The sequence below is a fragment of the Moschus berezovskii genome, chromosome 8 (assembly GCF_049115385.1).
Source record: "Moschus berezovskii isolate FMDL1 chromosome 8, NW_MosBer_1.0, whole genome shotgun sequence".
Classification (NCBI taxonomy): domain Eukaryota; kingdom Metazoa; phylum Chordata; class Mammalia; order Artiodactyla; family Moschidae; genus Moschus; species Moschus berezovskii.
The window spans coordinates 101,699,154-101,823,222 of NC_142467.1; the positions used below are offsets into that span (position 1 = coordinate 101,699,154).

The 124,069-nt window shown below is 49.6% G+C and overlaps 2 protein-coding genes and 1 long non-coding RNA gene across 11 annotated transcripts; 1 reads left to right on the forward strand and 2 right to left on the reverse strand.

Annotated features, from left to right (window-relative positions):
* Window positions 1-26,538: 26,538 nt before the first annotated feature.
* Window positions 26,539-72,163, reverse strand: LOC129559243 (uncharacterized). 4 transcript variants are annotated; one of them, XR_008686497.2, is made up of 5 exons: window positions 63,562-63,734; window positions 62,884-62,938; window positions 31,784-31,862; window positions 31,140-31,344; window positions 26,539-26,877 (listed from the first exon to the last, which is right to left on the reverse strand). It is a non-coding gene; the product is annotated as an uncharacterized LOC129559243 (long non-coding RNA). The 4 variants fall into 4 exon arrangements; XR_016037969.1 differs by lacking the exons at window positions 31,140-31,344; window positions 63,562-63,734 and adding an exon at window positions 72,092-72,163; XR_008686498.2 differs by lacking the exon at window positions 31,140-31,344.
* Window positions 72,164-86,132: 13,969 nt separating this feature from the next.
* ADGRE5 (adhesion G protein-coupled receptor E5) lies at window positions 86,133-104,107 on the forward strand. 4 transcript variants are annotated; one of them, XM_055429480.2, is made up of 20 exons: window positions 86,133-86,288; window positions 90,671-90,721; window positions 90,938-91,057; window positions 91,606-91,761; window positions 94,985-95,116; window positions 95,662-95,808; window positions 96,674-96,820; window positions 96,903-96,949; window positions 97,080-97,157; window positions 99,276-99,453; window positions 99,539-99,646; window positions 100,048-100,262; window positions 100,811-100,993; window positions 101,967-102,158; window positions 102,372-102,598; window positions 102,703-102,769; window positions 102,906-102,997; window positions 103,086-103,254; window positions 103,339-103,443; window positions 103,533-104,107. In XM_055429480.2, the coding sequence occupies exons 1-20, from the start codon at window positions 86,249-86,251 to the stop codon at window positions 103,560-103,562; spliced, it is 2,484 nt and encodes an 827-aa protein (XP_055285455.2). In that variant the 5' UTR covers window positions 86,133-86,248; the 3' UTR covers window positions 103,563-104,107. The 4 variants fall into 4 exon arrangements, with proteins under 4 accessions (XP_055285455.2, XP_055285457.2, XP_055285456.2 ...); XM_055429482.2 differs by lacking the exon at window positions 95,662-95,808; XM_055429481.2 differs by lacking the exon at window positions 94,985-95,116.
* Window positions 104,108-104,223: 116 nt separating this feature from the next.
* Window positions 104,224-112,869, reverse strand: DDX39A (DExD-box helicase 39A). 3 transcript variants are annotated; one of them, XM_055429484.2, is made up of 11 exons: window positions 112,711-112,869; window positions 108,504-108,715; window positions 108,246-108,373; window positions 106,987-107,079; window positions 106,447-106,630; window positions 105,664-105,782; window positions 105,200-105,331; window positions 104,995-105,104; window positions 104,746-104,890; window positions 104,488-104,635; window positions 104,224-104,374 (listed from the first exon to the last, which is right to left on the reverse strand). In XM_055429484.2, exons 2-11 carry the CDS (start codon window positions 108,709-108,711, stop codon window positions 104,358-104,360), a joined length of 1,284 nt encoding a protein of 427 aa, XP_055285459.1. In that variant the 5' UTR covers window positions 108,712-108,715; window positions 112,711-112,869; the 3' UTR covers window positions 104,224-104,357. The 3 variants fall into 3 exon arrangements, with proteins under 3 accessions (XP_055285459.1, XP_088695222.1, XP_088695223.1); XM_088839096.1 differs by having other exon boundaries at window positions 112,647-112,800; XM_088839097.1 differs by lacking the exon at window positions 104,224-104,374 and having other exon boundaries at window positions 104,471-104,635.
* Window positions 112,870-124,069: the final 11,200 nt, after the last annotated feature.

Below are 124,069 nucleotides of genomic sequence, written 5' to 3' on the forward strand. Positions count from 1 at the left end.
AACCTTGACGTACACCTTTTCCTATTTGGAACCAGTCGGTTGTTCCATGTCCAGGTTTTATTGGGTTGACCTAAAAGGTCATTTGCATTTTTCCATGAGATGTTATGGAATGTTTCTCTCTGCAGCAATATTTTTCTTTATAGCACGCACCACCACCTCAGGTACTGTAGGCTGTGTTTGTTGGGTCTGTCTGTCTGCCCCACTGGAGGGTCAGCCCCAGGGCACAGGTTCATTCATTCACTGCTCAGCATAGCACCTGGCATGAAATAATTCAGTAAATATTTGTGGAGTGAGTGAATGAATGAATTCCACTTAGCCATCCCCAGAGGGCCCCCAAGGCTTGCTTGGGCCTGTCAAAAATCCTGGGTTTTCTAGGGGTGAGGGGTGGGTGTGATCAGTCATGCGTCCTCCATCTTTGCATGGATACTTCTTTTTTGGGGGGGGGGTAAATTCATCTAACATAAAATCAACCATTTTATTTTTTTTAAGCTTTATCATCCTTGAAAGTGAAAGTGAAGTCGCTCAGCCATGTCTGACTCTTTGCTACCCCCTGACTGTAGCCTACCAGGTTCCTCTGTCCATGGGATTTTCCAGGCAAGAGTACTGGAGTGGGTTGCCATTTCCTTCTCCAGAGGATCTTCCCAACCCAGGGATCGAAGCCAGGTTTCCCGCATTGTAAGCAAGATGCTTTACCATCTGAACCACCAACCATTTTATTTTTTTTTAAGCTTTATCATCCTTACACCTGTTTTAAAAACATAATTTAAAAAAAATATTCATTTGGCTGCACTAGGCCTTAGTTGCAGCATGTGGGATCTTAGTTCCCTGACTTAGAAATGACTTAGAAACCATTACCTCTACCTAGTTCCAGGATTTTTCATCACCGCTAAAGGAAACTTGTATCCGTGAAAGCAGTCATTCCCCAATCTTCCCCTCCCCCATCCCTAGTCCCAGGAAACCACCAATCTGCTTTCTGTCTCCATAGATTTCCTTATTCTGGACATTGCATACAAATAGAAGCAGATAACATTCAATCTTCCATGCCTGGCTCTTTTCACTCAGTGTGATGTTTTCAAGTTTTACCCACATTGTAGCATGTGTCAGAACATTGTTCCTTTTTATGGCTGAATAATATTCCACTGTATGGATGGACCACATTAACTTATCAGTTCATCTGCTAATGGATGTTTGGGTTATTTCCACCTTTATTGTGTGGATCTTAAAAGGCACCCCTTTCTCTGGGGACATAAAGGGAACAGATGGTATCAGCCCTTGCTCAGCCTTCTGTGAGACACTCTTTTAAACAAAAAGATTTATCTATTTGGCTGTGCTGGATCTTAGTTGTGGTACATGGGGTAGTTGGTCTTCTTTGCAGCATCTAGGATCTTTAATTGCAGGATGTGGGATCTAGTTTTCTGACCAGGGATTGAACCCTGGGCCCCTGCATTGGGAGCACGGAGTCTTAGCTATTGGACCACCAGGGAAGTCCCTATCAGGCACTCTTGTGCAGTGCACAGTCTGCACAGCTGTTCATGGCAACCCGTCTGTGTGGCACCTCAGCTGAACAGTGGGGGCGGTAAGGGGCACTGTGAAGACCAAGTAATCAGGAGCTGTGCCCCCTTGCCTAGGCTTTCAGATGACCAGTCCCCAATCTCTGTGCCCAGCTAACCCTGGGGAAAATCTGCCAGGGAACGGGGCCACTCTGGGCGCCCCAAACTCTCCTTTCCTGTTGCCTTCAGCTATGCCTTCCTTGCCCCTCCAGACTCCGGGGCCCCTCACTGCCCCCAACCTCTCATTCCTTCTCCCCTCTGCATGTGTCTCCACCTAGCCTGGAGTCCCACATCCGCCTACTCCTTCCAACCCTCTCTCTGTCTCTCCAGCACAGTGGCTATTTTTATTTTTCCTTCTTATTAAATTTCCAACTTCTGCAAACACTATGGCCCCTACTTCGCTGCTCCCCTCCCCCTTTCCCTCGGAGCTGATTTGATTCACTTGCGTTTTATTAACAGATTAAAAAAAAAAAAAAAACACCACTGCTGCCACCACACTGTTTTCTTGGAGGTTTAGGGAAACTAGAAGAAGGGAGAAGTAGGTTGCAGGTTCCCTCTGGGGGTTTAAAAATTCTCCCTCCTCCCTACATCCGAGGATGTCTGGACCTTTCCATCATAACCTGAAGGGGGAGGGGAGGGGCTGGGGAGAGAGGTTGGGGCCCCTTGCCGGATTTGGGGGAATTTGATGGATATCAGGCTTGTGCAGTCCCCTAGTCAGTACCCGGTCCCAAGGCGGAATTGCAAATTAAAAAAGAAAGAAATCTGTATGGAGGTCCCGCCCTTGCCCCGCTCCCGGGAGGAGGCGTGGATTGTAGAAGGCTTAGGGTCGGGGGAATGCGGCTACCTTGGTGAGTCTCGGAAGTGAGAGCTTAGATTCAAAATCCTCCACGCCAGAGCCGAAGCAGCCCCGGCCCTCTGTCCCTTGGGTGGCTGGTGGCGGAAGCCACGGAAGGTTCCAGGCTTCTGGACACCACGTATCCTGGTCCGGTTCTTTCTCATCGCGTTTTCCTCCTCAGGAAATGCTGATCCTTATTCCCTCCCCACCAATCCCCTGCCTCCCAGAGCTGAGAGCAAATTGCTTCTTCATGCCCCCGGGGTGTTTTCCCCCAAAATTCTTTGTGTCAGTCTCCATGGCAACCAAGAACCCAGCTGCACTTTATTTCCTTGGGATACAGGATGGGGTGGGGGTGTGGGACGATGCGAAACAGACGAGGTTCCTTTTAGCTGGGACCTTTCTACCCTACTCCTTCCTCCCCTTGGTCCCCCGCCCCTCCCCAAAGGGCTTGATCCAGCCTTGTTCCATGGAGGCCAGGCAGCCTATCTGGATGGGTTGCTGGGTTGTGTCTCCCCCGAGGTCCCTCGTGGTCCCTTATCAGTTTGAGGAAGGTCCTTTATTTGGCCAGAAGGCTAAAGTTAAATAGTGCCCCGGGTTCCCAGTGAAATTTCCATTTCTTGTCCCTTCTTTTTCTCTTCTCTTTACCTCCTCAATACCCTAATCAGGGTGGGTTGGTATGGTCGTGCAGGTTGGGCACTGCACAAGAGGACATTGTGTGAGCTCAAGCTATGCTACAAATGCCCATTTCTCTTTTGCTCGGGAGCACCCTATGAACTAACCTCTGCCCTGCCCTAGGTGACACCCACTCTAGAGTTCACTATTAAGAGAGTCTACTATGTCAATAAAAAGTTCCGGGCTTCCCTGACGGTCCAGTGGCTAAGATTCCATGCCCCAGTGCAGGAGACCAGGGTTCGATCCCTGGTCAGGGAACTAGATCCCACATGCTGCAACTAAGACCCAGCACAGCCAAATAAATAAATATTTTTTTAAAATTCCGTTTCTGGTCATACCAAAAACTGAGGAGGAAAAGAAGACTTGACAGAATTGGGGTTTTGAACGACACCAGCTACAGATCCTTCAGGATCTTAGTGAGCAAACACATGCAGGAGTAACTTCTTAAAGGGCCAAGGTTGGTGTCAAGGACTGTAGACTGACTTAGGCTGAAGAAGGAAGGACAGGGAGTGAATATCAAAAGCCCCCAGAGACATAACAGAGCTGGTGTGGATTGACAGCTTAAGGCACCCAGTTTTACGCTCCCAACAATCCTCACTCTCTGCCTCCTCATTGGGTAATTCCTCCCATCGGGAGGAATCTCCAATTGGTATCTCCACAGCCCTGGAATCTGAGCTGGTCTTGTGACCCGCTTTGACCAATCAAATGCCACCGAAGTACAAGGGCTGTCCTGAATCTGGGTCTCAAGTGATGCTACATGTTTCTACTAGCTGCTTAGAAACAAAACAAACAAAAATGTTGTCTCTGCCACATGACCAAAGCTGGAGTTAGCTTGCTGGTGGATGAGGGACATGGTAGAGAAACCCGTTACACCAGCTGAGCCATTAGAGACCAGCCAAACCCCAAACATGTGGAGAGCTCAACATGGGTAAACAGAATGTGCCTCCCTGGCTCACAGCTGACCAAAGACTCATGATGGAGCCCAGCCAAGACCAGAGAAATGGTCCAACTGACCCATGGACTAAGGAACCATAATTAACGTTGATTATCTAAGCCACTGAATTTGGGGATTGTTTGTTACACAGCACAGTGTACAATAGGAAACTGACAGGTTCATTGGGCACAACTTGTCCCTCCTCAGGAAAGAGCTGGACTCACATCCTGGGGAACTCTTGTTTTGGTTAACATTATCTTCATACCCTCTAGAGATTCTTCCCCATTTCTTCATTACTTGACATCTCTCCGACTGCATCCCCTCCCTCTCTCACTTCCATTCAGACACATCAACCTTCTCATACTTGACAAACTTGTTTCCATCCCAGGGGCCTTTGCACCTGCTGCTTCCCTGCCTGGAACCCTCTTTCTTCAGAGTTTCACATGGGTCCCTCCTGTGTCCACTCCACTGAGAGGTCCTGCCTCACTCAGAAAAGTATGCTGTCTTCTGATCCTTCCCCAGTTCTTTCCTTAAAAAAAAAAAAAAATCATTTGGCTGCCCTGGGTCTTAGTTGCAGCACATGAGATCTTCCATCTTTGCTGCAGCATGCAGGATCTTAATTTGTAGCAGGCAGGATCTTTTAGTTGTGACGTACAGGGTTGAGTTCCCTGACCAGGGATCGAACCCAGACCCCGTGTATAAGGAGCATCTTAGTCACTGAACCACCAGGGAAATTCCTCTTGCTTCTGTTACATCCGACTCTTTGTGACCCATGAACTATAGCCCCCCAGGTTCCTCTGTCCATAGGATTCTCCAGGAAGGAATACTGGAGTGGGTTGCCATGCCCTCCTCCAGGGGATCTTCCCAAAGACTCACGAAGAATCAAAGCCGTGTCTCTTATGTCTCCTGCATTGGCAGGCGGGTTCTTTGCCACCTGAGAAATCCAGCACCTCACACTACCTGAGATTATTTTCTTCCCCTGCCTGTCTCACTTCCCCATGCACTTTCTGGTCAATTCCCAAATAAAATACTTGCCCTCAAATCCTTCTCTCAAGGTCATCATAACCAATCTAATCCTAACAATCTAAGATTCTAGATTTGGGTCAAGGACACCCAGTGGTGCTGGGTACCATCTGCTGATCCCACTGGAAGCCAGTTCACCTCCAGTTATATCATACTTAGGGATGCTATGGTCAACCCTGGACTTCCCATGGCGGCAAAAGAGCCCACCGGGAATATGTTCTTCATCTGCCTTTCCCCTGATGATGTCACCATCCATGGATGATCATGTCCCAGCCCCATGATTTTATTTTCAGTTGCAAAACTGCTCTTTCCAGTCTATGAGTGCATTTCCCCTTGGATGCTTCTGTCTTCTTCATTAGACTGGAAACCTCACATTGCCAGAGATGGAGCCACCAGATACCAAGGAAACACTGGCTGAAAGAATTTGAATTCAGAAGATGGAGCCCATTGGAAAAAATAAAATAGATATTCATTGTTTAAGGCAAAGAAACGTGGTGCCACTGCTGCTTCTGGGATCCAAGGCTACCCAACTCTAGCCTCCTCTGAACCCCAGGCTTGGCCTAAAGTCCCAGGACACAGCCTGACCCTTGGCGCACCTCCATCACCAGTGCCATCCATAGACTCGGGAAATGAAGGGGGCTTTTGGGAGAAAAAATATCATCTGCTATAGGTATCAACACTGTGTGTGTTCATGCTAAGTCGCTTGGTCGTGTCCGACTCTTTGTGACCCTATGGACTGTAGCCCACCAGGCTCCTCTGTCCATGACATTTTCTAGGCAAGAATACTGGAGTGAGTTGCTATTTCCTACTCCAGGGGATCTTCCCGACCCAGGGGTTGAAACCAAGTCTCCCATGTCTCCAGCATTGGCAGATGGATTCTTTACCACTGTGCCACCTGGGAAGCCCAGGTATCAACATTGCTTTCCTTTAAACATTTAAAAAAAAATTTTAAACCTCCCCACAATTCAAATGTTTCGCTTATTATCTTCTGCCGAGGGAAAAAATTAATAACACAGCACAATATAAAATACTAAATTAAAGGCATTTTGGAACCAGCAATTATTTCATAAGCTTCTCTTTTATTGCTGTGCTAATGTGCCTAATTGCTGTCTTAATGAGGACATTAATTTCTTGCTAATGTGATGTTATTATAGAAATTGCAGTCAATCTCTTAAAAGGGGGAAAGTGCTGGAAAGCTGTCCCACGAGGCAGGGGTTCTGGTCACCCCGAGGCTGAGGGGCAAATGAGAGGGGAGGAGATGGTGCTGGAACCTAGGCTGGGGGCAGGGGTGCCCAGGAGCCAAGGAAGGAGGGCGGCAGGGGTCTGGGAGTGGGCGGTCTGGGGAGGCTCTGGTCACTGAACCAGCTGTCGCCATGCCTGGGGACCTGGGAGATGAGACTGAAGAGGGGAAGTGTTAGAATGATAGTAAAACCTAAAATATCAGTGGCAGGCGCTGCTGGAGCATTTTATATCTGAATCCTTGCCACAACCTGTGAAACAGAAAACATCATCGTCTCCATTTCCAAAACGGAAGCACAGAGAGGTTGAGTGACTTACTCCAGGTCACACAGCTAGCAAACGATGGACACGGGATTTGAATCCAGTTCCTCCTGCTGAAGCACTGAGTTACCCTGGTCAATGCCCCGCCACCGTCGATGGTATTAATAATCTCAGGTATTTATTGAGAGTTTATTGTCCACCAGCACTGCACCAGGGCCACACACATCAGATCAAGGTGAGTTCCTTTTAGAGAAGAGTAGGTCAAAGCACTTTTGCACATTGATACAACAGGAAGGACAAGGCTGGGGGCTAGGGCTGCACCCCTACAGAAACAGGACATCCACTATAAGGGGAGAGACCGCAGGGACCAGGGAGGACAAGTTTCTTTGTTCTGAGTTGTACCGTCTGGTTACTGCGGTGGGTCAGTGAGTCCAGGTTAGGATCCTAGCTTTCTCACCTCCTGTATGACCTCAAGTATACAGCTGACCTTCTCTGGGCCTCAATTTCTTGCCTATTGGCCAGGGATTACCATGGAATTTACCTTGGAGGGCTGTTTTGAGGATTAAGCAAGTTCAAATACTGCATTAGTTAGAATAAGTACACCCCAGTGGCTGTAACAAGTAATCCCCAAATCCCAGCCACTTACACTCCAGGCTTATTTCTCACTCACATGGCAGGTGACTCTGTCCACTTGCAAACCTTGCCTTCCTGTGGACTGTGGTACCACCTCCTTCTTACACCTCAGAACCTTCCATGTGGGGACTTCCCTGGCAGTCCAGTGGTTAGGATACTGTATTTCTAATGCAGGGGATGTGGGTTTGATCCCTGGCCAAGGAACCAAGATCCCACATGCTTTGAAGTGTGATAAAGACAACAACAACCTTCCGTGTGACCCTTTCTGTACAGCCTGGAGGTAACAAAGGAGAAGAGAATATGTAGAGAGAGGAAGGGGTGGGAAATTCTGGAAGTCTGAATGCAGAGCATTTAAAGGCCATGTCCACCCACACTGGACAGAAACAGATTGGGATAAAGAGAAGGAGTGGGTGTGAGGTGAGGTTAAAGCAGCCCAGGTGGGCACCCCAGTGTCCCCCAAAGTTCAGCCACTCGCCTCCATTTTCTACACACCACCTTGTCAAGCACCCAACGGGCACAACCTGATGGATTCACCTGGTAAAAACACAAGAAGTCATTTTAAAATTCTGAGCTTATTGTTTACATGAATAGTGAAAGGAGAAGTCCCCTGATAGCCCGTCCCACACTTCAGAATAAAAGAAGAATGAAACAGAGGGCTGATTCATAGATTCAAGCTTTTGCTAGCGTGGTCTGTGGAAATATGTGCAAAGTCACCCACATGCCATGGTGGAGACGCGCTGCTCTTTATGGATCGGTGTGGTTGGGCCAAGGCGCCCAGATATTTTGTCAGACATTATTGGGGATGCTTCTGTGAGGGTGCATCTTGAACCAGGTTAACATTTATTTAAATTGGTGGACTTTGAGGAAAGAGGTATACCCTTCATAATGTAAGTGGGCCTTATCCAATCAGTTGAAGGCCTTAAGCAAACAAAGATGATGTTTCCTGGGCAAGAAGGACTGCCTCTTCATCCTTTTTAAATTTTATTTACAAAATCGACTTTACTCTGTTTTAAGTTTAAACTAACTCACTCATGAAAGGGACTTTCAGGGCCATGAATAGAAAACCACCATGGAGACTTCCCTGGTGGTCCAGGGGTTAAGAATCTGCCTTGCAGTACAGGGGACACCTGTCTGATCCCTGGGTCCACATGCCCTAGAGCCTGTGCTCTGCAACAAGAAAAGCCACTGCAATGATAAGCCCATGCACTGCAATGAGAGAGCAGCTCCCACTCTCCACAACTAGAGAAAGCATATGTGGAGCAGTGAACACCTAGCACAGTCACAAATAAATACGTATTTTTTTAAAAACGAAAGAACCACCACGAGTAGTCATGAGTACATTATAAGTGTAAAATAAATATAATGAAAGCTAGACTGTTGTCAAACTCTTCCTAGGAACTGACAGTGTCTCTGGAAGCCTTGAGCTATCATTCCCTTCTATGGGCCTCAATTTTCTCATCCATAAAGTAGGGGTAATGGGTAGATGCAGACCAGAGAGACAATTTATAAAGTTCTGCTATATTATGGTTCCCCAGAGAAACAGAACCAACAGGATGTGTGTGTGTGTGTGTGCAGAGAGAGAGGCTGATTTTAAGAAACTGGCTCATGCAATTGTGGAGGCTGTCAAGTCCAAACTCCCTAGGGTAGGCCAGTAGGCTGGAGATGCAGGGAGAGTTGCAGCTCAAGTCCAAAGGCAGAATGCTGGCAGAATTCCTTCTTGTTCAGGGAATATCAGTCTTTGGTCTGTTAAGGCCTTCAACTGATTGGACAAGGCCCATCCACATTATGGTGGGAAATTTGATTTCCACAAAGTCCACTGATTTAAATGTTAATCGGTGTATTAAAAAGCAGAAGCATTACTTTGCCCACAAAGGTCCATATAGTCAAAGGTATGGTTTTTCCAGTAGTCATGTATGGATGTGAGAGTTGGACCATGAAGAAGGCTGAACACTGAAGAATCGATGCTCTCAAACTGCAGTGTTGGAGAGGACTCTCAAGAGTCCCTTGGACTGCAAGGAGATCAAATCAGTCAATTCTAAAGGAAATCAACCCTGAATATTCATTGGAACCAGAGATTAAATTGCCAACATCTGCTGGATCATCGAAAAAGCAAGAGAGTTCCAGAAAAACCTCTATTTCTGCTTTATTGACTATGCCAAAGCCTTTGACTGTGGATCACAATAAACTGTGGAAAATTTTGAAAGAGATGGGAATACCAGACCACCTGACTTGCCTCTTGAGAAATCTGTATGCAGGTCAGGAAGCAACAGTTAGAACTGGACATGGAACAACAGACTTGTTCCAAATAGGAAAATGAGTATGTCAAGGCTGTATATTGTCACCCTGCTTATTTAACTTATATGCAGAGTACATCATGAGAAATGCTGGGCTTGATGAAGCACAAACTGGAATCAAGATTGCTAGGAGGAATATCAATAAACTCAGATATGCAGATGACACCACCCTTGTGGCAGAAAGTGAAGAAGCACTAACGAACCTCTTGATGAAAGTGAAAGAGGAGACTGGAAAAGTTGGCTTAAAGCTCAACATTCATAAAACTAAGATCATGGTGTCCGGTCCCATCACTTCATGGCAGATAGATGGGGAAACAGTGGAAACAGTGGCTGACTTTATTTTTGGGGGCTCCAAAATTACTGAGGATGCTGATTGCAGCCATGAAATTTAAAGATGCTTGCTCCTTGGAAGGAAAGTTATAACCAACCTGTGCTGTGCTTAGTCTGTGCTTAGTCGCTCAGTCGTGTCCGACTCTTTGCGACCCCATGGACTATAGACAACCAGGTTCCTCTGTCCATGGGATTCTCCAGGCAAGAATACTAGAGTGGGTTGCCAACCTAGACAGCATATTAAAAAGCAGAGAAATTACTTTGCCAACAAAGCTCTGTCTAGTCAAGGCTATGGTTTTTCCGGTAGTCATGTATGGATGTGAGAGTTGGACTATAAAGAAAGCTGAGCGCTGAAGAATTGATGCTTTTGAACTGTGGTGTTGGAGAAGACTCTTGAGAGTCCCTTGGACTGCAAGGAGATCCAACCAGTCCATCCTAAAGGAGATCAGTCCTGGGTGTTCATTGAAAGGATTGATGTTGAAGCTGAAACTCCAATACTTTGGCCACCTGATGCGAAGAGCTCACTCATTTGAAAAGACCCTGATGCTGGGAAAGATTGAAGGCAGGAGGAGAAGGGGACGACAGAGGATGAGACGGTTGGATGGCATCACCGACTCAATGGACATGACTTTGAGTGAACTCTGGGAGTTGGTGATGGACAGGGAGGCCTGGTGTGCTGCAGTCCACGGGGTCGCAAAGAGTCAGACATGACTGAACGACTGAACTGAACTGATTCATTGGAAGGACTGATGCTGAAGCTCCAATACTTTGGCCACCTGATACAAAGAGCTAACTCAGTTGAAAAGACCCTGATGCTGGGAACGATTGAAGGCAGGAGGAGAAGAGGATGACAGAGGATGAAACGGTTGGATGGCATCACCGACTGAGTGGACATGAGTTTGACCAAGCTCCAGGAGATGATGAAGGACAGGGAAGCCTGGTGTGCTGCAGTCCATGGGGTCACAAAGACTCAGACGCGACTGAGCAACTGAACAACAACTCATTCTAAATAAACACCCTCACAGAAACATCCCAAAAAATGTTTGATGAAATATCTGGGCATCATGGCCCAGCCAAGCTGACACATAAAATTAACCATCAGCTACTAACTTTGTTTTCTGTTACGGTGTGTTTCTCTACCTGAGGGTTTTTATGGGTCTTGAAGGCAGGAAGTGCTTGGAGCTGTCATTCACATATATGACTATTACCAACAAGAGACAGAATTTTGGAGGATAAATACCGCAGTTCCTTCTCGTATGGGTGGGATGACCTTGCAGTATGTGCTCTCTGCTGCTTCCCAGAGGTCCCCGGTGGAACTGCATCCGCTCAACAACATACCCTGTACTGACTGCCTTCCCCTCCCCTCTCTCCTAATGGCGCGTTTCTTGGAATCACCTTGCAGATTAAACTTCTTGCATCTAAGTGGCTGCCTCAGGGTCTGCTTTAGGGGAACTTAGCCTAAGAGGCAATGGCAAGCCACTTCAGTACTATTGCCTAGAAAATCCCATGGATGGAGGAGCCTGGTAGGCTGCAGTCCGTGGGGTTGCTAAGGGTCAGACAAGACTGAGCGACTTCACTTTCACCTTTACTTTCACACATTGGAGAAGGAAATGGCAACCCACTCCAGTGTTCTTGCCTGGAGAATCCCAGGGACGGGGGAGCCTGGTGGGCTTCCGTCTATGGGGTCACACAGATTCGGACACGACTGAAGTGACTTAGCAGCAGCAGTAGCAGCAGCCTAAAATCTACGGGATTCCCACTTTAACTTCTTTCTTACTCTTGTAGCAACAAAGCATAAGTGAGAGAATGAACAGAATTTTTCTCAGAAAGGCAATGCACGCTCATGATAAAATGAAAAGGTACTCGATTCCGATTGAATTAAGGGGGCATGCTGAGTCTCCCTCTATGCTGCTCCCTTCACCTTGATATAGCCCTGCTAAGTCCCGCCCGTTGTATCCACTCAGACGTCTTGTATTCACATGCCAGCATCTGTATGAAAATGTTCTCTTTTCCTTTCACAAATGGGGATCGTTGCAGATGCACTGTTCCTCACTTGCTTTTTCTCCAGTTAATTACATACCTTGGACACCCTCCCCAAATTAGCACATCCATACCCGCCTCATTCTTCTTAACGGCTGCAGAGCATTGGAAGGTGTGCTTTAAAAGAAGAAGAAGAAGAAAAAAGACTTTTCTGGAATGTTCCACCTTAAAGTCCCAGACCTGAACTAAGGAGATGGGAGACTACACTCCAGTTCCTCTTGTTTCCAGTTCCTGGAAACCTGCATGGTCTTTGGCCAGTCAGACCAGAGCGGGGACACACAGGCTGTGTCTGGGTCAGAGTGAGAGGATTTCAGGCTCTTGCTCCAGCCGCTGACAGTCTGTAGAGGAAAAAAAGCCAAACCAAATCCCAGAGCCAAGTGCCGGCTCTGTGGACATGATCATTACCATGGGCAGTTGGTTTCTTTCCCCGGCCTTGCACACCCCTGACTCAGAACAACCTAGGGAGGTGCTGGGAGGTCGATCCATTTCCGTTTTGAGTAGTCAGGTGATTTAGAGGGGGCTTCGCTCATACCTCAGTTGGTAAAGAATCTGCCTGCAATGCAGGAGACCCCAGTTTGATTCCTGGGTCGGGAAGATTCCTGGTCTGGGAGAAGGGATAGGCTACCCACTCCAGTATGCTTGATCTTCCCTTGTGGCTCAGCTGGTAAAGAATCCGCCTGCAATGCAGGAGACCTGGGTTCGATCCCTGGGTTGGGAAGATCCCCTGGAGAAGGGAAAGGCTACCCACTCCAGTATTCTGGCCTAGAGAATTCCATGGACTATACAATCCATGGGGTAGCAAAGAGTCCAACACGACTGATTTAGAGGGCTGGTCCTGATTGGTACAGATCCATCCAGCATTCTCTCGCCTTGGCTGATGATTGGTCAGGCACAGCAGCGGGGAGCTGTGGGCTCTACTCAGCACTGTTCTAGCACAAGGCTGAGCAAAGTATCGTTAAACCGCCTGTCTTTGCAAATAAAGTTTTATTGGCACTCATGTGTGCAAAACATGTTTCAAACATGAACATACGTTCTTTTTAAAATTGTCTATGGTTGCTTTTGCCCTACCTGTTGCCACTACATAGCAGAGTCGAACAGTAGCAACAGAGACTGTCCAACCTTAGAAGAGCTGAAAATCTTTACTGTCTGGACCTTTATAGAGTCTGCTCACCACTGGGCAAGTTTATGCTGACAGCATTCTTTTAAAAAGACACTTCTCTGGCCTCATCGGATCCTCATTGCAGCACGAAGAATCCCCCTCACATCTTGTGCATCTTTTGGTTGCGGTGCGCAGACCCTAGTTGTGGCGCTTGGGTTAACTTGCTGGGAGGCATGTGGAATGATAGTTTCCTGACCAGGGATCAAACCTGTGTTCCCTGCATTGCAAGGCAGAGTCTTAACCGCTGGACCGCCAGGGAAGTCTTCGAGACAGGACTTTTGATGACCTGTAACTCTCCACCTGGGAGCATTCTTCTGACTCACAGGTGGGATAGGTCGGAAATGGCCCTGCAAACAGCCTTTTGTTTATAATGGATGGGAGCAGAAGGATACATTCCCCAGCTCCCTCTCCACTTGGGCGGAGCACTCCTGAGCTGTGTGTCCTGCCTGTTCTCGGCAGCACTGAGCCATCACTGCCCTCAGCGGTATATCCACATTCACGCTTTGCATTCACTGCCCTCCCTCTTTGATCTCACTTCCCTTCCCTCCGTTAGTGTTTCCTGGAGATACTTCCCAGATAAACTGCTAGCACTCAAATTCATACCTCCAAGTGTACTTCTGGAGGACTCCAAACCCAGACAGAATGTGACAGATTTCAGGCTAGAGAGAACCAGGAAAGGGTCCCTTGAAAAAAGACGTATGTAAGAGATGATCTCTTCTTCCACTGGAATCTGTTATTTCTGCATGTGTTGCTGGAGTTTGGGACGCTGTCTTGGCACCATGAGGAGAGCTAACCTTAGGACAAAGTTGAGATGAAGAGAAGGCAGAAAGAACCTGAGTTGATGATGTCATCAGGTGACTGAATAACCAACCCGGGAGCTGCCCTGACTCTGAATTTGTTGTTCAACTAGATAGTGACTATTATTGTTTATGTTGGCTTGAGCAGTGGGTTTTCATCTTCCTTTCTGAGAGAGGGTGAGGTCTGGAGTGGGAGGGGCATGATCACTCTATTGGGGTAAACATTGGGCCATCACCCTTCTGGTTAGGCGAGGTTCGAGGAGAAATCTTTGTGGTAGCCAAAAGTGCAGTTTGCACATGACAGAACCCTTAATCGTCATAATTTTAAAAGGAGAAGGCATTGGTTCATACAGCTGAAAAGCACAACAGTAGTGTAACTTCAGGCATGGCTGGATGCAGGTGCTTAGATGATGTCACCAGGAGTCCAGTTCTGTCCATCTCTCAACTCAGATTTCCCACGTTAGCCTCTCTCTCAGACAAGCTTTCAACAAGTGGTGGCAGGATAGGCCCACTTGTCCTGACTAGAGACTGTAACTTGCAAACCTTAGCAGACAGAAAACATTTCCTTCCCAACAGTTGCAGCAAAAAGTGTAAGGGCTGACTCTCATCCACCCTTCTTGGGTCACAGGCCCATCCTTGAAGCAATCAAGAGGGAGAGGATGTTATGACTGACCCATCTTGGACCACACATTTGCTAATAGAAGTGAAGGGAATCCAACGCTGCCATGGTGTTCCACGTTGACCAAAAGTAATTTTAGAGGTGGTTCATCAAAGGAAAACTGTAGAAAAGGAAAGAGATCCCAGGGAGGCAAAAGCATCAGACTTCTATGAGCCTAGATTCAGTGTAGGTTGGTAATTGAAACTGAAAGTGCAATCAGCCCAGAGCATTGTGACCTTGAACAAATGAAGTTTGGACATAACCTCTCTGTCTGACTCTTGTGTCTTCCATAATGATATTTACACAGAACATGGTCTAGGAAGATTTGTGCATTATTGTTCAGGACATCAGAGTCAGAGACAGGGAGTTAGATACTGTGGGGCTAGGATTGTAGGACCCAGGGGACTAGCCTGGAGGGGAGGACTGATGTCACATTAGTCTGGCACAAGCCGAGATGCTGTAACAAAGAGGCCCCAAAATTCAGTGACTGCAACAAGATAAAAGTTTCTTTCAAAAAAAATTATTGGACCATAGTTGATTTACACTATTGTGTTATTTTCTATTGTACAGCAAAGTGAATCAGTTGTACATATATCTATTTTTTTTTAGAGCTTTTCCCACACAGGTCATTACAGAGTGTTGAGGAGAGTTCCCTGTGCTGTACAGTAGGTCCTTATTAGTTATCTGTTAGCTATGGCAGTACGTATATGTCAATCCCAGTCTCCCAACTTATCCTTCCCATCACTCCCTGCTTTCCCCCCGGCAACCATAAGTTTGCTTGTTACATCTGTGACTCAATTTCTGTTTTGTAAATATAGAAATGATCTCTGAGAGTACAGCGTTTGAGAGTTTATTTCTTACTCATGTAAGTATTAGGCGTTGTGGGACAGCTTTGCCACTCACATCACTTGTGGATTCCCTCTGGGGATCCCAGAGGAACCAGGAAAAAGGAAATGGAGGTCAAAGCTTCCTTTGAAGGCCATACCTGGAAGTGGTACAAATCACTTATGCTCACACTCCATAAGCTAGAACTTAGTCACATGAGCAAACCTAGCTTTAAGGGATACTTGGAAATATAGTCTCTAGCAAGGAAGCCATGTGCCCAGTTAAAACTCAGAACACTCTAATACCAAAAGGAAAGAGGAGAATGAATGCTGGGGGCAACTATTAATAGTATTCACATTGCTGGGTGAATCTCTTCCATCTGGGACTGGGATCTGCCATCTGGGACCATTGGCCCCATGTAGAGGGACGGGATCATCCCCAATCCATAACCCCATATGCTCCACACATGCAAGTTATATAATTACTTTATTATAATTTATTTCAAAATTTACTTATATTTTTATTTTTAAATGACTTATTATTATGTATTTGCTTATTTGTCACTTTATTTATTCATGTAATGACCATCACTGAACAGGATAACATGGATAAAATGCCTGGCACTTCGTAGGTTCTCATGAAATATGGCAACCACAAAATGATGGTTTCACCAAACCTGTTTCCTCTTCCTATACATATAGGGAGACTATATTTCCCAACTTCCTTTGTGGCTAAGCAGGTCATATGGCTGAGTTCTGGCCAATAAGATACAGAGGAAGTGACTGCTCTGTGTCTGGGATAGGACCCTCTCATCATGAGCTAGCCAATCAGATGTGAAGGATGCAGGAGAGGACACTGAGCCTCTGGGGTTGGGAAGAAGATACTGTCTCTGTACCTCTATATCCTTATCTATGAAATAGGATAATAGATTCTACTTCATAAGGCTATTTCAAAGATCCAGTGAAATGCATTATTATTTGAAAATTGAAATTAATTCATTCATCTCACTAATAATTGAAAAGTGAAATGAATTCACCTAAACTAAAGGGATTCATATTTGAAACTGATTAGATTAACAGAGAGTTAAGGGCTATATATGTGTTCAACATATTTTAAAATGTATAATTTGATAGACAAGCACTTACATACCTGCAACCCCGGTTAAGAAATAGAACATGACTGATAACTAGACATTGATGGAATAAATACCTAAATTACACAAATTTGTCGCTACTAAATTGTGATAAATGCCTCAGAGAAAAAGGACAGGGAGCTAGGAGAATAACCCCAGGGGCTAATTTAGTTTGGAAGGGAAGTTGGGAATATCTTCAATACTGTGCATTTGAGCTGAGTGAGGGGGAGGTAGAAGTTAGCTGGTGAAGAATGGAGGGTGTAAGGGCTTCCCTGGTGACTCAGTGGTAAAGAATCCGCCTGCCAATGCAGGAGACATGGATTCGATCCCTGGTCCAGGAAGATCCCTCGTGCTGTGGAGCAACAAGTAAGCTCATGAGCCACAACTCCTGAGCCTGTGCTCTAGAACCCGGGAGCTGCAACTAGTGCTGCGAGAGTAGCCCTCACTCGCTGAAACTAGAGAAAAAGCCGGCGAAGCAACGAAGATCCAGCACAACCAAAAGTAAATAAATAAATAAAGTTATTTTAAAAAACAGAATGGAGGGTGTAGGCTTCAAGGGAGTGACACTAAGTGGAAGGCCTGGAGGTGGGCTAACACGTGGCCCCAGCAAGGAAAATGGCCTGAGAGCCGTGGAGAAGGGAGAGTGGCGAAGAGCTGAGATGGAAAAGGCCAACAGGGGCCAAAAGGCATGTTGGTTTGGACTTTATTCTAAAAGCCACAGGGAGTCAGTCATAAAGGCCTCTGGTTCGATTTACACTTTAAGAGGCCTCTTCCACTAGTGTCACAGAGATGGCCACCACAGAGCTCACACATTGCTGGGGGCAAGAGACAAATAAATCTCCTCAGCGAAATAAAATACTCAATAGAAGTTCCAGAAGAGTTCTTGCTTTGGGTAATTTCTTTTTTTAAAAAATATATAATTTATTTATTTGTTCGTTTGTTTTATTTTTGGTTGTGCTGGGTCTTCGTTGATGCCCGGGCTTTCTCCAGCTGTGGCGAGTGGTGGTCTCTTTCCAGTTGCAATGTGCAGGCTTCCCACTGTGGCTGCCCCCTTGCTGCAGAACCCGGGCTCTAGGGCGTGCAGGCTTCAGCAGGCATGGCACGAGGGCTCCAGAGCACAGGCTCAGTAGCTGTGGCACACAGGCTTAGCTGGGCATGTGGGATCCTCCTGGACCAGGGATCAAACCAGTGACCCCTGGATTGGCAGGCGGACTCTTCATCACTGAGCCACCAGTGATGCCCTGGGTAATTTCTGAGTAGAGTTTTGCAGGATGAATAGGGGTTTACTGTGAGAGTAGGAAGGCAGACCAGGCAGAGGGAACAGCACATATAAAGACGTGGAGTTTTTACAGGGTATGTCAGGTTTCAATGGCAAGCCACTCCAGTACTCTTGCCTAAAAAGTCCCATGGATGGAGGAGCCTGGTAGGCTGCAGTCCATGGGGTCGCTATGGGTCGGACACGACTGAGCGACTTCACTTTCCCTTTTCACTTTCACACATTGGAGAAGGAAATGGCAACCCACTCCAGTGTTCTTGCCTGGAGAATCCCAGGGATGGGGGAGCCTGGTGGGCTTCCGTCTATGGGGTCACACAGAGTCGGACACGACTGAAGTGACTTAGCAGCAGCAGCAGCATGTCAGGTTTCCAAACTGTAAAATAGGTTTAGTGTAGAGGATATGAACTGGTCAAAACCAGCCCATGAATGTTCTTTGTTTTAAGAAACACATTGATTGCCAAGATCTAAACATTTAATGATTTTGTATAAAAATCTAGATTCCTGGTTTTTCTACGAAAATCAGAAAATATGGTAACTCTAGGCCTTCATTCCCACAAGGCATGATGAAAATGAGTTTTCCAATTTCCCATGTCCCCACCACTCCTACTTGCCTCCCAACATTGTGGTGAAGATCCCATTACCATTCACAGCACTGGCTGCTTTCCCTAGAGCAAGGCTAGCTATACTCCTGTCTCCATTTAAAAAGGGAGGGCTTCCCTAGTGGTTCAGTGGTTGAGAGTCTGCCTGCCAATGCAGGGGACATGGGTTCGATCCCTTGTCTGGGAAGATTCCACATGCCATGGGACAACTGAGTCCATGAGCCATGACTAATGAAGCCTGTACGCCTAGAGCCTGTGCTCTGCAACCAGAGAAGCCACGGCAATGCGAAGCCTGCACACAGCAATTAGAGAATGTAACAAAGACCCCACACAGCCTAAATAAACATACAAATTTAAAAGGGGAAATTTTTTAAAATCCAGAAGAACTAGATGTTTCTCAGGAAATGGCAACCCACTCCAGTATTCTTGCCTGGAGAATTCCACGGACAGAGGAGCCTGGAGGGCTACAGTCTCTAGGGTCACGAAGAATCAGACACTACAGAGCAACTTGCGCATGTGCTTCTCCCCCTCAACTGGCTTTCTCCTTTGTCTTTCCTGCCCAGTGGCTTCTGCAGATGTTTGAGTTTGTCATCCCTGATGCAGCATTGGGACAGAAAGCTGGGTCACAGTGGCTTTATGTGCCAGCTCAGAAGTGTGGATTTTGTCCTTTAGGCTATGGGGAACAACTGAGAAATTTTTATTCAATTATTCAACTAATAGTTTGTAGCAGAAGCTATTGATGCCCAATTCACATCCCTCTGGCCTCACCATTTCAACAGGCTCCTGCTGCGGTCCAGCTGCCGCTGTCGGCAGCAGTTTTTGGCTGGAGGGCTCTCTCCAAAGCTTTTGAAGACTTCTCTGCCCTGAGCACGGCAGGCTGAAAGCGCCAGGCGGGGATCTCCCTACCTCAGGAGCGCCTCTCCACAGGATGGGAGTTGGCGGTCAGATGGACCACCCTGCTCCGCTCTGGGCAGGGCCCTTCGCTGCCTCCCGGAGGGCTCTGTCACAGCGATAACTGGCTTGAGGACACACCCATCACCAGCTCTTTCCTCCCCTTCTCCCCTACGGATGTTTCCTGGGGTTACCGCCCAGATAAACTACTTGCCTCTGAACCATTATCTCAGACTCTGCTCTGAGAAATCCGGATTAAAACCTGGTTATTAAGCAGGTGTTCTGTGCTGGAGAACAAAGAGGACGGTTTCTGCTCTTGGGGACCTTACATTGCAGCTGCAGACGAGAGAGCCCACGAATAAGGAAATGAGTGCTAGCTAGCTATCATCTAGCTATCTTTATGTATCTGTATGTATTGATAAAATTTTATATATAGGTAAAATTTTAGGTGGCTATATGAAAAGAGAATTAAAATACAATAGCATGTGGTGGGCTTTTTATTTTTTATTTTTTGGCAGTACCCTGTGGCTCGTGGGATTTTAGTTCCCCGAACTTGATCAAACCTAGGTCATCAGCTATGAGAGCACAGGGTCCTAATCACTGAACTACCAACAGATTTCTGGGTGTGGGGTTTTGCTTTCTTAAAAAGTATTCATTTATGTATTTGTCTGTATCTGGTCTTAGCTGCAGCACTCAGGACCTAGTTGTGTCCTACCATCTTAGTAGTTGTGGAGCACGGGCTTCGTTGCTCCGAGGCATGAGGGATCTTAGTTCCCCAACCAGGGACTGAACCCACATCCCCTGCATTGAAAGACATTCTTTCAAACACTGGATCACCAGGAAAGTCCTGGTGGGTTTTTGGGGGTTTTTGTATTTTTTTTTTAATGTATTTGCTTTTAATTGAGGGATAATTACAATATTGTGTTGGTTTCTGTCATACATCCACATGAATCAACCGTAGACATACATTGTGTCCCCTCCTTCTTGAGTCTCCCTCCCACCTCCTTCCTCCCGCCCCTCGAGGTTGTCACAGAGTTGCAGTTTGAGCTCCGTGAGTCACGCAGCAAATTCCTGCTGGCTATCTATTTTGCATATGTTAGTGTATATGCTTCCACGCTACTCTCTTCATTCATCCCACTCTTTCCTTCCTACCCTACCCCCTTGTCCATAAGTCTGTTCTCTACGTCTGTGTCTAAAATATGTCCCCCTGCATCCATTTCACCCATGAGTGAAGGTAGTCAGAAGGTACAAACTTCTAGTTATAAGATAAATAAGGCCCGAGGATAGAGTGTCCAGCATGGTGACCACAGTCAACAATCACATACCGTATATTTGCAAGTGGCTGAGAGTAGATTCTAAAAGTTTCCTCTCACACATAAACACAAAATTGTAACTCGTGTGGTAATGGATGTTAACTAAGTTATTGTGGTGGTCATTTTGTAGAATACACATATATCAAACCATTAAGTTGTATGTATCAGGCATTTCAGTCACTCAGTCATGTCCAACTCTTTTCAACCCAATGGACTGCAGCACACCAGGCTTCCCTGTCCATCACCAACTCCCAGAGCTTGCTTAAACTCATGTCCATTGAGTCAGTGATGCCACCCAACCATCTCATCCTCTGTGGTCCCCTTCTCCCCTGTCTTCAGTCTTTCCCAGCATCAGGGTCTTTTCCAATGAGTTGGTTCTTCGAATCAGGTGGCCAAAGTACTGGAGTTTCAGCTTCAATATCAATCAGTTCTTCCAATAAATATTCAGGACTGGTTTCCTTTAGGATTGACTGGCTTTATCTCCTTGCAGTCCAAGGGACTCTCAAGAGTCTTCTCCAACACCACAGTTCAAAAGCATCAATTCTTCAGCCCTCAGCTTTCTTTATGGTCCAACTCTCACATCCATACATGACTACTGGAAAAAAGTTGTATGTATACCTGAAGCTATTATAATGTTACATGTAATTATATATTAATTCAAAAATTTTAAAACAAATAAGTAAATAAAATATACCCACAAATTCTCTGATACTCTTCCTTTCAAAAACTGGAACCCCTGGGAAGTCCCTGTTGGGCCAGTGGTTAGGACTTGGCATTTTCACTGCCATGGGCCTGGGTTCAACCGCTGGGAGGAGAACTAAGATCCCTCAAGCCACAGGGAGAAGCCAAAATGACAAAACACAAACAGGACTTCCCTGGTGGTCCAGTGGTTAAGAATCTGCATGCCAGTGCAGGGGACATGGGTTCAATCCCTGGTCCAGGAAGATCCCACATGCCAATGGCCAACTAAGCCTGTGTGCCACAGCTACAGAAGCCTGTGAGCTTAGAGCCTGTGCTCTGAGACAAGAGAAGCCACTGCAGTGAGAGCCCACTCACCTCAGTGAAGAATAGCCACAGCAACCACGGAGAGCCTGAGCACAGCAGTGAAGACTCAGAGCAGTCAGAAATTAACTAGTTAATTAAACAAACAAACAAATGAAGCCTCATCCAAGCCCTCCAATCCCGTCTTGAGTATTGGCTGGACTGAGTGACCGTCTTCTAATGAACAGAGTGACACAAGTGACACATGTGACAGTTTCAGCCTCTCTCTTGGATCACTAGGGAAAGCCACTGGCCACGCTGTGATGACACTCAAGCAGCCCTTGGGAGATGCCCACATGGTGAGGAACGGAGGCCTCCTACCAACAGCCATGTGGGTGCGCTATCTTGGAAAAGGACCCTCCAACTTCACTCCAGCCTTCGGATGACTCGTCCCTACCACATCCTGACAGCAACCTCATAAGAAACCCTGAGCTAAGTCACTCTCACATCCCTGGCCCTCAGAGACGGTGAGATAATAACTGTTTTAAGCCGCTATGTTTGGGGGTAATTCATTCCAGTAGTGATAGTCAATGATGTGTGAATTTGATGGAGAGACACATACATACAGTCCAGCCCAAAGCACCTACCTAGAAGCAGATCCTGAATGGAGACTCAGACGCCTGTGATTGTGTGGGGGCAGGACTCTCAGGAGAGAGAGAGAGGGTGAGAGGAGAAGGAAGGATGTGGTCCCGCTCCATGGGGTAGAGGGAGCAGCCTGGTGTGAACTGCACCATATAGTTGGTTCAACTTGAGGCAAGGCACTGGCCCTTAGCACCCCTCAATCAGACAGCCATTGGTGGTGGTGTGGGTTGCACCGCACCTCTAGAGAAGGGGGCTTTCACAAGCACAAGACAGTCCCCAGAAAAGGGGCAGGTGACAGCCATTCGCAGCCAGCACCAAAGCAGGAAGGAGAGGGGTGTGCTGACCCAGAAAAGGGAATATAGTTTGGGTGGGGACACCAGCAATGTCTCCGGAAGTGGCTGTCAGCCATTTATAGCCAGCGGAGGGAGTAAGCAGCTTAGCCTCATCATTTATCTCATTTTTGTTTATCAAATACTTATCTCTCATCTTTTAGCATGCCAGGCACCCATCTAAGATATGTACACATTTAAATCTTCACAGCGACTTACAAAACGAGCACTGTTTTCACCACCACTCAAGACGACAGTCTCAGGGACCCTCCCCTCACCACCTGGGGCCCACTGAGCCCCCCACCCCCACCCCTGCCAGTCACCCCATCCATCTTGCGGCCCAGAGCCCCCAGCTCTCACCGCCCACCTCCGCCTGGCAAATCCTCCTTCCCGCTCTTAATTGATTCTTAATCTGCAGCCTTGGGGCAGCACTGCTGAGAAGGCAGGTGGAAATCATTTCCTTCAGCGCCAGCCGGCGCTCAGGGCATCTGAGGGGGAGCTCCCACCCTCCATTTCTCGCAGTCCTGGGCCCACAGCCCCTGCCTAGCCGGGTCCCACTTATTCTCTGTTCACCCACTTACTCTCCTGACCCAGGGGCTTTGGGAAAGGATGTGGCAAGAAGAATCCTTTCCCCCCAGCTTTTCCCCCTCCCTCCATCCCCACACCAACAAGGACCAGAGTTTTCTGGGGGAACTGTTTGGGCACCATCCGAGACCTTCCTGTCCCCCCAGCCCAGAGGGGCTCACAGGGGTCAATTCTGCCCCTCTGGGGACAACTTGGCTGTGTCTGGAGCCTATTTGCTTTCTCAGTTCAAGGAGGAGGGTGTTGCTACCCACAGCTAGTGGCGGAGGCCAAGATGCTGCTAAACACGTTCCAGGGCAAAGGATCCCAGCAAAGAACAATCTGGTCCCAAATGTCAGCAGTTCCCAGCGTGAGACTCTCCTCCCAGACTCGGGGTGCAGCCTTCCCACTGGGGCGCAGCCGGGTGGAGGGCCGACACTACACCAGCGGCATTCCGAAAGCCCCCCTGATGCTGCTAATGTGCAGCTAAGAGCCACATGGGGAGGGTTGGCTCTCAGGCCTCTTTCCGTCTTTCCTCCACAGGGCCCTCAGGTCTGTTAACAAAGGACCAGGAAGAATCTGTGTGGGGAAACAGCCCCACACAGACCCTGGCCTGGTTCCACCCCCCTGGTCCCCAGACCTCCCTGGGTGCAGGTCCCTGGCCTGCTGACCCTCCTGAGGGGCCTGGAGGTGGCGGGCGGGGCAGACAAGCCCTAACTGTGAAGTGTGGGTGCTGAAAGTATAAGACGGGAATAGAGGCTGAGGAAGGAGGAACTCAGCCCAAGGAGAAAGGGATGAATGTGATGAGAGAGGGGTGGAAACGGAGGGAGCCCTGTGGGTCCGTCCAGGGAGGCCCAGGCTCAGTGTCCCTGTGCGTCCAGGGCAAGCGGGCCACCTTGACCCCCAAACACACACCCTCTACCACCACCCAGTCACGTGCTCACGCCCCCACACCCCCGCCTTCAAGTTCCCACACAGCCCCACACACTTACACAGTACACACCCTCCCACACTTCGAATTCTCATACGTCACACACGATCAGTGCTACACTCACACACGTTCACACACACTCACATAGGTTCACCTCCCCACACCCTCGCGAGCTCACAGCCACTCTCACAGTTACTCACATTCACGCAGACACACCCTCACATAAATTCTCACACACACAATCACACTCTCAGATTCTCACGCACTGCCACACGGCCACACACACCTTCACACAGACTCACACACATTCCCATACGCACTCTCACACCTCAAATTCTCAGTCACACATTCTTATGTACTCACACACACATACTCTGACACAATCCCACTCACACAGTCCGCTTATGTCAACGTCACACACACACACACACACACACACACACGCACAATTGTACGGTTCATGTCTGTCTCTGGACATCAGCCCAATGCAAGCAGGGATGTTTACTTATTTATTTTTGGCTGCACTGGTTCTTTGTTGCTCAGATAGTCTTCCTCTAGTTGTGGCAAGCAGGGGCCACTCTTTGCTGCGGTGTGCAGGCTTCTCTGCAGTGATTTCTCTTGCTGCGGGGCACAGGCTCTAGGCATGTGGGCTTCAGCAGTTGTGGTGTACCGGCTTAGTTGCCCCGTAGCATGCGGGATCTTCCCAGACCAGGAATCGAACCTGTTGTCCCCTGTAGGGGCAGGTGTATTCCTATCCACTGCGCTACCAGCAAAGCCCCAGGCAGGGATTTATCTTGTTCAGTCTCATTCCCAGAACTGGGTCAGATACACAGTAAGGGCTCAGCCAAATATGCAAAAGCTCACACACCCTCAAATTCTCACACCTCATGTTCATGCAATCACACGCAGTCACAACAGTCACGCAGTCACAACAGTCACACACTCACACATCCTCGCAGGCTCATGTGTATACACACACACACACACACACACGGAGGCTCTACAAACACTCATATTTTCCCCTGCCTGAGCCCCCCTCCCCTCCCCAAAAGCCACCCTAAGACTCTGTAAATGTCACCGGCTGTGATGCTCTGGCCCAGGCAGGCTGGGAGGAGGCCAGGGTGGGAGGTGAACAGTGAGCTGTTTAGTGCCCTCAGCTCCCCACCAGACCCCTCTGCTTAAGGACTGGGCAGATTTAGAGAGAGAAAGCCGCCTTTCTGTAACCAGAACTGGCCAATCCCGTACCTCACGGGCCTCAGGCTACAGCTGGAAGAAGGACCAGCCCCGTGGGCTGGAGGGGGCGGGCCATGATGAGGACGACTGAGTTCCTTTGTCATTGTTCTTCCCGGATTCACTTTGCATATTTGATTGAGCGTCTCCTCTGTCTGACCCTGCGCTGTGCTCTGGGGGCACCCGGGTGAACAAGATAAAAATCCCTGCCCGACTGGGGCCGACGTCCTGGAGAGGTAGACACTAAACAAACACGTGTGTGTGTGTGAGGTCGTGATAAGGATCGTTAGAGAAAAATAAAGCTGGAATGGACCGTGGTGGAGGGAAGGCCAGATCTGCAGGCTGAGAGTTGAGTGAGGAGGGCCAGGAAGAGCTGCCGGCAGGGGAAGCAGCACAAGCAAAGGCCAAAAGGAGGGGCTCCAAGGCCAGCAGGGAAACCCGCCTGTCTGGAGCAGAGGAGTGACAGGCAGAGACGGGGACGAGGAGGCCAACAGAAGGCAGAAGCCACCTGCTTCAGGATGGGTCTGGGACCCACTGCTGGGGGTCAGCGTTTAATTCCAAATGATCTGGGTCCATGGAGGGTTTTAGGGTTCCAGCTGGGTTTTTATGGCCTGCGGCTGCTGTAACAAATAACCACAAACCGTGTGGTTTACAACAACGGAAATGTATCCTCTCACAGTTCTGAAAGGCGGAAGTCCACGTTCAAGGTGTGGGCAGGGTCATGCTCCCTCTGAAGGTTCTAGGGGAGGGTCCTTCCTGGCCTCTTCAGTGGCTGCAGATGCCTTTGGTTTGTGGCCGCACTGCTCAAGTCTCTGGGTCCTCACACGGCCTCCTCTCTGTGTCTCTCTATGTCCAAATATTTCTCGTTTCTATAAATACACCTGTCATTGGAATTAGGGCCCATTGATCAAGAATGGATCATCTCTAGATCCTTAACTGATTTTATCTGCAAAAACCCTGTTTCTGGGACTTCCCTGGCAGTCCAGTGGTTAATAATCTGCCTTCCAGGGACTTCCCTGGTGGTCCAGTGGCTAAGACTCCACACTCCCAATGCAGAGGGCCCAGGTTCAATCCCTGGACAGGGAACTAGATACCACATGCAGCACAATTAAGAGTTCACAGGCCACAACTAAAGATCCTGCATGCCGAAACTAACACCTGGCACAGCCAAATAAATGAATAAAAGCATTTCAAAAAACAAAACAAAAAAAGAATCTGCCCTTCACTGAAGGGAATGTGGGTTCAATCCCTGCTCAGGGAACTGAGATCCCCTATGCGGTGGAGCAACTAAGCCTGAGCACAGCAACTATGGAGCCTCCTGCTGAAACGAAGACCAAACGCAGCCAAAAAAAAAAGACCCTGTTTCCAAATAAAATCACATTCTTTTCCTTTTTTATTTTAAAAATGTATTTATTTATTTTGGGCTGTTCTGGGTCTTCGTTGCTCTATGGGCTTTTCGCTAGTTGTGGTGAGCAGGGACCACTCCCTAGTTGTGTGCAGGCTTCTCATTGCGGCGGCTTCTTGTTGCAGAGCACAGGCTCTAGGTGCATGGGTTTCTGTAGCTTCAGCTTCTGGGCTCTAGAGCACAGATTCAGTAGCTGTGGGGTACCTGCTTCATTGTTCTGCGACATGTGGGATCTTCCCGGATCAGGGATCGAACCTGAGTCTCCGGCATTGGCAGGTGGATTCTTCACCACTGAGCCAACAAGGAAGCCCCCACATAAGGTCGCATTCTGAGGTTCCTGTTGGATGGGAATTTGGGCAGGAGAGAAACCAGATTCAATCCGATACCCTGGAGTTTAAACAGTGGGGTCCCTTGGCCTCTCAGGTTAGATGCACCCCTGGGTGATCTGCATCTCTGACAGTCTCCTTTCCTTTTGCACCCAATCTGGCCTCTCCTGTCCCCTGAGGCCCCAACTCAAACCACATCCAGCCTGGTGGGATCCAGCACCTTGATCTTTCTTCCTTTCGGCCCTGATGCCTTCCGAGTGGGCTACACTCCATCCCTTGGCCCCCTGGGCATTTCCACCCCATTCTCCACTCCCAGAGACTTTGCTGGAAAACAGCTAATTATGTCCCTCTCCTGAAGCCAGTCTGCTGGGGCTAGGGTGGCACTGGGTGACTGTGCCCTGCGTCTGTGGCTGGCGGCCCGCAAGCCAACACACAGAGATTTCTATATGTTTTTAATTCCACAGCAATACTTTGATTAGAGAGCTGATGTGTTGTGTATGACCTCAGGGACCTCATTATTTTTCTAACTCAAATAAATACGGCGTTTGGAAGGGTGGGAGGGGCGGAGTGGGGGGAGGAGGAAAGGAAAGGCGCAGGAAACCTCATCTATAAAAAGAACTCAGGCCTTAATGAGCTTTTAAAGCTTGCCAGCGCCCCCTCCCCCCTCACTGATCTATAAACAGAAGATCTGGCTTCTGGCTTCAGCTGCGAGATTTTGGGGGTTCAGGGTGGGCACAGCCAGAGAGGGGGGCTCAGCTGGGCATCTAAGATTTTGGAGGATTCCCAGCTGCTGGGAAAATGGGAGCAGTCAGGTCCAAGCTCAGCAGGAGTTGACACCATTTGGGTGCCCAGATTGATAACAGTGGATCTGAGAAAAACCTAGAATTCCCTAATTCAGGAATTCCCTGGTAGTCTAGTGATTAAGACTCCATGCTCTCACTGGCAAGGGCTGGAGTTCAATCCCTGGTCAGGGAACTAAGATTCTGCAAGTCAAAGGGTACAAGAAAAAAAAAACCTAAACGTAGAATTCTCCGATCTCCTAGGCCGTCTTGAGCTGGGCCCGCACTGTCATGAGGAGGAACAATGGAGAGGTGGCATTGCCTTATCCGTATGCGTCTGGGAATTCTTCTGCAAAGCCTCCCCCAAGAGAGGCTGGGATGAGCAGATCGGTAACAGGCTGGCAAAGGCGAGGAAAACAGGATCATAGAGTGCGTACTTGATGCTCTCCCTAAACTACTCTCATTCACAAATCATCCTTCAGTCTGCCCAGTGGCTGTTGGAAAAAGGGGGCTACCACCAGTTTAAGGAGCCCCTTCAGTGGCTACGATGTTGTGATGGAGTAAGGCAATGACCATGGAGCTCGCAAAAGGGCAGGGTGACCTTCTCATCACTGCCATGTTCGTCCATTCAAATAGGAGCAGAGAGGCTTCCCAGAGCAGGCTACAAAGCCAATTTCGGGTGAAGATGAGTTCTTTGGGCAGAAATGGACTTGGGCCTGACAAATTTCTGTGTGATGAAAATTCCAGGGAGCAGGACAGACTCAGGGCATCTGGGTAAGGGCTTTAAGAAGGACCCAGGATGGGGAGAGGGTGGAAGGGCTAAAAGGAAAGATTCAGGGCATGCAAAGTCATGTGTGGTACCCAAGCGGCTGATGGAGGAGGGGTGGGTGCTGGAAGATGCGAGACTGGGAGGTGGGGGAGCTACATAAAGGGCAGAGATAGTGCTTAGTCACTCAATCCTGTCCGACTCTGTGCTACCCCATAGACTGTAGCCCTCAGGCTCCTCTGTCCATGAGGATTCTCCAGGCAAGAATACTGGAGTGGGTTGCCATGCCCTCCTCCAGGGGATCTTCCCAACCCAGGAATTAAGCCAGGGTCTCCTGCGTTGCAGGCGGATTCTTTACCATCTGAGCCACCAGGGAAACCCAAGAATACTGGAGTGGGTAGCCTATCCCTTCTCCAGGGGATCTTCCCAACCCAGGAATCAAACCAGGGTCTCCTGCGTTGCAGGTGGATTCTTTAACAGCTGAGCTACAAGGGAAGCCCAAAGGGGCAGAGAAGGGTGCCCAATCTAAAACAGCAGCCCCTGGGACCTCCCTGGTGGTCCAACGGTTAAGACTCCAGGCTCCTAACACAGAAGGCACAGGTTCCAACCCTGGTCAGGGGATAAGATCCTGCATGCTGCATGGGCAGGAGAAAAAACAACATAGCAGCTCCTGTCCCTCACTTTCTCTCTACCCATCGTAGTTGGGTTCATGTCCTTTCTTTTGTCACTCTCTGACATGATACTTAGTGTGCCATCTGCTCCCTCCACCAGGCTGGCCTGCCTTGCCCCACCTGAGAGTACAGGGTTTCACCTGTCTTGAAGGGTGGGTGGGAAGGTATTAGCTGGGGCAGTTGTCCTCAGGATGTAAGCAATGGTGCACTAGTAACCAGTTGGGAGTTACAATATTTGCCAGTTTCCATGGTGGAGATTTTCCCACCTTGGTCAGTTTCAAGCTGTGAAAGTGCTGTCTCTGAGGAGAAGAGGGAGGTGCTATTCACTTCACTTCAGTCACTCAGTCATGTCTGACTCTTTGTGAACCCATGGACTGCATCATGCCAGGCTTCCCTGTCCATCACCAACTCCCGGAGCTTGCTCAAACTTATGTCCGTCGAGTTGGTGATGCCAGCCAACCATCTCATCCTCTGTCGTCCCCTTCTCCTTCCACCTTCAATCTTTCCCAGCATCAGGATCTTTTCCACCTCTTCACATCAGGTGGCCAAAGTATTGGAGCTTCAGCTTCAGCATCAGTCCTTCCAACGAATATTCAGGACTGATTTCTTTTCAGATTGAGTGGTTTGATCGCCTTGCAGTCCAGGGGCCTCTCAAGAGTCTTCTCTAACACCACAGTTCAAAAGCATCAATTCTTTGGCGCTCAGCTTTCTTTATAGTCCAACTCTCACATTCATACATGACCACTGGAAAAACCATAGCTTTGACTAGACGGAGAGAAAGTGAGGGACAGGAACTGCTATGTTGTTTTTTTCCTGCCCATGCAGCATGCAGGATCTCATCCCCGGACCGGGGTTGGAACCTGTGCCTTCTGTGTTTATACCCCCCCAAATTCACATGCTGAGGGATTTCCCTGGCAGTCCAGTGGTTAAGACTTCACCTTTCAATGTAGGGGGTGTGGGTTCAATCCCTGGTTGGGGAATTAAGGTCCTAACAGGATGTGGTCAAAAATTGAAAAAAAAAAACAATATTTCATATATTGAAATCTTAATCCCCAAGTTGATCATATTCAGAGGTAAGACCTTTGGGAGAGGATGGGGCCATGAGGGCAGAGTCCCCATGAATGGGATTAGTGCCCTTATAAAAGGACACAGAGAGCTACCCCTTCCACCATGTAAGGACACAGGAAGAAAATGCCATTTATGAAAAATAAAGAGTGCTCTCACCAGACATGAATCTGCCTGGGTCTTGATCTCCGACTTTCAGCCTCCAGAACTGTAGGAAATCAGTGTTTACTGTTTATAAGCCACCCAGTCCATGGCATTTTGTTTTAGCAGCCCCAATGGACTGAGAAGGAGTATGAGGGGGTCTCTAGATGGGCATAAGCTCCAGTGTGCTTGTAAACCAGCTGGGGGGAAGGCACATGCCTTATAGTGTTTGCCTGTGGCCAAACCTGGCAGATTTCAAGCTGTGAATATGATATCCCTGAGCCACGAGCTAGGAAGAGATAGACACAAATGTCTCTTGTGAGTCAGTTTGATCCAACTGGGCTGCACCGCTGGGCATCATCTCCTGCCCTGGAATTAGCCCTTTTGCAATTCTGGCTCAAGAAAAAGAGAGGAAAAGGAGGAAGGTGAAGCAGGTTTCCTGCCTTCCTTCCATTCCAGGGCCATTGCACTCACTGTTCCCTGGTCTGGCATAATTTTTCTCCAAAGAGTAACTGAGTCCTCCCTCCATAGCTTCCCCACAGTCAAAGCTGTGTTTTTTTCCAGTGGTCATGTACAGATGTGAGAGTTGCACTGTAATGAAAGTTGAATGCTTTCAAATTGTGGTGCTAGAGAAGACTCTTGAGAGTCCCTTGGACTGCAAGGAGGTTAAACCAGTCAATGCTAAGGGAAATCAACCCTGAATATTCATTGGAAGGACTGATGCTGAAGCTCCAATACTTTGGCCACCTGATGCAAAGAACTGACTCATTGGAAAAGCCCCTGATGCTGGGAAAGATTGAAGGCAAAAGGAGAAGGAGGCGACAGAGGATGAGATAGTTACATAGCATTACCAAGAAGGAAATGTCAAGCCATTCTAGTATTCTTGCTGGGAAAATCCCATGGATGGAGGAGCCTGGCGGGCTACAGTCAATAGGGTCTCAAAGAGTCAGACACGACTGAGTGACTTCACTTCACTTCACTTCACCAACTCAATGGACATGAATTTGAGCGACTCCGGGAGATAGTGGAGAACAGAGGAGCCTGGCGTGCTGCAGTCTGTGGGGTCACAAAGAGTTAGACATGACTTAATGACTGAACAACTTCACTCTGAGCAAACCCCATCCCATCCTCCTGCCAGCCCTGCCCCCTAAGCACTCCAGTACCTTCTGAGCCCCTGTGGTGGCTAACCATGCAGACGTCATTACTGCCATATCCGTATTGATGAGTGGGATCACAAGACACTGGGAGGTAAAGCATTGAGCTGGAGGCACAGGACCAGAGAGTAATAGACTGGCTGCTGAATCTGTTCACGCAACCATTGGGTTTTATTACTGCCCAGCTTAATCTCCTCCGCAGTACATTGTGGGCCTGTTTTCCTGCTTTGTCTGCTAGAGGCCAATGTGAGCACCAGCTCTGCTCTCTGAGCATGGCCAAGTCACTTCCTTTTTCTGAGCCTGTTTTCCCTTCTGCAAAATGGGTATATAATAGAACTTACCCCTTACGTGGTGTCATGCGCCTTCATGAAGGGAATACTTGAGTGGTTTCCCTGGTAGTCCAGTGGTTAAGAATCCTCCCTGAAATGCAACGGGGGATGTAGCTTCAATCCCTGCTCCAGGAAGATCCCACATGCCACAGAGCAACTAAGCCCATCCACCACAACCACTAAGCCAGCACTCTAGAACCCTCGAGCTTCATCCACTGAAGACTGCATAGCTAGAGCCTGTGGACTACAACCAGAGAAGTCACTGCAGTGAGAAGACTGCGCACCACAATGAAGAATAGCCCCCACTTGCTGCAACTAGAGGAAGCCTTCGTGAAGCAGCAAAGACCTGTGCGTGCATGAGTGCTTAGTCCCTCAACTGTGTCCAAATCTTTGCAACCCATAGCCCGCCAGGCTCCTCTCTCCATGGGATTCTCCAGGCAAGAATACTGGAGTTGGTTGCCATTCCCTTCTCCAAGGGATCTTCCCAACCCAGGGATTAAACCCAGGTCTCCCGCATTGCAAGCAGACGCTTTACTGTCTGAGCCACCAGGGAAGCTGCAGCATAGTAAAGAACCCGCTTCCCAATGCAGGAGATGTAAAAGACATGGGTTTGATGCCTGGGTCAGGAAGCAGGGCATGACAATCCACTTCAATATTCCTGCCTTGAGAATTGCATGTACAAAGTAGACTGGCAGGCTACAGTCCACAGGGTCACACAGAGTTGGACACGACTAAAGCAACTTAGCACACACACACACACACACGCACGTACACCCTAAGTGTGACAACCAAAAATGTCCCCAGATATTGTCATATGTCTCTGGTGTCGGGCGTGGGCAGAATCCCCTCTGGTTGAGAAACTCTGTTCTAGGTCAGCGATTCTTCACCTTGTCTGCATATTAGATTCACCTAAGTGTCCGAAAGCTTCCCAAAGCCATCCCCGCCCAATCGCCTTAGATTCTGTGAGGGTGGGGTCAGGGGTCAACACTGTGTATTCCATTTGTTTGGGTTTTTTGTTGATGTTGCTTTAATTTTTTTTTTTTGGCTGCATCAGGTCTCAGCTGTGGCACGAGGACTATTTTGTGGACTCACTGGGGCTTCTCTCTGGTTTTGGCATGTGGGTTCCGTAGCTGCCAGTTGTGAGGGCGTAGTTGCCCCTCAGCCTGTGGGGTCTTAGTTCCACAAGTAGGGCTCAAACTTGTGGCCCCTGCATTGGAGGGCAGATACTTAACAAATGGACCACCAGGGGAGTCCCACGAGCATTGTTAAAGCTCCACAGGTGAACCCAGTGGGCGTCTAAGGTTGAGGCCAGCAGCAGGAGACAGGTGATGCACCCAAAATGGGCCATGGAGGAAGCCTCAGTGAAGGTGTGGGCCACATCCAGGGAAGCCAACAGGAGGTGGTGATGCACCCAGGGCTGCCAGGAGCCGGGAGCTGTTATCACCCTGTCCTAGGCTCCGGCTACCATAACACAGTGGAGAAGGCAATGGCACCCCGCTCCAGTACTCTTGCCTGGAAAATCCCATGGACAGAGGAGCCTGGTAGGCTACAGTCCATGGGGTCACAAAGAGTCAGACACGACTGAGCGACTTCACTTTCACCCTAGCACACAGCAGATAGTTTAAGTGATAGACATTTATTTTCTCAGATCTGGAGGCTGAAAGTCCAAGAGCATGGTGCCAGCATGGTTGGTTTCTTTCTCTTTCTTTCTTTTGGTTTTTCAATATTTTTAAACTTATTTATTTGGCTGTGTCATGCTTTCAAACTGTGGTGCTAGAGAAGACTCTTAAGAGTCCCTTGGACTGCAAAGAGACCAAACCAGTCAATCCTAAAGGAAATCAACTCTGAATATTCATTGGAAGAACTGATGCTGAAGCTGAAGCTCCAATACTTTGGCCACCTGATGCGAAGAGCTGACTCACTGGAAGAGACCCTGATGCTGGGAAAGATTGAAGGCAAGAGGAGAAGGGGATGAGATGGTAGGATGGCATCACCAACTCAGTGGACGTGAGTTTGAGCAAGCTCTGGGAGATAGTGAAGGGCAGGGGAGCCTGGCGGGCTACAGTCCATGGGGTCACAGAGAGTTGGACACGACTGAGTGACCGAACACAACAAAGGTCTTAGTTGTGGCCCATGAATCTTCATCTGCAACACGCACAATCTTCAGCTGAGGCATGGGGACCACGCTCCCTGACCAGAGACTGAACCCAGGCCCTGCGTTGGGCATGCAGAATCTTAGCCGCTGGACCACCAGCGAAGTCCCAGGGCTAGTTTCTGATGAGGTCTCTCTTCTTGGCTTGCAGACAGCTGCATTCTCACGGTGTCCTCATGTGGCCTTTCCTCTGTGTGTGCGTTGAGAGAGAAAGGTCTCTGCAACCTCTTCTTCTTCTTATGAGGACACCAGGCATATCAGATCATCAGGCTTTACCCTTATGACCTCCAGTAATCTTGCCCGGAAGATTCCATGGACAGAGGAGGAGGAGGAGCCTGGTGGGTTATACAGTCCTTGGTGTCCCAAAGAGTCGAACATGACTGAGTGACTAAACAACAGCTATGACCTTATTTAACCTTTTTTTTCCCCCACACTGCACAGCTTGTGGGATCTGTTTCCTGATCAGGGATTGAACCCAGGGCCTTGGCAGTGAAAGCACCAAATCCTAACCACTAGACCACCAGGGAACTCCCTCATTTAAAATTATGTTGTTGTTGTTTAGTCACCAAGTCGTGTCCAACTCTTTGCAATCCCGTGAACTGTAGCCTGCCAGGCTCCTCTGTCCATGGGATTTCCCAGGTGGAGTGGATAACTATTTCCTTTACCAGGGCTTCTTCCTGAACCAGGGATGAAACCCGCGTGTCCAGCATTTACAGGCAGATTCTTTACCACTGAGCCACTGGGGAAGCCCTCATTTAACCCCAATTTACCTCCTTAAAGGCTCTGTCTCCTCATACAGTCACAGTGAGGGGATAGGGCTCCAACATATGATTTTGGGGGGACATAATCCAGTCCCTAAGAAGACAAATGGAGGAGCATTCAGCATGGAGCCAGACTGTGAGCTCCCAGGGATTTAGGTGCTGGGCTTGCAACCACTCTGTGAATCTGAGCTGTTGATAAAGAGCAGGAAGGCTGAGTGGGGCTTGCTGGGACCTGCAGTGGCTGATGCATCCACAGATGGGGCATGAGGGGAGGCTGTCAAAGCCCCCTCCAAAGTGTGATCCATGCAGGACAGTGTCCCCAGAGCTGACGACCCCGCAGATACACACACATGGGTTCTCAGACCCCTCTGCCCATCAAGGCTGGTTGGAGGCAGCTGCAGAGCAGACAAAACATGGAGCCCAAGCCAAGGTCTCTCCAAGTTCACATTCAGTAGACGTAGATGGATGCTTTCTGGTTCTATATTTGGGCAGGAAGGGAATTTCCCACCCCTAAAACATTCCAGAGAAGCTGGGAAGACATAAAAGGCAAGCAGAGCTGATGGGAGGCAGGAAAGATACACACACTGCTCAGCTCAACAGAGGGAGGAGGGGAGACCCAGCACCCCAACCCATGACACCTGACTATAAAACCTGAACCTGGTAACCAAGCCCCCCCCCCCAGGGGGACAGAATAAGTGTATCTGTGTGTGTGTGCATGCTCAGTCCTGGCCAACACTTCGCCACCCCACGGACTCTAGCCTGCCAGACTCCTCTGTCCATGGAATTTTTCAGGCAAGAATACTGATGTGGTTGTCATTTCCTTCTCCAGCGGATCTTCCTGACCCAGGGATTGAACCCACGTCTCCTGCATCTCCTGCATTGGCAGGCAGGTTGTTTACCCCTGCACCACCTGGGAAGCCTGTGTGTATGTGTGTTAAGATACACATAACATAGCATGTACCAGGATTTTTGGCCGTGTTGCAAAGCATGTGGGATCTTAGTTCCCCAGCCAGGGAATCCTCCCACACCCCCTACATTTGAAGCATGGAGTCTACTGAACCACCAGGGAAGTCCTACACTTACCATTTTTAATCTTAACTGTTTTTAAGCATACAGTTCAGTGGTATGAAGTACGTTCACACTCTGGTACAACCATCGCCACCATCCATCCCCATAAGTCTTTTTATCTTATAAATCTGAAATTGTATACCCATTTAATAATAACTCCCCATTCCCTCTTTCCCAGACCTTGGCAACAAGCATTCCACCTTCTGTCTTTCTGATGGTGACTAATCGAAGATCCTCACCTAAGTGGAATCATACAGTATTTGTGTGGCTGGATTATCCCTGAGCATAATGTCCTCAAGTTTTATCCATGTTGTAGCATATTGCAAAGCTTCCTTTTTAAGGATGAATAAAATCCCATTGTATGAATACATCACACTTGGTATATTTATCCATTCATCAGTCGATGGACACTTGGGTTGCTTTCATGGTTTAGCTACTATGGCTTCCCTAGTGTCTCAGATGGTAAAGAATCTGCCTGCAAGGCAGGAGACCCGGGTTTGATCCCTGGGTCAGGAAGATCCTCTCATCCCCTGGAGAAAGGAATGGCTGCCCACTTCAGTATTCTTGCCTGAAAAATTCCATAGACAGAGGAGCCTGGCGGGCTAAAACCCATGGGGTCACAAAGAGTCGGATATGACTGAGGGATTAACACTTTTACTATGAATAATGCTGCTAGGAACATGGGTACACAAATATCTCTTTGGGACCCTGCTTTCTGTTCTTTTGGGTATACACCCAGAAGTGGGTTTGCTGGGTCAGTAGGATGTCTTTAGATCCAACAAGACCTACTATGTGCCCAGCAGTATTCTAGGACTGGAGATGCAGCAATGAACAAAACAAATAGATGCCCCTGTCCTCCCAGAGCCAATGTTCCAACAGAGAGGGAGGCAATGAATTAGTCAAATAAAATAGAAGGTGATGGGACTTCCTTGGTGGTCTAATGGCTAAGACTCCATGCTTCCAGTTCAGGGAACCCAGGTTCATTTCTTGGTCAGGGAACTGGATCCCACATGCTGCAACTAAGAATTCATATGTGGAAGCTAAAGATCTTGCATGCTGCAACAAAGATCAAAGATCCTGCGTGCTACAACTAAGACTCAGTACAGCCAAATAAATAAATAAAAATATAGAAGGTGACAAATTCTAGAAGGAAAGTAAAGCAGAGAAGAGGAATGAGGAATGCCAGGAGTGAGTTACGATTTTAAATAGGTGGCCAGGGAAGATCTCATGGAGAAATTGACTTTTGAGCAAAGAATTGAAGGAGGTGAGAGAGTCATTTAAGTTATATAGTACTACATAACAAATCACTCCAAAATCTAATGGCTCTAGACAACACAGGACTTCCCTGGTGGTCCAGGGGTTATGAATCTGCCTGCCAATGGAGGGGATTTGGTTTCGATCCCTGGGTCAGGAAGATTCCACATGCCACCAAACAACAAAGCCGAGTGCCACAACTACTGAGCCCATGAGCCCTAGAGCCCCTGCTCTGCGACAAGAGAAGCCACCACAATGAGAAGTCTGTGCACTGCAACTTAGACAGTAGCCTCCAACCACTGCAGCTAGAGAAAGCCTGTATGTAGCAACAAAGACTCAGCACAACCCAAAAAAACCAAAAAACCTGCATTCAACCATTTAAAAAAAAAAAACATGGATGATCGTGATTTGAGAGTCAGGAATCTGGGTACCACTTAGATGGTCCTCTGGCTCATGAGGCTGCAGTCAAGGCAGCCACTGATGTTATATGGTATGGTCATCTTAAGGTTCATGTGGGAAGAAGCACACACAAGACTGTTGGCAGAGTTCAGGTCCCCACTGGTGACTGGTTGAAGGCTACTCTCCATTCTTTGTCAGCAGATCTCTCCATAGGATGGCGCACAGCCTGGTCATTGGTTTCATCAGAGAGAGACAGGAGCACTAGCAAGAGGGGGAGTCAGCAGAACAGAAGTCACAACCTTAAAACCTAGTCATGGATGTGACACTCCGTCCCTTTGGCCATCTTCTACTGATTAGAAGTGAGCAGTTCAGTTGACACGAAAGATGAAAAAAATTATAGAAGGGCAGGGACCATGGAAGACCATCTTATTGACACTGCCTACTATAGGATTCATGTGGATATCTAGGAATAATATACAAGGCAGAAGGAACAGCATGTGCAAAGGTCCTGAGGCAGGAACAAGCTTGGACTGTGGTTTGGGGAAAAAGGACAATGTGCCTGGAGCAGGGACTAAATAAGGGGAAAGGACACAGCATGAAGGCAGAGAGGCCAGCAGCCATCCTGGGGGCCATGGGAAGAAATCTGAAGTTCTGAAAGCAATGAGAAACCACCAGTCAATTCCAAGGCAAGGCATGGGTCATCTAATTCATAGTTTGAGGAGATTCCTGTGATACTTGTGGAAGTAATATGGTACCTGGGGTTTGCTTTAAAGTTCTCCCTTAATTAGCAGATGCAAATCGGCATACAGAAACTGGATAAACAACAATGTCTTACTGTGTATCACAGGGAACTATGTTCAATATCCAGTGGTAAACCATACTGGAAAAGAAAATGAAAAAGAATGTATACATATATGCATAAACTGAATCACTTAGCTATACGGCAGTTATTAACACAACATTGTAAATCAGCTATACTTCAGTTTTAAAAAACAGATTTTGAAAGACTCCCTTAAAAACACGTGGAGGGGAGTGAGAAATGAAACAAGATGTGCAAAATGTAGATTATCATAAAAGCCAGGTGACAGGACCACACGGGCTCTTCATACTCGTCTCTCTACTTTAGCACATGTGTGAAATTTTTCTATAATAAAAAGGAAAATATTAACAACAACCCTTGTATCAGGTTTCTGAGGGGTGAACAAACTGTGGGGGAGTGAGGGCAGAAGCAGAGGTTTGAGACAGAGGTGACTACAATGGTCCAGGCTACAAGCCATCAACACGTTGGCCAGTATTAGAGGCTGATGACACCAAGTGTTGATAAGATGGGGAGGAACTGGAACGCTCATCCTCAGCCAGTGTGTCAAAGCAGATGCCAGGTTACTGTGTTTGTTTATAAAGTTACACAGTTACCATACAGCCCAGAAATTCAGTTCATAGGTATTTACCCAACAGAAGTGAAAACATATGTTGGTGCAAAGATCTGATGGCAAATGTTCACAGCAGCTTTTTTTGTTATTGCCAAAAAACTGGAAACAACCCAGATGTCTAGGACAAGAGAATGGATAAACAAATTGAGGTCCGGGGACTTTCCTGGTGGTCCAGGGGCTAAGACTCTGAGATCCCAGTATAGGGGGTGTGGGTTCCCTGATTAGGGAACTAGATCCCACATGCCACAACTAAGAGTTTGCATGCCACAACTAAAAAGATACTTACTGCATGTTGCAACTAAGAGTCAAATAAATAAATAAAAATTAAACTTTAAGAAAAACAAAAACAAATTGAGGTCCATTCACAGCATGGAATGTCATTGTTGTTTAGTTGTTAAGTTGGGTCTGATTCTTTTGGGACCCCATGAACTATAGCCTGCCAGATTCCTCTGTCCATGGGATTTCCCAGGCAAGAATACTGGAGTGGGTTGCCATTTCCCCCTCCAGGGGATCTTCCCAACCCAAGAATGGAACCCATGTCTTCTGCATTACAAGTGGATTCTTTACCACCAAGCCACCTGGGAAGCCCGCCATGGAATACTCTGCTGCAATAAAAAGGAACAAACTACTTATAACTTGTAAGGGAAGTAGATAAAGACCTCAGGATGTTAGCTACTGAGGAGAAGCAACGAGACCAAAGAGGCCTCCCCGTGTGGTTCCATTTGTATGAAATTCTCCAAAAGCCCAGGTTAACTCATGTTGACAGAAACCAGAATAGTGATTAGGATTGGGGATAAGAGGGATGCGAAACTTCTGGGACCATCTGGATGAGAATGTTCCATACTTCCATGCAGTGGGGGCCCAGGGGCCAGAGGCACGTGAGATGCACGCAGTCATCCGACCTTACAGGATGCATGTAACCTCTCGATAAAGGGCCAAGGGTGGGACGGGTGGGTGGGGAATGATTGCAACCCTGGCGTGATAGCAAAGGGGTGAGAAGCAAATGGGATTTCCTACTCAGTCCCAAGGCAAGGCCTGCAAGCCTTGCTGGTGGGCAGGATCGGGGGTGAAAGGAGCCCCTTGGGCTCCTCTGCCTTAGAGGAGATGGGGAAGCCCAGGCCTCCCTTCCCCCACCCCACTTCCTGGGTGGGATGCGCTGGCGGGTCTAAAAGCTTCTCTGCAGAGGCCCAGGCGGTCGATAGCAGACACCCCGGCTCCTTCCCGCCTGCCTGGCAGCCCAACCCCTTCCCGCCAGCCCAGCTCTGGGGAAGGGACCTGGGCTGGGGTGGAGCCTGATCTGCCCAGCCCCGCGTCCAACTCAGGTCCCCCTCCTCACACTCCCCTCCTTCTCTAGCCCCAGAAGTCCCAGCCACTGTGACTTGATTTCGTCCAGTTACTGGAGAGGGGCACCCAGGCAGCCTCCCCTGCTAGCTGCACTGTGATGAGCCTGCCTGCGCCCTTGCGCCCCCCCACCCCCCGCTCCACTCACTAGAGGCACAGAGAGCCCGGGTGGCCCCGTGAAAGGTGAAAGGTAAGGTCTTCCTTATTGGAGCCACCAATAACCCTTGACATAGACCCACCTCTTTTATGTCATTCAGGCTCCTGTTCTTTCCTTCATGCCTGTATTCATTCATTCAACAAGTATTTACTGAGTGTCTAAGAACTCTAAAGATCAAAGCCAGCACCACCTCCTCTCCTGGAGCCCACAACGGGAATCAGTTCAGTTCAGTCACTCAGTCGTGTCCAACTCTGCGACCCGTGGACTGCAGCATGCCAGGCTTCCCTGTCCATCATCAACTCCCAGAGCTTGCTGGAATAGCATATGATGAAGCCACAAATGAGGAAGACACATATGTAATTTAAAATTTTCCAACAGCCACATTCTTTAAAATGTCAGCAAGAAATAGATGAAATGAACTGTCATCATATATCTTATTTAACCCAATATAGCCAAAATATTATCATTTCAACATAGTTCAGTTCAGCTCAGTCGCTCAGTCGTGTCCGACTCTTTGCGACCCCATGAATCACAGCACACCAGGCCTCCCTGTCCATCACCAACTCCTGGAGTTCACTCAAACTCATGTCCACAGAGTCGGTGATGCCATCCAGCCATCCCATTCTCTGTCGTCCCCGTCTCCTCCCACCCCCAATCCCTCCTAGCATCAGACTCTTCTCCAGTGAGTCAACTCTTCACATGAGGTGGTCAAAGTATTGGAGTTTCAGCTTTAGCATCAGTCCTTCCAATGAACACCCAGGACTGATCTCCTTTAGAATGAATGGACTGGTTGGATCTCCTTGCAGTCCAAGGGACTCTCAAGAGTCTTCTCCAGCACCACAGTTCAAAAGCATCAATTCTTCGGCGATCAGCTTTCTTCACAGTCCAACTCTCACATCCATACATGACCACGGGAAAAACCATAGCCTTGACTAGATGACCTTGGTTGGCAAAGTAATGTCTCTGCTTTTTAATATACTCTCTAGGTTGGTCATAACTTTCCTTCCAAGGAGTAAGCGTCTTTTAATTTCCTGGCTGCAATCAGCATCTGCACTGATTTTGGAGCCCAAAGAAATAAAAGTCTGACACTGTTTCCACTGTTTCCCCATCTATTTCCCATGAAGTGATGGGACCAGATGCCATGATCTTCGTTTTCTGAATGTTGAGCTTCAAGCCAAACTTTTTACTCTCCTCTTTCACTTTCATCAAGAGGCCTTTGAGTTCCTCTTCACTTTCTGCCATAAGGGTGGTGTCATCTGCATATCTGAGGTTATTGATATTTCTCCCGGCAATCCTGATTCCAGCTTGTGCTTCCTCCAGCCCAGCATTCCTCATGATGTACTCTGCATATAAATTAAATAAGCAGGGTGACAATATACAACCTTGACGTACTCCTTTTCCTATTTGGAACCAGTCTGTTGTTCCATGTCCAGTTCTAACTGTTGCTTCCTGACCTGCATAAAAGTTTCTCAAGAGGCAGGTCAGGTGGTCTGGTATTCCCATTTCTTTCAGAGTTCTCCACAGTTTATTGTGATCCACACAGTCAAAGGCTTTGGCATAATCAATGAAGCAGAAATAGATGTTTTTCTGGAACTCTCTTGCTTTCTCCATGATCCAGCGGATATTGGCAATTTGATCTCTGGTGCCTCTGCCTTTTCTAAAACCTGCTTGAACATCTGGAAGTTCATGGTTCACATATTGCTGAAGCCTGGTTTGGAGAATTTTGAGCATGATTTTACTAGCGTGTGAGATGAGTGCAATTGTGCGGTAGTTTGAGCATTCTTTGGCATTGCCTTTCTTTAGGATTGGAATGAAGACTGACCTTTTCCAGTCCTGTGGCCACTGCTGAGTTTTCCAAATTTGCTGGCATATTGAGTGCAGAACTTTCACAGCATCATCTTTCAGGATTTGAAATAGCTCAACTGGAATTCCATCACCTCCACTAGCTTTGTTCGTAGTGATGCTCTCTAAGGCCCACTTGACTTCACATTCCAAGATGTCTGATTCCAGGTGAGTGATCACGCCATCGTGATTATCTTCGTCGTGAAGATCTTTTTTGTACAGTTCTTCTGTGTATTCTTGCCACCTCTTCTTAATATCTTCTGCTTCTGTTAGGTCCATACCATTTCTGTCCTTTATCGAGCCCATATTTGCATGAAATGTTCCCTTGATACCTCTAATTTTCTTGAAAAGATCTCTTGTTTTTCCTGTTCTGTTGTTTTCCTCTATTTCTTTGCATTGATCACTGAGGAAGGCTTTCTTATCTCTCCTTGCTATTCTTTGGAACTCTGCATTCAGATGCTTATATCTTTCCTTTTCTCCTTTGCTTTTCACTTCTCTTCTTTTCACAGCTATTTGTAAGGCCTCCTCAGACAGCCATTTTGTTTTTTTGCATTTCTTTTCCATGGGGATGGTCTTGGTCCCTGTCTCCTGTACAATGTCACGAACCTCCGTCCAGAGTTCATCAGGCACTCTATCTATCAGATCTAGTCCCTTAAATCTATTTCTTACTTCCACTGTATAATCATAAGGGATTTGATTTAGGTCATATCTGAATGGTCTAGTAGTTTTCCCTACTTTCTTCAATTTCAGTCTGAATTTGGCAATAAGGAGTTCATGATCTGAGCCACAGTCAGCTCTTGGTCTTGTTTTTGCTAACTGTATAGAGCCTCTCCATCTTTGGCTGCAAAGAATATAATCAATCTGATTTTGGACGCCGGCTCCAGCGGCACAGACGCAAGAGACGGCTTGGCGCAACCAACCACGCGCAGAAGCGTGGCCGAGAGGAGCTACCCCACGCCCAAGGTCAGGGCGGTGGCCGAGAGGAGCTGTCCCACGTCCAAGAGGCGGTGGCTAAGCGGGCACAGGAGGGCCGAGAGGAGCTACTCCACATTAAAGGTCAGGAGGGCAGCCTTGAGGAGATACCCCTCGTCCAAGGTAAGGTGCAGCGGCTGCACTTTGCTGGAGCAGCTGTGAAGAGATATTCCATGACCAAGGTAAGAGAAACCCAAATAAGACGGTAGGTATTGGAAGGGGGCATTAGAGGGCAGACACACTGAAATCATGATCACAAAATACCAGTTGATCTGATCATACGGACCACAGCCCTGTCTAACTCAATGAAACTAAGCCATGCTGTGTGGGGCCACCCAAGACGGACGGGTCATGGTGGAGAGGTCTGACAGAATGTGGTCCACTGGAGAAGGGAATGGCAAACCACTTCAGTATACTTGCCTTGAGAACCCCATGAACAGTATCAAAGGGCAAAATGATAGGATACTGAATGAGGAATTCCCCAGGTCGGTAGGTGCCCAGTATGCTACTGGAGATCAGTGGAGAAATAACTCCAGAAAGAATGAAGGGATGGAGCCAAAGCGAAACAAATACCCAGTTGTGGATGTGACCAGTGATAGAAGCAAGGTCCGATGCTGTAAAGAGCAATATTGCACAGTAACCTGGAATGTTAGGTCCATGAATCAAGGCAAATTGGAAGTGGTCAAACAGGAGATGGCAAGAGTGAAGTCGACATTCTAGGAATCAGTGAATTAAAATGGACTAGAATGGGTGAATTTAACTCAGATGTCCATTATATCTACTACTGTGGGCAAGAATCCCTTAGAAGAAATGGAGTAGCCATCATGGTCAACAAAAGAGTCCGAAATGCAGTACTTGGATGCCATCTTAAAAATGACAGAATGATTTCTGTTCGTTTCCAAGGCAAACCATTCAATATTACAGTAATCCAAGTCTATGCCCCAACCAGTAATGCTGAAGAAGCCAAAGTTGAACAGTTCTATGAAGATCTACAACGCCTTTTAGAACTAACACCCAGAAAAGATGTCCTTTTCATTATAGGGGACTGGAATGCAAAAGTAAGAAGTCAAGAAACACCTGGAGTAACAGGCAAATTTGGCCTTGGAGCACGAAATGAAGCAGGGCAAAGGCTAATAGAGTTTCGCCAAGAGAACGCACTGGTCATAGCAAACACCCTTTTCCAACAACACAAGAGAAGACTCTACACGTGGACATCACCAGATGGTCAACACCGAAATCAGATTGATTTCAACATATAAGCAATATTAAAATCATGAGATAGTTTACATCCTTTCCCCAGTAATAAGTACTTTGAAATCCTGTACGTTTTCAATTAGAGCATACCCCAATTTGAATGGTTTTGTTTGTTCATTTGCTTTTGCTGCTCCTCACTGGCATTCAGGTTCTTGGTTCCCTGACCAAAAAGTGAACTCGAGCCTTGGCCGTGCCGAATCCAACCATGACTTCCAGGGAATTTCCAGGGATTGTTTTTTGTTTTTGTTTTTTTAAAAGTACAATTGATGTACACTATTATATCATGTAAAGGTGTACAGTGTAGTGAAGGGCTTCCCTGGTGGCTCAGCTGGCAAAGAATCCACCTGCAATGCAGGAGATCCTGGTTTAATTCCTGGGTCGGGAAGATCCCCTGGAGAAGGCTACCCACTCCAGGATTCTTACCTGGAGAATCTCATGGACTATAGTCACAAAGAGTTGGACACGACTGAGCGATTAAGCACAGTCCAGCACAGTACGGTGATTCTCAGTTTTTAAAGGTTACAATCCTTTATAGTCATTATAAACTGTTGGCTATATTCCATTTGTTGTACCATATATCCTCGTGAATTGTTTCGTGCGTAATAGTTTGTACCTCTTAATCCTTTACCCCTGTACTGCCCCTCCCCCTTTCCTCTTCCCACTGATAACTTCTAGTTTGTTCTCTACATCTGTGAATCTTTTTTTTTAGTTATATTCACTAGTTTGTTGTATTTTTTAGATTCCACATATAAGTGATATCATACAGTATTTGTCTTTCTCGGACATATTTCACTTAGCCTAATACCCTTCAAATCCAAATAGCAAATAGCAAGGTTTCATTCTTTTTATGGCTGAGTAGTATTCCACTGTGTATATGGCTCAGTGAAACAATCCTCCTGCCAATGCAGGAGACGCAGGTTTGATCCCTGGGTCAGGAAGATCCCCTGGAGGAGGAAATGGCAACCCACTCCAGTATTGTTGCCTGGGAAATCCCACAAACAGAGGAGCCTGGCAGGCTACAGTCCATGGGATCCCAAAGAGTAAGACACGACTTGGCAACCGAACAACAGCATCTGTGCAGACCGCGTCTTCTTTATCTACTTAGGTGTTGATGCACACTTAGGTTGTCAGTCATTTTCAAGGGCTGAGGAAGCATATGGGGCGGATGGTGACCATGTGGGCTGATACAGCGCGAGAGGATGGTGGGGAACAGGCGAGAGGGATAAGGGGACCCTGGGAGCACAGGGAGTCGTGCAGGTTTCACTCAAGTGAGACAAGGACCCCAGGAAGATTTTGAACAGGACAGGTACTTGATTTGTTACAAGATTGATTAGGGTGCTGTGCTAAAATAAATGGGGAGGAAGTAGGGTCTTACCTGGAAATGCATTAAAAAGTGAGGTGGATAGCCTTCAGTAGATGAATGGGTAAATAAATTATGGTGCATCCACAACATGGAATATTATTCAGTGCTAGAAAGAAATGAGCTAGCAAGCTATGAAGAGACATCGAGAAAACGTAAGTGCATATTCCTAAGTAAAATAAGGCAATAGGTGATGACTACAAACAGTATAATTCCAACTACATGACTTTCTGGAAGAAGCAAAACTATGGAGACAGTGCGAAGATGAAGGAGGAGCACGGAGAATCTTCAGGGCAAGGAAACGACTCTGTATGAGACTATATGGTGGATCCACGTTATTATACATTTGTCCAAACCCACAGAAGGCACAGCACCGAGAGTGAACCCTATTGCAGCCTGAGTAATGATGGAGGTTCATCAACTGTGACACTCGTACCATGCTGGTGGGGATCTGAGAGTAGACGAGGCTATGCACGTTGGGGAGGGGGCAGGAAGTATATGAGAAATCGCTGTGCCTTCCCCACAGTGTTGCTGTGAACCTAAAATTCCTCTAAAAAATAAATTATTAATTAGAACAAAAAATTTACAGAGGTGGTTGAAGTCAGAAAGACAAATAGCATATGATATCACTTACATATGGAATCTGAATCATGACACAAATGAAATTATTTATAAAAGCAGAAACAGACTCACAGACATAGAAAACAAATTTGTGGTTACCAAAATGGAAAGGGGGTTGGGGGGTAGATAAATTAGGAGTTTGGGATTAACAGATACAAATTACTGTGTATAAAACAGATAAGCAACAATATGTATGCCTACTGCACAGCACAGGGAACTATATTCAATGTTCTGTAATAAACTGAAATGGAAAAGAAAAACAGAGGTGGGTGTATAGACGGATAGAAAGACAGATCATGACAAATGGAGCCAGACGTCCCTTGTAGAGTCTATGTGGTGGGTGTCTATTCACTGGACAAGTCTTTCAAGTTGCCTTTACATTTGACAACATTGAAGCTAAAATATAGAAAAATAGGCTTTATTTGCTTCCTGTGGCTGCTGTGACTAATGACCACAAACTGGGGTGACTTAAACAACAGGAGTTTGTTCTCGCACAGAACTAAGAGTTTGTTTCCCGAAACTAAAGATCCCGCATGACAGAACCAAGAGGTGGGGCAGCGAAATAAACAGTTTTGAAAAAGAACCCACTGCAGAGAGAAAGAACAAACATTACTTCATGAACTTTTCCTGTCAGTTCTGAACCTGGGTAGGTGACATTGCAAAGTGACAAATTAATTCCTTGACCCCTGATCAAAACGCTTGAAATCCATGGTTATATATGACATTTGGGGCTCCCCAGGTGGTGCTAGTGTAAAGAACCAGTCTGCCAATGCCGGAGACATAAGAGAGATTTGATCCCTGGGTCGGGGAGATTCCCTGGAGAAGAAAATGGCAACCCATTCCAGTATTCTTGCCTGGAGAATCCCATGGACAGAAGAGTCTGGTGCCAACAGTCCATAGGGTCACACAGAACTGGACACGACCAAAGTGACTTAGCACAGCACACACAACATTTGAAACCTGTTTTCTTGTTTGGTGAATATATTGCAGTGGTCATGTGGTGTCAATAAATACAGGTTTGATCATTTTCATTTTCTACTATGTACTGGGTTGACCAAAAATTTCATTTGGGTTTTTCCATAACATCATAGAAAAACTCAAATTTTTTGCCAACCCAATATGTGGGCAACTTTCTAGGCACAGACTCTTCCACAGTTTAATAGCTTTCCTTAAAGGTTTTGCAAGGATGATAATAATAGAAAGCACCTATCATATGCTTCGGAGAAGGCAATGGCAAGCCACTCCAGTACTCTTGCCTAGAAAATCCCATGGATGGAGGAGCCTGGTAGGCTGTAGTCCATGGGGTCGCTAAGGGTCGGACACGACTGAGCGACTTCACTTTCACTTTTTACTTTCATACATTGGAGAAGGAAATGGCAACCCACTCCAGTGTTCTTGCCTGGAGAATCCCAGGGACGGGGGAGCCTGGTGGGCTTCCGTCTATGGGGTCACACAGAGTCGGACACGACTGAAGTGACTTAGCAGCAGCAGCAGCATCATATGCTTGGTAGGAGAATTTTGCACACATTACCTCATGGAATCTTCATGATATGCTCCGTGACATCAAGTCATTTGCCTGAGGTCACACAGCTTGCAGGTGGAGGAACCAGGAATGAAACAAAGGCTGTCTGACTCTGGGGCATTTAACCACTCTGCATTCATCTTTATAGATCTTGGCATATTCCTAGACATGGACTTCCTGGGTCAAAGAGTTTTGCAGACTTAAATGGTTAATACAAATATCTGCACTGGCCTCCAGTGCATCACTTTACACTCCTGTGAGAGTGCACCAGTGTGTCTTCTCAAAATTTCACACATGCTGGTAAGCTTGACAAGTAAAAGAGATCCTTTAACTGATAAATGATCAGGTGGCACATCTTTACAGAGGTTTGTTGAATTTTTATCATTCCTTTGTGAGCCCTATGCCAATATATCTGGGACATTTGTCTTTTTCTTATTGAACCATAAGGATTCTTTATATATTAAGGCTCTTAATGCTTTGTCTGCCATCAGTTCAGTTCAGTTCAGTCGCTCAGTCGTGTCCGACTCTTTGCGACCCCATGAATCACAGCACACCAAGCCTCCCTGTCCATCACCAACTCCCGGAGTTCATTCAAACTCATGTCCATTGAGCTGGTGATGCCATCCAGCCATCTCATTCTCTTTCGCCCCCATCTCCTCCCACCTCCAATCCCTCCTAGCATCAGAGTCTTTTCCAGTGAGTCAACTCGTTGCATGAGGTGGCCAAAGTATTGGAGTTTCAGCTTTAGCATCAGTCCTTCCAGTGAACACCCAGGATTGATCTCCTCTAGAATGGACTGGTTGGATCTCCTTGCAGTCCAAGGGACTCTCAAGAGTCTTCTCCAGCACCACAGTTCAAAAGCATCAATTTTTCAGCAATCAGCTTTCTTCACAGTCCAACTCTCACATCCATACATGACCACGGGAAAAACCATAGCCTTGACTAGACGGACCTTGGTTGGCAAAGTAATGTCTCTGCTTTTTAATATACTCTCTAGGTTGGTCATAACTTTCCTTCCAAGGAGTAAGCGTCTTTTAATTTCATGGTTGCAATCAGCATCTGCAGTACATGTGGTCAAAAACCTAATTTCCCTTGACCTGGGATGACTTTGAAAAGCCACACAAGTCTGTTTGTATTGCACTTCTGGCCTCAATAAATGTTTCTGTTTTTATTTTATTTTATTTATTTTTGACTGTGCTGGGTCTTCGTCGCTACTTGGACTTTTCTCTACTTGTGGTGAGTGAGGGCTACTCTCTAGTTGCAGTGAGCGTGACCTACACTCTAGTTGCCATGCAGGGGCTTCTCATCGCGGTGGCCTCTCCTGTTGCAGAGCATAGGCTTCAGGACTCCTAGACTCCAGAGCACAGGCTCAACAGCTATAGCGTATGAGGGACCTAGCTGCTACGTGGCATGTATGATCCTCTTGGATCAAGGCTCGAACCCGTGTCTCCTGCACTGGCAGGGGGGTTCTTCACCACTGAGCCACCAGTGAGGCTCCAAGGTTTCTTTCCCGACAAGACCTCATAACAGGCAGCACTTTATTGCTGATGTCTTCAGAAGCAAAGGTGGGGACCAGTGAGATCTTAAAAACCTCAGTCTTTATTCAGACCAACATTTGAAAAACCTCTTGGCTTTTTTCATGGCAAGAAAGTTCAGGCCTAGGAGTCAGGACCCCCAGCATTTTGTCCGGATTCTACAGTGCAATTTTCAGCTTCTGCTTCTTCCGAGTTTGGAAAGTGTGAAAATCAAAGTGTTTGTTAGTCCCTGGGTCACGTCTGACTCTTTGCCACCCCATGGACTGTAGCCCACCAGGCTCCACTGTCGATGGAATTCTCCAGGCAAATATACTGGAGTGGGTTGCCATTTCCTTCTCCAGGGGATCTTCCCGACCCAAGGATCAAATCCGTGTCTCCTGCCTTGCGGGGGCACGCTTTACCCTCTGGGCTCCCAGTGATTGGTAAAGCCAGCCACACCCACCTCTCCACCAAGCCACGCCCATTGAACACAAAGTCTCCCTCCTCAGCCACGCCCATCTCCTCTAGTAGAGTCGAAGCAGCAGATAAACAGAAATGGGTGCTAGGTCTGCGACCCCATGGACTATAGCCCGCCAGGCTCCTCTGTCCATGGGATTCTCCAGGCAAGAATACTGGAGTGGGTTACCATGTCCTCCTCCAGGGGATCTTCCCCACCCAGTGATCGAACCCACTATCTCTTAAGTCTCCTATATTGGGAGTCAGGTTCTTTACCACTAGCACCACCTGGGAAGCCCAAAAATAGAAATGGCTGTCCCTCAAACATAGTTAAGGAAAAACTGTAGAAGCGGGGAGGCAGGCAGGAAGTGTCCCTTGACCTTGATGGCAGTCAGTCCCTTGGTGCCCCCAGCAAACTTCTGGTTAAGGAAGAAAGAAGGGCTTTGGCTTCTTGAACCAACCTCTCTTCAATATATTCTTATCAGGGCCTATGGTTTCTCCGTGCCTCTTTTGTTTTGTTTTTTAATATTTATTCGGCTGAACCGGGTCTTAGCTGCATCATGCGGGTCTGTCATTGTGGCGTACCCTGCGGCATGTGGGAGCCTAGTTACCTGACCAGGGATTGAACCCACCTCCCCTGCCTCGCAAGACAGGTTCTTAAACACTGGACCACTGGGGAAGTCCCTTTCTGTGCCTCAGTATTGCCACCTGTAAAATGGAGAGAATTTTAAGGATTCTATGAGTCAGCATCTGTAAAGGGATTGGAATGGTGCCTGGCACGTAGTAAGTCTTCAATAAACAATACCACTCTTTCTCAGTTCCACTGTGTTACCACTGAGGATAGTGTTAAAGTGTTAGTCGCTCAATCATGTCCGACTCTTTGAGACTCCATGGACTGTAGCCCTCCAGGCTCCTCTGTCCATGGAATTTTCCAGGCAAGAATACTGGAGTGGGTTGCCATTTCCTTCTCCAGGGGATATTCCCGACCCAGGGGTCGAACCCTGGTCTCTCGCGTTGCAGGGAGATTCTTTACTGTCTAGTCACCAGGGAAGCCCACCACTGAGGATAAGGGGCTAGATGGAAAAACAGGGCCCCAGGGCACCTGGAACCAGCCCTGGGGGCAGGTAGGGCTCTGCTTGGTGTCTTTACCTGGTGTCACCTGGGAGGACCCTCTGGGAGCGGGGAATGAGGTCCTGACTACACCCCTCCGCAGCCCCGAGTCCCCCTCATCCACATCTCTGTCTTCAGAGCCCCAGAAAGGGCCCCCTGGGAAAGTGGCACCGTGGGGACTACAGTGCTGCCCAGCACAATTACCGTTTTCATCCTCATTAAACCACATTTTCATTCTAATTAGAGTTTCGCCGCCTCCCAGAGAGAAGGGCCGATTACTTTTCACATCACTACCAGCCTCTCCCTCCCTCCCTTGCCACCCTGCCCAGGTGCCTATTCCACACCGGCTCCTCTCCCTCACCCTTTCCCCTCTCTCTCCATCTCCACGGACTAGACAGAATCACAGAACATTTATTGGTCGCCTATGGGATGCTGGGAGTTGGTGATGGACAAGGAGGCCTGACATGCTGCAGTCCGTGGGGTTGCAAGAGTCAGACACGACTGAGCGACTGAACTGAACTGATGGGAGGCCGAGCTCGGTGTCAGTAACTTACACCCACAGCATCCTCGACTTAGCTTTGCTCTACCTCATTGCACCCTCCCCCCTTTTAAATTTGATTTATTTATTTTTGGCTGTGCTGGATCTTCATTGCTGTGCCTGGTCTTTCTCTGGTTGTGTCGAGTGGGGGCTGCTCTCTAGTTGCAGTGCAGTGGCTTCTCTTGTTGCAGAGCATGGGCTCTAGGGCGCAGGCTCGGTAGCTGTGACACATGGGCTTAGTTGCTCCGTGGCATGTGGAATCTTCCCGGACCAGTGATCAAACCTGTGTGCCCTGCATTGGCAGGCGAGTTCTTAACCACTGGACCATCAGGGAAGTCCTCATTGCTCCTCTTCTCTCCAACTCGTACGCCTCCAAACATGCCCTGTGGTTTACTGGTTCTGTTTATTGTCTGTCTCTGCTCCCTTGGAACATCAGCGCCCATTTGTATCCCCAACGGACTCCACTTCTGGGCACACTGACCCCACAGCTTCCGACAACCCACTGCTGGCTGCTGCATTATTGCCAGGCAGGGCAGAAGGTGATGGAGAGCAAACACACTGCTGGACCAGTCCTTGCCCCAGCTCCCACGGCCCCCGGTGAGGAAACTCTGAGAGGCGTGTTCTACTTGGTGTCTCAGCATTTCCCTGGCAGGACTGAGCCGCAGTTGCCCATAGTGGAGATTCGGTCACAAAGACACGTTCATCCAATGCCTTCCCTCCCTTATTCGGCTTCTCCCCTAACCTTGCTTCCTGGGGTCACCTTCCAGATCAACCACAACCTGGATCTCCCAGCCTCCTTGGGATCCAGGGAAACCAGATCCCTGAGAGAATCACTTCAGTCCTCAGCACCCAGGGCATGGGTGAAGAAAGCTTCGGCAGCTCTCCCTGACACAGAAGCTCTGCTTCCACTAGAATGTGGCATCACTAGACAGTTTTAGTTTAATTTAGTTTTGTCTTTGGTGTGGGCTTCCCCAGTGGCACAGTGGTAGAGAATCCACCTGCCAATGCAGGAGACGCAGGTTCAATCCTAGGGTCGGGAAGGTTCCCTGGAGGAGGAAATGACAACCCACTCCAGAATTCTTGCCTGGAAAAATCCTCATGGACAGAGGAGCCTGGTGGGCTACAGTTCATGGTGTCGCAAAAGAGTCAAACATGACTTAGCGATTCAACAACTTGGAGCATCTTGGGACGGGTAGCCCTTTCCCACCCCAGGCTTAGAGCACCCATACCAGGGACCCAAGTCAACCTCTAGGTGTCTCAGAGCTTGGGAATCCACAGGCACCACCCTCACCCCACAAGGGGTAATTAATTAATGCTAATTACTGCAAGGAGATCCAACCAGTCCATTCTAAAGGAGATCAATCCTGGGTGTTCATTGGAAGGACTGATGCTAAAGCTGAAACTCCAATACTTTGGCCACCTCATGCGACGAGTTGACTCACTGGAAAAGACTCTGATGCTAGGAGGGATTGGGGGTGGGAGGAGGCGGGGACGACAGAGAATGAGATGGCTGGATGGCATCACCGACTCGACGGACATGAGTTTGAGTGAACTCCGGGAGTTGGTGATGGACAGGGAGGTCTGACGTGCTGTGATTCACGGGGTCACAAAGAGTTGGACACGACTGAGCGACTGAACTGAACTGAACTGAATATCTGTGTTCACAGAGCCAGCCAGGCCCCTGGGCCTGGAGCATCCAAGGAAGAGAAGTATGAGAAGGCTGGCCCCTTTTTAAGCAACGGGGATTATTCAGCCTGCCGAGGGCTGGCAGCAGGGAAGGGCTCATGGTGACCAGCAGGGAAACAGAGGTGCAGGTGAGGGGCAAGCTGCCCTGGACAGCTTCAGAAGGGATTTGCCATTTGTTTTGTTTTCTCGTTTACTTTTTGTCTGCACCCCATGGTATATGGGATCTTAGTTCCCCCACCAGCAATCAAACCCGCTCACCTCTTCATTGGAAGGCACAGTCTTAACCATTGGGCAACCGGGGAAGTCCCTTCATTTGAAAGAAAACAATCAGCCTTGGAAAGAGGCCAAGAGCCTCTGGCTTCACATGAGCTCTGGGTCCCGTCCCTGGAGGTTCAGTTTTCTCATCTGTGCATGTATGCTAAGTCACTTCAGTCATGTCCGACTGATTGTGACCCCATGGAGTGTAGCCCACCAGGCTTCTCCGTCCATGGGATTCTCCCAGCAAGAACGCTAGAGTGGGTTGCCGTTTCCTTCTCCATTTCTCATCTGTAAATGGGGCCAATAATCTTTTTATTTTCTTCTACATACAAGGAGAATCATCAAGAGTGTATGCATGTTGGACTTCCCTGGTGGTACAGTGAATGAGAATCTGCCTGCCAATGCAGAGGACACAGGTTCGATCCCTAGTCCAGGAATATTTCACATGCTCCAGAGCAACAAAGCTCCTGCGAGCTACAACTACTGAAGCCCAATGGCCTAGAGCCTGTGCTTTAGACTAAGAGAAGCCACAGTGATGAGAAGCTAACCAAGGGCAAGGAAGAGTAGCCTCCACTTGCTGCAACCAGAGAAAGCCTGTGCCGCAGCAAGGAACACTCAGTGCAGCCAAAAATAAATAAATAAAATAATTTTTAAAAAAGATTTTACGCCTGTAAAATGGTTTGCTTGCAAACTTCCTTTCCTTGGCTGCCTAGGGAGAGGGTTTCTGCAGCCACGTGCCTCAGTTTCCCCTTTTACGCACACAAAGAGCAGGGAAGATTCCCCTCTGCTGCTCCTCCCTTTAGAAGGCTTCCAGGGTAGGCCACTTCCCTGAAGACTCAGAAAGATCGCTTCCAATTGGCCTTAAATTAATATCGCCATCACAAACGTGGCGACGAGACGGTTCCCTGGCCCCTGATTAAAAACAGAATTCTCCCCCACGTTCGCGGAGACGGAGCAGAAGGGAAAACAAAGACGTCGCACACTCGCCGCCAGATAAATACAGACGCAAACACATGCACAGCAGATAAACACACACTGGCACACCAAATATACACACAGCCGGCTGCCGAACGCGGGGTGGGCTGGCACAGCCTGGCTCCAGTCAGCCCACAGCCCACACCCTCCCCCAGGAACAGCCACACGGGAAGGTAAAGAAACCCCACCCCCACCCCCACACAGATGCTGCCAAGCCTGGACCACTTCCAGGCCCCTGACCAGTGCAGTGCTTGTGGCCAGGAGCCAGACGTGCGCCAGTGCACGCCCCCAGCAATCAGGCCTCAATCCAAGAGGGAAGGGACTTGGCGCATAAATACCTCTGCTCCCTCTCCTCGCAGCTGCATGGTCCGTGGGTCTCCCAGAGCCCCTGGAGCATCTGCAAGCCCTGTCTCTCCACCCCTCCCCGCTCCATCCACCCCCTCAAGTTTCCCCCTCATCTCCTGTCTTCATCTGTTCTGGCTGCTCTAACAAAAACACCTAGACTGGCTGGCTTGTAACAGCAGAAATTTCCTTCTCACAGTTTTGGAAACTGGATGACTGAGATTATGGTGGAGTTCTGGTGCGAGCTCCCTTTGAGGTTCATAAAGGCCAACTTCATCCTCTGTCCTCACATGGCAGAAAGAGGAAGAGGGCCCTCTCTGGGTGCCTTCTTAAAAACTTTTTATTTTGTATTGGTGTCTAGCCGATGAACAATATTTTGATAGCTTCAGGTGGACAGCAAATGGACTCAGTCATGCATATACATGTCTCCATTCTCCCCCAGACTCCTCTCCCATCCAGGCTGCCCCATAGCACTGAGCAGAGTTCCATGTGCTATATGGTAGGTCTTTGCTGGTTATCCATTTTATTTTTATTTTTTAACACCAAAAATATTTTGTACTGGGGTATAGCTGATTAACAATGTTGTGATAGTTTCAGGTGAACAGAAGAGGGACCAGTCATACATATACACGTCTCCATTCTCCCCCAAACTTCCCACCCATCCAGGCTGCCACGTAACACTGAGCAGAGTTCCATGTGCTATATGGTAGGTCCTTGTTGGTTATCCATCTTAAATATAGCAGTGTGCTCATGTCCATTCTGAGTCCCTTTTATATGATGGCTCCACCCTCATGACTTAATCCCTCCCAAAGGCCACACCTCCTAATACCATCACATTGAGTGTTAGGATTTCAACATAGCAATTTGGCAGAAAGACAAGCGTCCATTTGATCTCCCAAACAAGCCCTGTGCCTTCCCCCCTTGTGTCACAGTCTGCTTCTGAGGGAAGCCCGCCCAGGGCACTCACAGAGAAGCAGAAATGCACATCTGTACACTGACCGGGTGGGTACCTACCAGAAGGGTATACAGCTGGAGGTCTCAGTGAGGGTGACTGTGCCCCTCAGGGGATGCTCAGCAGAGTCTGCAGACGTTTTCGGTTGTCACACTGAGGAGGCACTCCTGGCATCTAGTGGGTCAAGGCAGGTGAGGCCGCGGAACACCCTGCAGTGCACGGGCCAGCCCCCCCCTCCACAGCGAAGCAGGGCCTGGCCCCCTGTGTCAAGAACGCTGAGACTGAGAAATTCTAGTCCATGGAGCGCAACTGCCTCGCATACCTTGGCATCCACATAGAACCGACCTCCCTGTAGAAACAGCTGAAGGCACGCATATCCAGTGCAGACAGCACTGGGGTTCACAGGCAGCCTCAGATCACAGAGATGCACTAGGCACCAGGCCATCATAGTAGGCAAATAGCAGGAACATTCAAGAATGGTGTGTTAGCCACCAGGATGTGCAGACCACCAAAGGGGACCTGCACAGTCTGGACGCAGCCCATGTGCCAAGCACTGCTCTGAGAGCCTTTCATGGGAAAAGCTTTTCATAATCCACTGGACACTCACAGCCATCTGGGGAGAAAGGTCAGTGACCATTTAAGCTGGGACTTCCCTGATGTTCATTGTTTCAGAATCCATCTTCCAGTGCAGGGGACTCAGGTTCAATCCCTGGTCAGGGAACTAAGATCTCACGTGCTACAGGGCAATTAAACTGATGCACTGCTATGAAGACACAGCTCAGAAAAAAAAAAAGTAAAACAACCCCCCCCCAAAAAAAAAAAAACCCTGACAATTAAACCCATTTTACAGATGAGGAAACTGAGGCCCTGAGAGAGGAGTTTATGCCCGGTGCCCCAGTTAGAAATCTAGGGGCCCCTAGTGGTATGTGTAGGCACCTGTGAAGACAGAGAAAGCAAGGTGGGAGGGAACCTTCTCCATCACCATCTGGGGCCTGAGGTTCAGGGAAGGTTTTGACTTTCTAAACGGATTCCTGTATCGCTGTGGGTAACTAACAAATCCATTCTTTATTTTCTTTTTAACCGACTGATGCTGGAGTTTGGACACACCTAGGGCTCTAACCCCAGCCTCACCATTTTCCGACTCTGGAACCTGGGCCTCCTGGAGCCTCAGTTTCCCCTTCTGTAAAATGGGGATTCCTCCATTCAGTATTCCACAAGTAGGCTCTGAGGGCCCACCAAGGCCAAGCACGGAACCCAGATCCAGTTTATAAAGGGTTAAGACAGGACGTGCGCAGAGCAAGCACTTCCCCTACCCTCAAGGTACCCCTTCTCAGGCATGAGGCTGCTTAACTAGTTATGCGTGAGCAAGAGCAGGCGTGGGGCGGAGCCCTCAGCCCGTCTCAGCCCCACCATCCCCGTGCCTCCGACACCCCCAGAAGTTGAGACCCCTGGGGGCGTCCACACGGCGGCCAGGGGCTGACCCCAGGAAGATAGGGGCGGGGATTAAATAGGCAGGTGCCTCTTGACCACCAAAAGCTCAGGTTTTCCCACCTGTGCTTCCCGCCGCTAAAAGCGCGCGGAGCGAGCGCCACCTGTGGGCCACCCGAGGGAGGTGCGTGCGACTACCCGGAAAGTGGGTCGCCCCTCCCACCTCTCCCCGCCCAGGACCTGTGGGGAGGGAGGCCGCTCAGCAGTTTTGGATGCAGCCCCTGCCATCCGTCTACAAAATTCTCCTCCACGTTCTGCTTTTCCCCGCCGCTGTTTCCACACTGTAATCTTGTCGCCCATTTACTTCCCATCACCAGCAGTTATCAGCACTTACCTGTACTGGACTCTGTTCTGGGTTCAGAGGACACAGAAGGAACATAATAGGTAAATCTCCCTGCTATTCTGAAACATTCAGTCTGGGGGGACACAGGCGAGGAAAGGGAGAGCCACCCAGGAGCCCGTTCCCGGTTGAGATGAGTGTTCTGAAGGTGAAAGTGAACAGAAGGATGTCAGAGGACAGGAAGTGTGCTCTGAATAAGGAGTAGAGGGGCTCTCGGAGGCAGCAGCCTTTGCACTGAGGCCTGAGAGCGATACGGGCTTCTCAGGTGGCTGGCGCTAGTGGTAAAGAGCCCGCCTGCCAACGCGGGAGACATAAGAGACCTGGGTTCAGGCCCTGGGTAGGGAAGATCCCCTGGAAGAGGGCGTGACAACCCAGTTGAGTATTCTCATGGACAGAGGATCCTGGCAGGCTACAGCTCATAGGGTCGCAAAGAGTCGGACACGACTAAAGCAACTAAGCACGCACTGGGAGGGACAAAGCCCCAGCCACCCCAAGACCGGGGCATGGCATCCTGTGGAGGACATAGTTAGTGCAAAGGTCCTGGGGCACACAGAAAGGAGCTTGGGGTGTTGGACAAGAAAGGATCAGGGTGGCCAGAGCTGAGCGGTGGAGGGAGAGGTCAGGTGGGATGTCAGATACTCTTTTGGAAACAAATCCGACCCTGCACTCCCCATCTCACAGGTCCCCTGCTTCCGTGTCCCTCCTTGAGGTGTCATCTCCTCAGAGCTGGAGAGCAAAAGAATAAACCTCAGACTGAGCCAAAAGCCCTCTATCACCACTCAGCTCCACATAGATACCATCCTCCCAACCCACCACGAACACCTGCGGGCAAGTGTCCCCCCACCCCCCCACACACACCAGAGAAAAAACCCCAGACCATGTGACCTGCCTCCCTCTCCCAGGCGTTTGCCTCTGAGGATACTGACTCATACTACCAAAGGGCATGTGTTGTGGAGAGGAATGGGACTGACTCTACTTGGGGACCTAGAGTTGGCCTCAGAAAGCTTGCTGAGGGGGACTTCCCTGGTGGCCCAGTGGCTAAGACTCTGTGCTTCCAATGCAGGGGGCCTGAGTTCAATCCCTGGTCAGGGAACCAAGATCCTGCAAGCTACAATGAAGATCAAAGTTCCTGCATGCCACAGCTAAGACCCAAGACAGCTTAATTCATAATTATTTTTTAAAAGAAGTCTCCTTGGGGGATGCCGGGGCCTATATAGATGGGGCAGGGGCAAAGCAGGGGGTCTCTGTGGACCTGTGTGTCCCAGGGATCATTGTGCACCAGTTGCCCCACACCAGGAACTCTGCACTGGGGCATGGGGTCATCTCTGCTCCTCATCTTCTGGCCACCTCCCTGGGAGATCCAGAGAGCACACAACCAGTCTGATGCCTGAGGCCAGTGCCTCTTGGCCATGGTAAGTAGGCATCTCCTGTCCTCACTGATCCCCCTAAGACTGCCCCCATCCTCCCAGTGGCCAGCCCGTGTCCCTGGGGTCCTCACCCCTTTTGAGGTTTGGATCTCTGCTTCGCTTCCCTTGGCCAGAGAGATAAACCCTTAAGGCTTGTTGCTAGCCCCACACCCCAGGCCCCTTGCCCAGCCCCATCTCCCTGACTTCATGCCCTGCAAAAGCAGAGTCTCCTTGTGTAGCTTGACAACCCCCAAAGGAAAATGCCTGGGTTCCATGGGCTCTGGTCCCTGCATCCCTGCTTTGGGATGGGATGGGGTGGTACTGAGGGAGGCTGGGAGGCTGGGAGTAACCCTCAACCCTGCCAGGGGAAGAGAACCCTGCCCCCAGTCCCAGCTGGCCTCAGCGTTGGGGACTGTCTGCCTCTTGGGGAGGGGGGCGGAGCCTCTTGGAGCTCCTAATTACGGTTTCAGAGGCACAGACTTAATTACTGCCTTGCGAAGGGTTAATTACCCCTAATCGGTTGGGAATCAGGCAATTCTCATGCCTTCGGAGAATCCAAATATTTCCCCTCCCAGAGCCCCCACTCTACTTTGAATCTTCTCAATTTCCTTGCATGGAGGTGTGGGGCGGGCTGGGTGGATCGGAGCAGTGAGACAGGCAGGGTCTGAAACCACCAGTCTGCTGGCAGAGAATCCACTTTCTGGGCAAAAAAAAAGACCCAGTGGGCCCAGAGGGGGCTCCATCAGTGGGGGCTTACTCAGAACCTGGGGCCTCTCTGTTCCTCCCAGAGCCCTCTGCCTGGGCTCGGGAGATCAAGAACTGCCCATCTCCTTGCTTTTCTCCTGATGCCCTCCCAGGGCCCTAGACACACCCACTGCTTCCCACTTCAGGCCCTGGCAGGTCCCTCTACCTGGCTTCCTTTCCCCCACCGCACACCATGATGCTGTGTCTGGGAAGTTCTGACCCTAAAATGTCATCTCTTCCAGGAAACCCTCCCTGACCACTGTCTCCCCTGGCACCGCTCCTTTCCCTGGAGTTCTCCGGGCTAGCATGCTTTACTCCTCTGAGAAACTGCCTTGTTTTTACGCAGGCTGGGTGACCCGGGGCTCTGTTTCCTCATCTGTAAAGTAGGGTTGATGTCAGCAGTCCCATCAGAGTCTTGGACCATGACTATGGTGACCCCCAGGGCTCAGAGTGATTTGGCACATCCTTCTGCAGGGTCCCAGGAGATGAAGATTCTGAGCAATGCTCAAGGGTAGTGAGTTGAGGGCAGGCGAAGTGAAGTTTGGGTGAGCAGTTAGAAGAAGTTAGAAAGGAGGCAGACCTGAGAACAATGATCAGGCTGTTTTGCACCTGTTTTACAGGTGGGAAAACTGGGGCTTAAGGAAGTGAAGTTGCCCAAGGCACAAAGCCCTCTAGTGGAAGAGCTGGATTTCAGACCCATATTTGGCAGAGTCCCACAGGAGCTTCCCTAGTGGTTGAGATGGTAAAGAATCTGCCTGTAATGCAAGAGACCCAGGTTCGATCCCTGGGTTGGGAAGATCCCCTGGAGAAGGGAATGGCGACCCACTTCAGTATTCTTGCCTGGAGAATCCCATGAACCGAGGAGCCTGGTGGAGTGCAGACAGTCCCTGGGGATGCAAAGAACTGGACCCAACCGAGCGACTAACACACAGGCACTGAATTAGGGAGGGCTGAGGCTGGGGAGGCGGTGACGGGAGGAGGGTTGTGTGGAGGGAAGGTAAAAAGCGCAATTTGACTCAGCTGTGTTGGCTGTGTTGGGGGAGGGGTGGCAAGAATGATGGTTTAGACCAGGATGGGGTAAGGATTAAATTAGGGATAGGAGGGAAGGAGGGAGAAACAAAGAAAGAGATGGAGGGAGAGAGAGAAAGATGAAGAAGGGAAGGAAGGAAAAAGGAAAAAGGAAGTGGGGAGGAAAGGAATGGAAAGAGGGAGGCGGGGGAAGGAACTGGTCAAACCCAAATTGACTTAAGGACAAAAAATATTAATAATTTAATGGTTCATATAGGTGAAAAGTCTAAGGTATGTTGGCTTCAGGCACAGCTGGATCTGGGGGCTTAAACAAAGGAATGTTCCCCTCTCAAATGTGTGTGTGTGTGTTAGTCGATCAGTCATATCTAACTCTTTGAGACCCCATGGACCCTCTCCATGGGATTCTCCAGGCAAGAATACTGGAGTGGGTTGCCATTGCCTTCTCCAGAGGATCTTCCCAACCCAGGGATTGAACACCAGTCTCCCACATTGCAGGCGGATTCTTAACTGGCTGAGCTACCAGGGAATCCCCTCTCTCAAGTGAGCTCTCCTCTAGTGAGCTTCACACTCAGACAGCCCTTGTCCATGGGGTTTAAATGGCCTCACAATCCCTGGTTTATATCTTATCAGCCGTGAAACCTGGGGAAGACAGCTACTTTGACAATAGCTCTGGCAAAAGTCCTAGGGCTGCCTGTCCTTGGACAAACTGGAATCCACGTCATTTAGGAATCCATCACGGTAGCCAGAAAAAAGAGGAGTGTGTCCACTGACCAGGTCTGATCTTGTGATCACTCCTGGTGATGGGGATGGGCCTGGCCCCACCAGGCCTAAGTGGACAAAGGGTGAACGAGAAAGAGACGACTCACTCAACAGATTTATTGAGCACCTACGTATGCCTGGTTCTGCTTTAGGTGCTGGAAATATACCAGAAACACCCCTTGCGCTCATGGAGTTGATACTCCAGGTAAAGATGTGAATTATAATGATATTAGAAGGTGTTGTATAGAGGGACTTCCCTGGTGGTTCAGTGGTTAAGAATCCACTTCCATTTTGGACTCTGTGGGAGAGGGCGAGGGTGGGATGATTTGGGAGAATGGCATTGAAACATGTGTATTATCATATGTGAAACGAATCGCCAGTCCAGGTTCGATGCATGAGACAGGATGCTCGGGGCTGGTGCACTGGGATGACCCAGAGGGATGGGATGGGGAGGGAGGTGGGTGGGGGGTTCAAGATCGGGAACACATGTCCACATGGGGAGGATTCATGTCAATGTATGGCAAAACCAACTAATATAATATTATAAAGTAATTAGCCTCCAATAAAAGAAAAAAAGGCAAAAAAAAAAAAAGAATCCACTTCCAATGTAGAGGACGTGGGTTTGATCTCTGGTCAGGCAACTAAAATCCCACATGCCACAGCAAGAGGGCCCGTGCACCACAACAAAGACCCAACACAGCCAAAATAATAATAATATTAGGAATAAAGTGTATAGTGTAATAAAGAAAAGTAAGGTGTGGTATAGAAAAAACTAAAGCAGGGGGAAAGGGTGGAGACATTTGAGGAAAGGGAACTGAGTTGCTTTTTCATTTTTTAATATTCATTTATTTATTTGCCTGCACCAGCTTTTAGCTGAGACATGTGAATCCTTAGCTGGGGCACTTGGGACCTAGTTCCCTGACCAGGGACCAAACCTCAGCCCCCTGCCCTGGGAATGGGGGTCTTAGCCACCGGACCGCCAGAGAAGCCCCAAGGAGCTGAGATCTTTTTCACCAGGAGGTGGCATGTGGACAAAGACTTGAGGCAAAAGGAGGAAAATATTTGGGAAAGGCGGAGGGAGCAGCCCGTGCAAGGCCCCGAGGCTGGACTGTGTCGGGCGTGTTTGAGGAGCGGTGAGGAAGCCCGCGTGGCTGCAGGAAATGAGCATGGAGGAGGGTGGGAGGCAGTGGGGCCAAATGTTCAGGGCCCTGTGGGCCACGAGGACTTTGGATTTTTCCCTGAGTGAGATGGGGTCCACAGAGCGTTCTGAGCAGAAGAGAGGCGGGACCTGACCAGACTCGGGAATTCACGGAAAGAATAGATGGTCAGACCCACAAAGCAGCTGTCATAGACACACATAGAGAGGCTGGGCCTCTACTCACCATGATCTCTGCTGATCTGCCCGCTACCATCCTCTCCCCGTGTTTCCCTGAGGTTCTGAAACAGGAGGGAAGAAGGCAGGGCAGAATGTTGAAAAGAATGACGTAGCCCAAGAACTCAACATAAACTGATTGGAACCAAATAGGTCCAAGATGGCAGACAAGCGGACTTCCACTAGACCTTAAACTTCAGTACATGCTCATTGTAACACATCAGCAAGCTAAGGACACACCCACAGGTGCCATGACACTTCCAAGGCTGACCTTCAAAGACCCAAAAGTGGGAGGTGGCCCAATTCTTGGAAATCGCCACCCCTTCCTCAAAATAGATGAATAATCCTCCCACCAGGTGCTGAGAGTAAAGAATCTGCCTGCCAAGAGACTCAGGTTCGATCCCTGGGTCGGGAAGATCCCCTGGAGGAGGAAATGGCAACCCACTCCAGTATTCTTGCCTGGAGAATCTCATGGACAGAGGAGCCTGGCGAGCTACAGTTCATGGGGTCGCAAAGAGTCAGACACGACTGAGCAGCTGAAGCACACGGTCTTCCCACTCATTAGCCTGTGAAATTACGCAGCCCCTGAAAGCTAACCACACCACATGTCGAGGCTGCACTTGCCCTCTATGACATTCCACATTTTCCCTGTGGAGTGTGTTTCATTGTAAATAAATCAACTTCTTACCTATCACTTTGTCTCTCACTGAATTCTTTCTGCAATGAGACATCAAGAACCTGAGTTCCATTAGGTCCCAAAACCAGTTGTGTGATCTCAGTTGGAAGACTGTGTATTTTGGCCAGGTTTGAGCCCCAGCCATGTGGGTTCAGGCCCCAACCTGAGGTGAATGGTTTCAGTTGGGTTTGTGACCTTCTCCCACGACCCACAGGGAGAGGCACGGGTCGGGTGAAGGGCTGGGAGGACAGTATAATACCTCGGGCTTCTCATTCCCGGAAGCCCCCAGCCCCACCCTGATCCAGGGCACACTTGGGCAAGGCTTCTGGGAAAGTGTTTGCTTTCTGCCTTCTGCAGGTTGGTGGGAACAGGAGTGGCTAGGGGAACAAGGACACATGACCTAGCTTGACTGGAGCAGGGCAAGACGGAAGGAAGCTGGTCACTGAGAAACCAACATAACCCAGGAAGTCCTACGGACACAGGGTCTGCCCCCGCAGAGAAGGCACAGGGGTCCAGAGGTTATTTCAGGCTTTGCTGGCACCGGGCTCTGTTTGGATCTCAAGCCAGGGGCTGTAGGAAGGTGGCAAGCCCTGTGGTCTGGCTCGAGTAGAGCTGTTGATGGAAGGGCCGATAAGGACCCTTGAGGCTGGATTTCAGCCGAGAGGTTGGGCAACATCCTGTTTGGGCATCCTGTCTATGGTTTTCTCTCCTGCAGCCCTGCCCTGACCCTGGTGGGAGAATTACAGACAGGCAAGCAGGAGCCAAGTACCCACTCAACCAGAAACCAAAATAACCCCCGTTCGAATTTTCCAAAGAATAGGATATACACATGCAAAAGGAAGAGGAAGGAGAAGGAGAGTGGATGGGGGAAAGCTCTTACCCTCTATTTCCTGTTCTACACAAAAGTCATTCTAAATAGACCGGAGCATGCATGTGTGCTCTGTCATGTCTAGCTCTTTGCGACCCCATGGACTGTAGCCCGCCAGGCTCCTCTGTGCAGGGGATTTTTCAGGCAAGAATACTGGAGTGGGTTGCCATTTCCTCTCTACGGCATCTTCCCACCCAGGGATCAAACCCAAGTCTCCTGCATCTCCTGCATTGGCAGGCAGGTTCTTTGCCACTGAGCCACCTGGGAAATAAACATAAAACCTAAAACTATAGGGAATTCCTTGGAGATCTAGTAGGTTAGGACACTCAGTGCTTTCACTGTTGGGCCTGTTTGGGGAACTAAGATCCCACAAGCTGCACGGTGCAACCAGAACAAACAAAAATTTTTAAAAATCCAAAAGAAAACAAAAACAAAAATTCCCTTAAACTATAAAAGTTCTGGGAGAAAATAAACAGCGCAATCTTTGTGACCTTGGCTTAGGCAAAAAAAATTTAGCTCTATGTCTCCAAAAGCACGTTTTGTAAAAGAAAATATGAATAACTTGGACTTCATTTAAGTGAAATGTTTGGAAAATGAAAAGACAAGTCACAGACCAGGAGAAAATATGTGCGAATCATATATGTGATAAAGGACTTGTATCCATAATAGGTAAAAAGCTCTCAAAACTCAATAATAAGTCTCAACGTCCACTCATGTTTAAGACTCTAAACAAGGTAAAAATAGACGAGATTTTCTAAACTCTGATATAAGGTACCTACCAAAACCTCACAGCAAATATCAAACTTAATTGTGAAATGGTGAAAGATTTCCCTCTGGGATTAGAACAAGAGAAAATGGCCACTATCACCACTTGTCTTCAACACTGCAATAGGGGAACTAGCCAAGGTAATAAAGAAAGAATATAGAAGATTTAAAGATTGAAAAGTGAAAGTGTTAGTTGTGTGTGCTTCTTTGCAAACCCAAGGACTGTAGCCTGCTAGGCTCCTCTGTCCATGGTATTCTCCAGGCAAGAATACTGGAGTGGGTAGCCATTCTGCTCTCCAGGGGATCTTCCTGACCCAGGGATCGAATTTGGGTCTCCTGCATTAGCAGGAAGATTTTTTATCATCTGAGCCACCAGGGAAGTCCATAAAGACTGAAATGCAGAAACTAAAACCTTCACTGTTAGTGAATGACACTATTATGTACATTGCATATATAATAAAATCTACTGCTAGGGGCTTCCCTGGTGGTCCAGTTGCTAAGACTCTGCACTCCCAATGCAGGGGGTCCAGGTTCACTCCCTGGTCAGGGAACTAGATCCCACATGTCACCCTGGCACCATGACTAGACAAGCCTGCAGGCTGCAACAAAGACCCAGCACAGCCCAAAAAGGTAAAATAAAAATGCTTTAAAAAAAAATCTACTGCTAAACTAATAGAACTGAGTGAATTTAACAAAATCGGTCAATTTTTCTTAATAACTAATTTTTACTGGAGTAAATAAAGGTCAATACTTTAAAATAAATTATATTTGTATATATCAGCAACAAGGTATTGAAAATAACTTTTTAAAAAACTAAATAATAAGATACTGTACAACATGGGGAATAGAGGCAAGATTTTATAATAACTATAAGTGTAGTATAACCTTAAAATTATAAATCACTACATAGTATTCCTCTAACAAATAATATTGTACAGAAACTATACTTCAATAAAAAACAAAAACAGGGAACTTCCTGGTGATCCAGTGATTAGAACTCAGCACTTTCACAGCTGCAGCTTGGGTTCAATCCCTGGTTGGAGAACTAAGATTCCACAAACTGTGGAGCATGGCCAAAAAAACAAAACCACAACAAAACCCCACACACACACAAAAAGAAAAAGTTCAATAAAAGAAACTTAAAAACTCAATTTAAGGAACTTCTCTGGTGGTTGAGTGGTTGGGACTCCAAGCTTCCAATGCAGAAGACGTGGGTTCAATTCCTGGTCAGGGAACTGGGATCCTACATGCCCTGCAGCACAGTCAGAAAAGAAAAAAAAAAGTTGCAGCTCTGGGAAACTACTGGATAAAGTGACTAAGAGCAAAAAGGAGAAGAGGGCGACAGAGGCTAAGATGGCTGGGTGACATCACTGATGCAAGGAACATGAACTTGGGCAAACTCCAGGAGATGGGGAGGGAAAGGGAAGCCTGGGTGCTGCAGTCATGGGCTCATGAAGAGTCAGACACGACTGGGCAACTGAACAACGACAGGTGGTCCGATGGCTAAGACTCCATGCTCCCAATGCACAGAGCCCAGGTTCGATCCCTGGTCAGAGAACTGGATCCCACATCCTGCAACTAAGAGTTCGCATGCTACAACTGAAGATCTGGAGTGCTGCAACTAAAACACGTTACACACCACAGTCAAGATGGAAGATCCTGTGTGCTGCGGCTAAGACCGAGTGCAGCCAAATAAATACATGTTTTTAAGCAATTTTAAAAGGTTTTAAACAGATAATTCAGCAAAGAGGATATTTGGATGGCAAATAAAAATAGGAAAAGATACTCAAGATCATTAGTGGTTAGACAAATGCAAATTAAAACCACCATGAGATACCACCGCACACACCATTTGGAAGAGGTAAAATAAAAAAGACTAATAATGCCTAGTATTAGGATATGGAGGTACTGGAATCCTCAATTGCTTGTGGTGTTGAAGTAAAATAGTACCATCGCTTTGGAAAACCATCTGGCAGTGTCTTAAAAAGTTAAACATTTGTGTCCCATATGATCCAGAAATGAAAGCAAACTCCGCACAAAACTTGCATACGAGTCTCCAGAGCAGCCTTATCTGTAATAGCCCAAAGGTGGCAATGACTGAAATGTCTATGAGCTTTTGGTAGGCACCTTATATCTGAATTTAGAAGTTCCCATCTATTTTTACCTTGCTTAGAGTTTTAAATATGAGTGGATATTGGGACATTATTGAGTTTTGAGAGCTTTTTATATATTATGGATACAAGACTTTTATCAGATATTCAGTCTGCTAATGAATAAAAAGAATGTGGTAGATCCATATAATGGAATACTACTCAGCAATGAAAAAGAACAAAGAATTGATAAACACACCAACATGCATGGGTCCCCAACAATATTACCCCAAGTGAAAGAAGCCAGATACAAAATACTACATTTTGTACGATTCCATTTTTGAGAAATTTCTAGAAGAGGCAAAGCCAGAAAGACTGAACACAGACCAGTGGTTGCCTAAACCAGAGAGCAGTGGAGACAGACTATAAAAGGGGAGTGAGAGAGGGGCCTTTCCTGGTGGTCCAGTGGCTAAGACTTTGCACTCCCAATGCACGGGGCCCAGGGTCAGTCCCTGGTCTAGGAACTAAGATTTCACGTGCTCCAACTAAGACCAGGTGTGTGGCCAAATAGATAAAATTTAAGAAAACAAAACAAACCCAAAAGGGAAAGAGAGAACTTTTGAACTGTTGAAAGTGTTCCCAAACACCAGGTTGTGGTGGTGGTTGCATAACACCCTGAATTTACTAAAAATCACCTGACTGCAGATACCAGGTGAATTAAACAAAATATAAATTACACTTCAAGAAAGCTAGATAAAAACTTGCCCCAACCATCTTCAGATGGGATTGTCATCATTCAGTCAGTTAGATCAACAAGTAGCTACTCTTCACACTGGGAGCACAGCGGGGAAGAAAACAAACCAAAAAAAAAAAAAAAAAACCCTGCCTGTGTGAAACTGATGTTCTCCTGAGGAGACAGGAAGCAAGATCAGAAACGAAAATCTACAGAGTTGTCAGATGCTGATGTGTTACGAAAAATTATGCAGTTTTAAGTTGGGGGTCAGGGAAGGTTCTCTGAGGAGGTGATGTTTGAGGAAAGACCTGAAGGAGGTGAAGAGAAAGTCATGCAGAAATCAAGGGTAGAAAGGTACTAGGCAGTGGGGACGGCAGGTACAAAGGCCCTGTGGTAGGAGCATGGCAGAATCAGTGAAGAAACCAGTGGGGGGCAGAAGGAATAGCCAGGGGGAGAGTGGAGGAGGTGAGGACAGGGAGGGGATGGGGCAGAGTGTGCAGAGCCTGGTGGTCCTGGGGAAGACTTTGGCTTTTGCTGTGAGTGAAGTGGGAGCCAAGGAGGGTTCTTGAGCAGGGGAGGGTGTCCTCTGGCCACTGTTGGAGGAGCAGCCTGCAGAGAGGTGAGAGTTTGAGTTGGAAGATCCAGGCAGAGGTGATTGCACTGGTCCATGTGGGAGATGGTTGGGGCTGGGAAGGAGGTGAAAGGTGGTTGCATTATGCATAATTGGGAGCTGGTGGTCAGCAACCCCTAAACCACTGGGTTTGCTGATGCAGGAGAGAGAGAGAGAGAGAAGGGGGAGATGGGGGAAGGAGGAAGAAGGGGCGGGGTGGAGCAAGAAGAAGAAGAAAAAAGAGAAGAAGAAGATGAAAATAGCCTGGAGAGATATGGATGACTTCCAAACTTTTGACCTGAGCCTCTGGGCCACTAAGAAGAAAACTGAGGCTCAGAGAGGTAGGGGATGGGCAGGTTGCGCAGGGATCCAGGGCGGACCTCATCCCCAGGTGAGGCTGACTTGAGAGCCCTGGGGGTGTGAGTGTCACCCCGGGCAGAGCCAGGCGCCTCCCCCTGCTTCCTCTCACCTCCCCATCCTGGTACCCCTTCGAGCTCTGCTCTCCTCATTTTAGTCTTCTTTCCAGAATTTCTCCTCCCTGGGGAATCCAGTCCATGTGCTTCTGATTCCTTTGTCCTGAACTCATATGGTGCGAGCACCCTCCCCCCACCGCCCCCCCGAAAGCCTTATGTGGAAAAGTGTAGAGGCAGTGGCGGGGGAGGGGGCACATTCCTCCGGGGGGATTGGGGGATGGTCAGGGCTGTGTCCAGCAGCCCAGAGGCATCTCCCAGGCGTCCAGCAGTAAAGGAGGCATCTTCCCAGGCTGGGCCAGACCTACTGCCGCCCGGCACATGCTTTCTTTGGGGACTGGCCCACAGCCCCAGCTCCAATTGCCCAGATCTTCCCCCCAGGCCTCCCACGTATTTCCTCCTAAGAGCCATGACTATGGGATTCGGTTCTCCCTCCCTCTCCGTCTCTACGCAGCTCTACCACTTCCCTAGGCCGCCTCCCTGGTGGCCACAGTGGGCCTGGTTCCCCGGCCAGCCCCAAATAGCTGGGGCAGCGCCATTATGTGGCCAGAGCCACAAGGCAGGGATCACATCCTCCCCCATCTTCTGACCTCTGTGTTCCCTCCTCCTCCCCACCACTTGGGGATCTCTGGTCCCCTCCTTCCTCTCCACGTCAGAGGCTTTGGAGAGGTCGCTTTAATTCATTGCCCCTTTGCTGACCGCTAACCCACCAAACCAAGCTCTCATAACAGGGGAGACAGACTGGCCGACGCTTAGAAGCTAATACTTGTAGAGAGGCCTTTCTGGCCATTATTAGATCAGCCCATCCATCTCCGGACGACTCTAAGAAGGAGCAAGATGGGTTCCTGTTCCCGTTTACACACAGGGAGGAGATGTTGCTTGCCCAGGGTTACAGAGCCAGAAAGCAGCTGAGCTGGGACGGTCTCTTGACCACAGATGAGGTCTTGACCTTCCAGAAGCTCTCAATCCAGGCAAGAGAAACAGAAAATAGCAACTGAGCAAGAATATCTTTCAGTGACAAGGGCAATGAAGATCTCAAAGAGGACAGCTGGTTGGGCATGAATCGAGGCTTGGGTTGGAGATTCCCCCAAGACCACCCTCGGGGGAACTTCCCTGGTGGTCCAGTGGTTAAGAATCCACCTCTCGGGCTTCCCTGGTGGCTCAGTGGTAAAGAATCTGCCTGCCAGTTCAGGAGACACTGTTAATTGATTCCTGATCCAGGAGGATCTCATATGCTGCTGAACAACTAAGCCCGTGTGCCACAGCGATGGAGCTAACACTCTAGAGCCCAGGAGCCTCAACTACTGAGCCCAAGCTTCCTAGAGCCCCTGCTCCGCAGCAAAAGAAGCCACTGCAGTGAGAAGTCTGTGTGCCCCTGGAGAGTGGCCCTCATTCGCCACAACTAGAGAAAGCCCGCGCAGCAATGAATACCTAGCACAGCCAAAAAATTAATAAATTTAGCTTCGAAAAGAATCTGCCATGCAAAGCAAGGGATGTGAGTTTGATCCCTGGTCAGGATCCCAGATGCCCTGGAGCAACTAAGCCCCTGGGCCTTGACCAGAGAATTCACACGCTTCAACAAAAGACCCCGCATGATGCAATGAAGATACTGTGTGCGGTAACTAAAACCCAATGCAGCCGAATAAATAAATAAATATTAAAAAAAAAACCCAAAACAAAAAACAGACCTCTCTTGGAGTAAGTGATTCAGGAGGTCTCACAGAGCTCAGAAAAGTTGTTACACTCGCAGTTGCAGTTTATTGCAGGAAAAAAAGATCGAGATTAACATCAGCAAAAAACAGTGGTGCGTGGGGCAGCGTCTCGAGAGACCAGACACAAGTTTCCAGTTGTCCCCTCTGGGTCATGCCGACAGCTCTCAGTTCTGCCAGTAAGGATGTGTGACGACATGCATGGAGTATTGCCAACCAGGGAGACTCACCCCAGCCTCGGTGTCCGATTCATTGAAAAGACCCTGGTGCTGGGAAAGATTGAAGGCAGGAGGAGAAGAGGGTGACAGAGGATGGGATGGCTGGATGGCATCACTGGCTCCATGGACATGAGTTTGAGCAAGCTCTGCGAGTTGGTGATGGACAGGGAAGCCTGGCATGCTGCAGTGCCTGGGGTCGCAAAGTGTCGGACACAACTGAGCAACGGAGAAACAAGCAGCAGTTTCGGCCAGAAGTTAGGAGGGGAACAAGGAATTATAGTACTTGCCATGTTGAAAAAACACATCACTAGCCTCTCCCAGTTGCAGAGCCTGAGACAAGGATTTGAGTGCAGGTGCTTCATTAGAAGGGGATCCTGGACAGCATGAGTGGAGAAAAAGGGAAGTGAGGCAGGGAGGGGCGGACAGGAAATGCTGCAAGTCTGAATGAACACATTTTGCTGTGAACACCTGGGACTCAGTCCCTGTGGGGCACCTCTGACAGAGTGTGTAGAACACACACCTTAGTTATCCCATGTGAGGCGTGCGGGAGCTGGTGTACCGATCCACCGAAAGTGATGAAGGATTATTCCCAGGCATGTTAACGTCCTAAAAGTCCAGACCTGTGGTCCATGGAGAAAGCTCCCAGGCAGAGCATCCTGGGTGTTTGTCAGGGCTGGGACTAGAGTAAGGTGAGCGAGGTGCACAGGTTGATTCTTCCCTCTTCCTCTTCTCTGGGGGCTTCCCTGGTGGCTCAGTGATAAAGAATCCGCCTGCCAATGCAGGGGACTCTGGTTTGATCCCTGGGTCGGGAAGATCCCCTTGGAGAAGGAAATGGCAACCCACTCTAGTATTCCTGCCTGGGAAATCCCACGGACAGAGGAGCCTGGTGCGCTACCATCATGGGGTTGCAAAAGATTTAGACATGACTTAACAACTAACCAACAACAACAAGCTTCACTATGTCTTGGCATATCATTTGGACAGATCCCATCTTCATTTAAAATTTTACCTTTTTATTCATCACAAATGTTTTGCCTTCATTTCAACTATTTAGAACATTGCATTGAAGTAATATTCACCTTGGGACTTCCCGGGTGGTCCAGTGGTTAAGACTCCATGGAGAGAGCCTGGGTTTGATCCCTGGTTAATGCATGCTGCATGGCACAGCCAAAAGAAAAAAAATAGTAATAAAGTTATAAAAATATTCATCTTGACAATAGAGTTCTTTGTCATCCCCTTACATTTTGCTATCTGTGGTGAAAGCCTCACTTCTCACCATGAAATGACACGTGTCATAACTGCTCACTTTTCATTGGGCAAAGCAAGTCATATGGCCACATAAGTGGGTGGGGCAGGTCCTTCTTCCCTTCTGCCTGGAAGTAGAGAAGCTGGAATGGTAGTGACAGACATCAGTGGCCACTGCAGCAGCCCCAGGAGAGATTGAGGAGGAACTGGGTGTTTGAATCTATGTTGGAAGGTCCATATGGGAACAGAAACACATGAGGTTTCAGGATATAATTGGTATTGACTCCGTAGGGGGTCCATTATCTGTCCAAAAGCCTCATGGGCTGGCGGGTCCAGCCTCCATCCCATCTTAACCTCCCACCCTGAGTTTTTAACTAATGTGTTAAAATACACATAACAAAATTTACCATTTTAACCATTTTGGTGACCAGTTCAGGGGCATTACATACATTCACAGTGTTGTACAACCATCACCACTATCCACTCCAGAAGCCTGTGCATCATCCCAAACTGATTCGGTCCCCATGAATAACTCCGTATTCTTCACCCCCCGAGCCCCTGGCACCCACCTTTCTTCTTTCTGCCCCTATGATTTTGACTCTTCTGTGTTGCTATGTGCTTCTAGTTGCTCCACGGAGTGTGGAATCCTCTCGGACCAGGGAGCGAACCGATGGAATTGTGTAGTATTTTTCTTTTTGTGGTAGGCTTATTTGACTCAGCATAATGTCCTCAAGTTTCATCCAAATTGTACTATGTGTTTAAATATCTTTCCTTTTTAAAAAATTTTTAAGTGGTAAAAACATATAACATAAAAGTTACCATCGTAACCATTCTGTGTACAGTTCAGCAGTGTTAAGCATTCAAACATTCACTGGGGTACAATCAGCCACAAGAACTTTTACACCTTGCAAAAGTGACACTCTGTACCCACTGAACAACTCCCTTCCTCCTCCCCTCAGCCCTTAGCAAGGAGTGACGTTCTTCTACAAATCTGACCACTTCATGTGAGTAGAATCATGGGATTTTTGTCCTTTTGCGACTAGCTGATTTCACTTAGTGCTATGTCTTCACCCCTGTGTTATAACTTCCTTCCTCTTAAAGGCTGGATAATATTCCATTACGTGGAGGTACCATGTTTTGTTTATTCATTTGTCCACTTATAGAAACTGGGTTGCTTCCACTTTGGGACTATTATGAATAATGCTGTTATGAAAATGTACGGATGTCTTTTTGAGAACTTGCTTTCAGTTTGGGGAAGTTATACATCCAGAAGTGGTATGCTAATTCTGCTTAATTTTTAAAGGAACTGCCATACTGTTTTCCACAGCATCTGTGCTATTTTACATTCTCACTAATGGCACACGAGGGTTCCAATTTCCCCACATCCTTGCCAACACTTGTTATTTTCTGTTTTGATAGTAGTCATCCTAATGGGTGGGAGCTGGTATCTCACTGTGGTTTTGATTCATATTTCCTTGATGGTTAGTGATGCTGAGCATCTTTTCACGTGCCTATTGGCCCTTTATCCCACCAGATATTTTCTTTCTTTTTGATTGCACGGGGTCTTCACTGCTGCACTTGGGCTTTCTCTAGTGGAGAGCGGGGGCTGCTCTCTGATTGCAGTGCGCCCCTTTCTCATCGTGGTGGCATCTCTCCTTTCGAAGCACAGGCTCTAGGCGCGGAGGCTTACGCAGCTGCACAGGTGGGCTCAGGGGTTGTAGCCAACCGACTTAATTGCTCTGAGGCGTGATCCTCCCCGACGAGGGATGGAACCGGTGTGCCCTGCATTGGCAGGCGGATACTCATCCACTGTGCCACCAGGGAAGTCTCCCACCAGGGATTTTAATGAGTCAGTTTCAAAGAAAGCTCAGGGCATGGGTGCCAGTCTCCTTGTCAATGCCAGAGCTTCCTGGTCTCATGGGCATCAGGCAGCCTGTGGGGTGCCCAGCCAGACAGAAACTAGGGGCAAGAGGCAGACATTGTGGTGGCATATCCACAAAGGAAGTCCTGCTGAACTTTGTCACTTGGCACCCTGGAAATCCCAGGGACACCCTCGGCCCCAGACATGGGGATGCCAACAGGAAATTAGCTCAGAAAAGTCATTTCTCCGACCACTCGGAAAAGTATGCCGTCTGCCCAGAGGCGGCCCTCTGCCCCTCCCTCACCCTGTCTCCGAGCAGCATCACCTACAAGACACTTTTGGCGTAGGCAACATCACTCCTGCACACGGGATCCAGGTCTGCTGCCCCACCCTCACTTCCTGCAGCGTGCAGTTGATTGACAGCTCCGAAACCTCATTCATTCCTCTCTCCATTGCCCACAGGTTCTTCCTTGAAGCAACTTTTCCTGTTTTTAATCCTTTTTAAAAGATATTTTTCAAATTAAATTTCGCTTTGTTTATTTGGCAGTGTCGGGTCTTAGTTGTGGTGTGTGGGATCTAGTTATCAAACCTAGGCCCCCTGGATTGGGAGCTCAGAGTATTAGCCATTGGACCACCACTTTTTTAATTGTTGAAAGAATTTATCTTGAAAGGAAATTTTGCTGTATAGCAGAAGCTAACACAACATTGTAAGTCAATTATACTCCAATAAAAAATAATTTTAAAGAAAAAGAATCTTTATGCCACTGCCAGTAAAGGAAAATAAGGCCATTTTCATAGTGGAGGGCAGCAGAAAAAAGAACAACATTGGCAGGGACAGTGGAGAGGCCATATTAAATCAGCTAATGCCACTGCCTTCTTAAGACTCAGAGCTGGGAATAGGGTGAGGAGAGTGAGGCACTCAGGAGCAAAATTTAAGAGGTCGCTGGCTCTCAGGGCTGCGCCTCACTCCCAGGGGCCTGAGAGCCTTGACCTCATCCTACAGTCCAGTCATGAGTCAAAGACTGTTTCCTTTCTTTAAAAAAAAGAAAATAAAGGAAGATGGAAAGAGATTATTGAGGTGTTGAAAGATGTCAAAAACAGCTCATGCATCTCAAAATCAAAGAACCAAACAACTCAATCAAAAAATGGGTAGAAGATCTAAATAGACATTTCTCCAAAGAAGACATACAGACGGCCCACAGACATGAAAAGATGCTCAACATCACTAATTATTAGAGAAATGCAAATCAAGACAGCAGTGAGGTACCACCTCATAACAGTCACAGTGGTCATCGTCATCAAAAGCATACAAACGATAAACTCCAGAGAGGGTGTGGAGGAAATGGAACCTTCCTCCACTGCTGTGGGAATGGAGAGTGGTGCAGTCCTACAGAGAATAGAACGGAGGTGCTGCAAAAAGCTAAGAATAGTGTTACCATGTGATACAGCTCTCCCCTTTCTGGGCACACACCTGGAGAAAACCATAATTCAAAAGGATACATGCACCCCAATGTTTATCGCAGCATTATTTACAATAGCCAAGACATGGAACAACTCAAATATCCATTGACAGATGAATGAGTAAAGCAGATGTGGTGTATAAATATAGACAATGGACTATTACTCAGCCATAAAAAAGAAATAATGCCGTTTGCAGCAACATGGATGGACCTAGAGATTACCATATTAAGAGAAATAAGCCAGACAGAGAAAAACGCATACACATGATACCACTTAATAAAAAATTATACAAATGAGCTTTTTTACAAAACAAAAACAGACCCACAGACATAGAAAAACAAAATCATACTTACCTGAGGGGAAAGGGGAAGGCAGAGGGATAAATTAGGAGTTTGGGATTAACATATACACACTACTATATGTAAAACTGGTCAACAACAAGCACGTACTGTACAGCACAGAGAACTACACTCAGCATTTTATAAGAACCTGTAACGGAAAAAAGTCTGAAAAAGAATACATACATACATATGTATGTGTAACTGACTCACTTTGCTGTATACCTGAAACTAACCCAACATTGTAAATCAACTATGCTTCAATTTCTAAAAAAGAAAGGGGGAAAAGTGTCAAGATACAACCACAATAAATCCAGACGTGCACCTTCATCCAGGCAACCATTCCTGAGCACAGCTGTGGAGCGTGCGCTCTGTAAGGTACAGGGACACGGCCTCGACCGCGGCAGGTGTGCTAGAGGGACACGGACAGTGCGTGACGGATACGACCCACGGAGGGTCCCGGTGCCCCCAGGCCCTCAGAGATAAGGGGAACAGGAGAGCACCCACATGGGGCTAAGTCTGTTCTCACTGGCTGGCCGCCACACCTTGCTAGGTGTTAAAAAGTATTTTAAATGTCACCTCTGACTTTCCAGTGGCTGCACGTGATCTCAGCCCACACTTTCTCTCTGGCCTTCTCTCCTGCTTCTCTCCCCGCTGTTCACTGGGCTTCAGCCACACAGGCCTCCTTGCTCTTCCACGCCAGCCTCAGGGCCTTTGCACAGGCTATTCCCTCTGCCTGGAAGGTTCTCCCGCAGATCTCCCCTTCGTTCCGCCCCCCTCACCCCCTTCAAGTCTTTTCTCAAATAACCTCTCCGGCCTTCCCTCTCAAATAGCCTTCCCTCACGGCCCTGTTCAGTTCAGCACCCTCCCCAGCACCCAGCTCCCTCTCTTTCGCTGTTGTTGGTCAGTCGCTAAATCGTGTCAGACTCTTTGTGACCCCACGGACTGCAGCACACCAGGCCTCCCTGTCCTTCACTGTCTCCCAGAGTTGCTCAAACTCATACTCATCAAGTCAGTGATGCCATCCAGCCATCTCATCCTCTGTCACCCTCTTCTCCTGCCCTCAGTCTTTCCCAGCATCAGGGTCTTTTCCAATGAGTTGGCTCTTCGCATCAGGTGGCCAAAGTATTAGAGTTTCAGCTTCAGCATCAGTCCTTCTAATGAATATTCAGGGTTGATTTCCTTTAGGATGGACTGGTTGGATCTCCTTGCTGTCCAAGGGACTCTTAAGAGTCTTCTTCAGCAACCACCGTTCGAAAGCATCAATTCTTTGGTGCTCAGCCTCCTTACGGTCCAACTCTCACATCCGTACATGACTACTGGAAAACCTGTAGCTTTGACTATATGGACCTGTGTCAGGAAAGTAACGTCTCTGCTTTTTAATATGCTGTCTAGGTTGGTCATAGCCTTTCTTCCAAGGAGCAAGCGTCTTTTAATTTCATGGCTGCGGTCCCCATCTGCAGTGATTTTGGAGCTTAAGAAAATAAAGTCTGTCGCTGTTTCCATTTCCCCGCCATCTATTTGCCATGAAGTGATGGGACCTATTTCATTAACTTGCTTAACATTCCCATTCTTAACATTCTCCGCAATGTTCTTAATTATCATATTCACAGGCTCCACCTGTCATGAAATATCAGCCTCATAAGACAGACATTCATCTGGCTTGTTCACATCTGCACCACCACCTCATAGCTCCCCAGTGTTAGAACAGTGACTGGCATGCTGTGTTTTCTTTTTAATTAATTAATTAATTATGTCCCACCACTCGGCTTATGGAATCTTAGTTCCCTGACCAGGGATTGAACCCAGGCCCTTGGCACTGAAAGCATGGAGTCTTAACCACTGGACCCCTGGGGAATTGCTGGCATGCTATGTTTGTGGAGTGAATGTATGACGTCAAATCGGTAAAAGGAAGAAGACAATGCCTAACTCATCTCAGCGCAGTGGGAAGATGAAATGAGGGGAGACCTGTGAGCCCCGAAGGAGAGTGAAAGGAGAGATGCCCACAGTTGGGTTGGGGGACACTGCTGTGACCCACTCAGAATTTTTTAAAATTGGAGTGAGACTCACATGATATAGTTATTTGCAAATGATGCTGAAGCTGAAGCTCCAACACTTTGGCCACATGTGAAGAGCCGAGTCAATGGAAAAGACCCTGATGCTGGGAAAATTGAGGACAGGAGAAGAAGGGGGCAAGAGAGGATGAGATGGTTGGATGGCATCACAGACTCAGTGGACATGAGTTTGAGCAAACTCTGGGAGATGGTGAAGGACAGGGAAGCCTGGCGTGCTGCAGTCCATGGGGTCGCAAAGAGTCCGACGTGACTTAGAGACTGAACAACAGCAACAATTTGCAAATGAATAACCCAGTGTCATTTAGTACATTCACCAGTGCTGTTCGATCACCACCTCCAGTCATGGTGTAGACATCTCAGAAATACGTTCTTCTTTAAGGCTGAATAATATTCCAGTGTGTTGATGGGCATTTTGTTTATCCATTCATCTGTCCACGGACACTTGGGTGGTTTCCACCTCTTGGCAGTTTCTAATCACACTGTTATGAATGTGGGTGCCCAAGTGTGTGTTGGAGTTTCTGCTTTCAATTTTTTTGTGTGTATCGACCTAAAAGAAGAATTGTTTGTTCATAACACAACTCTATATTTAACTTTTTGAGGAACTGCCAGACTATTTTCCACAGCTGTTGAAAGCAGACCCATAGCTGATAGAATGGGCTTCCCTGGTGGCTCAGTGGTAAAGAACTCTGCCTATCCTGGAAATGTGGGCTTGATCATGGGTTGGAAAATCCCCTGGGGAAGGGAATGGCAACCCACTCTAGTACTCTTGCCTGGGAAATCCCATGGACAGAGGAGCCTGGCGGGCTATAGTCCATGGGATCCCAAAGAGTCAGAGATGACTTAGTGACTAAACAACAGTCTGATAGAGTCCTGGAGATGGGTTTTTTTCTCCCAAAGCCCCTGGCCCAGAATACTGCACTTCTTTCTGGCACTGGTCATGACCATCAGCAGCATCCATGGCCTGACTACCCACAACCCTGGAAACCTGTGATGTGGGCACCCAGATAGGGAAACTGAGGCTGGGGGAGAGATGGATAAGGGCCCTCAGTCTAAACCCCTTTCCTTCCCCTCCCCTGCCCCACATTCTGGGACCCCCTTGCAGAGCCCCTGGAAGGCTGGTATCCACCCTCACTGGGCATTGTCAGCCCCCAGCTCGGGTCTCCCAGAGTCCTCGCAGAATGGGGAAGAAACCGAGAGCTGAGGGCAAGAGGCGGAAACACCAGCAGGAGTCAAGCGGTGGTCCCAGCCCTGGACTGCAGAGCTTCCGCTTGGCGGCTGCCAGTTCCCCTTCCCCGATCACTGCCCGCCTCCATCAGCTGCTCCGCTTTCCCAGTTGTGTCTCCCCACCTCTGGCCACCTCTGATCGTCTCTCTTTTCTTTGCTTCCTCTGACTGCTTCTTGTGAAGTCCTCTAAATATTTTTCAATTTCATAAAACTGTTGATGGGGCCTAGTTCACAGAAGTGATGAAAGGTCATTCTCATGACCACGGGTCTACCCATGACCCGTTTTACTTTACTTTATTCATTTTTTTGCAAGGTATGCTCACAAACCCCCAACAAGAAGTAGGAGATGGTCCTGCTCCCTGCCTCCACCACTCTGAATTCTGTTTCTTATTCTCTCGCTCCTCCTTTTTTTTGTTTTATTACACATCTGAAAACTTGTTTCATTTTCTGTCTGAGTTTTATGACGTGAGTGGTTTTGTATAGGCTTTGGGGACTACTTTTTTGCTCAAGATTCAGTTCAGTTCAGTTCAGGTGCTCAGTTGTGTCCGACTCTTTGCGACCCCATGGACTGCACCACGCCAGGCCTCCCTGTCCGTCACCAGCTCCCAGTGTTTACTCAGACTCATGTCCATCAAGTTGGTGATGCCATCCAACCATCTCCTCCTCTGTCGTCCCCTTTTCCTCCTGCCCTCAATCTTATCCAGCATCAGGGACTTTTCAAATGAGTCGGTTCTTCCCAACAGGTGGCAAAAATATTGGAGTTTCAGCTTCAGCATCAGTCCTTCCAGTGAATATTCAGGACTGATTTCCTTTAGGATGGATTGGCTGGATCTCCTCACAGTCCAAGGGACCCTCAAGAGTCTTCTCCAACACCACTGTTCAAAAGCATCAGTTCTTCAGCACTCAGCTTTCTTTATAGTCCAACTCTCACATCCATACATAACTGACTACTGGAAAAACCATAGCCCTAACAGATGGACCTTTGTTGGCAAAATAATGTCTCTGTTTTTTAATATGCTTTCTAGGTTGGTGACAGCTTTTCTTCTAAACTGAAGATTCGACTAGGATCAAATAATCCAGTCACTGGCTTTAAATTTATTACAGTTTTTTCAGTCATACCTCAATAAAGCTGGGGGGTGGTGGTGGCGGGGATTAAAGATTCTACTATGAAATCTGTCCAGCTGCAAGTTAAGATTTACATTGCACTCAGTGTTCTTGCCTGGAGAATCCCAGGGATGGGGAAGTCGGGTGGGCTTCCGTCTACGGGGTCACACAGAGTCGGACACGACTGAAGTGACTTAGCAGCAGCAGCAGCAGCAGCAGATCCCTGGGGGAGGGCGTGGCAACCCACTCCAGTACTCTTGCCTGGAGAATCCCCATGGACAGAGGAGCGTGGTGGGATACAGTCTATGGGATAGCAAAGAGTCAGACATGACTGACACAGCACACATAGCATGGCACACTGCACTCAATTTTTAAAAAGGAAAGAATGTGTTGCCAGGACCCAGCCATCTGGCAATGAACCCTCTGGGGTGCTTTGTCACAGCTGTGTAATATTCCACTGTTTTTCCGGTTGCTGCTGAGTAAGCATTAATGTTCCATTACAATCTTTTCTTTCTTTCTTCTAAATCCTTTGGTCACTCTGTGAGGCAAATGGGATTTTAGTTCCCTGACTGGGGATCGAAACAGTGCCTCCTGCTGTGGAAGCACTTAAAAGCCATGGGCTGCCTTTCACAACCATTGGCGTTGTTCCTTTAAAGCAACTCCCCCCTCTGTTCCCTCTTCTTCCCCAAATCTTGGGGACTGCTGGCCGCTGGGGGTGGGGGGGTGACACTGGAGACACTTTGGGGTCTAGCTCCCCTGAAGAGCCCTCCTGGATCCATGGCCAACCCCTGCCCTTTTGTCCCTGCAGCTGCTTATAAATCAGCTATTTATAGCCCCACCTCTCCCGGCCCACGTCACCAGCCCCTGCTACCCTGGGGCCACCAGTGAGCTCAGTGCTGATGGGGAAGGGGAAGAGGGCTGCTAAACTCTGGGGTTTGTTTGGGGTTTGAACGTGCCCCTGCAGTTTCCTGTAGGCCTTCATTTCCTAGAAACTGAAAACACTGAAGCAACAGCTCAACCCACTTTTTGGTTTGGGGTGAGAGAGGAGGTGGAACAGGGCGCTGGGAACCCCATACCCGCTCCTGAGCCCCTGACGGGCCTCTCTGAGGCATCACAGCCTCTCGCTTCACCGCTCTTTGGCTTAGAGCTCCTCTACCACGTCTCTCTCTGTCGCCCACTCAAATGGGATACAACAGAGTGCCCCTGAGACCCCTCCCCCATACCCCAGTCCCAGGAGACTGAGAGGCCTGGGCAGTCCTGGCGGTCCAGGCTAAAAAGGCACTCATGCCGTGGCCCCCCCAGCCCAACTCTGCCCCAGGGCCATAGCCCCAAATAGCTCAGCTTCTATATTTAGGGGTTTGCTCAGCAGTGCCAGGGAACTATAAATACAGCCCAGCTCAGCTGCTAGCTCCCAACACCATGGGTTAGGCAGGGTGGGGGCCAGGGGTTAGGAGGATGCCAGCTGGGGCTGGGTAGGGTCTGTGCCAAGAGTCCCTGGTCAGGTGGATTCTGGAGGGCTGGCCTCAAGAGAACCCAGGTGTCCAGCCTGCAGGAGGAGAAAATGGACCCATCGTTGGGCCTTTCTTTCCCCCAGGTTGAGGGTCAGGGCTGGCCCTCAGCCTTCGGCCTCCCACCCCCTTCCCTTGCTCCCTGGGGTTTCCTGGCGCAGGGACAGCTGTCTGGCCTCACAATAGCTGTGCCGCCCTCCTGGAGCCGGCAGCTGGGCTCATCTGTGTGGGGGCTGGCCCGCCCCTTCCTCTGCCATTGTCTTCCTAGCAGGGGGCTTCCTGTTATGCCCCTCTCCGCCCAAAGACCCCATCTGACCCCCTGCCTCAGCCCAGGCTTGCAAGTGTGGCTGGGCATGGGCTGGTGACGCCAGAAGCCAGGGGGTAGGATATTGGGGTCCCCCCTCCCTCCCCACCCCAGACAGTACCAAAGAGGAGTGTATCATCCTAACAGCCCCTGATGTACTCACTAACTGTATAACCTCAGCTGCTGCTGCTGCTGCTGCTGTTTAGCCACTAAGTCGAGTCCAACTCTTTGCAACCCCATGGACTGTAGCTGGCCAGGCTCCTTTGTCCATGGGATTCTCCGGGCAAGAATACAGGAGTGGTTTACATACCCTCCCCCAGGGGATCTTCCCAACCCAGGAATGGAACCCTTATCTCCCGCATTGATAGACAGGTTCTTCACCACTGAGCCACCTGGGAAGCCCCTACTGTCAGCTACATCCCTACAATTCACTCACTCCGTGATCATTCCCATCAGCCCCACTGAGGGATTCCGACCATTTCATAGATGGGGAAACTGAGGCCCAGAATGGCCACATCACCCGCCCGAGACCACACAGTCGAAAAGTGGAAGAGAGTGGGTTTTTCCCGGACCTCCGATAGAAGATTGGGGCGCCCTGTGACTGTGCCCGTCATTTTCCTCCTCTGTCTGTGGGATTTCCCAGGCAAGAATACTAGAGTAGGTTGCCATTTCCAACTCCAGGGGATCTTCCTGACCCAGGGATAGAACCCACATCTCCTGCATTGGCAGGCGGATTCTTTACCACTGAGCCCCACCTGGGAAGCCCAGTGACGTGTTACATGGCATCTATAATACTAAAAATATAGTATATACAGCTATCATTCTGATTGGTTGACTAGTCCTGGATCAGTTCAGTTACTTCCTAGCTGGGGAATCTCAGGCCAGCAGCCCAGTCACACCCCACCCCACCTCACCCAGGCACTGGTTTTCCAGCTGATCAACAGGGACCCGTGTTCCTTCCTTGCCCCAGACAGTTGTGGACCAGAGGTCATGAGATTGTCCAGGGGCATTGGGGCGGGGACTTCAGGGCAGAGGGTGGGGGAGAATCACCGTGACACCTCAGCAGGGGCCAGATCAGGAAGGCTGCAGGGGGCTTCCTTCAGTGGAGTGTAGGATTACTTATTATGGAGCCCTACTGGGTGCAGGCTCTGCTCTGTATGTTGTTTAGCTGCTAAGTGGACCCCATGGACTGTAACCCACCAGGCTCCTCTATCCATAGGGTTTCCCAGGCAAGAATATTGGAGTGGGTTGCATTTCTTTCTCGAGGGGATCTTCCCCACCCAAGGATCAAACATGCATCCCCTGCATTGGCAGGTGGATTCTTTACCCCTGAGCCACTAGGGAAGCTCTGCTTCTGCAGAAAGGCAAATGAACCAAAGCTCTGCCCTCCAGGCTGACAGTCTAGTGGGGGGTGGGGGTGGGGGTCTCACAGTAAACAAATTAAGTAGGTAGATTTTATGATGGGGGGATGGTAAACAGTGACAGAGACTCAGAAAGCAGGGAGTATCCAGAGAATTAGATTTATGACATGGAGGCCTGGGTGGAGGTTAGGTTTGGGCGAGGAGGGAGAGGAGACAGAGAGAACCCTGAGGTTATCTGGTTCTCTGGTAAGAGTGCTCCAGGCAGAGACAACAGCCTGTGCAAAGGCCCTGCGGTCACACCACTCCCTGTGTTTTCCGAAAGAAAAACCAGTCGCCAGGTGAGAGTGGGGGAGTGGGAGGAGGCGAGGGCAGGGGGATGGCCCAGCAGGGCAGGCAGGGCCTTACTGGCTGAAAGAGGATGCGGGGTTTACTCTGAGGGAGGAGCGAGCCACGGAGTGCTCCTGAGCAGAGGAGAGAGGAGCCTGACTCAGGCACCCTTGGGCCTCTCGGAGGGGAAAGGAATGGGGGTTGGAGGGGCAGAAGCTGGAACATAGACCCAGGAGATAACATGGCTGGACCAGGGTGGGGTCCAATAAAAAGTAGAAGGATTCTGGGGCTATCTCAAGGCAGAGCGTAGGACTTGCTGATTACGCCAGATTATGGAAGGGGTGGCAGGGGAGGAGCCAGGGGAGGGGTGGGGGAGGGTAATGGCCCCCTTCAGGCCTTCCCCAAGACTTCTCTCTCATATCACTGGCTCCTCCCTCAACCTGCTCTGTGAAGCCAGTAGACAGGCATTATAGTCCCATTCTCCAGAAAGGAAAATTGAGTCCCAAGCTGGTTACACTTGCTCCAAGGGCCCAAGACACATCCCTGGGGGGGCGGTGCGGTCAGTGGCTCCCTAGGCTGGAACCCCCACCCCCACCCACCCCCCAGCTTTTGTAAGCACCAGCTGTCAGACCTGTGGGTGGGGGAGGGGAGGATGTCCAGCCTTGGCATTTCCAGTTTTAAGGGAAAAAAGCCAAAAATCCACTTTGGGCCTGGTCTGACCCCCTCCCCTCCCAGTCTCCTCCCATATCCACTCCCCTCCCCTGAGGAAACTGAGGCCCAGAGAGGCTCCAGTTTCCCTGATGGGGCCCCCTTCCCATGCCCTGTCCAGATCAAAAGGACAGCAAGGGCAGGAAGGGGTTAATTTTACAACTGGGGGTGCTCCACCACCCCTGGGATAATGTTTGTCTGTCTTTGGCCGAGGATGACCTTTTTTTTCCATGACCACAATCCTCCCCCTTTTAAACTATTATGTACTTAATGTTTTATTTAATTGTCTATGCTGTTGCATTCTTGAATCCATTCCTTTAAAAGAATCTTTAACTTGATGTACTAATTGAAAAACCCTTCTCATTGCCTCAGATAGTCTGTAAGCTTAACAAATACATAATAACACAAGGAACATAAAGCTATGGATTCTAGCTGGAAAAACTTTAGGGCTACCAGGGTGTTAAAGACACATTAGCACCCAACTGAGACTTTCTGCTGGACCTTGGGCTCCTTGCAGAGACCTGGGGACCCTGCTGCCTACCTGTGGATCTCCGTTTAGCCACTTGTGAACTGTGCCTCAACTTTCCCCTTCTGCAAAATGGGAATCATAGCAACACCTGGCTCAAAGGTATTTTGAGGAGTCACTGAATTAAAATAGATAACTCTACTTGACTCTACTAGAGAGCTTCCATGATGGCTCAGACAGTAAAGACTCTTCCTGCAATGCAGGAGACCTGGGTTCAATCCCTGGGTCAGGAAGATCCCCTGGAGAAGGGAATGGACTCTCCAGTATTCTTGCCTGGAGAATCCCTTGGACAGAGGAGGCTCTGGAGCGACTAACACTTTCTTTCACTTTCTCTAGGTGAATCTGGCCTGGCTCAGATTAAGTGCTTTACAAATAATAGTGTGTTTTTTTGTTTGTTTTAAATGATGAGACGGTTTCAGAGACAAGTCAGTCACATGACTAATTAGTAAAGGAAGCAACCCTCCTATGATGTGATTTCTCTGTTGATTAACGCAGTGTCCAAGAATCCCTGAAATATGTTTCCCACTAGGTGAAACGCTGGCCCAGAAAAGGCCAGCTCCCGGACCTTGGACCTCCAAGGCCCCGGGGCCCCGCAGTTTCGCTTTCTTGGCGCCAGCCTGGCTTCCACGAAGGGCCCTTTTGTGCCCCACCCCCCCCACAGCTCTCCTGCGGACTCTGGCCTCTCTGGGCTTCAGTTTCCTCATCTGGAAAACACAGGAGGAAGCTCTTGTTCACGCAGAAACTGGCTTTGGAGATTCAGCAAGACAAGGCAGCCAACACAAGGTGGTCCCCGCAACGTGGGAGCCCCGAGTTATTTCTGAACGCGGCTCCTCCTCCCCAGCCTACACGCCTCCGGCCAGACAAGGCAAGCAGGTCCTGGCAAGACTCCTTCCCCTCCCCCTGGGATCCGCCAGCCGCTTTACACAGGGTTCAGAAAGTGGAGAGTCTCAAAGGGCAGCTTGCACCTTAATGTGTGTGTACGCGCGCGCGGCGCCCCTGGGTCTGCGTTTTGGCTCCACTTTCCTGTTGGCTTCCAGCTGCCCCGCCAGTTCCGGGGAGGGCCCTGGGCCCGCGGCTGCTCCCCGCCCCCCTTCATAAAGGCCAGGCGGGCCTTGGGAAAGCTTGCACAGCTGCCCAGCTCAGCGACAGGAACAGCGCTGCCCCATCTTCTGCTTCCCTGCGGCAGCTCGGACCATGGGAGGCCCCCACGGTGGCTCCTTTCTTCTCTTTCCCGGTGAGCACCCTGGGGCCCTGAGGGTGGGGCAGGCGGCCAGGGAGCCCCTGGCAGCACCATGTGGTGCCCCAGCACCCTCTTTTCCCTGGAGAAATGCAAGGTGCAGCTGGCAGCTTTGGAGCCCGCCTTGAAGGGAGCCACATGGCCGGGCATGGGGGTCCTGGGTCCAGGGGCCAGGCACCCCCACACTGTGGCAGGATCCCCCGGCATTTTCTAGAGCCTGTCCCTGTCTCCCAGAGAAATCTCTGAGCTCTCTGAACTGCTCCCAAAGTGGGAGACAGGTCTGGGGAAGGAGGAGGGGCAAAAAGGGAGTGCTGAGACCCTCTCTGTCTCACACACACACACACACACACTCACACACACACACACAAACAGAGGTGGCGGCTCTTAACATGGTGGTAGGGAGATGCTGGGGGGCTGGAGGACTGGGGGGGCGGGACCTCTTCACTGCCAGGTGGGGGTACTCCCAACATGTCCCACGCTGTCTCAGTGGCAAAATCAGCCCCAGAGACCCTCATTCTTGCTTCCCCGGATCCAGCTGGGATTCAGCTGCAGGTGGGTGGAAAAGATTTTACCGGCGCTGGTGGCAGTTTTTGAACTTTTGCTGTGACTTCCCCAGGGCCTCCCTTCCCGCCCCACCCAGGGTGGCTCTAACGGTTATCTGGGCAGCTGGTTGCCTAAGCAACCAAGCAACAAAGAGAATGAAGAAATGGTGCTTGGGGTACCAACCAGGGCTTCCCAGGTCACCCTGGGACGGGATTCCCCATGTTGGCCCAGGTTGGCAGGCATGAACTCAGTGGCTCCTGGGCCAGGAAGCTAGAAAGAGGAGTCTGTGTGCAGCACCCCTGATGGAGTGGGGAGCGGTGTGTCACCAGAGCTGAATCTCACTGCCTGAGCCTCACTTTGCACATCTGTAGAATGGGGCAAGACCGGTCTTCACCTTATTGGACTGTGTTAAGTGAGTTCCAAAGCAAACTATTCCTGATTCACAGGAAGAATTAAGTAAACAATATTTTTATTGGCTCAGCGGTAAGGAATCCACCTGCAATGCGGGAGATGTGGGTTGGATCCCTGGGTCGGGAAGATTCCCTGCAGGAGGGCATGGCAACCCACTCCAGTACTCTTGCCTGGAGAATCCCATGGACAGAGGAGCCCGGTGGGCTACAGTCCATAAGGGTTGAAAAGAGTCAGACACAACTGAAGTGACTGAGCACACGCGTGTTATTATTTCACTGGCGGGTCTGGGGGAAGACTGGAGGGTCTGAGGAGGCGGAGCAAAGAGAGCATGCCTGCCCTGCCCCCACCTCAGGAATCTAACCGCTCAGGGCTCGCCAGGGGGAATGGAAACCAGATGGGACGGGGTGCAGACGACCAGCAGCTCCTCTCCCAGCTCCTGTTTGGGCGACTTCCAAGGACCCAGATGCAGAAATCGTGGCCTGGGAGCCTCCGTGGTGGGGGAGCAGAGCCCAACCCCGCCCTGGCGGAGGGCACGGGGCTCAGAAGAGCTGTCCCACCGCCCCGCCCCGCGCAGGGTCTGGGAAACTTGACCCCATTCTACCTTTTTTTTCTTTTTTGTCACTTTTTGGTTTTTATTTATTTTTGGCTCTGCTGGGTCCTCACTGCCGCGAGGACGTTTCTCTAGTTGCTGTCAGCCGGGGCTGCTCTCCCGGTGCCGTGCACGGGCTTCTCATTGCGGTGGCTGCTCCTAGAGGCGCGCGGCTCGGTCGTTGCGCCTCCCGGGGCCCCGGGGCACAAGCTCAGTAGTTTTGGCGCACTTGGTTGCTCCTCGTCATGCGGGGTCTTCCCAGATCGGCGATCCAAACCATGTCTCCTGCACTGGCAGGTGTATTCTTTATCACTGAACCACCAGGGAAGCCCCAGTTCCACTTTTCCCAAGCTCCTCTGTTCACCAGATTCTTCCTGGGCCTTTTCTGGGCTCCAGGCCTCAATCTGTCCATCTGCAGAATGGACACAAACAGGGCAGTTGTGAGCAGGAAGTTGGGAAATGGGGACGAATCAGCCCAGGCTGCCTCCTGCAGTGGGGCGGGGGAGGGGGGGCAGCAGCGGTAATTTTGGGTCTGTCCTGCAAAGAGGAACTGAGTCCCAGCCAAGGGGGCAGCTAGCCAAGCCCTGTGACCAGAGAGGAGGACGAGAGAAATCCTCAAACAAGGAAGGGGAAGGGCATTCCAACCTCAATTTACCCTTGCTGGGAGGGACTCCATGCCCAGCGCCAACTTGAGGGGTATTGAGTTTGGACCTAGGGACTGAGTGGCCAGGGGGCCCTCCGGTCTGCTGACCCCTCACAGCCCTTCAAGCCGTGCTCACAATGACAGAGGCTAGAATTCCCCTGGAAGCTCCCTCTGGGGGGCAACGAGCTGTGAGTCATCCTTTCCCTTGGCCCAGGAAGTGACTCAGGCCTGCCCTTCCTCCTGCCCCCATCCCTCCGCCCACTGCCCCTTTTTGGGTCTCCGTGGATTGCTGGGGTCTGTGCTGCCTCCTCCAGCATTCCCAGGTGGGCAGGGACTGGGTGCCTACCCCGGGCCCCCCATGCTTCCCCCTGCAGCTGAACCGTCCTCCCGCCTCCCTCCGCCTTTGTTTCCGTCCCCCGCCTCCTGATTGTTTTCCTGTCTCCCTCAATCTCCACATCTCTGGGTTTCTTTGTCCAATCTCGGCCACATCTGTTTCTCTCTTGCTGAGTTCCTTATTTCTCTGTCCGTCGCTGTCTCGTTGCACAGTCACTAAGTCGTGGCCCACGCTTTGCGACCCCATGGACTGTAGCATGCCAGGCTCCTCTGTCCTCCACAGTCTCCCAGGGTTTGCTCACATCTCTGTTCACTGAGTTGGTGATGCCATCCAACCATCTCATCCTCTGTCACCCCCTTCTCCTGCCCTCAGTCTTTCCCAGCATCAGGGTCTTTTCCGATGAGTAGGCTCTTCCCCTCAAGTGGCCGAAGTACTGGAGCTTCAGCTTCAGTCCTTCCAACGCGTATGCAGGGTTGACGTCCTTGAGGACTGACTGTCTCTTCTATCGCTGCCTCCACGTCTGCCTTTCTGCTGCCCTCCATCTGTCTCCCTCCCTCTCATCTCTACTTTCTCTCCATGTCTTCTTGTCTGTCTCTCTCTGGTGAATCGTAAGGAGATCCCCATCTCTAAAGGCCCTGATGACTTGAAGAGGCCCTGAGAGTGGGGTGCCCTTGGGTGCTGAGGACAGCCAGAGAGGACCCCCTTCCAGCAACACCCCCAGTGTGAACCCACAGCATCTTCCTCTGCACTGGGGTGCGGGGCAGGGGGAGCCCAAGGTGAAATGTCACCACTGGGTCCCGAGACAGCCGTCAGGACTGACTGATAAGGGTGTGGGGTGGGTGAACCTGTGTCCCTGAGGAAGGGTATGGGAGCTGGAGGATCTTAGGTTCAGGGTTGGGGGTGGAATCTGAGAAAACTACCTGGTCCAACCCCCTCCTTACATATAGAAACGTTACACAGGGAACTCTACCCAACATTCTGTGATAACCTCTATGGGAAAAGAATCTGAAAAAGAATGAATATATGTCCACGGATAACTGAATCATTTGCTCTTCACCTGAAATTAACCCAACACTGTAAATCAACTACACTCCAATATAACTTAAAAAAAATAAAAGAAACGTTGATGACAGTACGCTTTGATGTGCCAGGCGATATTTACAGGCTTAATCCTTATGGTACTCTAGGAAATGGGTCCTGTCATCATCCCCACTCCACAGAAGGGGCAACTGAGGCTCTGAGAGATGAGGTCGCCAGACCACAGTCCAGGATGAGGCCTGGGGCCGCCTGGCTCCAGTCTGTTTACTGAGCTGCTGCCCACACAGGTCCACGGGAGCTGGGACCCCTCGGTGCTTGGAACTCTTCCTCATCCTTCAGTTTCTTTCTTTCTTTCTGGCTGTGCTTAGTCTGTGTTGCTGGGCACAGGCTTTCTCTAGTGGTGGCCTGTGGGAACTGCTCTCTAGCTGTGGTTTGTGGGCTTCTCACTGTGGCGGCTTCTGGTTGTGGAGCACAGGCTCTAGGGTTCTCGGGCTTCTGCAGTTGAGGCACACGGGCTCAGTTGCTCTGTGGCATATGGTTTCTTCCCAGACCAGGGATTGAACCCATGTCTCCAGCATTGGCAGATGGATTCTTTATCACTGAGCCACCAGGGAAGCCTGCCATCCCTGTTTCTGAAACCCACCTCCAGGTGACAGGTGGCAGACCCCCCCGGCTGTGGGTGTTCACTCGCAGGCAGACAGAGACGGAGCCCAAGCCTGGGAGGGCCGGGAGTCCCCTCTGCCTCGTTTGCATTATTCTGGGGAATCATCTGCCCTTCCTGGCTCGGTGACCCCTCTGATGCCCCGCCCTCTCTGTTCCAGTGTTGTGCTTCTTGCTGACTCTGTCGGAAGTTGGATCCCAGAACAGCAAGGGTGAGTCTGCTGGGAGCAACTTGGTCCACAGCTAGAGCCTGGGGATGGGGCCCTAGACTTCCGCCCGCACGCCTCAGCCCAGGCAGGAGACAGACCGGTTACAGGGGGAGGCCAGGGTCACGCCTCCCAGCACCCCGTCTCCTGGAGTTGATCCTGTCCCGCTCCCCAGCCCCTGGCTCAGCCCTCACCTTCTGACCAAGGTCTCCATTCCCACAGCCTGTGCTCTGTGGTGCCCTCCGCACTCCTCCTGTGTCAATGGCACCGCCTGCCGCTGTGCTCCAGGATTCATTTCTTTTTCTGGGGAGATCTTCACCAACCCCTTGGAGAGTTGTGACGGTACAGAGGCTTGGGGGTGATGGCGTGACATGCAGAGATTGTGGGGTACAGTCCAGTGTTTCTGGGGCACATGGGTGTTGGTTGGGGGCCTCAGCCTTCGTCCTCAGGTCCATCACCAAGGACAGAAACAAGAGAAGGGAAAAAAGATATGAAGATGGAGAGGTGACACATGAATGAACATGGCTTCCTGGGGAGAGGGCAGCTGGGTCTCCAGGAGTCTGGAGTCTGCCTCAGTTTGTCCTTTCAGGACTGAGGAGGGGGACACAGGGCTTCTCCCCACACCCCAGTTCAGCACTTCCCACTGTGTCTAAATCTGGGGTGACAGCCAGAGGGCCAAGAAGAACAGAGCTGATTGCACAAGCTTCAGGAATGGCTTGCTCCAGCCACAGCCCAGTCTCGGCATTATGGCCTGAGAGTCTTAATTCTTTCTAAAAAGATACTGATTCAACTTCAGGCCCAAAGCTGGGGAGTCAGGTAGGGGTTGGGGATCTCTGCACTGACCAAACTCGTGCCTTTGGGAGGTGACCCTTTGCCCTGTTGTGTTCCAGACATCAATGAGTGTGGGCCACCCTCACTGGTGGACTGTGGAAGTTCAGCAGACTGCCAGAACACAGAAGGGGGCTACCACTGCACATGCAGCCCAGGATATGAGCCTCTTTCTGGGGCAAGGATCTTCCAGAACGAGAGTGAGAACACATGTCGAGGTAAGAGCGGTGCTGCATTTCCCGCCTCTCATTCTTGAGGTTTGGGGCCGCCCAGATGCTGAGTCCTTCCTGCAGTGTCCTGGCTACAGGTGTGGCACCCAGGTCTGAGTTGGGACAGGGGTACCTATGCCTGTGCCACTTGCACAGAGAAGCAGGATGGCATGACGAATCAGGGACCCAAGTCCTGGCTTTGCCCCCTGAGAGCTCTGGGTGTGACACTAGCCAGGATCCTGATTCAGAAATCACTGTTTGCGACTTCCCTGGTGGTCCAGTGGTTAAGAATCCACCTTGCAATACACGGGACATGGGTTCAATCCTTGGTCAGGGAACTAAGATCCCACATGCTGTGCAGCTCAGCAAAAAAAAAAAAAAGAAATTATTAGCGTGTGAGATGTGATAATATAATTGTAAGTTTATGTTTTAAATGAACAAACAAACAAAAAGAGTGTCTTTTACAGATAAAAACAAAAGTAGCTTTGCCTTTTACTGTGTGATCTTGGTCAGGTTACTTCACTGCTCTGTCCCTCAGTTTACCTGTCTGTAAAAAGGGGGTGACAGTGGTGCTTACCTCACAGAATTGCTGGGGTATAAATAATAATACGAAGAAGAATAACAAAGCACAAAACAGTGATGGCTGTTGGCGTTTTAAGTTAAGGTCATCATGATTTAACACACCCTTTCCGGGATGGCCATCCCTGGGGGCTGTGCCCCAGGGTGGGTGCTCAGGAGCAGCTGTCCTTTCCACTCCCTCACCAGGGACCCAGGAGGAGCCTGGCCTCCACACATCACCAGGCTTTGCCCCTTTCCAGTGGGAGAAGATAGGCAGGGGAAGGGGCAGAGGAGACCAGCAGTAGGCAGACAGGACTCCAGAGAGGGCTCCACGGAGATGGTTAGACCTGCATACAGAGGATGGGGAGGGAGGGAGAGGGAATGTGAGAGGTGAGAAGGGGGCTGAGCCCAGGATCCAGAGGACCCTGAGGAGGGTCCTTTGACCCACTCTGCTGCACAAAGAAGAGCCCGCAACCTTGGTCCCAGCCCCTTCCCTCCTGCCCTGCAGATAGAGGGCGGCAGAGCCTCCCTGGTGGGAGGGAAGAGGGGACCTGCATCTGTGGGATCTCTGCTGGTTCACAGGGTCCTCTGTGGGTGGATGTTGTGCTTGAAACATGTGGCCTTGCCAGAGCCTTCATGTGGAATAGGGAAAAGTTCCCTGTCCTCTCATTGAACCGTGTGTTTGGGGAATGGAGTGTGAGGTGGTTTTCACTTGCCCCCTTGTGCAGTGATCAGCCTGCACAACAGTACATGGTGGTCATGGATCCCACTCAGTATGCCTGGATTGGGTGTGCCGCCCACCCACTGTTGTGAGTTCCTCTAGAGACATGCATGAACCAGAGTGAGTTGGGAGAGGGACCTCCAAGGGCCTCAAGGAGGATGCCAGGCAGAGAGCAGCCTACTGTTTGGGACTAAAGCCTGCCGCCTGAAGACCGAGCTCTCTGACGGGCTCAGCTGGACTGTCTGTGCGCCCCCATTTCAGCATTCCAGCCCTTGCTACACCTGAGCACGTGTCCATTCGTGTCCAGGCTGTGGGGTCTGCTATGGGCAGAAGACCTGGGCTGCTCCCTGGGTTCCTCATCCTGCTTTCTCCAGGCATCAGAGGGCCATCCTGTGCATCTACCTAGTCTCCCAACCCTCTCTGAACCCCAAGGCTCAGAATCCCTGCAGAGGGTCTCTTCTGAATGTTCAGAAGATCCTACTGTCACATGGCATCTTATCTTCTAAAAAGAGGAAGTGACAAGATACTCAGTGTGGTCACAGCACCGTGTGTCCCAGAACACTGTCTGTCCTCTTCGCCATTGTTAATGACTGCTGGGAGGAGACCTGCCCCCACTGGGGCCCTCTGACACCCAGGGACTCTGGGGACCTGTCTAGAAATGCTGAAGGAGGGAGATTCAAGGAACAGTCCACTGTCCCTGGATGGCCATGCCCCTGATGCAGCAACCTGCCTGGAGAAGACGCCTTCTGTCACCCTGACCCCACATCTCAGCTTCTCAGCCTCCATCTATTTCCCCACCCCACCCAAGGCTCCACCCTGACCCTCCCCAGTAATTCCAGTTCCCAGACCTGAGGCAGCTCTGATAACCGAGGCCTGGGAGGATGTTGTGTCAGGGGTGTCCCAGGGTGACATCAACCCCCAACCCACTGCAAGAGTCAGTTGAACAAAGAGGCTTCCATCTGGACCAGATGATGAGATGTCGTCAAAGACCGCTGCCCCTGGCCTGACCCTTTACTGAGGAGACCAGTCCAGGCCCCACAGTGACCCAGACCACGTGGGGACAGGAGATGGAGGCTGAGCCGCACTCAGGAGGACGCACAGGTCTACGTCTCTAGTGGGAGGCCAAGACACTTGCCACTTTTCACCCATGAGCGTGTGCTCTCTGCTCCACCCACCCAGCGTTTGCTCATCGTGAACTTTGCTCAGATATGGATTCTTACCACTTCCTGCCAGTCTGGGGGAAGCCTGCATGGAAATCAGAAAAAGGTACCTTCACAGCCCCAAGGGTGCCTGGCCAGACATCAGCCCCACTGCTGAGCACAGCCTGGTGCCCACTGTCCGGGTGGCCCTGATCTTTTTCTCTCATTCTCATTTCCCATGCCACTGCCCCAAAACATTGTCCTTGAGCAGCCTGACTCAGGGGTGGATCTTGGTCCATCTTCATGGAGCTGGAGCCTCAGAGTTAGCATGGACGGGAGAGTGCTGTCCTGCTGGAGTCAGCAGGATCCAAGGAGAACTCAGATGGCAGCACTCGCCCTGGGGGAGTCAGGACAAAGTCCATCACTAGGAGCCAAGATGGACCCTGCTGAGGGAACACGGCTGTGCTCGGCTTCCAAGAAGGCCTACCCAGTCCTTCGTCCAAATCCTTAGACTGGGACGCAGGGAGCTGTGATGTTCCCACCCAAGCTGGGAGCTTCCCAAGGAGGCTGAGGGAGCCAGAGCTGGCAGACGGGGAGGACTTGGGCCACTTCTGGCCACATCTGGACAACAGAACATCTGGGCCACCATGCTCACCATAGGCTGCCTCCGTGTGAATGAGGAAAGGCCCCCACTCACCAGAGAAGAGAGAGCGGGCCCTTCTGGATCCTTCTATACCAGAAAACGTGGCCAAATTCCAGGCCGGAAGGCTGTCCACAGCGGCAGGTATCCATCACGCTCTCCTTCCCCTTGCAGACGTGGACGAATGTCAGCACAGACCCCGAGTCTGTAAAGGCCGCAGCGTCTGCATCAACAGCGAGGGCAGTTACACCTGCCAGTGCCCACTCGGCTTGGCGTTCAACCCAGAGGACCCGAGGCACTGCACAGGTAGAGCCCCCAGGAAGGAAGGGTGAGGCGGGCCTGGAGCTGGGGAAGGAGCCGAGGCAGTTCCCGGAGCCCAAGCAGGAGAGAGGAGACTCAGGTTCCTGTGACGACAAGGGTCTGCCAGGGCCCTGCCTAAGGATCACCTCCCCGAATGGTCCCACCACAGACCAGGGAGACAGCAGAGACTTCGGGCCCCAAACTTGGCTCTGTGAACATCTCCCAGACCTCAGCCCTTCTGCATCTGCCACATTCGAGCAGAGGAAGCTCTCACTTCCGGTTCCTAGAAGGGGAACCTTGGTCCAGGGCCCTGGAGGCAAGAATCCTTGGTCTGGAGGTCCAGCCCCTGTGACTCAGTTTCACTCCTAGTTTTTCTGCCTATAAATTAAGGACCATAGCCCCTACCACGCCCATCTTACAGGTGTTTTAAGAGTCAAGTTGAAGGTCACCAGGTGATGGCACGTGCAGTCACAGTGGGGTCCTTGGTACTGGGCAGTGAAAAGTGAGAAGTGGAGGTGGGGGTGGCGCTGACCCTCTGGCTTTGTCCTCAGATGTGAATGAATGCACCTTGGGGAAAAAGCCATGCCACAACTCCACCCACTGCTTCAACGTCGTGGGCAGCTATGAGTGCCGCTGCCGTCCTGGCTGGAAGCCTATTGCTGGGTCCCCCAACGGCCCAGATAACACCATCTGTGAAGGTTCGGAGCTCAGATACTGCGCTCCTGGAGTGTGCGTGCATGCTCAAGTCGTCTTGTCCGACTCTGTGTGACCCCATGGACTATAGTCCCTGGCATTATCCCAGCAAGAATACTGGAGTGGGTTACCATTTGCTCTTCCAGGGGATCTTTCCGACCCAGGGATTAAACCCACATCTCCTGGGGGCTCCTGCATTGGCAGACAGAGCCTTTATCACTGAGCCACCTGGGAAGCCCACACTCTGGGAGACCCACACTCAAAACATCCGATCACATACTCAGTGGCAACCACACAAACCAAACAGAATGAATGCTGGAGGTATCCTGCTATGCCAGGCATTAATTCTTGTTAATTAAATGTGATAAATGTGTTAATTAAATGTGAGATCTGGGGGGTCCTGGAGAAGGAGCTGGGGTATGAAGGGGAAGGCTCCCAAGGACTCCAGGCAGCAGCTAATTGTTGTTCAGTTGCTAAGTCCTCTCGGACTCTTTGCCAACTCATGGACGCAGCACGCCAGGCTTCTCTGTCTTTCCCTATCACCCGGAGTTTGCTCAAACTCATGTCCATTGAGTTGGTGATGTCATCCTCTGTCGTCCCCTTCTCCTCTTGCCAGCATCAGGGTCTTTTCTAATCACTAGAAAAGATAGTTCAGTATTTTCACAACTTGCCTGTCTATGCGGGGCTCATCTGCTGTGTGCCAGAACTCGGCGCACTTTCCATAAATAACCTTAGTGTCCACCCCTCGAGGATGTGCGGACACCGGTGGTGTCACCTCCTGGGGAACTAATGTGGAAAAAGAGGGGCACAGGGAGGACAGGGGCCTCACAGGGCTGAGACAGAGCCTGACCTCCTCTGTCTTGTCCCCAGATGTGGATGAGTGCAGCTCCGGGCGGCATCGGTGTCACAACTCCACCGTCTGCGTCAACACTGTGGGTTCATACAAGTGCCACTGCCGCCAAGGCTGGGTGCCCAAAGCCGGATCCCAGGATAAGCAGATGACCACCATCTGCGAAGGTACCTGTCCTGCCCTGACCCCCGGCCCCACCACTACAAACACACTGTCACAGCTAATGAACTGCTGTCCTGTCCCCTGCAGAAATCTCCTTCCCCACCTGGACTGCTCCCCCTGGAATCAAGAGCCAGGTTAGTGGCCCCAGCGGGGACCAGCAGCAGGAAATCCCTCCAGCCAGCTCACCCTGATCACTCATTTTCCCTGAAGCTCCCCCACCCAGGATGAAGCTCTCTGACTTCCCCACCTCTCCCCTCTCTCCAGAGTCTCTCTGCCTTCTTCGAAAGAGTCCAGAAAATGAGCAGAGACTTCAAACCAGCCATGGCCGAGAAATCCATACAGGTAAGGGCAGGACAGTGTGCGGTGGCTGGAGGATGTTTCAGTGTGAATGAAGATGCCCAAGCAGAGGCCTCTGGTCAAACGCATACATCTGTATACAAAATTCACAGATTGCTATTGTTTAGTTGCTCAGTCATGTCCGACTCTTTCGACCCCAGGGACTATAGCCTTCTAGGCTCCTGTGTCCTTGGAATTCTCCAGGCAAGAAGACTGGAGTGGGTTGCCATTTCCTTCTCCAGGGGATCTTCCTGACCCGAGCTGCGTCTTCTGCATTGGCAGGTGGATTCTTTACCACTGAGCCGCCAGGGAAGCCCACACACACACACACACACACACACACACGTTTGAGAGGAATATGTCAATGGAGTGGAGCAGTTGAGAATTCACCTTTGGAGCAAGGCCACAGAGTTCAAATAGCCATCATCCCACCCACTGCCAGTTCTTGCTGTGTGACCTCAGGCGAGTGAGTCCCCCTCTCTGAGCCTCATTTGCCTCACTTCATAAATTGCACCTGTATCATCCAGTTGGGGAAACGGTTTAAATGAACTAATAGGAGTGGAGCTCAAAGAAAAGTGCCTGGCATACAATATAAACACTGTATGTTATATGTGCTTGGCCTGGTAGAAATATTGAGCCTCTAAACAGATTATAATAATAAATTTTTTAGAAGAGAAATATGTGAGCCCTTTATGTCATTTGAATTTTTCCAGTAGCTGCATTTTTAAAATATAAAGGTAAAGAATAAATTTAAAGAGTAGAAGTATAAATGCTGGAGAGAGTGTGGAGAAAAGGGAGCCCTCTTGCACTGTTGGTGGGAATGTAACTTGATACAGCCACTATGGAAGATGGTATGGAGATTCCTTAAAAAACTAGGAATAAAACCACCATATGACCCAGCAATTCCACCCCTAGACATATACCCTGAGGAAACCAAAACTGAAAGACACATGTATCCCATTGTTCATTGCAACACTATTTATAATAGCTAGAACATGGAAGCAACCTAGATGTCCATAGACAGATGAATGGATAAGTTGTGGTACATACACACAATGGAATATTACTCAGCCATACAAAGGAGCCCATTTGAGTCAGTTCTAATGAGGTGGATGAAACTAGAGCCTATTATACAGAACTAAGTCAGAAAGAGAAAAAATACATATTGTATACTAACATATATGGAATCTAGAAAAATGGTACGGCAGCAATGGAGAAGCAGACATAGAGAAACTCAAACAGGGGCTCTGTATCAGCCTAGAGGGGTGGGATGTGTACGGAGATAGGAGGGAGGTTCAAAAGGGAGGGGATACATGTATACCTATGGCTGATTCACGTTGAGGTTTGATAGAAAACAACAAAATTCTGTAAAGCAATTATCCTTCAGTTAAATTAATTTTTTTAAAAAAGAAGTAAACAAGTGAAATTAATGTGAAAATTCCATTTAACCCCGTAGATTAAAACTATTATCATTTCAACGTGGAGCCATATTTCAAGTGACATCTGGGGCCCAGGGCAACTGTTTAGGGCAGTGCAGACTTAGAACGTGCCTGCATGCGTGCTCAGTCGCTCAGTCATGTTCGACTCTTTGTGACCCCATGGACTGTAGCCTGCCAGGCTCCTCTGTCTGTGGGATTCTCCAGGCAAGAATACTGGAGTGGGTAGCCATTGCCTTCTCTGGGGGATCTTCCTGACCCAGGGATTGAACCCGTGTCTCCTGCATTGGCAGGTGGGTTCTTTACCACTGCTGCTGCTGCTGCTGCTAAGTCGCTTCAGTCGTGTCCGACTCTGTGCGACCCTATAGACGGCAGCCCACCAGGCTCCCCTGTCTCGCCACCAGAAAAGCTGCAGACTTTAGAACAGGGCCTGATATAAAGCCAGTGCCTGATAAATGTTAAGCACTGTTGCTGTTATAATACATGCACACAGGCATATGCTCAATCCCTGTCCTCATCTGGCTACTGCCATGTCCTGATGATTCTGCTGGTTCTGCCCCAGGCAACCCAGGTGGTTCTCCAGTGTGTACCCCAGTTGTGGGGGTGGGGTGAGGGGAAGTGAGATGCCAGGGTCCTTCGGGCAGCCCCGTGCTGCAGTAACCCAGGAGCTGTCACTCGTCACCCACAGGACCTCATCGGGTCAGTCGATGACCTGTTGAAAAACTCAGGAGACCTGGAGTCACTGGATCAGTCTTCCAAGCATGTCACAGTCACCTACCTGCTCTCAGGCCTCGAACGGGTCTTGAGGACCCTGGCCAAAGCCATACCTAAAGGCTCCTTCACCTATCGTTCGCTTGACGACACAGGTGAGACCTCGTTCTGCCCCATCCCAGCCCCCCAGGACCCCCTTCCACACCCGGAGCCCCTGATCACTGCCCCCTCTCTTCTCAGAGCTGTCCCTGGTGGTCCAGGAGCAGGGGAAAGGAAACGTCACAGTGGGCCAGAGCCACGCACGGATGCTGCTGGACTGGGCTGTGGCAGCTGCAGCTGGGGAGTCGGGTAATGGCAGGCACCCAGAGCGGGCACTCCAGGGACAGGGAGGGAGAGGCTGGCGTATGGCTAGGATACAGGAAAGACTGAGGGAAAGGGGGCGACAGAGGATGAGATGGTTGGATGGCATCACTGACTCAATGGATGTGAGTTTGAGCAAGCTCCGGGAGATGGTGAAGGACGGGGAAGCCTGGCATACTGCAGTCTACAGGGTCGCAAAGAGTCAGACAGGACTGAGGGACTGAACAACAACAACACAGCTTCAGAATATGCAGCCACAGGAAACTGAGCCTTGGGGCGGGACTATGGGCATCATGGCAGACTGGCGAGCTTGAATTAGACATCTTAAGAGGAAGGATGGGGCTTGGAAACAAGCAGAGCAGAATGTAGCCAGCATGTCTGTCCCCCAGGTCCCTCCGTGGTGGGCATCCTCTCCAGTCAGAACATGAAAAGACTGCTGGCCAATGCCTCTTTGAAACTGGACTTGGAGAAGCTGAAAGAGACCTACAAGAGTCCTGTCCGAGGTGCGAAGGTCACACTTCTCTCAGCGGTCAGCTCTGTCTTTCTGAGCAACACGAACACGGAGAAACTCGACTCCAATGTCTCCTTTGCCTTCACCCTCCATGTGAGTCCTGGTTGTGGAGGGGAATCAGCCACACTGCTCACCCCATAGGCAAGATCCCCGTGGTCTCTTAGCAGCCTTCGTTCCCCCACCCCCACCCACTCTGCTCCTTCCTTACACGTGCCTCAGGGCCTTTACACTTACTGTGCCCTCTGCCTGGGACACCTTTCCTCCACGATTCAGTCCTTTACCTGTCAAGTCGTTCACGTCACCTACTCTTCTAGGCCTTCCTGGACCTGCTTATTTAAATTACAATCTAATCACACCCCACCTTGCCCCTTTGCTCTTTTCTTTCACATTCAGCACCTAACACACTTATCTAGTTTACTTATTTATTAGGTGTATTATTTTCTGTCTCCCCCACTAGAATGTCAGCCCAAAAGGACAGGGATTTCTGTCTCCCCAGTTCACTCCCGGGTCCCCTGGCCTGGCACACATAGTCGGTGCTCGGTAGACAACTGTCAAAGGAGAAGCAGCCCTCTTTGGGGTCCACCCAAGCCCAGTACCCACGAGAGGGTTCCAGGCTAACTTCTATGACCGCCTCTCCCTAGGAACAGCCTGAGCTCAAGCCGCGGCAGGAACTGATCTGTGCCTTCTGGAAGAAAGATAGCAATGGGAACGGGTCCTGGGCCACCTCGGGCTGCTGGAAGATGGGCAGTGGGAATGGAAGCATCACCTGCCAGTGCAGTCACCTAAGCAGCTTTGCCATCCTCATGGCCCACTACGATGTGGAGGTGAGCAAACTAGGGGCCATCCTCAAAAACCCACTGGTGGCATGGCTGGCTCAGGCGAGACAGGCAGTTGGTTCTCAATGGAATGGTCCAAGAGGTTCCGCGTGGTTGCACAGACCAGATGACCCTACACCACACCTCGAAGCCCCTTGCTTGGGACCCCTAGACCTCCACATGACTCAGCAACTAAATAGAGTGGCCTGGCACTGCAGGCCTTACTTCAGCCAGTGCCCCTCTGACGGCCCACCCCCAACAAGATGTTTAGTCATTAAGTCGTATCCAACTTTCATGATGCCACAGACTGGCTCCTCTATCCATGAGATTCTCCTGGCAAGAGGACTAGAGTGGGTTGCCATTTCCTCTTCCAGGGGATCTTCCTGACCCAGAGATCAAATCAGCATCTCCTGGTGGATTGGCAGGTGGATTCTGAGCCACCGGGGAAGCCCCATCAAGTTGTTAAATATCGCTAAAATCTCCTGAGGGATCCATAGATACACTGGGCCATGTGAATACCTGGAATGGGTCAGGCAGGGTAGGGGAGGCTGATGGTCCAGGCCCAAGGAAGGACACAAATGTGGGTTTTGCTGAGCTCATAGTTGCGGCGAGGTGTCGGAGGGGCAAGAGATGAGATGGAGATGAGGGTCAGAGAAGTGGGCTCATCACTGTAGGGAAAGGTTGCAGCCATTGAGGATACACGGGGGACCTTCTAAGAACTGTCTGGGCGTGTAGTGGGGCACTCATCCAGAGGAACTGGGGATACCTGCTGCACCCATGGGTGTAGGGGTGGTGGTATTTAGGGTGAGAGACATAGTAGGTTTATTCAGATGTTGCTGGTAGAGGAGGTGGAGGGAGATGAGCCACCTGATCAGAGTCCTGCAGGCCAGGTCCCAGGTGGGTGTGGGTGGTGGGGCCCACAAGGAGGGCAGGAAGGCCTCAGGGGGCTGATGGAGTCCCGCCCGCCCCGTCCTGCATCTAGGACCCGAAGCTGGCCCTGATCACCAAGGTGGGACTGGCGCTGTCGCTGGTCTGCCTGCTGCTGTGCATCCTCACCTTCCTGCTGGTGCGGCCCATCCAGGGCTCGCGCACCACGGTGCACTTGCACCTCTGCATCTGCCTCTTCGTGGGCTCCGCCATCTTCCTGGCGGGCATCGAGAACGAAGGCGGCGAGGTGAGGCCCCGCCCCGTGGAGCGCCCCATTCTCACCTGGGCGCTAGACCTGCGAGGGCCTGGAGTGGAAGAGCTCTGCCTACTCCCAGTGGGTAGGGTGGTCGGCCTCCCCGCAGCTGAAGCATGTGGTCCCGCCCATTCACTGCTTCCGCGTCCAGCCCCGGGCCCGCCCCCGCTGACGTCACCGCCTGTCCCTCCGCCCTCGCCCCCGCAGGTGGGCACGCGCTGCCGCCTCGTGGCTGTGGTGCTGCACTACTGCTTCCTGGCCGCCTTCTGCTGGATGAGCCTCGAGGGCGTGGAGCTCTACTTCCTCGTGGTGCGCGTGTTCCAGGGCCAAGGCCTGAGAAAGCTCTGGCTCTACCTGATCGGTTACGGCGTGCCCCTGATCATCGTGGGCATCTCGGCAGGCGCCTACAGCAAGGGCTATGGCCGCGAGAAATTGTGAGCGCGAGGTGGTGGCAGGGCCAGGGCTCTGGGGCTTGCATGGAGCCCTTGTTCCCCTGTGGGCTTACTGGGTGCTGACCAGACCCTCCCTTCTTGCCCAGCTGCTGGTTGAATTTCGAGGGTGGCTTCCTCTGGAGCTTTGTGGGACCTGTGACCTTCATCGTTTTGGTAACTGTCTCACCTCGCCCTACCCCACACCCGTGAAAATCTGAAGCACTCGGCTCCACACTGAGCACCCATAGCAGTTTTCTCCCTGCGAGCTCCAAGGACACCCCCTAATCTGAACTCTGTGCTCCCTGCCCAGGGCAATGCTGTCATCTTTGTGATTACTGTCTGGAGACTCACTCAGAAGTTTTCTGAGATCAACCCTGACATAAAGAAATTAAAGAAAGCCAGGTGAGAACACAGAGGAGCGGGGGTGCTGACAGAAGGGGTGGCTGTGTGAGGCAGGGGCCCCGAGCTGCAACTGGCTGCCTCCCCACAGGGTGCTGACTATCACGGCCATCGCCCAGCTCTTTGTGTTGGGCTGCACCTGGGTCTTCGGCCTGCTCCTCTTCGACCCGGAGAGCTGGGTGCTGTCCTACATCTTCAGCATCCTCAACTGCCTGCAGGGCTTCTTCCTCTTCGTGCTGTACTGCCTGCTTAACAAGAAGGTGGGCCGCAGGCCAGGCTGCGGGCGGGGCGGGGCACCTCCTGTCCTGGGCCTGTCCTCCCCTGACCTGGCCCATGCCCCACAGGTGAGAGAAGAGTACCGCAAGTGGGCCTGCATGGTTGCTGGGAACAAGTACTCCGAGTTCGCCACAACCACCTCTGGGTCTGGCTCGAGCCACCATCAGACTCAGGTGAGGGCTGAGCCTGGAGTGGGGGGTGCAGGACACAAGGCCCCCACGTCTCTCGGCTCAGTTCTCACTCGGCGCTCCTTTCTCTCCAGGCCCTCAGGCCCTCAGAGTCCGGCATGTGAAGGTGCAGTTCTGGCCAAACCAGCAGCTCCTGTGGCCTCAGCAGCTTTTGCACACACAGATGACCTCCTCTCCCTCTCTGCTCCGCTCCCTCCTGCCTCGGGCCCCGCACGCACCACGGAGAGGAGGGTGACAGCCACCGTCTGGTACCGAACCCCTGAACACCCAGCAAGGGTGGAGGGTTGGACTTACTTCCTGCTGCCTCTCAGCTCCACCCCGGTCAGCACCCAGGGTAGTGGCAGCCCCCTCAAGTACACCAGGCCCAGACAGAATGAGGACTCATGCCCAGCCTGGCCCTTTCCCGTCATCTGTCTTTGCTACAGAACAAGAGGCCAAGGTGCTGAGACTTTGCTTCTAGGTTAAGCTAAGACTGAGGTTGGGTGGGAGAGGGGCAGGGCCCTTCTCAGCCCCTTGCCAAGAAGGCTCATGGTACTAAGGCCCATCTGCCCCCAGGGCAGAGGGTTCAAACTGATGTGAAGGCTGTGGACATTGTTTTTTTTAATCTGTATAAACTTTTCAGTGTTGACACTTTAAAAATTAAATCTCATGTTGACACAGAAGGTGGCATGTCTTCCTGGCCAGAGGCTCACTGACCAGGCTATGGGTCCCTGGTGTCCATGAAATGCAGTGAGCTGACAGAAACAGACACTGTGGGAGCCAGACTTCCATAATAAAAACTTATTCTTGCACAAATCTACAGCTTTTAAACAGTAAAATAAAAGGCCCAGTGTCGCCTAGAAAGAGGACTTGAAGCAGCACGTGGGAAGTAGAGTGGCTCTGGTCGTCAGGGCATGTGGTTACCGGCTCTGCTCAACTGTAAGACACAGAGGACGGGGGAGGCCAGTGAAGAGGGCGCAGTGGGTACAGAAGGCCCCACCACTGTCCCCTACCTCCCCCTGGCACCCCAGTCCTATCTGAGCCACTTACTGTATGTGGAGATGTCAATTTCTTCCGGAAGCTCTGCCACGTTCACTTCAAACCGGTCCTGGACATCATTGAGGATTTTGGCATCGTTCTCGTCAGACACGAAAGTAATGGCCAGGCCTTTGGTACCGAAGCGACCCGCACGGGCCACCTGCAGGGAGACAGAAGCAAGGGTCAGGCTGAGAACAGACAGAGGTCCCTATCCAACACCAACCCTGAGAAAGGGGCAGGAGGGAAGGGACACCCCTGTGGGCCACTCACACGGTGGAGGTAGGTGTCTGAGTCCTCAGGCATGTCATAATTGAAGACGATGTTGACGCGCTCAATGTCCATCCCTCGGCCGAACAGATTGGTGGCCACCAGGATCCGCCGCTGGAAGTCCTTGAACTGCTGATAGCGTGACAGGCTAGGTGCGAGAGGAACAAGGGGCGGCCATCAGATACGGGGACCCTGTGTGTCATCTGCTCCACAGGGCCTGCCAGGGGCTGAGGGTGACCCGCATGCACTCACCGCTCCTCCTGGGCCATGCCCCTGTGGATGGCAATAGCTGGGAAGTTCTGTTCCACCAGGAGCTGGGCCAAGGCCATGCAGCGCTGCACTGACTTCACAAAGATCACCACCTGCGAGGGAGGAAGGGACAGACCTGCGGTCAGGGCCAGAATCCCTCCCCCAGGCCAGGAACCCAGCACAGGCCACGGGAGTGCAGAAGCATCACCTGGTTAAACTCCAACACATCCAGGAGGTCGAAGAGCTTGCGGTTTTTCTCACTGTCCTTGAGTTTCACGTAGTACTGCTGTAGCCCGTGCAGCGTGAGCTTGGTCTCGTCATCCACGAACACCTCCATGGGCTGTGCAGGGAGGAGAGCAGGAAGAGCCAGGCGGGGCTTACTTCTGGGCCTTCTGCCTGCCCAGAACCTTCCAAAAGCGACTCCGTGGCTGCAATACTTCCAAGAGGCCTCTGTACCCCCGTAAATACTTGTCTCCCAACAGCTGGATCTAAGGTCCGGCCCGGTTCAGGTGTAGACCAAACTCTCAGCTCCCAGTTTGACAAGAGAGGAAGAGGCTCCGCCGGCCTTCCAGCATGCGTGTGCCATGAGGGCAGCGTGGATGTTGGGGTGCGGCAAGAGCCTGCACCCTCGGAGGCCGAAGCTACTGCACTGAGCTCTCTGCCATTACTCACATCTTGCATGAACTTCCTGCACACGGGCCGGATCTCCTTGCTCAAGGTGGCGCTGAACATCATGCACTGCTTCTCATGGGGGGTCAGGCGGAAGATTTCCTGCACATCCCGTCGCATATCTGGCAGGGAAGGGAGGGCAAGAAATGGGGTGTGAGCGCCTGCCAGACCACGACCCCCACCCAAGACCGGATCCATTCCCTCCCAACCTGTGCCAGGGAGCCGCTGGCCCCGTGACAAGGGCGGTGTGAGCGCAGACTGGCCAGAGGCAGGGAGTCCCAGGTGCCTGAGGGCCCGGACTTAGGGTAGTAAGCACAGGCGCGGGAGGAGCAGCAATCCACTTACACGCTGCCAGAGCGGAGCAGCTGTGCCAGCGCGCCTCCAGCCACGCTTCAGGGTGGGGAGCCTGAGGCAGAGACAGCTGCTGGAGTGAGAGCTGCAGCCGCCTCCCAGGCACAAGCCCCAGCTCCCACCAGCCCTGTGAGGGCTCCCTGAGCGCAGGCAGGGGCCTAGAGCTAAACCAGCGGGCGGCAAGGCCACGGTGCCCAGACACGGCTCATCTTGGGCCATGTGGTCCCACTCCAAGATCTAGCTCAGAAGCCGCAGTTCACTCTGCCAAATGCCAGGACTTGCCCGTAAATCTGTTTCCAAGAGACCTGACTGCCAGTCACCCACACGACCCTACTCTGGGGAAACCTCTAGCCTGCCCTGTCACGGCCTGGCTCTGAAGTCTGAGGGATGCTGCGAGGGGCCTCCACAGCCCGCAGACCCGGCGCAGACACTCACCCAGCTGCTCCAGCATCTTGTCGCACTCATCCAACACGAAGTGCTTCACATTCTTCAGGTTGAGACTCCTATTGCGCACGAGTGCCAGGATCCGGCCTGGCGTCCCCACCACCACATGGGGACAGTTCCTCTTCAACACCTCCTCATCCTTCTTGATGGAGAGGCCCCCAAAGAACACAGACACCTATGCGGGTGGAAAGCTGCTGTCAACCATCTGGTGGCCAAAAGCTCACACCCAACTCTTGTGACTACGGCCACTCAGTTCACGACCCTGCGAAGCCCCCACCACCACCCCAGGCCTGGGGCCTAGGGACAGGAGAGGCCTCAGAGCCTGGCCCCAGCTCCACTGAAAAGCAGCCCCAGGACTGAGACTGGCACAGGCCTCTGGGGGCCATTCATAATTCATCAGGCTTTTAAGGAGCGTAAACCACCACAAACCTCAAAGGCCGTTGCTGCAGCCAAGCTTGGTTAACGCCAGCTGGGCCAGCGAGCAAGGCTACAGAGGGCCACATGACGCCCCACCCAGCCTGGGGGACTCACCTTGACGCTGGGCATGTACTTGGAGAAGCGCTCGTACTCCTTACTGATCTGGAAGGCCAGCTCTCGAGTGTGGCACATCACTAGGACCGTCACCTGTGGGGCAGGTTGGGAAGAGACCCTCAAGGCAGTGTCCGAAGTCTGACCCTGGCCAGAGCCCATGCTGGTGCTGCTCCCCTGGTGGCCCCCAGCCCTGTGGGCCACTGGAAGGTCCAGTGCACATGGCCCCATCTTCTCCCAGTCTATCAGCTGCTGCTCACTCCCTGTATCTGCTTATTTTTTTTTCCCTAGCAGGTGATAAGACTTACTGTTTGCTGTTTTTGTTTAGTCCCTCAGTCACGTCTGACTCTTTGACCCAATGAACAGGCTCCTCTGTCCGTGGTTGCCATTTCCTCCTCTAAGGGATCTTCCTAACCCAGGGACTGAACCTGCATCTCCTGCACAGGCAGGTGGATTCTTTACCGCTGAGCCACCAGGAAAGCCCTCCCTACGTCTCCTTACAGCTACTCAGGTGTGTCCCCCTAGGCCAGGGAGACACCTAGCTGGTGACACACTCCATGCTAACAGCTTCCAGAACCTGCCCTCTGGCTGGTGTGTGACCACCAGGCGAGGGCTACCCCACCTGCCTGGCCCACAATGCCAAGGACTGAGACCACACCAGGGCCTCCCATGAAACCCTTCCCTCCGAGACCACCCACCCTAAGGTCAATAACAAGGGCTCATGCAACCACAAACCACCCAGGGAGGTGTGCCCCGACAAGTCAAGAACAGAACACCTGCACGCGCCTCAATTATCCCCTCAAAGTAGTGAACTACAACATTCAAGGCATGAGAAAACAATTGTGTCCTGCTGGCAATAAAAGCAAACAAAACCGTATTCAGTGTAAGACCACCTTCATACATGTGCATGATCAAAGCACATGTGGAAATTAACAGCCATCTTGCTGGGTGGTCAGACTGGGCACTTTTCAGTTGTTCCTTTTGGCTCATCATTTTGGGAGCGATATTGGTAACAACAAAGTGTGTGCATGCTAAGTTGCTCACTCTTTACGACGCCATGGACTGTAGCCTGTGAGGCTCCTCTGTCCAGGAGATTTTCCAAGCAAGAATACTGGAGTGGGTTGCCATCTCCTACTCCAGTAGAACCAAGTACCGTACTTAATTTTAAAAGTCCACAAAGAGGATGCAGGAACAAGGATCTTTAACCCATGATTCCTGTCGCATCAGAAAGCTGGGGCCTAGCAGGGAGGGTGTCCACCCACCTGTCCGTTGACGGGCTCAATCTGCTGCAGAGTGGCCAACACAAAAACCGCTGTCTTGCCCATCCCTGATTTGGCCTGGCACAGGACGTCCATGCCCAGGATGGCTTGTGGAATACACTCGTGCTGGACTGAGGGAAGAGAGCACATGAGCTATCAGAAACTGAACGGACGTTCCCTCTGTGCAGGCCCCTCACTGGAGGGGACCGCGCCGAAGCAGAGAGAGGAGAGCCGAGGAAGGGAGGACCCAGGGATGCGTACCCTCTGATGGATGCTCAAAGCCACAGTCCACTATGGCCCTCAGGAGCTCCGGCTTCAGCAGAAAGTCCCGGAAGCCAGAGCTGTGGATGGAAACATAGGAACCCTTAACGTCTTTCTTGGGGGGAGGCGGAGCGCTCTCTGGAGGTGCCTGGGGCTCTTCATCTTCCTCATAATCCAGAAGCTCGTTTTCCACATCCTGTTCCGCCATGTTGCTGAGAACAGAGGAGGGGGAACAGGGCTCAGAGAAGCAACAACGGTGACTGACGCAGGCAGGAAAATTCCCAGTGAGGGGGAAGAGGGAGCCGGCTGCACAGAAGCTGCAAGCTGCTAACACAGATCCGAGGTGGGTGAGGACCTGGGGTCAGGTCTGGCCGCCCAGCCACTGAAGCCAAGGCTGGACAGCATTCTCCGATCTCTTTAACTCACCTCCGACACTGACTCCAGGTGCCAATTCTCCACCTGTGTAGCACTTCCCAGCTTCCGCCTGCTGTGCCCCCATCCCCACCACCCTCCACTGAGCTGCCTCACCTCTCCCTGGGACCCTTCAGGCCACAACCACAGGTGCACCAAGTGAAACCCCAACTCCTTTCCACTTGCAACCTCCCTCACTGGCCCCTGCCCACCCCATTCCATGCCACCCCCAGCCTCATTTGGCTGCTGATACTCATTGAGCCTCTACCCCAGCTCAGGTCACCCAGCCCCACAGGCACGACTCTGCTGCATTACTTCTGGTCTCTGAACAAATAAATGCCTCCTTCTCAGCTTCAAGGTCTCAGCTCTACTGAACAACAGCCTCAGACCACCTAGTCTCAAGGACTCCCCTCCCCCTTCACTCCCCAAGGACCCCACCCTGAGCCTGGAGATGCAACTGCCAGGATGCTGGAGAGATGGGAGCTTGTGAGCTCGCCAGTGTCTACCCAGCCCCAGCTGCTCCTGCTATTTGTGGTTTGCACAAGGGAATAATTAAGTGCTCTCATGAAAAGACCTCCCATTGGGCCTGGAGCCAGTAAGAATACAGCCAAGATGGTAAAAAGAATTAATACAAAGCGCGATCACTTCCTGGCTTCATTGAATCCAGACACACAGAGCACCTAGTGGGTGCAGACTGCAAGGGACCCAAACGTGAGAATACTGTCTTTTGTCCTCCCTGGGGCACCCCAGCCTCCAGTCTAGGGGATGGTTGTTGCTGTCATTTAGTTGCTAAGTCGTGTCTCTTTGTAACCACGTGAACTGTAGCTGGCCAGGTTCCTCTGTCCATGGGATTTCCCAGGCAAGAATACTAGAGTGGGTTGCCATGCCCTCCTCCAGGGGATCTTCCCGACCCAGGGACTAAACCCACATCTCCCACATTGGGAGCCGGGTTCTTTACCATTCAGCCACCAGGGAAGCCCAGTGTAGGGGGTGGAAATGCTAGAAATAGTCCCTCTTCCTGAGAAGGATTTTGAGGGTCCCAGGCCCATTTTGTGGCCCTTTTGCCACTCATCCTCTGTGATGATGCAGCCCCAGGGCCTTAACCACCTCCGTGCGGCCTCTCTATGGACAACCTCTCCCCTCAACCCGCATCTCAGAAAAGGCAACGCCACTGTCTGAACTGTTCTATCTTTTCTCTTTTCCTGTCCCACCAGCCAATAAATCCAAGCAGGTCAATCAGGCCACTTCTCACCCCGGCTACGTCACCGGTTCTTAGGCTGTCATCACCTTTTTAGATGAGAGCAGCTTTATGGAGACATTCACATGCCATACAAGGAACTGTTTAAAAGGCACATATTGGTTTCTTGTGCAGTCACAAATACTTTCAACTGCTGCCACAATCATCTTTAGCACACGTTTCCTCATGTTAAAAAGACTGCATCCTTAGGCTACCATCCTGTGTCCCCCCAACTCCCTGTGGCAACCACTAATCTACTTTCTTTTTATGAATCTGCCTATTTGGAACATTTCATATAATGGAATCATACAACATGTGACAGCCTGATTTCTTTTACTCACATAATTTTTCAAGGTTCCTCTACATTGTGGCCATGTATCAGTACACCATTCCTTTTTGTGGCTGATGAATATTCCTTTTCACTGGAATACTACAGTTCGTTTTAGCCATTGTCAGCTGATAGGTACTTGGGTACCATCACCTCTTGCCTGGATTATGCCAAAAGCCGCCTTGTTGGGCTCCTTGCTTTCCATCTCCCACTCCCCCCTCAATCCCCCTCAGCTGCTGGAGGGAGCCTAAAAAAGCTAAGTCAGAGAAAGCCATTCCTCTGCTCAACACCCTCCACAGGATCCCACTGTGTTCAGAGTAAAACAGAGTCTTCACCACAGCCTAACAAGCCCGGCACAACCTGACTCCCTCTATACTCAGAGTTTGTCACCCCTGTCACCCTCACACACAGGCCTTGCTGCTGAGCCTCAAACATGCCTCAGCACCTTTCAACTTGCTTCTCCCACTTTTTTCTGAACTCTGTTGTTTCAAAAAGGCATTTTCCATTGTGTTTAGTCCCTCTGTCGTTTCCAACTCTTATTAACACCATGGACTGTAGCCCACCAGGCTCCTCTGCCCATGGGATTTTTCAGGCAAAAATGCTGGAGCTGGTTGCCATTTTCTCCTCCAGGGATGTTCCTGACCCATGGATCAAACCCCCATCTCTGTGTCTCCTGCATTGCAGGCAGATTCTTTACCCACTGAACATCAGGGAAGCTGTTCTGTTGTTCCAAAAAGGCATATTCCAAACTTGGATCCAACTAAAAAAACACCCCCTCCAGTCATGCCAGCCCAGCACCCAGAACAGGACCTGGTACATAACAGGTAAGCACTCAGGAGCAAATGGCTTAATGAATGGAATCAGAATCGGGGCATCAAGGCAGAGTTTAGGGGCTAAGCAAGTATCTTTATCGGATTCAATACAAGTATTTAGGATTCCTACTGGTGAAAACAGGAAGGCTCACTTCAAGCATCAAAGAGAAGAAAAGGCGCCAGGAAAGGGCAGTCCAGAAACCACTAATCCAAACCCTTTCAGGGATTGGAAAGAATTGGCTGCTTGAAGCAAGAAGCAGAAAACCAAGTTGGTTATGCCCAGAGCATTCATACTTAATACGCTGAACAATAAGAAATCGCTGACTAGGTTCTTAGTCGTGACTCAATCAGGATTTGCTCAAGACCAAGTTACTCCAGAGAAGATGGAGTAAGGTAAGGGACCAGCAGCAGGGAAAACCAGACACCAAATGAAAGAGAGTTAACCACGGTGGGAGCACTGTTAGAGGGAAAAGAGGATGGATCACCCCACAGGGGAAGGACCAACCCCTGGGGGAGCCTTGGACATAAAAGAGGCAGCGTCGTCTACTCTGGGCTTCAAATCTGGAAAGAGGTGTGCATTCCAATAAATTAAGAGTTCTAAGTAACTCTTTGTTTTAATGGGGAGACAAGTTTAGTGACAGACTATGCTTGATACACAAAAATTTCTAGGGACTGGCTAGACAGAACCTAAAAATCAAAACAAATTAGATCAGGAAAGGATTTGGCGCTGTTTGCTCCACCCAGAGAAGGTGGCAAGAGGCCCCAAGAGCTGATCATCTTGAAAGCTGACAGACGACTAAGTAACAACTCAGACCCTTTCGCGTACCCTTTTCACCCTGAAGTGCCCTCAAAGAGAATTCTCATTTCTTTATTCTTTACTGGAACATCATTTTTGCCCTAAATTTCTGGAACTACAAAGAGGATTTTCATTTAAGACTTTGTTCCTTACTGGAACATCACTTTTTGCCCTAAATCTCTGGTACAACGAATCCACCCCCCGAAACACAAAGCAAAAACGGAGGAAGAGTCTTTCTATCTTGAAGATCGTCACGTCCACAAGCTCCGGCTTCGCGCTCCGCGGCCCAGACCCCCGCGTCGCCTCCTGACCCCTCCCCAAATCGCCTCGGGCTTCCAAGAACAGGCAGACTCTGCCCCAAGGTGGGGTTCAGCCTGCAGGCGGCCATGACAGCCACTCCCGGAAGCGGGCCCGTACCCGCGCGCCAACGGCCGGTCCGTCCCTCGCGCATGCGCCGTAACGCCAAACGGCCGCCAACGCGCGCTCCGGACACCCCAACCGCCCCGCCTCTCCTTGTCTCGCGCCCGGGCTCCTTCCCTCAACCCCTGGCGTTTCCTACCTCCCGCTCGCCCGCGGATCCGACGTCTCCGCACCGCGGCCCCGCGCCTCGGCCAGCCGCTCACCTGATTCCTCGTTCGCCTCCCCGTGCTGCGAAGAGAGCCACCCGACTCGGGTTACAGTTCTCGCGCCCCGACACGAGCCGTTGCGCTTCCTGTCTCCTGCGTCCGACTGCGGCTCAGCTCACTGGGCCGCTCGCTTTTCATTCAAGAGAGGCGGAAGCGATGATTGGATTCTGAGGGAGGCGTCTGGAGGCTATTGGTGAAGAGGGGAAAAGGGCGTGCCTCATACCTCCGATTCATTGGTTAATCTAAAAGTAGGCGCCGGAGTGGGCTGACCGAAGCGGGCGTCTGCGAGCGTACCGTCACGAGGTCGAGGTTGTGACCCGCTCGTGTGCCACCATATTTAGTACGGGCAACCGAAGCCGTGAAGTGGGCCCAGGGTGAGCGTCTCGCCCTTATGAAATATGGCCTCTTCGCTGAGCGAAGAAGTTTTCAAAGTGATCCTGCAGCGTAGAGGTTCTGAAAGGGTTCTGAGAAGGCTAGGGAGCTTGGAATGACACCAGCGTAGGAGAGACATTTTACACCCTCAGTAGAGCAGGGGCCCCTCAGGGCATGGGAGTGAGAGAAATGGTCCTATGCCACAGTTCCTGTTTCCTGAGAGTCGCGTCCTGGTCAGACACTGCGAATGGCCATGCAGGTTCAGGCCGCAAAAGCCAAAACCAGGATGTTTTCGTCATAAAACTTTTTTGTTGTTATTACTTTCACTTTTCTTTATATGAAAATTTGCCAGCCTTTTTATCCGACCAGTGCTTTACTGAGTTGAGCGTTCCCATGAGTTATGATTGATACCCGATTGATACCCGAGTGACAATTGCCTGGTGAAGTTATAGAACATTTCCATCACCACAGAAAGTTATGTTGTGTCCCTCTTAAGTCAGTCACACCCCTTTCGTCCCTCCTGCCCCAACCAGGCAACCACTATGTTTATTTCTATCACTATAATCTTGTCTGTTCTTGAATTTCATATAAACAGAATCATGCAGTAGATTGTCTTTTGTGTCTGGCTTCTGCTCAACAAAATGTTTTGAGATTTTCCACATTGCTGTACATAGCAATATTCCTTCTTTTTTACTCCTGAGTAGTATTCCACTGTGTGGCTATTCCACAATATAGCCAATATAGTTTCTCCATTCACCTATAGATAGACATTTTTTTTCTTCAGTATTTGGCCATTATTAATAAATCATATACAAGTATTTTTGTGAAAAGGAATTTCCTTCTCTAGGGCAAATACCTGGGAGTGAAATGGTGAGTGGAAGGTCATGTAAGTGTTCAGCTTTAGTAAATCCTGACAGTTTTCTGAGTGGTTGCTCCACTTTATGTTCTCACTAGCACCCTGTGAAAGTTTCAGTGATTCTTAATTCTTCCCATACCTGGTCCTGCCAGTCTTTTCTCAGCTATGGGAGATTTGGGGGGTGGGAAGGAGGAAGGAAAGTAAGTAGGGCAAACTCTATAAGCCTGCTCCAGCTTTCCAGTCTCCCTAAGCCCTTGACACAACTAAATCTTTCTCCACAGTTTTCCAAAGAGGTTCAGACATTTCGTTTTCATTTAGTATAAAGCTATCGCAGGGTCCGTGTCTGAGACAGATTCAGAGCTAAAGTCATCACAGTTATAACTTCAGTCGAAAAGCCCAATGAAGAGAAACCAGTCAATCCAGAGGGAGGCTTTACATGACATAAGGTAGATACTGTATGTAATAATTACATCAGAGCACTTCCTCTATACCTGGAAGTGGGGAAGTGGGGCCAGAATGAGGGGGAGGCATGCAAACTTTAAGGGGGGTACCAAACACCAAACCAAACAAAGCAAAAAAACTCATGAGACTTCCCTGGTGGTTCAGTGGTTAAGAATCTGCCTTGCAATGTAGGGGACATGGGTTCCATCCCTGGTCCAGGAAGATCCCACATGCAGTGGAGCAACTAAGCCCAAGAGCCACAACTACTGAGGCCGAGTGCTGCAACTGCTGAAGCCCGTGCACCTGGAGCCTGTGCTCCAAACACGAGAAGCCACTGCGATGAGAAACACACACAACGAAGAGCAGCCCCTACTCTCCGCAACCAGAGAAAGCCCACTCATAGCAACAAAGACCCAGCAGAGCCAAAAATAAAAAAATAATTTTTTAAATCTTAAAACACTGAGTCATCAAGGTAAATAATATTTGAATGCACTATTTTAAAGTCAAAATTAATGTTTAAAATCTCTCTAAAATATCTGATGAGCAAAATATCCAAATTTTAAGTAAAGACAGGGTCAGTAACAGTGCTGCCTCAAGCCATGTTGGCACCTGAGGCAAAAGGAAACATTCAGAACTACTGATCCTGTCTTTTTAAAATTAATAATGATAATTTTATTTATTTATTTATTATTGACCATGCTGGGTCTGCATTGCTGTGTGGGCAACGTAGCTGTGGCAAGCGGGGACTGCTCCCTGGTAGTGATGAAAGGGCTTCTCATTTCATTGGCTTCTCTTGTTGCGGAGCACAGGCTCTAGGGCTTGTGGGCCTCAGTAGTTGTACCACGTGTCCTCAGTAGTTGTGGCTCTGGGACTCCAGAGCACAGGCTCAATAGTCATGGCACTCAGGCTTAGTTGCTCTGAGGTATGTGGGATCTTCGCAGATTAGGGATTGAACCTGTGTCTCCTGCAATAAAAGGTGGATACTACCGCTGAGCCAGCAGGGAAGCCCTGATCCTGTCTTTATTTGGATTTTTTTTTTTGCATTACTTTTGATTTTTTAAAAATTGCACGTAAAAAACACATAAAACATGTTTATATTTAATTTGGTGGCACCCCCTTAAACGCTGTGTTGGAGGCAAGTGCCTCCCCTACTTTTCACCCCAGTGTCTGTCCTGGTGCTCAGCCTTGTTCTGAGAAATCTAAATATATCAACAGATTAACCCTCACCTGGAATAGATGGGCCGTGTGTATTAGCACATCCATTGTTCATATCTATTGTCAGGTGGTTGACCTGAGCTCCACAGAGAGTTAATCTCCGTCCCAAAGTCACACTGCTGGCAGGAATTCAAGCCAAAGCCAGCTCTCTTTAATTAGACTTAGCCAAAACCTCTATCTCACAAAGAGTTGGGCACAACTTAGCGGTGGAACAACAGAACCTCTATATGTGGAGATAGAGGCCAAAGCCAGGTAAGTTGGAAACCTGGAGAAAACCAGTTCCTGGGGAAAGAAGAGGAGCTCCAGGAAAGCAGGTGAAAGGTGACCTTGGAGGAATTAGATTATCTGAGATGATGCCGGAGGAGGAGACTGGAGCCAGTTGAGTCCAGTAATGAAGTCTCGGAAAACAAGGGGGAAAAAAGGAAAAAAAAGGGCATTCACCATCTATGCAGCCAGGGGGAGCTTCTACTATTCAAAACAAGCAACAAGAAAACCACAAGAAACAAACCAAAAAAAAAAAAAAAAAAAAAAATCCCACAAACTTTAAATCCAGAAAAGATTAGAGCCAGCTTAAGTACATCCACCACCCAAGATGAAAAAATGTTCACATCTGTCATATTGGCCTGATTCATTTCAGAATTATTTTAAGATAGGAAAGATTTTAAACACCCACCCAAATGGCTAAAAAGGAAAAGACTCACATTATCAAGGTTGGAGGAGAGGCTGTGGAGAAAACAGAAATGAGAAGACCACTTTGGAAAATGATTTGGCAGTTTGTAATAAGGTTAACTGCATTTCAGACTCTTTTGTTGACCATGATGGCTACTCCATTTCTTCTAAGGGATTCCTGCCCACAGTAGTAGATACAATGGTCATCTGAGTTAAATTCACCCATTCCAGTCCATTTTAATTCACTGATTCCTAGAATGTCTATGTTCACTCTTGCCATCTCCTGTTTGACCACTTCCAATTTGTTTGACCACTTCCAACTTTCCTTGATTCATGGACCTAACATTCCAGGTTCCTATGCAATATTGCTCTTTACAGCACCAGACCTTGCTTCTATCACCAGTCACATCCACAACTGGGTATTGGTTTTGCTTTTGCTCCATCCCTTTATTCCTTCTAGAGTTATTTCTCCACTGAGCTCCAGTAGCATACTGGGCACCTACCGACCTGGGGAATTCCTCATTTAGTATCCTATCATTTTGCCCTTTGTTACTGTTCATGGGGTTCTCAAGGCAAGTATACTGAAGTGGTTTGCCATTCCCTTCTCCAGTGGACCATATTCAGCTGTGATCCATGTGATCAGATCGACTAGTTTCCTGTGATTATGATTTCAGTGTGTCTGCCCTCTGATTGATTTCTGTTCGTTTCCAAGCAAACCATTCAATATTACAGTAATCCAGGCCTATGCCCCAACCAGTAACGCTAAAGAAGCCGAAGTTGAACATGTTCTATGAAAACCTACAAGACCTTTTAGAACTAACACCCAGAAAAGATGTCCTTTTCATTATAGGGGACTGGAATGCAAAAGTAGGAAGTCAAGAAACACCTGGAGTAACAGGCAAATTTGGCCTTGGAGCACAGAATGAAGCAGGGCAAAGGCTAATAGAGTTTTGTCAAGAGAATGCACTGGTCATAGCAAACACCCTCTTCCAACAACACAAGAGAAGACTCTACACATGGACATCACCAGATGGTCAACAGTGAAATCAGATTGATTATATTCTTTGCAGCCAAAGATGGAGAAGCTGTATACAGTTTGCAAAAACAAGACCAGGAGCTGACTGTGGCTCAGATCATGAACTCCTTATTGCCAAATTCAGACTGAAATTGAAGAAAGTAGGGAAAACCACTAGACCATTCAGATATGACCTAAATCAAATCCCTTATGATTATACAGTGGAAGTGAGAAATAGATTTAAGGGACTAGATCTGATAGATAGAGTGCCTGATGAACTCTGGACGGAGGTTCATGACATTGTACAGGAGACAGGGACCAAGAGCATCCCCATGGAAAAGAAATGCAAAAAAGCTGTCTGAGGAGGACTTACAAATAGCTGTGAAAAGAAGAGAAGCGAAAAGCAAAGGAGAAAAGGAAAGATATAAGCATCTGAATGCAGAGTTCCAAAGAATAGCAAGGAGAGATAAGAAAGCCTTCCTCAGTGATCAATGCAAAGAAATAGAGGAAAACAACAGAATAGGAAAAACAAGAGATCTCTTCAAGAAAATTAGAGATTCCAAGGGAACATTTCATGCAAAGATGGGCTCGATAAAGGACAGAAATGGTATGGACCTAACAGAAGCAGAAGATATTGAGAAGAGGTGGCAAGAATACACAGAAGAACTGTACAAAAAAGATCTTCATGACCAAGACAGTCACGATAAAGTGATCACTGACCTAGAGCCAGACATCTTGGAACGTGAAGTCAAGTGGGCCTTAGAAAGCATCACTACGAACAAAGCTAGTGGAGGTGATGGAATTCCAGTTGAGCTATTTCAAATCTTGAAAGATGATGCTGTGAAAGTGCTGCACTCAATATGCCAGCAAATTTGGAAAACTCAGCAGTGGCCACAGGACTGGAAAAGGTCAGTCTTCATTCCAATCCCAAAGAAAGGCAATGCCAAAGAATGCTCAAACTACCGCACAATTGCACTCATCTCACACGCTAGTAAAGTCACGCTCAAAATTCTCCAAGCCAGGCTTCAGCAATATGTGAACCGTGAACTCCCAGATGTTCAAGCAGGTTTTAGAAAAGGCAGAGGCACCAGAGATCAAATTGCCAACATCTGCTGGATCATGGAGAAAGCAAGAGAGTTCCAGAAAAACATCTATTTCTGCTTCATTGACTATGCCAAAGCCTTTGACTGTGTGGATCACAATAAACTGTGGAAAATTCTGAAAGAGCTGGGAATACCAGACCACCTGACTGCCTCTTGAGAAACCTGTATGCAGGTCAGGAAGCAACAGTCAGAACTGTACATGGAACAACAGACTGGTTCCAAATAGGAAAAGGAGTACGTCAAGGCTGTATATTGTCACCTTGCTTATTTAACTTATATGCAGAGTACATCATGAGGAACGCTGGGCTGGAAGAAGCACAAGCTGGAATCAGGATTGCCGGGAGAAATATCAATAACCTCAGAAATGCAGATGACACCACCCTTATGGCAGAAAGTGAAGAGGAACTAAAAAGCCTCTTGGTGAAAGAGAAGAGTGAAAGGGTTGGCTTGAAGCTCAACATTCAGAAAACAAAGATCATGGCATCTGGTCCCATCACTTCATGGGAAATAGATGGAAAAACAGTGGAAACAGTGTCAGACTTTATTTTTTGGGGCTCCAAAATCACTGCAGATGCTGATTGCAGCCATGAAATTAAAAGACGCTTACTCCTTGGAAGGAAAGTAATGACCAACCTTGATAGTGTATTAAAAAGCAGAGACATTACTTTGCCAACAAAGGTCCCTCTAGTCAAGGCTATGGTTTTTCCCGTGGTCATGTATGGATGTGAGAGTTGGACTGTGAAGAAAGCTGATCACCGAAGAATTGATGCTTTTGAACTGTGGTGTTGGAGAAGACTCTTGAGAGTCCCTTGGACTGCAAGGAGATCCAACCGGTCCATTCTAAAGGAGATCAATCTTGGGTGTTCATTGGAAGGACTGATGCTAAAACTGAAGCTGCAATACTTTGGCCACCTCATGCGACGAGTTGACTCACTGGAAAAGACTCTGATGCTGGGAAAGGTTGGGGGCGGGAGGAGAAGGGGACGACCGAGAATGAGATGGCTGGGTGGCATCACCGACTCTGTGGACATGAGTTTGAGTGAACTCCGGGAGTTGGTGATGGACAGGGAGGCCTGGCGTGCTGTGATTCATGGGGTCGCGGAGAGTTGGACACGACTGAGTGACTGAACTGAACTGAATAAGGTTAACTAGGGAACCTCAACCCCAGCACTCTTGACATCTGGGCCGGATCCTTCTTTGCAGTGGGAGCCATCCCGCACCTTGTAGGATGTTTAGGAACATTCTTGGCCTCTCGATGCCAGTAACACCTATGCTTCAATGTCTCCAAACCAAAAATGCTTCCAGACATTGCTAATGTCCACCCCCATCCCCTGAAGACAGAAAAGATCATCTCCTATCAGACCCATTGCATTGAACGGGCACCTATGTCATGACTAAGCAGTCCTCATAACAATCAATGAAACATTAAAAAAATTTTTTTTGACATGTACACACTGTTATTATATTTTCAAGTTTTGGCTGCACTGGCTCTTCATTGCTACACGCAGACTTTCTCTAGTTGCGGCAATTGGGGGCTCTAGTTGCTGTGTGCAGGCTTCTCATTGCCGTGGTTTCTCTTGTTTCCGAGCACAGGCTCTAGGTGTTCAGGCTTCAGCAGCTGCAGCACAGGAGCTACTGATTAGTAGATCATTAGTTGTGTCTTGCCGGTCTTAAAGCGTGCAGGCTTCAGTAACTGTGGCTTATGGGCTCTAGAGCATGGGCTCAGTAGTTAAGGCGCACAGACACAGTTGCTGCTTGGCATGTGGAATCTTCCCAGACCAGAGGTTGAACCCGTGTCCCCTGCATTGGCAAGTGAATTCTTATCCATTGCACCACCAGAGAAGTCCAAGGAAACATTTTTTTTTTTTTTGGTCCACAAAAAGATATGAACAGGACTTCCCTGGTGGTTCAGTGGGTAAGACTCTGTGCTTCCAATGCAGGGGTTGTGGGCTTGATCCCTGGTCCAGGAACTAAGTTCCCACATGCTGCATGGTGTGGTCAAAAAGTTATCTTTATACGTAACAGATCCAAACTGGAAACAGTCCAAATGTCCATCAACAGATGAATGAAGAAAGAAACTGTGATCCATTCACACCATGGAATACCACTAGAAATGAAAAGGAATGAATGACTGACATCCACAACATGATGAATAAATATTAAAAACATCACGTTCTTTGCAAACATACATGGTACAATCCAGTGTACCTTGGATTGTACACTTTGAAAGGGTGAATTTTACATAAACAGAAAACAAAATAAATATTAAGGGAAAGAATCCAGACATCTGGGGACTTCCCTGGTGATCCAGTGGTTAAGATTTCACCTTTCAATGCAGGGAGTGTGGGTTCAATCCCTACTTTGGGAGCTAAGATCCAACATGCTGTGGCCAAAAAGCCAAAACATAACACAGAAACAATATTGTAACAAATTCAATAAAGACTTTTAAAATAGTCCATATCAAAAAAAAAAAAAAAACAAAACCAGAGAAAAGGAGTCCAGCCATTTTTAAAAATCATAAAATGATTCCACAAAGTATGAAGCTCAAGAACAGGTAAAGTTAATTTACATAGAATCTACATGAGGAGCTTGCCAGGAAAGAGCACAAGTAAAACTTGTGCAACAGGGGAGTGGGGGCCACAGGGGTAGGTGCGCATCTACAAATTCATGTTGTGGCATGCCAAAAGACCTGTGTACTTTACCATATGTAAGTTGCACCTCAGTCAAAATAATCAGTAATTTAAAGTAAAAGACATACCATTATTGTTAAAGTGGAAGTCACATCCCCAACTCCATTCCCCTCCCCCACTAAAGAAACAGCCTCAATAAAAATAACTGAACAATCACTGAAGCCCTATTCCGGGCTTTTGGAGTAGGAAATGGCAACCCACTCCAGTATTCTTGCCTGAAAAATCCCATGAACAGAGAAGCCTGGCGGACTACAGTCCATGGAGATGCCAAGAGTCGGACATGACTGAGCAGCTGAGCATGCACGCACATTCTAAGCTTTAGGAGAATTAATTCATTTAAGCTTCCCAGCAACCCTATGAGGTAGATTGCACTATGATCATCCCTTTTTACAGATGAAGAAACCGAGGCACAGAGCAGTGAAGAAACTTTCCCAGGGACTTCCCTGGTGGCTGAGTGGCTAAGACTCCATGCTCCCAATAAGGGGTGCCTGGGCTCGATCCCTGGTCAGGGAACTAAGATCCCATATGCCACAACTAAGACCTGGTGCAGCCAAATAAATTCATTTAATAAATAAAAGTAATTTTTTAAAAAAGAAAGAAACCTGCCCAGGGTCTCACCGTCTATGTGCAGTGGTGCCATAATTTGAACCCAGATGGCTTCCCAGGTGGCACCAGTGGTAAAGAATACGCCTGCCAGTGCAGGAGACATGAGAGATGTGTGTTCGATCCCTGGATTGGGAAGATCCCCTGGAGAAGTGAATAACAACCCACTCCAGTATTCTGGCCTGGAGAATCCCATGGACAGAGGAGCCTGGCGGGCTACAGTCCACAGGGTTACAAAAAGTCAGATGCAACTGAAGCACGCACGCAGCTTGGCAAACCTCAGCCACAATGCCAGGCTTACTGCCCACTACTCTGAACTGCTCCACAAACTTGATACATAATGTCCCTTTCTGGATTTTTTTTTTTTTGCAATTTATATAAATAATAGCAAACTGTATCATTTTTTAACCTTGCTTCTTTATCCCCTCCCTCCACATGATGTTTTTGAGTTTAGCCTTGTTGATACAAGTAGTTCTTCTGGTGGCAAATGAATCTACTCCCATTTCTTTTCTCAGGCCCCATACCCTCCCCCGCTGGCGAGACTTGCTTTGCAAAGAGCCTTATCTTTTGAGAAATAATCCTTATTCAGTTCCTCCCCTGCTAAGAATCTACCAGTGGTTCCCACAGTCCTCAGGGTCAGGTCTGAATTCCACTCCCACTACGGGCAACATCTGGAGTGTTTTCTCTACTCCAGGTTCATCAGCAAAAAAAAAAAATCAACTCCAGCCATGCTTTCATGATACCTGGTTTGTTCATCTTTTCATCCAACAGCTGTTTTTTGAGTACCTTCTGTGTGCTAATCCCTGTTCTAGGAGCAAGAGTAGTCATGTACAGATGTGAAGGTTGGACCATAAAGAAGGCTGAGCACCAAAGAATTGATGTTTTCAAACTGTGGTGCTGGAGAAGACTCTTGAGAGTCCCTTGGACAGCAAGGAGATCAAACCAGTCAATCCTAAAAGAGATCAACCCTGATATTCATTGGAAGGACTGATGCTGAAGCTGAAGCTCCAATACTTTGGCCACCTGATAGGAAGAGCCGTCTCACTGGAAAAGACCCTGATGGTGGGAAAGACTGAAGGCAAGAGGAGAAGGGGACAACAGAGAATGAAATGATTGGATGGCATCACTAACTCAGTGGACATGAGTTTGAACAAACTTCAGGAGATGGTGAAGGACACGGAAGCCTGGGGTGCTGCAGTCCATGGGGTCGCAAGGAGTCCCTAAGTGGGGACTTAGGGACTGAACAACAACAAGGAGTCAGAGACCCAGCAGTGAACAAGACAAAATCCCTATCCTATCTTATTGTTGTTTAGTCCCTAGGTTGTGTCCGACTCTTTGCCACACCGTGGACTGTAGCTGCCAGGCTCCCCTGTCCACGGGATTCTCCAGTCAAGAATACTGGAGTGAGTTGCCATTTCCTCTTCCAGAGGCTCTTCCCAACCCAGGGATCGAACCCATGTCTCCTGATTGGCAGGTGGATTCTTTATCACTGAGCCACTAGGGAAGCCCCTCCTGCCCTCTGGGAACTGACATCTTCCTGGTAAAGTCTGACAAGAAAGAAAATAGTCATCAAATTTATTAAAATTTTCAAGGATGAAAAAAGTATGTGAAGGGTGGAGTTTGGTAGAGATGGGGTGGGCCTTGTTCTGGGTGGAGATGCAGTCAGGGAAGACTTCCTTAAGAAGGTGACATTTAGACAAAGATGGAGATGAAGTGAGAAAGCCAAGATGAGAAGGAAAAGCATTGCAGGCAGGGAGAACAGCGAGAACAGCCAGTGCAAAGGCCCTGAGGTAAGAATCAGCATGGGTGAGGAGACTGTGTAGCCAGAGTGGAATGAGTGAGGGGATGTGGGTGGCAGACGAGGGCAGAGGAAGGATATACCAGGTTCGACCTCACCCACCTATGGGCCTTTTTGCTTCTGCTGTTCCTTCCACCACACACCCTTTTCTTCTCTATCTATTTGGCAGTTCCCTAATTTGTCCCTTAGTGCCAGCCCTTCCGCCTCCTCTGCAGTGGGGCAGCTGTCCTCCCAAGGCATTCACTGGCTGGGCTACCTTTCTCCTAACAGCTCACACTCAGTGCATTTACTCCTTCCACAAAGACTGAGTGAGCTTAGGCCAGTTACTGGAAATTTCAGAGAGGAGTGATATTGAAAAGAAAGAAAACAGGGGCTTCCCTGGTGGTTCAGCAATTACGACTTCACCTTCCAATGCAGGAGATTGTGGGTGTGATTGGGCAGCTAAGATCCCACATGCCTGGTGGCTAAAAAAGCAAAACATAAAACAGAAGCAGTATTGTAACAAATTCAATAAAGACTTTAAAAATGGTCCACATTAAAAAAAATCTTAAAACGAAAAGCAGAGCCATGGGCCAGAGATGACAGGATATGGAG

What these genes read in the sequence shown, in the direction of transcription:
- ADGRE5 (XM_055429480.2), top strand. Translation starts at nt 86,249, where the DNA reads ATGGGAGGCCCCCACGGTGGCTCCTTTCTTCTCTTTCCCG. An exon ending in TCGTTCGCTTGACGACACAG is followed by an intron (nt 99,454 to 99,538) that starts GTGAGACCTCGT and finishes CTCTCTTCTCAG; the next exon opens with AGCTGTCCCTGGTGGTCCAG. An exon ending in GGCTATGGCCGCGAGAAATT is followed by an intron (nt 102,599 to 102,702) that starts GTGAGCGCGAGG and finishes CTTCTTGCCCAG; the next exon opens with CTGCTGGTTGAATTTCGAGG.
- DDX39A (XM_055429484.2), bottom strand. Translation starts at nt 108,711, where the DNA reads ATGGCGGAACAGGATGTGGAAAACGAGCTTCTGGATTATGAGGAAGAT. An exon ending in CTTTGAGCATCCATCAGAGG is followed by an intron (nt 108,374 to 108,503) that starts GTACGCATCCCT and finishes CTCTTCCCTCAG; the next exon opens with TCCAGCACGAGTGTATTCCA. An exon ending in GGCATGGCCCAGGAGGAGCG is followed by an intron (nt 104,891 to 104,994) that starts GTGAGTGCATGC and finishes TCTCGCACCTAG; the next exon opens with CCTGTCACGCTATCAGCAGT.